Raw genomic sequence first — 140,640 nt, forward strand, 5'->3', positions numbered from 1 at the left:
TGGCTCCCAGGATCCTGCCTCTTTACAAGGTATCTCACTCTCATCCTCTTTCTCCTACTCCCTCTTAACATCCCACTTAAACGGATGACATACATATGGGATGCAGAAAATAAATAAAGAAATCTCAAGCAGAAACAACAGCAGTTCATCTCTGACAGGATAGTTTGGGAGCACAGAGAGTCGAGGTTGTCTTTTAAGAGCAATGTTCACTTGGATAAAAGTTCTGGTTTATCATCAAAGACTGTCATGTAGATGAAGAATTGAGCAGCCCTGACACAGCTAGAGTTTTATGGGCTCTTATGACGTATGCTCACAAAGGATATGGATCATTATACTGGCCTGGCTTTTCTATACTTGCTTCAATCACTGCAGTATCATATTTTAAAATCATATCAGTGTAAATCACAACCTCCCTTCGACTTAATCTGTGATTTTATCCTCACAGAAATGGCTGATTATTTCCATTGTGTGCAGCTCTGCTCAGTTTTCTTCTCAACATGCCTATAAGTATGTGTGTGTAAGTTAATTCCCTCCCCATGTGAATCACCATTGGCACATGCAGCGATATTCCATTGCTTTCAGCCATGTACCTGAACAACGGTTGAGAGGATAAACATCAGACTGTTTGTTTTGTTTGGAGTTTTCTGACATTTTCAAACGGCTTGAAACAGTGATAAAAACCCCGTAACAATAAGGCTTTTGACTTTTCTTCCCTTCTGCGTCTTGATTGCCTTTTAACAGCTGCCTGGTTTTGGAGCAACTACAGTCAAAAGAAAAAAAAAAGGCCTCCAGACAGAGCAATTATGGTTTTATTTACCATGCCCGTTCCTACAGCTCTCCCTTTCTCCATCTCCCTTTTTTCTCCCCTCACTTTGTGATCATTGATCAGATTAGAGTGAAGTAGAGCTTCCACATGTGATTCATCTCACATAAAAACTTCATTGACATATAAAAATAGCAGGCGCCAAACAATTAAGTGTAAAGGATACAGTGGCTTTAAAGAGATAAAAACTGTTAAAATGAATTAAGTGCTTTGAGGGGAAATCCAATACTTAAAAAAGTCTGCCCTTGAAGGCCTTGATTAGATCTCCCACCAAAATATAAGCTGTGTTCAATAGAACACCCAAGAGAGGTCACATTAAAGGTGACAGTGATAAGACTGAGCAGGAATGAAGTGTGTGAACAAAGATGAACTCCACTGTTTGCTTTCTTTTTTAACATTCAGGAACAGCCGACAGAATCCACCTTTGAAGTGGAGTGAAAAAGCTGTTGCTCAACAACAAACAAAGGGCACATTGTCTGAACCCGGCAGCTGACATGCAAAGCAGCAGAGCATTCACAGAATGCAAAACATGTTCATACGAACAATGGAGCCACTGATCTCTTCGTGTAAACTGTGCGTACGACTGATACATCTCATAAGTGAATCATCTTTCAGCGGTTTTGTTTTTCAGGTCTAATTGGCGGCGGCCACGTGCACAACACACAGACAGTATAATCAGTTTCACCTCAAGTCCTCCTGCAGGAACCTGTCTCATAAAGATAGACTACTGTGAAACTGCATAACTGCACTCTAGGTAAATACAAGAGCTCTTTCTCAATTCAGATCTGCAGATGCACATGTTATATTTATGGAGGTTTAGTGTTTTACTCAACAGTTATTTAGATAACGAATATGAGAGCCTCAAGGTCAGCTGCAGCCTGGTTTTATTGCTGTAGACATTTTCACTTTCAGCCCTTATCGTCATTATCCCATATGTCATAAAACACACTACATAAAATCAGTCTTTCCATGTTTAAACCTGTGTGACAGCAACTGAGCGCCACCAAGTGGTGGCCCGAAGGCTTTGTTAAAATCCCAAAAATGCATCTGCAGCATGTCAACACCACACACAAGCATAAATGTTATTGTTTATTACAATGTTATATACAAAATAAAGTTGTAATGAATGTATGAATCCAGAGAGTTTAAAGAGGAGCGGACAAAGACAACATTTTTAAGTTATGGTACAGGAGGAACATCCCTTTTAAAACATATAACACATACAAAAATGGTATGTTAAAAGGACAGTTCACATTTTTTTAATATAAGTTGGTATCCTACATGAACATTAGCTTATTCAACAGGTCCTGCAGTATCTCAGTAAGCTAGCAACATGCACAGAAATGAACCAGTTAGCAAAAACACTTTGCCATCTAAAGGGATATCGGCAATAAAATCCATCTAATGTGTACACAGTTGCATCAGTTAAATAAATGCCAATGCAAATGTGAACTACCCCTTTAACATGGAAACCAATAAAAGCTGAATGAAGGTTAAAGCTGAATGTTACATAAAAATATCACTTTGGATGTAAGAACAGAGTAAACGCAGAACATTCAAGCATTTGGCACCCTCCATCTTAAACCAAGCTGCCTGTATTTAAACCGACTTGGTCTTTAAAGGTCATAGCACCCACAGAATTACCTGAATAAAGACTTGTGTTATCGATAGCTTTTGTTAAAACAGTGTAACTTGCCAATATATTCAACATTGTTCTCTCAAATGAACTGATTACGTTTTATAAAAAGATGTAAGGGTTGTAGTTTTATAAACTACGAATAAACATGGGATTGAGAGCTCATGAACAATCACGTGTCAGCCTTTGGCCATTGTAATGAGTTCAGACACCGTTGACCAGGTTAGTTTTCTCCTCCCTCTGTTTATCCACTGCTTGGTCCATAGCCTCCAGAAACCTCTCCAGAGTCACTGCCGGTGTCTGCAGGCAAGCAAACAACGTTAAAAGACTATATGCCTCATTTCTTCCTACACTCTGTAGAACACAAACAAATACTTACCTTTACAAACAGCGCATGGGCAAGAAATGGTAGCTTCCGGAGTGCTCTTCCACTCAAACCTTTGCTTTTCCTGGAAATGAAAAGAAAAACAAAACATTAGCCTCTGGCTGTCTCAGTTCTCACTGCCACTTGATGTTATGACTGGTGCATGGAGACAGCGTGATTTGGGCTCCATTGCATTATGGGAGGCTGTACTCACAGGGCGATGTTCCTCAAGGTCAGACTGTGTTCGGACACCTCGCTCTTCGCAAAGCCCATCGTCTCTAGCTCAAACATGGTAAACAGCTGCTGCCGGGGGTAGATGATCTGGCACTGCACATATCAAACAACATGACGCACGGACATAAGGAGAATTCTACTTAAAAGGAATACTTCATCTGCAAAATGACCATTTGTGTATCAATTATTCACCACTTGTTAGGTTGACTTCATGAGGAACTACCTTTTTTTGCATGCCTTCACGCTGAATGAAGAATCTAAAAAGGGGCGACCATTCTTCATGAATTGAAGTAAATGGGACCCACGTTTAGTAGCAGCAAAACTATATCAAAACATCATTTAACAACTCTCACTCAACTCATGCAGTATAATCCAAGTTTTATTTACCCATTCGTATGCTCAGTACCTCCCAAACACATGAATTCTGGCTAAAACATGACTAGGACTAGGACTAGCACGCCCTGAGCATGCCCAGGCACGCTACTCAGCCTGCGCAAGACTTTCGTATTGACACCTCATAATGTTATAGTGGAAATGCATGTGTTTGGGAGGTACTGAACATATGACTGGATAAATGAGACTTGGGTTATACTGCATGAGTTGTGTAAGAGTTTGTGAACAGATGTTTTGATATAGTTTTGCTGTTGTGAAACTCTGCCCCATTTTACTCCAAGACATCAAGAATTTTCTCTGTTTTTGGATTTCTCCGTTCCCCAGGGAGGCATATGAGAAAAACAAAGTTTTCTTCACAAATTCAAGGTAACATGGAAAGTAAGTGATATACAAATTGTCATTTTGCAGGTGAAGTATTCCTTTAACCCTTTGAAACCTGACCAAATTGGATTGTTTTTTTTTTCAAAAACATGAGAGGAGGGCAATGGGCAATGAAAAGAAGAAATGACTCAAAAAATTAGCAAAGTAAATAAAATTAAAAACAAGAAAATGAGTAAAAAATAAAGACAGAAAGAAAGGAAGAGTTAAAAACAAAAAAACAAGAAAATGACTTGGAAAGAGTGCTTAAAAACAAGAATAATTCTTTAACAATATTTAAAATGTAATAGGAATAATTACAAATACAATTTTTCCCTAGCTTTTTTCATTTCCCCCTATTTTTAAAAATAATTTAAAAAAAGTAATATTTGTTTTGCAATTCGTGGGACATTTCTTACCAAGCTGCTCATCGCCTTTCTCCCCCATGTTTTTGAAAGAAATCACACCAATTTGCTCAGGGTTCAAAGGTTTAAATATTTAGAAAGTAGGATAAGAAAAGTCATGTCGCTCCAGGTTTCAAGCTCACCCTAGTATATTTAAAGAACTGCTTTTGCACTGCTGCTGCCTTGGCTTATGACTGTTTTGAAGCATGCTGATAAGTAAGTTTAAAATCATTACTTTTCACATATAATTTATATTTTCCACTGCAATGTTACACACATGTAAATAGCATCTTAATTGGTGAGTGACGTCAGTTTTGAGCCCAAAAAATGTATCTTATGAAAACAAAAGGATGAAAATCTGTAGTCAGATTTTGTTATGCTTCATACATATCAATTTGTTTAAAGATTTATTTGGAATCTACAGTTGTTTTCTTGATATTAGACCAGCACTCTACTTTATTTTTGCCCTGCTTTTCCCCCCCACCATTCTATCAGTGGAAAAATTAAAATGATCTCAGTCACATGGAATGGGTCTTTTATCCAAAGTGCTTTACCAAGCTGCTGACCTTTTACCATTCCGAGTTTTCAAGGTCGAGTGTCTTTCTCGAGAACACTCAGACATGTGGACAGGAGCAGCTGATTAGTGGACGACCTGCTCTACTTGCTGAGTCTTACACCTCATGGCCACCATAATACTGTCCTGTGTCAAGATACTGACCTTCAGTTTTTCAAAATCCCCAATACAAACTAGTAAAATTATCCTACCCACTAGAAATAAAGTGTTCTTCTGAGAAAAATAAAATTTAACATGAAAGTAAAAGACTTGAATAACTGCTAATAATGAAAATACAGTAATGTTGCTCAATTGTTCGGCCACCTTCATCAGCTCCTCCAGGCAGGAGAGGTAGATGTTGTAGATGCCCTTCTCGGATGGAGGTCCAATGTACTGCTTGATGTCAGCTCTGTCTACAAATGCCAAGTCTATCTTATCTGTCACGTTGGAGGTCGTCAGGATCACCACGTTGGAATGTCTGAAATATGAGCCCAAAAAGTCGAAACAAACTTGTGTAAATAGGACAAAGTAGTATTTTACAGTGAAAACAGTAATTAAGAAAAAGTGTAAGAATGCAAAACTAAGGCTTCTGATGGCATATACTATGAGAGAGAGGTTTTAAAAGAGTACAGAGACTATTGTGCTTCCTGACCGTTTGATCTGGTCTAGTTGAGTGAGTACGGAGTTGACCACTCTGATGGCATCCGAGGGCTCTGTCCCCGCTTGGCAGGCATTCCTGGCTGCTGTCAGACTCTCCACCTATCCACCATAAAACATGTTCACAAAAGAAGCAGCATTAGTCACAGCAAAGACCCTCCTGAGACCGATTCCACCAGTTCATTTCCGAGATTCTGATTTTACCTCATCAATCAGAACAAACACAAGAGCATCTTTGTCATCAATCAGTTGTTGGATCTTTTGAAACATCTTCGTGACCAGCTTACCGCTCTGTAACAAAGAGGCATGATGTAAATAATATCAGTTCCCTCTCAAACATCCTCCAGTTAAACAATGTGATGTAAAAAGGCGCCAGGTGTACCTCTGAGAACCACTTTGAGAACAAGCTGTGGCTGTTTATCTCAACAAATTGCCCATAAGAATACCTGCAGGGAGAGGAGTGTACTCTGAAATGAAAAGAGCAGGTGCAGTTGCTGCTTAGGCGGTTTCACTAAAATGAGGATCGTCTTACCGACTCGACAGTCTGATTGACAGCTTCTGGGCGAGAGCTTTGCACAGTGACGTTTTCCCTGTGCCCGGGGGTCCTGAATGTGGGCATACACAAAGTGATAAATCATTTATATTACACACATCAACTCTCACACAACCTCAAATGTTAGAAAAGACTGTCAGTCCTCATTAGTTATTTACCGTGAAGCAGCACGACACGGTTCCATGAAATCAGGTTGCTGTCAACATTTTTGTCTGAGAAGTAAATTGTTGTCGTGACGTAATCTAAGAGCTGTAAGGAAATGAGAACGATGTGAAGTTTGGCATTAAGAAGTGAAAAGGTTATGTAATCATTCTCTCTCATCTCTCAACTGCCATATTTTTTTACCTGGGTTTTGAGTCCACTCTCGTACACCAGACTCTCCCAAATCCCATGGAATTCAGCTGTTAAATAGAAATCAAGCCATTTTAAGGGAATATTAAGCAAAGATTGCACTGTATTGAGCTAAAGCTAATAGATACTCCAAATTAAAATATTGAAACATAAAACATGTATACAAAAGGACAAGAAATACCCAACACTAAATTTAAGCAAGTTCCTATAAAAAGACAAAATTTAATAAACTGCATCCACAAACAAGCTGGAGAGTCAGTGGCCCACAGTTTCGATGAAAACGGTATCATCCAGGCCATGGCCAAGGCCAAGGCCAAGGCCTTTTCTGAGGCAGACAATGCTTGACCCAGACTTTATCTATCAATTAATATGGAATACTTGTACCTTGTGAGCTTAAAAGAGAGTTATAAAACATTTGTATTTTTCTCCATAACAGAGAAAAAACACTTTGGTCAGGGTGGTTTCACAGTGATTAGGATGGATTCCAAAAAACTTTTTCACAGCAGAAAAAAGTAACAAAAAATTCACAAAACTTCTCAAACCACTCCTGCTGCATTATCTACTTTTACAGCAATCATTCATATTAGAACTAAACCAATAAATGGGCCAGTAATAGCTTATTCCAGATATACTGAAATCAGTGTATATGTAATTAACAGGAAATTGTGGCAAAGACGCGCCAAACTAGGTTTCAGATAAGCTGGGAACAGCTTCTATTAACTCAAAAATCAAAATCTATATATTTGCCTCAGAAATCAAGTACCTGTCGGGCTATAATTCATATTCTTAATATGTCCTAAACACTCATATTTTTTTTTTTACCACAGGTGTTTACTCAGGAGCTTGACTGTCATGTATGAAGACCAAGACAGTCCCAGTGCATTTAGCTACACTTTGGTTTAAATATATATCAGTTTTTAACATACTGAGCATACAGATGCACAACATGAATGCATGAATCTAAGCTGACCACAGCATCTGTTTTCCATGAAGAGGTACAAACTTTTACAGCTATCAAAGCATGCAGGGAACGTGAGTCAATGTACTACACTGTTCTTTTCCTTTTAAAGTTTGCGGTCTATGTTCTGAGAGGGACATTTTGGGTTGAGGATCACATTAAGACACTCTGAATAATAATAAAAACAACAATAATAATGCTTCCTGCATTAACTTTTTCCTATCTGTCTGACTTCAACTGGAAATAAATCGGGCTAAGATAACTCAAACTAGATTTTCTCAGCAGCATGTCCTACTCAACATGCTATCCTCCGTAATGTCACCTGCTGGTAGCAACCAGTGATTGGCTGCTGAGAGCTCCTCATCCTCCTCCAAATTGAGCATGCTGGGTCCATCCTCATTCAGAGTGAAGATGCAAACGGAGACGGAGCAGCTCTTCAAATCAAGGGGCTGTGGAAAAAAAAGTTTATGAAAAAAGAAAGAATAAACAACTGCAAAGCATTATTACTTTGTTATGAAAAAAATCCCAATGATATACATGATGGGGAACATTCACAAAGCAAACCAAAATGACAGACCTGTGTCATAAGTTCCTCAAGATCAACGATCGCCACAGACTCCACGTGTTTCTGCAGAAAGTCTTCATCAAACTCTGTCCATCTGTAGTTTCCAAAAACCATGCTGTGGCGACTCAGTAGAGTCAGAACATGTGTCCTCACCTCAGCCACTTTAGCTGTGCTGAAATGTCAATAAGAATGGAAAAAAGACAATGCAATTACATCATTTTAATATCATTAGGAAAATTATTTTCCCACCTGTGCTGGCTGATTTGGTGAAACCTTACCAGTGCCAACATACATACCGGTTTCTAGTCTCTTAGTCACTTAATGCATTTCCCTACATGTGTAGATGTTTGGAAAATGTCATCTTTATTCAGTTGTTAAATGGTCAGCTGACACAAATACCCCAAAACATAATCCCTTGAAGGCTGTGGTCAGTTAAATTGTATTCAAGCGTGTGTGTGTGTGTGTGTGTGTGTGTGTGTGTGTGTGTGTGTGTGTGCGTGCGTGTCTTTTCTGTACTGATGCTCTGTGGTTTTATCTGGACTCATCATGTTTTAAACCCTCAGCGAACATACCTGTGAGATTTAACATGGACCTCAACATGTATGTCTTGTTTCTGGTTTCCCACCTCCATTCTGTCACCGTCCATCCCTGTAAACCTGTGTGGACATCACAGCAACATTCAAGAGCTTTAAAAGCCGCATTCTGTTAACGTTAGCAACGTATGTGAAGTTGGCGATGTTTTAGCTAGCTAACATAGCCGGCTAACACTAACATCGCTCAATGAGTAAAGCTAAACAAGTTGCAACATCGACAAAAGTGAAACCATACCTTAAAACATTTACGCTATCAATCTGATAACGTGTATCGATCAAAATACTGGTAACGAAGGAGTTATCCAAACTATCCGCTGTGCTGTCAAAAAGCCGACTCGAATTCAGCGCGCTGATTTGCTACACCGGAAATACAACATTTGTTTGGGGTATCACTTCCGCCTGTCGCTAGCTTTCTTAGTAAAGATTTGTTACAAACGAGCAGTAGCATCATCACCGGAATAAACACAACGCTTCGGTTTTAACCACGAAGAAATGGGGAAAAAACACAAGAAACATAAACCGGAATGGAGAACAGTTGATGGTACTTGAATGCATCTTTTACTCTTAGATATCGCACCGCTTTTGTTTTAGCTAGCTTTATGTTAGCCAGCTAACTTAGCCTAGCCGGCTAGCTGAGCTTAGCTTAGCTGGCTAGCTCAACAGGAAAAGACAGCAGATTTCCAGTGTTTATTGTGGTAAAAATCGACCCTAATCAACCAAGAAAGTGCACACCCCTCTTCTTAACTCTTTGGTTGCTGGTGATATAATGTTCTGCTAAAATCATGAGCTAAACAGTTCGTTATCATTGAATGTATTACTTTTGTTTTGTATGTTTATGTTGTGTGTTTGGATGTTTGTTAATGTTTATATTGTCGCTCTATGTCCATTCTGTGTAAGTAAATTTGGAGCACACTAAAATCAAATTTCTCATGCACACAAACATAATTGCATATGTTTGATTTTTGTCTGTGCTACTAAGTCATAACCTAGTAAAAATAGAAGGTTACTTATACTATATCTGATTTTCCTTTTTTGTATTATCATTTAGAAATTAGAGGTTAGTCAGTTACACATTAGTAAGTTATCTTGGCTTGTAAGTAATGACACAATGTTTAACATTCAGTAGAAAGTTCTCTACAGACAGAGAACCTACAGCCTAATACAGCAGCTTTATTTTTTTATTTTTTTTATTAAACAGTGTTTTGGCATCTTAAGTAACAGACCAAACTTACAGTATTCCCTCCATACCAATGCTAGCATCATTCCACATACTCTCCCACTCCTTTATAACTTTTCACCTTGTCATGTTGCCTTCATGTTGTTTGTTTTCATTGTAGACTATGAGGACAAGGCTCTTGAGAAGCCCCTGAAGCTTGTGCTCAAAGTTGGAGGAAGTGAGGTGACGGAGCTCTCTGGGTCGGGCCATGACTCCAGCTACTACGATGACAGATCAGACTACGAGCGAGAACGCCACAAAGAGAAGAAGAAGAAGAAAAAGAAAAAGTCTGAGAAGGACAAAGACAAATACGTGGATGATGAAGAGAGGAGACGGCGGAAGGTTTGTTAACAAAATAACTTTCTAGATGACAGCACCTGCTTGTTATGCCTTTATAAGTTAAACATGAGCTTTCATCTCATACTACAGGAGGAGAAGAGGAAGAAGAGAGAGCGAGAGCAGAATGAATCAGAGGCAGCAGCTTCTACTGCTGCTGCCAATACTGGTGTGCCTGTTGAACCTTTCACATTGTCAAAAGCTATAAGTATTGGATTAGAGGTGAGTCAACTGACCTTAAGCCTGAATAAACGATCAGTGCATTCTTAACAATTTTGCTGAAAAGTCACTCACGTCATGACTGTAATTCATCAGCCGGAGGAGAAAAAAAAGAAGAAAGAGAAAGAGAAAGACAGAGAGCTGGAGCTAGAGCCTGAAGTGGACGAGTTCCACCCCAGTGTGAAGTTGGAAGTAGAACAGCAAGGAGACAGGCCGGTCCGAGCATGCAGAACACAACAAGGTAAGAATGCCTTCATATAAGGACAATATTAAACGTTTTAACAATTATTCACTTGTAATTGTGTTCATGAATATCTGTATTTTTTATGTTTGCTCAATGCAGAAAGTGAATCCACTCCTCGTCAGCAACTACTGGAGCACTTTTTGAGGCAGCTGCAGAGGTGAGAAACCCTGATTCAGTCTAATTATTGTGTCTGCCTGTAATGTTGGCCTCCTGTCCTTTGAATGCCACAGTGCTGTTCCTTAAGACTTTAAACTTGATCCCTGTCAATACTTAAAGATCCAGGAACATAAAGACTAAAGGTCAAGTAAGGGATGAGGATAAAGCTGATTCTGATCCTTCAAGATGAATCCTGATGTTTTTGGTGAACCCCTTTTCCACAAACAAATATATATTTCTACAGGACGCACCCCTTAAATTTCCATGACTTCCCTCTACCACCCTGTAAGACTCTAAAAATAGCAAAATTTGCGTTTGTTCCATTCACCTACATACACCTACATGCTAAATATTGCAGAGTGCACTAAACATTGCTTTCGGTCTTTAGTCTATTTGAGTATTTACTATTTTGAGTGGAGGGTGGTTCCTGCTGTGGTGGGAAAGTTGTGTGTGACTTTGCTGATGTAATACTAGCCATAAATTGATATCAGCACTTGGACAGCATCTCACCACATGTAAATTAGGTCACATTTTGATGAGGTCTGGTTCATCAGATTACAGCACAAGCAAGATCCATTCATATTGATCATATTGACCTGAGAGATAACGTGCACTGGCACAATCAGATGAGAACACTCAAAAAGACAAGTCTAAACAAATCTAAAGGTTGGTGCTGTAAATAACATGATGAATCACTTGTCTGTGCAGGAAAGACCCCCACGGGTTCTTCTCATTCCCAGTAACAGATGCCATTGCTCCTGGCTACTCAATGATCATCAAACATCCAATGGACTTCAGCACCATGAAAGACAAGATTAGAAACAATGACTACAACACGGTTACAGAATTCAAGGTAGGGATGCTTTTCAGCACAAAGAGAGAGTTGTGATGATGACTGTGTATTTCTTTGGGGATTATAATAAACATGTTTAAACTAAGCTCGGGTTCACACCCGTTGAAACACTTTTTGCCTTCAGGCGGACTTTAAACTGATGTGTGACAACGCCATGGTGTACAACCGACCAGAGACTGTCTATTACAAGGCTGCCAAGAAACTGCTTCATACAGGATTCAAGATGATGAGCAAGGTAATGAGGTCAAATGGACTACAAATAAACAAATGAATTATCCTAGATGTTTTTCGTGACACAATCTTTGTCCGCGTTAGCTGTCTTGCGGTTTTACTTCACCGAAGTAATCTGCTGAGACACTTGTATTAGTGTTTCACCTCAGCTTTTTATCATGTTCTTACAGGTAACATTTCACTACAGACATGTATTTTGACTCAACCTGAAATACTTCAATAGAATAGATCATATTGTCGGTGTAATATGTCAACATATAAACAACTTTGCCTTGTGTCAAGCCTCATAAGAGAAAGTCTCCCATACAATATATATTTCCATAAATTTTGCATTTAAATTTTGAATTTTTTTTGTACTTTCCAGCAGCTGAGCAGTATGAGCCCAATACACACACAAAACTCAGTTGGATGTAGTAACCCAAACAAAGTCAAGACAGGAAGTCATTCATGATTGACAGTTGTCAAAGGTCCAAAGCTCATCACCCAGTGGCATTGGAAATGAAAGTGTTGGATGATATGATTTGACTTCATATGTCATTCTGTTTAAGGGTAGATTTCGCCTTAAAACATCACTGTAATCATAAGCAACTTTTTACCATCCACTTCTATTCCATTTCCCCTCTTATCCATACATCCCCGGTTAAGCAGTCAAGTTAAGTGTTGCCCCTTTTCCTCTGCCCTGTGTGCAGGACCGGCTTTTGGCTCTGAAACGCAGCATGTCTTTCATGCAGGACATGGACTTCACCCAGCAGGCAGCGATTTTGGGAGATGAAGACCTTGCAGCTGATATACCTCCAGCAGAGATCATCCCTATACCAGTGGAATCAGCTAAGAAGTCCAAGAAACAACCAGTCAAAGACATGAAGGAAGTCATCAGGTATTTTATTTATTTGTAATATCCAGATGAAATATGGCTGTCTGCTTTTAGTTAAAGGTCCAGTGTGTAGGATTTAGGGGCAAATGATATATAATATTCATAGCTATGTTTTCATTAGTTTATAATCTGAAAATAAGAATTGTTGTTTTAATGTTACCTTAGAACGAGACTTTTATAGCCCAGAACAGACAAAACAAACACTGGCTCAAGTTTCAGCTCTGCAACCTCACAGCTAGATTCCACTAAATCATACACATGGGACCCTTAAGGAATGAAATGTAGTCAGAAAGAACAGTAGGGAAGTTCTAAGCATTTGATGTTCTTTGTTTCAGCACCCTGTCAATATAATGATCTGATAACATGTCACTTCTGTTGTCTCAGTTACCTGTTTGAACCAGAGGGAAACGCCTGCAGCTTGACTGACAGTACAGCAGAAGAGCACGTCCTCGCACTCGTCGAGCATTCTGCAGATGAAGCTCGGGATCGGATCAACAGATACATGCCCAACTCTAAGGTTTTCCTAGTAGCTTATTGTATACAAATTTTCATCTATACACACTCTTTCTACCAGATATGGCTACGGTATATTTTATGACAATAAATGACAAAGTGGCAGTAAGGCGTAATATATTTTGTCTGTTTTGTGTCTTTAGATGGGCTACCTGCGTAAGGAGCAAGACGGTTCTCTTCTATATAATGTTGTAAATCAGCTTGATCCTGATGCAGAAGGTCTGTAATCACTGTGTTAGTCTTTAAAACATCTTTGAAAAACGATCTGCACTACATTAATATAATAATTAATAATTATTACATTTTACAGAAGAGGAGACTCATAAAGTGGACCTGAGTTCTCTGTCAAATAAACTTCTGCCTGGATTAACAACCTTGGGTTTCAAAGATGACAGGAGACACAAAGGTATGGCTTAACATGCACTTTTGTTGATTTAATTCACATTAGTCATTTTAATCTAATTAATGACAGTTACAAAATGTGCCACAAAGTCTATGGCTTATGACAGATTATGCTTTTTTTCCTGCACTGTGTAGTGACGTTTCTGAGCAGTGCATATAACGTTCAGACCCTCCAGAAGAACTCCATCTTTCCAGATCTGCTACCCGATGAGGTGGACACGCTCTATTCAGCCTATGGAGACGACACAGGGGTACAATGTGCTCTCAGGTAGAGGGACTTTGTTTTAAATTGATCTAGTGAAAATAATCTGCCTCTATTTTCAGCTTGTAATACGTTCACTTTCATCCGAAGTATACAGGAGTTTGTTAAGGGCTGTGGAGGTGTCACTAAGTGCTGGGTCGACAGGCTTCTGGACAAGATGACAGCAGACGATCACACTAAAGCTGTTGGTCAAATCCGACAGGTATCTGATCTTTACTTAACATACAGCAATATACATTATTACACACATGACTTTCATCATTCTCTCAGTGTCTAGGGTTTTCTTGACCAATTCTACCACAGTCTGGCTTCTGATCTGTTATGTGTATGATACTTATTTTACATTTCAGAAAAGAAACATCACACTAAAACCAGATGAAACCAAATCCAACATCTGTGACATGCAGGTATGTTGTAGTTTGTGAAAAGGTGATGGTGCATTTAAAGAGTTGCCCGACTGTTTAATTGAAGGTTTGTGTTTTTGTTCAGATGGCAGATGGCACTGGCCTGGGAGAGAGTGGCTCAGTCCTGGACTTCATGTCAATGAAGAACTATCCTGATATGTCTCTGGATATATCCATGCTGAACTCATTAGGTGATTGTACTCATCAGTAGTCTGAGTGGCTGCATTTACATGTACACCAATAATCCAGCCATAACTTAATTAAGGTAGTAAGGAGAAGTCCATGGAAACGCTAAACTTGCATTAACCGTATTAGGCCCTTCGTCGCAGTAAGAGAGTAAGAAGTGTTGCAGTGTTAAGGGCATTACAGCCGTGTAATCATCTTAATCCTATTAAAATGCTCAGGCAGAGTTTTTACAACATTTTGAAACACACAGCGGTCAAACTACTTGATTTACACATCAGAGTATTGTTGAATATGATGATCTACTCTGTCTTTTCTGCTTGAAACTGTGGTTCTAAGTTCCTTAAATGTCCTACAATGATCTTCTTTCTTTCTCTAACAGGTAAAACAGTAAAAAAAGAGCCGGGCAACGAAGAGGGCCAGCAGCACTTTGACGACGCAGACAAACTCATGCAGGAATTCCAGGAGACTCAGGTCGACAGAGTCGGCTCCAGACCATCGTCCAACCTGTCCTCCCTCTCAAATGCATCAGAGAGGGACCAGCACCACTTAGGTATCTACAATAGGAGTGAGACTAAAGAACTAAATGCTTAGAAAGGAGCACTGCTAACGTGTTTTATATCAAATTTAGACAACGTATTATTGTGATTAGCTTACTAAAAGCCATAATACTGTTTTGCTCAACTTTTTGGTAGATATCAAACAATTGTTACACCTCCACCTTTCTTTAAAATGTTCATTGTTTTCCATTAAACATTAACACCAGTGCAACAACATGACTATATTTTCTTTTCTCCACAGGGAGCCCATCGCACCTGGGTGTCGGGGACCAGTCTGAAATGGTACATGATCCCTACGAGTTTCTGCAATCTCCAGAGCCAGAGAGCACAGCCAACAGCTGACCACACACAATGCCATTTTGTTATCCTGGTGTTAACAACACTGGGTACTCAGCCTCGGACTGTTCAAACACTTTGGAGATAGCAGGAGCCTCTTACCCGTTTTAAAGACTGAAGCTGATTGTACAGACTGTTATGTAATGTAATCCTATGTTTTTGTATGAGTGCAACACTTAAAAAATAAATGCTTGCACCTGGACTTCTAAATGTGTGTGGCTCAATGAGCAAATAAGAAACTGCATTACATACAGTGTTTGAGCAGATGTAAATGAAGGAACTGTCAACCATAAATATGCATTCAAATTCAGAGCATTTGCAATAAAAGAGATAAGTTCATACAGCTGTAGTAGAGATGCACTGCACACTCCTGCTGTAATTGAGCAACATTTGCTATTGTGGGATGTCTCAGTTTGGGAAGACACAATGGGGAAGTGAAACTAAAGCTATATGCGCGTAGAATACATTTACATTTAGCATAATGTTACAAGAGAAACCTGCTGAAAGTCACAGCCATGACAGACTTTGGCTTTATTTTTGAAAGCAGAAGTGTCATGCACATCTGTTCCCTTTTTCTCTCATGAGAAACAGATCCCCTACCTATTTTTATTCTCATGAGCCTAAAGGTGTGCAAAAGAGCTGCAAAGCCTGTGAGTTTGATAAACAGGCATCATGCTTCATGCGCCTTATCCAGTCTGTGAAAGGCCACAATAAAAAACGCTGGGTATCTTGAAGAGAGCTGCAGCGCGCATGCGCAGCTGAGCAGTTTCCATAGCGCCGCTCGGATCTGCAGTGCTGACTGAGTTGATACTTCAACTTCTGATTCACGTCCTCCGGTGACAAATACAAGGACGGAGGAGCTTTTCATCAATTATATCGAGTGTTTTTCAATCGTTTGGCTTTGTCCTGGCTTTTTGTTTGTATTCACCATGTGAATTTTACTTAAAGCACATGTTTGGCTGAAAAACTAATCATGGGATATCAAGCGGTGGAAATCTCCGTCTGTATTTCATCAGGAGCATATTGATTTGATCTCATGGTCGCTTTTTTAACGGCAAAAGTAAGTCACTCTTCGTGGTATACAACTTCACACACACCTATTATCTATATGTAATAGTTGGCATTACTTGTTGTTTATTTTAAGCCGTATAAATGTTGTTTGAATTGTTAATTTAACACAAAATGCGGGGTCAGCTAGCGTTAAAGCAGACGACCTTTAACTTACAGTTCGCCAACGGTAGGAGCTTTAACGTTAGTTAGGCAGACATTAAAACCAACGGTCAGGAACACCAACAGCCAGAAGTTTATTAAATTTCAGTCAGTGTCTGATGCAGTGAGGAATAAAAGCATTGTTATTTGTCATAAAGCCCACACATTGTTATTTCCTCTTCAGGTGTTTTTTTGCTATATTTAATGAACTTTTGCACAGTGTAGTGTCAGGCGGAAGGCCAGGGGCAAAACCTGTGCTTTTATAAGGCCTTTTACAGAGAAACGGATGAAGCACTTTTACTCTGGATCAGCTGTTTTCTGTAGGCTATGTCACAACATCTCCCTTGTTATTTATATGCAGTGGATAAGGCACCATCTATAGCCTCTGCCACAAATTACACAGCTGTACCAGTGTATTAAGTAATTTAAGAGTAATGCAGTTTAATACAATAAATTACCTTCATGAAGGCTGTAATGTTAAGCTTTTGTTGAGACAGGTAAGAAAGGTGTTGATTCAACTTTATGGTCATTTTGGAGGCTGTACTGGGTACTTGTGTTACTGTATTCCTGATATTTGTCCACCTGAGGCTGCTGTATTAGGTGTGCCAAGCTTCACCTAATGCACTCTGAGTCCCTAATGGCTGCTGTCATTATGCTCACCTTATTTTCCTAACTCATTTCCCCAGCAAATGCAGCCACACTCTGCCAGAGCTAGGCTTGCATGTATGTGTAATATGTGGATGGATGATTTTAGGTGCCTGGGGGAAGTTTTTCCTCAATTGACTGTGTCTATTTTCCTCTTTTGCTGTTTAGATGAACTGCTTCAGTCAAAGGCTGAGACGCACAGCTCCCATGCGTGGCAGCAGTAAAAATGAGCTGGTCCCCTCCAAGCCTCCCAGGATGAACGGATGGTCGTGGCCCCTTCAGGCTTTCCAAGTGGGTGGCTGGCTGGTGTACAGCTACCTCGCCATAGTCAGCTTTGGCATCTATATCCCTCTTCTGCCCCTGCCGTGGAGCCATGTGGTCTATGCCGTATCCTTAACACGTAGCTGACTGTTAAGTGTGAAGCAATGGCTCTTTCAGCTTTGAATATGGAGCAAACATTAGTCTCTGCTACGGTTTTGTTTGGGCTGCTGGACAAAACAAGGATGTCGTTGTGTTGGCTGTCTGTATGGGCTCCAGTCACACCAGACGTGACTCTGTCTCCGTGTCTGTGGTCTCTATTAAGCCCAAAAGACATAATCAGTGGTGTATTTGTCACATGTTGAATGCTGCGTGATGTCGACACTGGTTCATTTAACTGAAGCTTTGCTCAGCCATAAAAACACTTGATTTCTTCATAATTGATTTAATGTCTTACACAAAAGGCCCGCTTGTGTCCACCAGTTTGCAGTTTCTTATTCATTGCTTTTCTGAACTATATTATGACATATTGCAGTATTTTTCCCCATATTATTGCTATTTTCCTTGACTCTTGTTGTGTACAGCTGGCGGGCATAGCATTTGTTGTACACTTTTTCGCACATATTGCTGCTGTGTCTATAGACCCCGCAGATGTCAGCGTGAGGGCAAAACAGAAATATTCTAGTCCAATGCCGCTTTTTGACCGGACGAAGCAACCACACGTCATCCAGAACCTACACTGTTATCTGTGTGATGTCAAAGTGTACGTATCTAAAGCAGTAATGTTACTTTGCTTTTTTAGGGGGAGGCTCACCACACAACCAAAAATGCACATTTTCCCTCTTACCTGTAGTGCTATTTATCAATCTAGATTGTTTTGGTGTGAGTTGCTGAGTGTTGGAGATACTGGCCATAGAGATGTCTGCCTTCTCTTGAATATAATGGAGCTAGTGGTGCTCAAAGTGCAAATAAAAACATTTGGAAAAATCAATAGCAATGTCTCTTTCTAGGAATCATGACCAAGTTGCTCAAGATACTCCACAGAACTTGTTGTGAGCAGTTTCATGTAGGACCTATTTTCTTTCTACCAAACTACCCCCCACCAACTGTATAAAGAAAGAGTGCATCTACTCATTGGTGAGAGGCTTGTGCTTGTGACAGTGTGAGATGTAATCATAAATGGCGTCCTCCTCAGCTTAGCTGTAACATTACCTAGCTCAGTGGTGCTAGGTAGCAGTAAATACATACTGCCCTCTGTGCAGTGATACAGTTGGTGGGTGTAGCTCGGTAGAAAGAAAATAGTTCCTACACGAAACAGCTCACAACAAGGTCTGTGGATTTTTTCAGTAACCGTGTCATGATTTCTGGAAAGTGACATTGCTGTTGAGTTTTTCAAATGTATTTTTTTTGGTGGTTTTGGCACCAAAAGACGGGTAACATCTAGTTCCATTATACTTGAGAAAAGGCAGACATCTCTATAGCTGATATCTCCAACACTCAAATCAAAGGTAGGAGGCAAAATATGTATGTTGGATTTTTGAGTGTACTATGCCTTTAAGTAAACAACAATATCATTTGGCAGTCATGGAAAAAGTTGTGTCCAATGCTGTTTAACATTTTCAATCTTTCATGTAGTGGCCCCAAAGTAAAACACTGTAGTGCTTGCAACAAGTGTGTGGAAGACTTTGACCACCATTGCAAATGGCTGAACAACTGTGTGGGTGGCAGGAACTACTGGTAAGTTCTGGATGAACTAGTGAGCTTTCTGTATCTGACTTCATGGCTGATGTTCAAATGAAATGTGGAATGCTTTATAAAATAACATCAGGTTTTGTGTGTTGCCCTCAGGTGCTTCTTTGTGGCACTGGTCTCTGCTACACTGGGTGTCTTCCTGCTCTTCGCTGTCATCTTGTTCATTTTTATCCAGCATTACCTGGATCCAAACAGCCTACGGACCGCCCCACAGTTTCACAGTGAGTAATCATAATATAGAGCTGTCTTAGAAACAGCTTTGATCATTAAAAGCTGTATGTGTGATGTCCTTATTTTGCTCCTCCGTTCTATAGGTATGCTGGGGAATGGTACCTGGCTGGTCTTTTTACCTTTAGCACCCATAAAGACTAGCTCAGCTGGTCTCCTTATATTGGCCTTCATAACAGCCATGCTGAGCATCACCTGCCTGCTGCTGCTTGGCCATCTGCTTTGCTTTCACTTTTACCTCTGTGAGTCACAGTCTTCAAGACAGACATTGAATCAGGCTCTTTCCCCATCATCCAGTCATTAATCCTCACAGTTCTCCTCTTGGCTTTACAGTTTATAAAGGCATAAGCACATATGATTATGTAAAGCGGAGGCGTCAAAAAGAAGCCAGAAGTATTGAAACAGGAAATGAACAAGATGCAAAAGTTAATAACAAGACACCACAGGTAAGACCTGTCCTTTACCTCTCACTGTCACTCAAATGTCTGTCACAGGTGTAATTTTTTTTTTCTTTTTTAAAGAATCAAGAGAGCTCAATTGACTGTGAGTCAGCATTATCGCAGAGTTCAGGGTAAAACAAATTCCTTACAGTTCTTTTTACACCATTATTACAGCTGATATTACAGAGCATTAATGCGACTGTGGTTTTCCTGCAGTACCTGCAAGTTTGCTGATAAAGGCCCACTCACAAGCCGACTTTCGGGGTCCTTATGCACTGAGGTAAGCATGTCTACTCATAACTTTTTTTGAATTACCTTACATGCTTTATATGTATGTAATATTGCATTAAAATCTGTTTTGGTTTAGTTGGAAAGCTTTGGGAAATCGGCAGAAAAGGAGAATAGTTTCCATTATGGTACTGAAAATCCTACAGAGAAGACAGCACGTAAGTATTTGACTGCACTTGTCACAGTTGTTTACCTTTCTCTGTGTCTCTCTGTGTCTCTGTGACCTCATTTATAAAGATGGAGGAGAAAGATATAAGAACTGCAATACAATATAATAAAAACAAATCCAACACCACAGAGTACCGCCTGTACTTTCACATTACACACATACAGGGGTATGCTTTTCTGGTCACTCACTGTATATGACTTGAAAATAAAGTGTGCATACAAACCCATCATATACAGATTACGGGACTTTTGTTAGTCATGTTTATTAGTATGGATTACCAAGGAATATTAGTTCATGCAGTGTGTAAATAATACTTATCTCTTTTTGTTTTCTTTGTCTTAAAGGGGAAATGTCTGTGAGCGACACCAAAAGCTGGAAGCCTGACGCTGAAGAGGCTCAGGGCAGCATCATGAAAACTGTTCCCCACATTCCTGGAGTGCAGGACCCTCTGGGCAGCTCCATCATGACTTCAGATGATACTTAGCAGTAACTGATGTCTGCATTGTGGAGCATCAGGATGTTCTGCTTAGAGGAATTATTTATTATGAAGACACGCTTCATGAAAACAGAGCCACACAATCATGGAGCATTGTTGATGAGGACAGAGGACTGTTTGATGCACATCGTGGAACATTGTTTTCACCAGTGGACATTCTGTATGCAGTTTGATGTAGACTCATCATTGTGTGTGTTTTTTTTATCTACACTATGTGTTTTATGACAACAAATTAATTATTTAAAGCATTGTTTAATCTCACTGACTTGCATAGAGAGCCAAAGTCCAGCCCAGCTTGCAGGTTAGTCTCTGTTCCACCAGCCTTAGTCAGATTAATGGATTTTGGCATCTTCCTCAAAGGCTGAAACAGGATACTGGAGTTTACTGTTCATATTCTGAGCCAAATGGATATCAAGTACTGTACTGACAGTAATTTTAGCATCTTGTCATTTTATCTGATAGCCAGAGAGAGAGCCTTATATGGCAAAAAACATTGCCTAACTAAGTAGTGGAGCGGACACTAGCTTGAAAAGGGCACACACCTCAGCTCTCTGTTGCCTTTTTATTAACTGTGTTCAGTGACTGTTTTAAATAGATTTGATAGTAAATCATGTACATTTACATGTTTGCTGCATTATTTAGTTTTCTTCTTTATCATATTTAACCTCACAGTGGTACTATAGACAGCCAATGTCCTGCTACCTCCAGCTTCTACAAGTTTCTATCTATATTCTAAGCTGAATATTGAAGGTATCTACCAGTTGGATTTGCCAGCAGCCTATGAACATCCATTCATCAGCAACAGATTGGTCTATACCTGACAATAATGTTGGGTTAAACACAAAAGCATTGTCTCTGTAGATTGATATCCAGATAAAGCCCTGTGTTTTGATGTATTTCGCACTATTTCAGCCATACAAGATAGAAAAAGCACCACTGCACAGATCAATGCAAGAGGCTACATTCAGGGAAGTGATTGTCACCTAAAAATGTATTTTCAGTAAAAATAAAATGTATATCCTAACTACTAATCATATGGTCTTGTCTACAGAGGAATGTATTAAGATTATAAGGTGTTGCACATTCAGTAGTCCAACAGGAAGGTACAGTAATGAAATCGTTCTGTCATTGAAAAGTAGCTCTGAAGAGGACCATGCCTTGAACACGCACAATTTGACAACAGAACAACACATAGCCAGATTAGAGGGTAATATCACAAGTGATGTTGGGTAGCGGAATAGGTTCAACAGTTCAGGATTTGAAGAATACTCAACTAGGGAAATAAAGATGAGGTGGAGATGATGCACAAGAATTGTCCACCGTGTTGCTGGTATTGTTTCCAGACACCAAGCTTGTGAAAGGAGCCTCTCTACTCCTCAAGGTGAAGCTCAGCAATATTTTAAATCAACAGGACCTGGAGGCATTAATGCTCATAGCTACTGAGCTGGATGTGATGGCCCTCGATGGAGAATTGAGCTGCTGCTGAAACTGCCATTTCATCAATGAGGTTAGACATACAGTATGTGTTTTTTATTCTGTTCTATTACATCTCTACTCAAACTCTTCATTGACATTTTTTTCTTTTTTACAGACCAGACAGTTGCTGTCAGTGGCATTTGTGCGATTCACACCAGCTTTCTGTACTCCTCAGTGAGTAATCTGAGCAGTCCCTGTTGTCTGTGTATTCTTGTAGTGATTGTCCATCTGTAGGCTGTCACATATTTTCACCACTAGAGGGCTGTAGGTCAGTGTTCAAGTAGATAGGAGCAGAGCTGAAGTGGATCTTACACAATCCTGTTGTTTCAGAGTGGACTGTCTGTGATGTGACCTCCCTTGAATTGAAGAATATTGTTTAGTAATTTTGTTCTAATGGCTTGAATTTGATAATGTTCTACAAATGATGCCATTTTCAGTTATCAAATCCCACTTCATAATGTAAAGTGTGACATGACAACATGTATAGGTGGTGTACTGTGTTGAAGAGTGTTCTTGTTCAGCACTGAGCCATGGTCCAGAGCATAATGTCTCTTTCCATCTCATAATAATGTAATAATTCTTCTTTATATTGTTTGTTACATCTGAAAGGAAAAAATATCTGCAAGCATCACCCTCTGACAGTGAAATGTATTGGTTTATTGGTATATAAAAAAAAAGAGGAAGAAGAAGAAGAAAAAAAGGACAGTTTAGCCATTTTATAATTACACAACTAAACAAGTGTAAATATTAATGCTTTGTCCCTCTTAATGGTCAAAAGCAAGACAAACCCCCAAAAAAGAATAGTTTTTCATGTGGTGGCCTCTCTCCTTATCCAACCTGACTGATTCAACCTGACTGATTCCAATCAGGTTGCACAGGTTATATCCAGCTCCTCAAGGATGGCACATCCATACGTGCGGTCGCAAGAAGGTTTGCTGTGTCTCCTAGCACAGTCTCAAAAGCATGGAGGAGATGGGGCGTCGGTGGCTTAGTGGTAGAGCAGGCGCCCCATGTACAAGGCTGTTGCCGCAGCGGCCCGGGCCCAGCCTGTGGCCCTTTGCTGCATGTCTCTCCCTCTCTCTCCCCCCCCTTCACGCTTCACTGTCCTGTTAATTAAAGGCAAAAAATGCCCTAAACAAAAAAAAAAAAAAAAAAAAAAAAGAAAAAAAAAAAAAAAAAAAAAAAAAGAAAAGCATGGAGGAGATACCAGGAGACCAGTCGTTACATCAGGAGAGCTGGACAGGGCTATAGAAGGGCATCAACCCAGCAGCAGGACTGGTATCTGCTCGTATGTGCGAGAAGGAAGAGGAGGAGCACTGCCAGAGCCCCCCAAAAAAATGACCTCCAGCAGGCTACTGGTGTGCATGTGTCTGACAAAACTGTCAGAAACAGACTCCATGAGGGTGGCATGAGGGCCCGGCATCCTCTAGTGGGACCTGTGCTCATATCCCAAAACCGTGCGGCTCGATTGGCATTCGCCAGAGAACACCAGAATTAGCAGAGACCAGATTCACACTGAGCACATGTGACAGGTATGAAAGAGTCTGGAGACCCTGTGGTGAACATTATGCTGCCTGTAACATCATCCAGCATGACCGGTTTGGTGGAGGGTCAGTGATGATTTGGGGAGTCATGTCCTTGGAGGGTCGCACAGACCTCCATGTCATAGCCAACGTTAACCTGACTGCTGTTAGGTACCAGGAAGAAATCCTCAGAACAATTGTCAAACCTGATGCTAGTGCAGTGGGCCCTGGGTTCCTCCTGGTGCAGTGGGGCCTGGGTTCCTCCTGGTGCAGGACAATGCCCGGCGTCATGTGGCCAGAGTGTGTAGGCAGTTCCTGGATGATGAAGGCATTGATGCCATTGACCGGCCCTCTCGTCCTCCCGACCTAAATCCAACTGAGCACCTATGAGACATTATGTATCAGTGCATGAGACACCCCCAAGCACCGCCACAGACTGGTCACTGATGCCCTGATCCAGGTCTGGGAGGAGATCCCTCAGGACACTATCAGGATCAGGAGCATGCCCAGATATTGTTGGGTGTGTACAATGAACATCAGTTGAATAATTCATTCATCAGGATCTGATGTGTGAATTAAGTGTTCCCATATTTTTTTAAGCAGTGCATTATTTGCCATGAAAAGGGAAATTATTGGCAATCTCCAAATGGGGTAGAGGCTGCCATTAACCACAGGATGGCGCAATTGATGCAGCTTGTGACAGACTATTATGTCATCAAGTGATTTCACTCAGTCCAGGCTGTTTTCATCATGAGCTGGGCCCTTTCTTTTTGCTCACAGACATGCATGTTTTTGCCTCTTACCTCTGTCTTTGAATTATGAGAGCTTGGTAATACTTCATCATTTGAACTTTCAGTGGAGGCTAGAGGTTACATAATGTCCATCCATGTCCAGCTATTAGGCTACTGCTGGTTATGTAACACATGAGTGCACTGGACATCAGACGAGTAAGGTTCAGAGGGCAGTCTTGGGACGATGAGTATCAATTTTTGCCAACAGGTAATTTCTCATCATGATATCAAGTGTGGTCCCAATAACCTCAGCTCCCCTCTGGCCACCAGCAGACCCATCAGGACGTTAAGACATCCTGTGCTTGTCAGGGTGCACTCAGTTTCAAAAGGTTTATTGCTACTGTATGTGACCATTGGCCCCTCATTTCCCTCCTCTATGTCTCATGATCACAAACGCAGGGACTTCACATTGGTTGTTTATTAATGAAGCAGTAATGACCCTCCATATAAAACCATCCACGTCCCTTTGTTTACATCCTCCATCTCCGCCTCCCAGAGCACCGAAAAAAAGATGCTCCAAGCTCCTACTGCTTGTTTATGAGCGCTCCACTGAGCACTGTGGCACCATCACAGCCCACAACACCGAGGCAAGAAGAAAACAGCTCGTCGCACACGGCGGCAGCCAATCAGCGGGCTGGTTTCTCTTCAGCATCTCAGAGGGACTGAACCGTCAGGCAGAATTGAGCTCAGGCAGCGGGGAGGAAAGAGACTTCAAGACTCCGCGACGTGCAATTATGGTTTTGTGAACTTGACGACGAGGAGGAGGGGGATTACATCACCAGGTGATTAAAACTGAATTATTGCACCACTTCTTGCATTTTTTGTTTGTTTTGGCTCATGGCACGAGCTGCATGTTTTCATAACATGGCAAATGAAGATTTCGATGACTGTATGCCAGCCCACGCAAATTCAGCTGATCCTTAAAGGTGCATTTTGTATTGTTTACATGTCCCTGCATGCTTCCTCTGCACTGAATCTGCAGCATAACATGCCTGTAAAGCTGTAAAGATGTGTGGCAGCACGCTCTACACACACTTAGGTCAATTTTGAAAAGCTTATTTACCTTTGATGTCTTGTTCTGCATTGGCAGATATTCACCAGGGGCTGACAATAACAAACACATCACGTGGACTCTGTGTGAATCAAGTTTATGTAACATGTTTCGCTCAGACACAGTGGTTTGAGCAGCAGCTGCAGCCATGTTCAGTAACATCAACACCAGCGCTTTTTCCTCTGTTTATCTTGTAAACGCGGGCTCAGTGAGACCCAGAGTGAAGTCCAATAAGCACTGTTATTGGTCATAAAGGATGATTGACAATGCATTTGGCCTGTGGTTTCAGCTTTCATGCCAAGCTGCTGGGTTGCATGAAGGTAGTTACATAATTATGCATGGAAAAAAAGAAGATGTATGCCCTCTTTTATTAGCTTCCTGATTCTCTGTGAGTTGAGCTCTTCAGGGGCAATGAACATGAATATGAAGACATACAAAGACAGTGCACCTATGGAAGGTAATGGAGCCTATGTTTACCTCCTCTTGATGAATGGGTTTGTAGCTGCATTCTCCCTATAGGTTGAATTAGGTATGCATGAGAGGAAGATATAGTCACTGAGTTTGTCCCAGATTTCATTGCATTGGTCCGAGAGCCTTTGGGTTCTGTCATGAACAGTTAACCTCAGAGTGTGAATTACCCTATTTTTGTTTGTGATGACTCAAATTCAGGTCAGGTTTACAAAATAAAGGGAGTGCTTTGGGGCAAAATATAGTGTTGCAGTCCGACAGCATTTTGTTTACTACACTAACCCAAAGGGCGAACGTATTTTTTCACGCTGACCTTAACATTATAGAGAATAGTAGCCATTGTGTGTCCCACTGCTTTCAATGTGTGTGGTAGCCAGATAAGAAAGTCACAAAAACACTAGATGGCATTTCTATGACATTACAAAGACTTTAACATGACTTATCTTAATTAATTGAGGCATTACACAACACCGTCTGGCTTCTAAAAACCTTAACTGGACTTGGAGCTAATTTGCTGCTGGCTCAACAGGCCTCTCGCCATCTGAGCCATGTCAGGGACACTTATGCTGTCTCTGGCATCATGTATTCCTCACAAATGTGGGGTTGCATAAGGACCCCTGAGCTGTCTTTACACTGCCTTATACCTCTATTTGGCTTGCTGCTGCTGCCAACAATAACCACTGTAGCTTGTTTCAAACATCTTGTTTTTCTACTGCACAATGCTTGCCAAGATCTTTGACTCACAGAGCAGTTAACGGGTTGAGGGAGGCGAGGACTGACAGAGACAGCATGGTGGTGACCTCAGACGCGGGCTGTAGCATGCTGATGTCATGCCTGCTCTCCTTGTGTTTTTCTGGGGGGGTGGAGTGAGGGTGGAGGACTGTGGCCAAACTGGGAAATGGTTAAGGAGCTGTATTTATTGGTGTCAGATGGTGCAATCCTGAAACAATGTTGAGACCATGTTGAAGGATAGTGCTTCCATAACAAATTCCACGATAAGACCAAAACCAACAATGTGCTTATCCATTTCTTACTGTTTTACTTCCACATGCTGTGTGTGGCAATCAGTTCTAAACCCATTAAAGAAGACATAAATCTTTTTTTTTTAATGTCAAAAATAAAGTAAAAAAAGTGCCACATGTCCTAAAACAACTGTAGCTTAACGTTACTCAGACATGAGTAAGTAGGGCGTTTGTTGAGGACTATTTTCAGACGCAGAGTAATACACATGGTGCACTAGAGGCTAGTTATATTTTTTGCCTTTAATTGGATAGTTAACACTGTAGATGCAAAGGGGGCTAATGCTGGAATTGAACCAGGGACACTGAGACCAATATGAACCCCACTAGCTCACTAATAGGGATGCACAATTTGGGATTTTTTTGCTGATATCCAATTTAGTGATCATCAAGTCTCCTCTGTAGTGGAATTAACATCATATTATGCATGCATACTTTTATCCTGGTGACCCACCGGCAGATGGAGAAAGGATTTAGAATGTTTTTCGATGTATGTTATATTCATTAATTGTACAAAATAGGAAAAAACATGTTGGCCAAATCTGATAGTTCATTTTAAAACAGATATAGGCCGATACTGATGACGTGCTGATATTATCGTGCATCCCTACTAACTAATGTGGGATTATTTGTGAAGAGAAACCACTGTACTTATGGTTATTGTAATGAAGGGAAATGTCACATTTCATGAAGGCTGCAACTTACGATTATTTTCCCAATCAGTCAATTATTTGGTTTATAAAACATCAGAAAACACTTAAATATGCTTGACACTATTTCCCTCAGATCCAGCTCAGGTCATCAACTTTGTTGTTTTATCTCACCAAGAGTCCAAAACCCTCTACTGGCAATTTTTTTTTATTAATTCTCAAATTTTAGGAGCCATCATGTGTTTGAATGCTTGAATGTTAAGACTAAAACAAAAAAAATGCTGATCAAAATAGTTGCTTATTAATGTTCTGTAGATCAACTAATCCTTTAATTGAGTTAATTCATGCAGCTGTATGGCTCATAGATATGTTTTAAAGGAGCAGTGTGTAGGATGTAGTGGCATCTAGCAGTAAGGTTACCACCCCTAGCACCCCACCCTACGGTGAACCTACATTGGCCTTAAGGTAATGTAGAAACTTTAAAGGCCCTCTTTAGAGCCAGTGTTTTGCTTGTCCATTTCGGGCTACTATAGAAACATGGCAGTGCAACATGGTGGACTCCACGGAAGAAGGTCATGTCTATATGGAAGTCCCAAACCCCTTTCACACATGCACTGCAAACCTGATATTATGTAGGTATTACCTGGAGGAGGTGTATGTGAGAACGCAAATGTCAGAATCAGTTGGACCGCATATTGAACAGACTTAATCCTACAAGCTGCCTAGTACAAAGTCTGTGTAATGTCCAATTGAGCACATGTGTGAATAGAGCAGGTAATTGTCCAGAGGATTCACAGCAAGTGAGTGGGTGTGGTGAGGAAGTTTATATCAGCAGCTTGGGCGAAACTGGAATAAATTAAACATCTGAGGGTAAAGAAGAGGGGTCATTTACATAAAGACAGCAACAAATATGTCTAAGACGGTAACAAGTAAGTCTAACTGGAGAAATGACAAGATTTGGGAACTTCTGTCAGTTAAGAGATGAAGCTGAAATCGTCAGACAAATTCAAGCAACAGCAAGAGACTGCTGTTGATGACCGGATTACAAACTGGTGACTTTTTCTGCTCTACATGTGTGAAAGAGGAACTTAAGAAAATGTCCAGACTTCTGTTGTCAGATTCATGTAAACTCAAGCGAGATTTCATGTTCCATGTTTTTAGTAATCCTTTTAGCCTAAACCATTTCCTTTCCAAACCCTAACCAAGTGCTTTTTGTGCCCAAACCCAACCACACCTTTACCACAATGTTGTCATACCATCTTGCATATGTAGGGTTACCATCTAGCCGTGACTGTGAAAGAGGACCTGCTCCCTATGTATACACAAAGGGCTCATTCTAAACTAATGAAAACACAATTATTCTTAGTTTGAGGTGAAAACCTAGTTATGAAAATTATATTTCATTGCTGCCAATAGATCCCACTAAATCCTACACACTGCTGGTCCTGTAATGGTTTTAAGGCAATAATGGAGGTGTGGCACAGAGGAGTGTACATAGCAGACGTGTGCTATATGGAGGTAGTCTTGAGCACACTGGGGGTTTCAGTGTAGTAAGGACAGTGTCTGTTTTACCTTGTGATTGACTGACACCGTCACATTCCTGAGCAGCTGCCTGGAGAGGACACTGATCTAGATAGAAAGCAGATGGGTTCCCTGCATGCCCACTCACCACGATGGCATGACGGAGTTGTAGGCCTCTGTTGAACAGCCTCTCTCTCACACACACACATACACACTCACATCTGACAACAGTGCCATCATTTTGTGAGTTAAACACCATCTGCCAAACTAGAACCGAAAATGTTGTTTTTTTTGGTTATCTCAGCCTGCATGTTGTGTACCGGCTGATCTCCTCCCTTGGGAATGAATAGAATGTTCCAGCCATGGCTGTGTATTGTTGCTATGAATAGATGCAGTTTGAAATGGGTCAATTTATGGTTAAAGCACTCATCTGTGCAGTGTATTGCCAGAAGGCGAGTGTATGTAAGCATGCTGTCATCCAGTCACAGATTTGTCTCTGGAGATCTGCCCTTAACCAAATGGCTTCTCGTTTGTATGTGGCAAAGTGGGGCAGAAAAAAAGGCGCAGGACAAAACTGATCTACAACGATGGCTGTATTTGTCTGATTTTTATATATTAGAGTAGTGATTCGGCTGGTAAAGCCCAGCATCACTGTACCAAATCATCTTTACCACATACTGTCTACAGTCTATAATGACAGAATTAAAAAAAGCTCAGTCAGAGCACTGCGTTTCCTTTCATCTCTGTATGTGTTCTACTTCAGGCTGCTGAACTGTGTTAATGACCTCTCTCTCTCATGTATTGAACATGATGTGGTTTGAGGAGGCTCGTTGTGCTGAGGACTCAGACACTTGAAACTACTGACTATAAATTGGAGGAGTAGATTGAAAAGATTCCTTTGTTTCACACTGATTTTGCTGCTGTCATCGAAGCACAAAGGATAACACACTCCCAGTACCTTCTCTGTTTGAAGTGATGTGGATCCCCACTGAAAGTAAATAATAATGGAGACTCAGTGTGGGCATCACATGGAATCACAGCAGCTTTCAATCTGTAGGTTATCAAGTGTAATAAAATGTTTACTTTGCATTGCAGTATTGAATATAAATGAGTTAATCCTCCATATAAACATATCATTAAACCAGAACTGTCTGATTAAAAACCCCAATGTGTGGGGTGATCTAAAGTGAATGTGATGTAATTAAAGCTGAAACACATAGATGATTAATTGATTTTTCCATTTACAGAAAATGAATTGCCAACAGTTGTTATGTTTAATCATTTAAGTCTTTCATCATGACAAACACTCTCTGGTTCAAGCCTTTTAAATGTGACAATTTGCTGCTGTTATGTTTTATATCAGTGGTTCCAGCCATGGGGTCCAGATTTCTCTGTAGTCATTAGTTCAAGGTCCGCACAGTTTAATGTATTGAGTGACATCATACTTGCATTTGGCTATGTCAATGAGCTAGTTTGCTGTCTCTTTTAAGTAGCTGTCCATTTCCATTATTCATTACTCCACAGCGGGAAATGGCACTTCAAAATAAACGCTCTGATTGAGAAATTTGCTGTACTTCAAAATAAAATGTGTTGAACAAACTTGTGAGTCACTTGCGCTCTATTCAGAGTGGACCTGCCACCCACTTTTGGACCATGACCCCACTATTTGGCAACCACTGATTTATATTACCTTAAATTAAATATCTTTTGGATATCGGATTGTTGGTTGACATTTTATAGACTAAATTAGTGAGCAATTTTATTTAAAAAAAATTAACAGATTAACCAGTGTTTAAAGTAATTGTTATTTGCAGCCCTTGATATGATTGTATCAGTAACATGTAAAAAAGAACAAAACACATATTATGTGTGTGTATATTTTTGAATACAAGTAGGGCTATATGATGGCACTGATCTCCTTGTTTGAGCTATTCCAACGTGTGGGACGATTATAAGGGCTGCATTGTAGTGTTGTTACGACACTAAAATTGTTAACCTCAATACAATCCTTTGAAAAATGTCAGTATTAGATACCAATTTTAACACCACAGGGGAAAAATAACATTGAGTGTATAAAATTTACAATGTTTATTAAAAGATAAATATAACAAGACTGTGATGTGATAAAAAACAACTTTTCTTTTCTTTAGTAGCAGAAAACATTAGCATGACTGTTATATATATACATATATATATATATTATAATATATTATATTAACACTAACAGATATTGAGAAAGCGCAGCTGGTAATGAACAGTGTATCGATACTGCGAAAAATGAGTATTGAAACCGTTTAAAATATTCAGATTTGATATGTGTCATAAATCAATATTTTTGACAGCACTACTGTGTAGTATATCAAATACATTTTAAATAACTTTTGAGGCTATTTTTTTTCTTTTTCTTTAATAAGTATACAGCCTGGCTATTCAATCCGGCCTGCAAGGTAGTTTATACTGGCCCGGAGTACTGGTCACTTGTATATGAGTACACTGATATAGCTCATGCTGCGTACTCCAGTACCTTTGGTGGCGGTAAGCATTTCTCAAAGCTATGATTGCGATCCGCTATTAAAACAAAACAAGAAGAAGAAGCACCACCTGTTTCGGTCAGATCAATATTGTTAGGGACCATATTGGGCCAATCACATTTGCCCACATTTACTGTAAAGTTTACCTTGTAATACTGTATACAAGGGTATCAAATGGCTTTATCAGATTATCCATTAAAAACTGTATATATATATTTTACATGTGTACCTTATTGGTATGTATATTTGAGAAATAAAACATAGAGGCTCTAACCTCAATAACTCTATGTCGACTGTCTTGGCCTGAGTCCTGGATGACATATGACTACAAAAGCCCCCTGCCATCAATAGTGGTACTCTGCGATGTCACCATGTGTGTATGTGTGAAGAAATAGGCATGGGTCAGACAGAAGCCACCAGCATTGGGACAATGGGTTCCCAGTGTCTGCTCCTCTGAATGCCATTATTCATAGACATTAATAATCTCGTCTTTTTTCCCCCTAAGAATTGACATCCTGGTTATAATGGCTTTATGCTGTGTCAATCTTGGTCCTTTTGTACCCATTTAAGTGTCGACTGTACTTAGCAAGGTCACATTTGTCATTGTTGGCCACAGGGTCGTGGAAACAAAACCCTCCACTTCACATGGTGCCACTGGGGGTGAGTGAAAGCACTTTATTGGCAAGTTGAAGGACATGCTTGAAACTTTGCTAGCTGGAGCAGTTGAACGGTTCGGGCCACGGGACGCAGCATCTCTCTCCGGTTTGCATCTTGATTTTATCTTGTTGAAACCTTAGCAACTACTGGTTTTAGAGGCTTTGTTGGGGTGTATTTTGCCATGGCAACACACATCTGTTAAGGATGCTGAGCTAAGTATGGGAACAGCTGAAAGGTGAGCAGAGTGCCATCACTTGCTACAGATATAGTTCAGGGTTACATTGTCGTAATAGAAATAGAAGAGGGGCTTTTTGTTGTTCTGTGTGGCAGTAATGTGATCTTAATGAATAATGACTTATCTGAGCACTTTAAATGTGGTTCAGATGAGAAGATGAAATGCTGCTGCTCTGTATATAGAGATGCAAGTCAAGATGATGATGTGCTCAGAGAGGAATTCCTTAACTCAGGCTGAATGAAATCATCTCAAGCAACAGGGGGAGGTGAAGTCGTTGCTCAGCGTGCAAATCCAACCTTTAAAGATGTGTCACAACAAACTAACACGCAGACGTTATCTGGAAGTAATTTGGTGTTAACGATGATGACGAGGATCTGTCTTGTTCCTTTAGAAGCTGTGGTTATTATTCACTCCTCTCTGAAGAGTTTCCTTAAATGTAGCTCTGTCTTTGTGTGTCAGACTGGATTAGACATTATGTCATAAGTAATTTTGTTTTTATCTGACAATTAATGAAGATTGATGAGGACAAGAGTGGACTATCATAGGCTACTTTTTGTTGTGATGCTGCATTCATGGTTTTCATTTTATTCTTTTCTTTACTCACGTATGTGCAGACACATCCTCTCACAGTATTCACCCCCATTCTCATCTCCTCCACAGCACAAAGAGAAAACAAAAGTCAGCTAATCCGAGCACTGCACAGAAGGAACCAAATTCCCGCACAAGCATGGCAGACCAAAAGTAAGTTTTTTAGAAGTCACGGTACGAGCCTTCACCTCACATTTTGTGTGTTAGTTCAAATATCCATCTGCTCTCTTGGTTCTTGATTTGTGCGCCTTTTGAATTCCTCAGAGATCTATTTATATCCTTCGACTCTGTGCCAGAACACGCAAAGACATCTGCCCATTCACAGGCAGTGTGAGCACAGAAACACACCTCTGGAGATATGATCGTGCCCTGTAAAACAGAAGTACCTCACAAAAAAGGAACAGCCAAAGACAATTAAGCAAGCTGTGTCTTGACCTTAAGGCATGACGCCCTGTTAGGAGACTGTCGGTTGAACAGTCTTGCAGAGCAGGGTTAGATCAGATGTATTTCTGCCAAAAACCCTCTTCTTCCTCTTTGGTGTGCAGGCTGTGATAAAAAATCACCCTTTCTCTCGTATCTGTTGAACTCCGTTAGCTTTTCCTGTAAATCTTGATAAGAAATCTTTAAAGTTGTTTATGTACAGACAGTAGGAGCTCTTGAATTCTGAATGTTCAGTTGTGTGGTCCAAAGGAGTGGCTTCAGGAGTGGTGTTACATTTTCTATTATATTATGTCAACTGTAAACTGCCATGTACACCTCTTACATCACATAGATGATCAGATGATGTATTTTTCTCCCCTCTCAGAGACAACATAGATGACTTTAAAGTCCAGACAGCCAAGCATCCCAACATGACCTCGGTCCCTTTACGGCCGCACAGTGAACAGTCTAAAGACCGGTTGTCCAAGAGGCTTTCAACTGAGTCCAACGGGACCAGCGATGGAGGTATGGGCTCGTCCACACCGGTGGAGTTAACCGCTTTGGAGGAGTCGTTTCGCCGCTTCGCCATCCACGGCGACACTCGTGCTACAGGCAAGGAAATGCATGGCAAGAACTGGTCCAAGCTCTGCAAGGACTGCGGCGTAATCGACGGCAAGAACATCACCCTCACTGATGTGGACATTGTCTTCAGCAAAGTCAAGTAAGAAAGTCGACACTGTCAGTTTGAGCCCATTTGAGCTACTTTAAATGTCTCTTGCCTTTAATTAACCTGCCAACATCTGAGCCAGCTACGATCTTGTATCAGGCGTGCCACTACAGGATTGTGTTGTTTGGCTACACAGTGTTACTTTACTGTTGCAGAGATGACTACAGGCTTAGTCACACAAATCAGCATGCCCAAAAGGCCACTAAAGTGGTGCAAACATGGTAGCATTGTGGTTGCACGAACACAGACATGGAGAGGAAAACTGTCTCCAGACTGCGCTGTGGGAATGTTCCGATTGTATGTCATTAGTGCTCATAGAATTTAATCAGTGGCGTCATCTTTAGCATGCAGTCAAGGCCTTATTTATAACACCTCATTAAGGTGTCAAGTGTTTCATAAGCGGCTGCACCAATGAACCTTCAAGCAAACAATGTTTGTCAAACTGAAAGTAGCATTTGCATGAAACAGTCAACTCCTCAGCACATATGTTTGCTGTTACTGAATTCCGTGTTTTCAGGCAGTGTTTTTGAAGATGCCTTTGTTTCTTTTATTAAGTTGGCTTTTCTGTCCGTCAGAAGCAAGAGGCCAGGATGGCTCATCCTGTATCTCCTCAGGCCAGATTGAATCATCCTTTAGTTTTTGATTTAAGTCTAATAAGCTGTGACGTCAATAATATTTCACCAAAGAAGAAAATCTGTGTTGTGTTTATAGTTATCAAGTGTTCTGAGTGTATTTGGGCTTATAACATTGATAGATGAAGTGTTGGTATTGGTATAGTGCTGGCCACACACTATAAGACACTAACAGTTGTATCCCAATTGACACTTATAAAGCTGGTGTAGGAAAGGCTTTTACAGTGTGGGTTTGTACGGTTTTTGTGCATGATTATTTTTGATGCTCTTCATTCATGCACAAAGCAGCTAGGATTTTTTTTTAATTTTTTTTTTTATTCTGGTTGAATGTTGTGAATAAAGATTATTCTGCGAGACGGCACCAGAATAGAAGAGGATGGCTTCAAGCCACTCATCATCACGTCTTGCTTCAGGAGTGAGAATCTTACATTGATTTAGTGGATTTTCCATTCTTTGCTGGTGTGTAACCACAGTTCAATCTCAGTCACTTCATGTACACACGTATATACAAGAGTTTCCAAAATGATTTTTAGTGCGATTTTTCAGCTTGAAACTGTTTATTCCTGTCGTTATAACAGAAGAGTGTTCAGGAAAGAAGGAGATCCAGGAGTATTGAATGTGTTTCCACAAAACTAGGACTTACTGACTGCTATTACATACATGAAGCACAGTGGAAACTAAAATGGCTATATTCTTGAATTCCTGATTTATGCTGTGTCAATCTTGGAAGTATTCTACTCTGAAATTGATTTGTTAACGTACTTGTTAGTTCAAAAGAAGGCTGTGATTCAGTCCTCAACTATAGCCAATCAAAGGCCATGCATGTGGCTTCAGATGCTAGAGACTTACACTGACTGACTTATCTGACTATATTTGAAGCTTGTAGCATGCACAGTCCATAGCATTTCTACATCCCAGAAGGATGTAGGTCAAAAAACAACCCTGACATTCACTACCTCCTGCTCAAAGATATTTTAATACAATTTGGCTGCAAGACAGAACAATGCAGAATAGAATATGCAGACTAAGCATAAAAACAAGTACTTGTAATCTACACCTTTATCATTTTAATAATGATTATTCTCTGCTAAAAGATCATAAGCAACTTAACTATTTCAGCCATCACTTCTTGCATTTTTAAAGCAAAATAAGTCCCTTTGTTTTCCTGGACTTTGAGTCACCCACATCAACACCTTCACAGTTGGCATGGCAATGGGCGTTCGTGTTTACTGCTGTGAAGAATATTTTTCTTGGCAATACTAGATAGGGAGTTAGAGCTGACTGCAGGATTTAAGCTTGTTTACATGACGCTCCATTGGTAGCAATATTTTGAAATGTGCAAACAATATGGTGCAGCCACTTTTAGGGTTGAAGGAGGAAAAGCGTGTTCCCTGTCATTCATAATTTTCACAGTGAATCTGTGCAATGTTATACTTGCATCGGATCCTTGGATGCGAGTTTGCACGCTCTGTCTGTGAACCGTGTGGTGTATGTTCACTTCAGAGCCAGCCACGGGATAAAAAGAGGTACAGAGTGGGGGAGGGGCTCATTTTCATGTGGTTTCTGACTCCAGGCATGACCGAGGCGGGGAGGGCTGCCATGCCAGAGATGCAGATCTCCACTTTCCCTTTAATCAGTGTCAAAGCTCTTTGCTTGCACACGAAAAATTAAACCTCTTAATGAGCACTGGCTAATCACAGTACGACTGACTGCATTCGTAGTTATTGTGGGTGTGGAGGTCTGCTGCACCACATTGAGTCTCTGTTGTGCTGTCTGCCTGCTCGGAGCCAGAACACCACAGCATGAACTATGGATGAGGTAGAAATCTGGCATGGACTAATTAATTACTAGCATGGTCTTATGGTGGCTTCCTTCTCTAGGCTTTGGTTGTATTTCCTCATCACTGAACATGATCGTAGGCGGTGCAGGAGATCATGAAGCAGATTCAGCCAGCTACTGTGTCACATCCATATGGATCATGTACTGCAGATGGTTTAACTCTGTAAATAAACAGCAGGTGCAGCAACCGCAGTATCCAGAAATAAAATAAAGCTCTACTCGCCCTCCAACCTTTGTCCTTCTTAACCTTATCGCAGCCTCCTTAGATTGTGATTCGCAGTTTATTTACAGAGCTTAATCATTGATATACATTGGAGACTTTAATAGCTCAGTATGGGGAGATCTGCCGCAGAGTTTTCTTCCTCGGACAGAAACAGCAACTGCAACTGGAAGTCCAGTTTCCCCTCTGACAATAGACAGCATGGAACAGGCGCAGAGGAATGGCGCTCTCAAATGTTCAACACTGATGGATCGCCCAAACAAAACCGCTCACTGGATGAGTCAAATTAATAATAAACCCAAACATCCCAGTTTACCGTTGGTTGTTGCTATGACAGCAGGTTGCCCAGGAAGACTGCAGGGTTTATAGGCTGTTGTTTAGGTGATTTATCACCACGGCGATGGCTGTTTGTGTTTGTGTTACTATGCACTTTTTACATGGAAGTGAAGCTAATGGCAAAGGGCCAGTTAAACAAGCGGAGCACTCTCACATGGAGAATGATTGATGATGATGATCTGTGGTGCGGTATTGTCAGTGAATACAGCAGTTTGACCTTATTAATGGGAATACAGGGATTCAGCAGGTCCCCAGCTGGAATGAAAAACATCAGCGCTCCGGGTCCTGACTACTGCAGCTGAACTATACAGCTGGACACAATATGATACATGATATGACGAGACAGTCACATATACAGCCTACAGGTGTGTGTGTGTGTGTGTGTGAGAGTCTGTGGAGTTGCTCAGACGACGGTTAAGTACTAGGAGACGGGATCCAAACAGTGAACATTTTCTCAGTGTTTATCTCAGCGGGATACCATCTCCATGCCGTGTCTTACATCTGCCATGTTGAAGTGATCACACATGGCTCTGTGTACACTACTGTCTGCTCTCATTTTGAGCTTTCAAACTCTGCTGAGAGGCCGTAGAAAAAGCTGATAAAGCAAGGCTAAATACAGCATTTCTGTCCCTGGGGACACAGTTTAGATATATTTTTTCTGCGGGGCTTTATGTGCTATACTGTGACAAGTGTTATCCCATACTTAAGCTCCTTTTCCTCCTACATTTCAGGAAGAAATCCTGTCGCACCATCACATACGACGAGTTCAAGGTTGCACTTGGAGAGCTGGCAAGGAAGAAATATAAAGAAAAGAGTGGAGAGGATGCCGAGGCGGAGGTCTTCAAGCTGATTGAGGGGAAGACACCTGTCATCGCAGGAGTCACGGTAAGACTCAAAAGAGTGAATATTACTGACTTAATATCCGCAATCTCTGAATTAACTTAAATGTTTTTTAAATTTCCTCGCAGAGAGCCGTGGCATCCCCGACAGTGAGCCGTCTCACGGACACCACCAAGTTTACAGGGTCACACAAGGAGCGTTTTGACGACACCGGCCGCGGGAAGGGTAAGGCGGGACGAGTGGATGTGGTTGACACTTCCGGATACGTCTCGGGGTACAAACATCGAGGGACGTATGAAAAGAAAGTGAATAAACCCACCGTGGGCAAACCCATGTGAGGGCGAGGAAATAAACATTTGATGAACCACTAGGATAATTTTCTATTAAAAGAGTACTCAAAGAAAGCACAACAGAATAGGATTTCATATATTTTCCCACCCATCTATTTTGTGCGTGTGTGTTTGTGTGTGAGAGAGAGATGTTTTTTGAGTTCCTCTCTTTAAGAAGTGTGAGAACTGGAAAACTGTTTACATCTATTTTTACAAAGTCATCACCAGCTGGTACATTCCTGTCTGATTGCAAGTTACTGCCAAACACTGAAGAGAACAAACGAGAGAAACTGCTATGCTATGAATATAGGAGCTTTGTTGTTATGATAGGGCCTTATAATATTTATTAAGCACAATGAACATGCCAAGAAAAACAAAAGTGGGACAACAGTTTGATGAATTAACAACGTTGCACTTTTTAAATGGAAATTTTTTCTATTCCCATATTTAGCCGTAGAGATGCATTTTTAATTTGCTTTGCAGAGTTTCAGTGAAAACTGGCACGTTTTTGACAGATATTATCAATGTTTTCTTTCTTTTGAGAACTTCAATTGTTCCATCTTCAGTGTTGTTTGTCTGTCATCCCCACCTGTCGACTGTTGTTAAAGGAATACCTCCCTCCAAAATGATCATTTGTATGTAAATTACTCACCCCTTGTTACGTTGAATTTGGGGGGAAAAGACGGTCTAGTGTAAAGGATTTAGTGGCATCTAGCTGTTAGGTTTCAAAACTAAAACTTCTGTGTGCCAAGTGTGCAGAAGAACTACTGTGGCTGCCCCAAATTGCGAATGGCCCTATTAAGACTCATTCTGGGCTTCTGTAGAACAACATGACAGACTCCATGGAAGAGGTCCTGCTCCATATATAGATAAAAACAGGTCATTCTGAGGCAATGAAAAAACACATTTCTCATTTTAAGTTGATGATACACTCTTGAAAACATCTTTATGAACACTGTATAGCATTTCTGCCAATAGATGCCCCTAAATCCTGCACACTAGGTCCTAAAAACACCTTCAACGCCTGCACTGTTTGTGCACAAGTGTTTTAAATAGTCAGGTTTTAGGGAACATGCATGTTTTGGAAGTACTGAGCATATGACTTGATAAATGAGACTTGTGTGGGAGTTTGTAAACAGATGTTTTGATATTGTTTTGCTGTTGCTGAACTCCTCCACTATGACTTCAAGAAATTTGCCTTTTTTGGATTCTTCTTTTGCTGTGGATGCATGCCAGAAAAACAAAAGTTTCAGCATGGGGTGAGTAATATACAAATGATCATGTTGTTGGTGGAGCATTCATTTAAGTCTTTATGAAATCTACTGTTCATTTTTTTTTTTAAATTCATTTTATAAGCTCACAGTCATTTCAATAATTTGCCTTCAGCTCAAACCAAGAAAAAATAGTTTTTGTGAACTTGTTTTAGAATTTTTGCTATAATACAACGTAGTTAACTGTTAGACTGAACATTTTTGCCATATCTTCTTGCTTTTGTCAATGTATAAAACATAAAAAAACAAAGTCCTACCATGCAAACCTTTTAAATATGCCTGCTTATAACATTTCAACAAAAAAAATACAAAAGCCTGTCATTATTGAGACCACAAACCATTTTGCTAACATGCATTTTGAATTTTAAATTGGTTTATTTTCAACTGAAGAAAGAAGCTCTAACCACAGCAGATGAGCTCAGTTGTACAAGATTGTATTTTTAACATTGTACTTATATTTCCTCATCAGATTTCTATACAGTAGTTCTAATATATTTGTGGTAAGATTGTGTATATTCTAAAAAGTTATAGCCACATGGCTTAATTTATGACACTGGCTTCATATGTTGTTTTTTCCTGTATTGCTGTACTTTGTGCATGTTTATGTATATTGCATTTGATTCAGAAGCATATAGATGACAGTAGGAGTTTGTCATATCTTATCTGAACTGCTGTGAGGACAGACTACTGGACAGACTTAAATATTTTCTCGCTAAAAAAATAGTAAGTCATGAAATTGTGGGGTCATGATAAAATCTCGTCTTGCTTGAAATCAATATGTATCAACTTGTACGTACAAAGTCAGCTATACTCCAATGCTATTATATTTGTCTGTTGGTAAAGATTCAGAGTACCTTTTATGTGTGGTACTGTTATCCAAGGCACAAATTCAACTGAAGACAAAAGCAGGGTTTCACTGTTGTATCCTTACATACTGTGTGAGGTAAAAGGGAAATTTGCGAGCACGTGATATACTTTTGTAGAATATTTTTCCAACATAGTGACAGTGTTTGTGTCACACACTACCTGTAGCCTCAGCTGATGAAGAATCGTGCATCAAGTGCAAAACTAGCAGCTATCGGTGTGTTAGTTTTTGTCTGCTGCAGTAGATCTGTTTTCTGTGCTTAATGCCAAATACTGTGCACCTTTAATGTGGAGGAACAATGTTGTCTTATTTTATTACAGTGCATTTTCAAATAACTTTTAATGTACTATTGTGCCCCAGTGCATGCAGTGTGTTTTTGTTCTTGTTCTTTAGACCTCTTAATGTGTGTTCATGATTTGTAGTGCATTACTGAAAATAAAAAAAGCACACCCCAGAACCTCTGTTCGGCAGGTTACAGGGTGTCAGTCAAATATTTTATGTCCTTATGGCTTTTTTTGGGAACACTAAAACTCCCCAGCAGCAGCAGCAGCAGCAGCACCGACCAGTGACCTGTAACGTTCACATAAAAACAAAAAGCTACTTTCAGTTTATGCAGTAGCATCCACATCCTAACCTTTGCCAGGTCTTGCATTAGTTGTTGTGAGAGGAAAGTGCGTGTGTGTATGTGTAGCTCTCCAGCCCGAAGGCAGAGGTATAAATAAAGTCACAGTGCAGCTGGAATCTGGATGCATTCATTCCACTGCAGTGTACAAAGCAGATGGAGACACAAGTGACCTAAAAAAAAAAAAAAATAACGGGGGGAGAGCAGCGAACAGAGACACAATCTTGCCACTGATCCAGGAAATACATTATGACCTTCTCACTAACATTTTTTCCTCTTAAAATCATTTAACATAACAGCCCTGTCACACACATATACACAAACCTCCTTGAATGAATTGCCTTTCCCCGCCACTGTTTACATCCAGCAAACGCAGCCTATACAGATTTATTTTAAATAATAAACACATTTTTCAAAAGGGGTAGGAACTGAATATACACAAAAATTAAATGTACACTGCAGTGATGCAAAGTAAAAACGGTTCAAAACAGTCTGTAGCTGCTGGGCCTTGTGTGGCGACTGCAATGCTAATATGACACTCAGCACAGCCTTGCTTTGATATTTTCATCCCAGTGTGTATCTTCTCATTCAAATTCCTCTTTAAAATTCCCCACTTCCCTTCAGCTCAGCGAGCAAACACTCGTTGGTAGCCACCAGGGACCTGCAGCACATACACAGACACAAATCACAAACAACTGACAAAGTAGGGCTGATTTAGGTGTGACAACAGCCTTGTTGTGGGTGTGTGAATAGAGTGCTGCAGGAATGAGTCCTCAAACCCGGAAATGAGTTAGCACTATAGCACTCCCAGTTCCCTCATCTGAAAGTCAGTGGGTTTTTTTAATAGGTTTTGGTGAGATGGTGAAATAAGGTCTGTGGTTAACACAAGCTTAAAGACGAACTATGCCCAGTGGAAGTGGGCTGCAGAGGCTTCATAGGCAGATCAACTACCAGGCTGCTTAAAGAAATGGGAACTCGAGGCCAAGCCCAACATCAGGCCATCAAAGCCCTCTCTGGTGGGCCGAACGGTCAAGCCAGTGGCTATGGATTAAGAGGAAAGACACCACTTGGGCCCCAAAATATCAGTAACAACAGCAGGGCTTGAGGGAGCAAAAGCAGAGCAGGGCACACCTGGGACGCTAGGTGATGCCGATGAGCCCTCTGGAGGCGTTGTGGGCCTATCACTGAAACACCAGTGAAGGAGGTTATCCACCTGATGACCCCAATTAAACTTTTACCCTCCCTAAACATCAAAATGAGGGAGTAGGGGGAGGTAGAGTGTAAGGCCAAGTACGGCCAGGGAGAGTTCAGTCCACACAGACAACTCTCCTTCCCTCTGCTCCTTCTTACTTTTCTATCTACCTTTGCTCTTTACTACTTTTCTATCCATTTAACCTTTACCCTTTGGTTCCCACTCAGACACCCCCAGACAGCACTGTTACTCCCACTCATAGTCTCAAGTATGTGCATCAAGGTATTGTAACATTTAGTCCTAAACTGAACTGCAGGATTTTCAGAAAAAATGTTTGGACTCATGCAGAAGTAATCCCTCTCAATCATCACTTATGACCCACTAAAAGTGTGTGGTGGTGTATTTTTCTCTGCCTTCTGCCTGTATTATCTTATTTTCTACTTTTTTTTCTGTGCTCAGGATGTTGGTAGGTGTGTACCCTCACAGCGCCCAGGTGAGGTCGGGGCTTTATAAAAAGGTAGTGACCAGGTGCCAGCAGGCAGTCAAGAGATACAGTGCAGAAGAAACGCAAATAGAGGGAGGTGAAACGACAAAAGAGAATGAATCTGGGGTTGGCTTTTTCCTCCACTTTTGTCAGCAAGCATATTTACAAACAGTAACCAACAATCCTGCACAGTATAACTTTAAGAGATTTTCATGTTTCGTTCTATGACATAAAATTCCTCAGTAAATACCCTGCTCTTAAATGCTGAAGCCATTATGTGTCTTAAAAAAGGTGGTTGCTAAGAAGTGGCTAAATGAGACTACAGAACGTCACTGCACCAAACTGGGCTTTACAGCCTTGGTGAAGTCATGACTGTAGTGAAGTTCCTTTATAGCCTAACGTTAGCCTTTTACTTATGATGATTTATGAAAAAAATCATAAATGTGGTGGTAATTTGTGAAGATTAACTTCTTTAGTAAAACATGTAAGTATCATAAACGTTTGTTTGTCACAGAGATTATCTTCTGCAATAATCCAATGGAAAAATCCCATTCCCATTTTGTCAAGGGAACCAGGGCGATGTTAACTTCTGGGTTGGCCTACAAACAAACGTCATCCCTGCAGCACTCTATACAGCAACCGTCAGCACTATGCCAGATGCATCTTCTTACCTGTGGCTTTCTTGAAGCATATTTGACAAATCCTTGACTTTCTCAGCCTCCTTGACTTTCTCCCTCAACCCCTCGATCTCTTTTCTCAGCTCCTCCACTTCTGTCTGAGCTTCTAAGGATGTGCAAAAACAAAGTGTGAGAGTTTGTAAGGAAAACAGTGAAAGTGATAACTCCTATGTATCACCTACTGGCATTTACACCCACCTTTAATCTGAGTAATGGGTGAACTTTTCATCATAGACTTGAGATACTGACGTTCTAACTTGATGAGCTGTCTCTGTAGAGCAACATTTTCCTCCAAGACAGTCCTCAGCTGCTTGTTCAGTTTTCCCTGTGTCACAGGAGAGACCACAAATACAGTTTGCTTGTTTGTTAGCTGATTAATCAATAATCTACTGAAAGAAAATTAATTGCCAACTATTTTGATAATCGATTAATTTGTCAAGCAAAAATGTCAGACATTTGCTAATTCAAGCTTCTTGAATGTGAGAATTTGCTGCTTTTCTTTGTCATTTATGACAGTAAATGAAGAGTCTTTGGGTTTTTGGACGGTTGCTTGGACAAAAGAAACAAACTGAAGATGTCACTTTAGGTTCTGGGATGTGATGAGCATTTTTCACAATTTTTGACATTTTATAGACTAAATAATAAACTGATTTATTGTGAAAACAATTGGCAAATTAGTCGATAATGAAAACAATCATAAGTTACAGCCCTAGTGTTCATCAAGGTCTCCTAAAGCTTAACATTTTCTGGTGCTGAATCCACTCACAACTGCACTGCAAGCTTCCTCCAGCTGAGCAGAGAGGTTACGGACTTCAGTTTTGTGTGCTTCCTCTCGTACAGCCGTTTCAAAGTTCAGTGCATCAGCCTCCTGTCTTAAGGTCCTGACCTCAGCCTCCCGACTGGAAATATCGTTTTCCATCATAGACAGGATCTGGACCGCCTGAGCTAGAGCCAAAAATAGAAGTTATGAGAAGATGGTCATTATCTTCAGGCTCCTGTAATCAGATACCATATTCCCCAAACCAAGCTCCCAAACTCACACAGGAAGTTGTTGTTATGATGCAGTGATCTCTCCCCAGTCCAGTGTTTGTCCACGAGGTTGAGGAGCATCTCCAGGGGTTTCCTATAACTACCCTGAGAGGTGAGATAAGAAAAAGGAAACAACCTCAAATATGATTTTTACAAGAAGAAAGAATAACTTTATAACGATTCAGTATGTGTTCACTTCTCACCCTTTTTCTCTTTTCCCCTTGCAGCGGCAGGCTGGAGCCCCCTTCTGTCTTGTTGAAGCTAGAGTAGGTCAGCCTGGGAGGATGTAGGATGGGGTTGGAGGGGTCGGACAAATTCAAACCAGGACGACGTGGACTGGGAGGCCGGATATTAACTAATGAATAACTATGGCTATGACTTTGATCTGTAAAATTTTGAAAACACACATTCAACATGGCAACGAAGGGACATTTTGTATTTGTGGGTGTTTAACTTCTGACAAACCGTTTTATTAAGTACAGACATTTTATTCTTACCAGGATGGGGGGTATAATGTCCTCTGGCTGCATGTCTGGTTTGTTTGGGGAACTCCTTTTGCTTTTGTTTTCCAGGCACAGATCTGTGTTTCTCTACATAGGGGCCAAAGGACACCTTTGGTCTTTCAGTAACTTTAAATGAGGTAGAGCTTCTTTTATGAGATGGTTCTCTCATGTGTGGCACTTTGGACAAATGACATAATAAATCACTGATATTAATTGACCTTCGATGTTCATGTTTAAAAATGAAAATAAGAATGAATTAATAATTAATTGAAATATTAAAGAATTGGCTTCTGTCTCCCCCTAGTGGTAGTTTTTTTCAACAACTGAAAAGGGGACAAGAACTGGGGTGATTTTTGGCCTTTATCTAACTATTTAACTAAACTTATTTTTTGATTAATCTTTTACGGCTCATGATTTCTTTAAACCTCATAAAAGTGGAGCTGAAATATGGAAAATTACCAGTGAAACACAAAGTCTTACGTCCATCATATCAACTGTTGCAGTCTCTAACTTTCTAATAAACCACTAACATGCACTATCTATCTCTAATTCACTCTCTGTACAGAGAGCTGCAAAACTTACCATAATTTGTGGGAGGATACCTGAGGATGGACTTAGCTGTTTCCTAAAAAAACAGAGCACATGCTTTATGTATGAGAATGTAAATGCACTACTGATAATACTCTTTGACCAGCAGTGAAATAAAAAGCACCTGTTTTGGAGTAGAACTCCTCTGTTCTGAAAAATCTTTTGATTTGTCCTCTTTGGGCTCTGAGACAGGAGACAGTTTGAAAACAAAACATGAATGCAACTGTTTTGTTTTTATTTTAGAATTAGCTTTACGTTAATCTTACCTTCTGCCTCCTTGTGAACTGACTCCGACTTTGACTCACTTTGGCCTCCATGACTTGTGGCAACAAAATTCAACACAATGTCATCAGTGTCAGTCCGAAGAGAGAGCCTCCTGGTTAGGCGGTCCACTAAAGTCAGTCTCTGAGCGCTGCTTCTGGGAACAACAAGCAAAACGGTGAAGAATACAACTCAAGTAAATCATAAAAAGGAACTTATTTTGATAAAATAACTTTAAGTTGGTGTTTTTGTCGTATGGGACTTAAAAACATTTGTCCTTTAAAACACACTGATACTTACGTGGCTGCTTTATTCATGATCAAACACCCTCCATCTAATGGGCAAACTTCATACAAACATTCCCAAAGCTTCTTTGTGCTTCGTCACACTATTCTAGACCCAACAAGCCTCAACAAGCCTCAAAATCAGTTTGGTGTGTGTCCCACGCTCTCAAAATCATTAGTAGACCGAGTACTACTACACACCTACACTCAACCATCTGACTATCAATGTACCTTTTGTCAGCAACCTGATTCAAAGATGCGCTCTTCTGCTTAGGTAGAAGGTCAGAGGAGAACTGCATTATGGCAGCTTTGCGCTCGGTGTCTCTGACTGGACAGCCATCTAGAAAGCAATAGAGGACAAACAGTTATGCTGAAAACTCACATGAGATTAACACAGTCTGAGCGACATGGCTATATCTTACCTAACTTGCGTAGGTTAGGCATGGCATGCACCAGACAAAGGCGGTATTGTGGGTAACTTTTGGTCAGAGGGTTGAGCCTGAGATCCAGCTCTCTCAAAGCTGGCAACTCATACAGCACTTTTAGCTCTTCAAGGGAGGGTATGCAGTTATAGTACAGGATCAGCCTCTCCAGCTTTTGCAAATGTTGAACCCCCTGTTGAGGAAACAGATTTTAAAAGGGGTCAGACAACAGTGACTATCAGATTATAGCCTATGTTCAGAACAACGTATAACACAAAGGAAACAAAAGGGAATAGCTATAAGTGGATACCTGGATGTTAAGTGGTTATCCTTTTTCAGTCAGTCCCATAACTGTCACATTTTATTTTATACATACAAACACGTTTACAGCTTAAGACATGATCCAGAGTTTGAACCTACTTCAACGGAGACAAGCGCATTGCAGGAGAGATCCAGAGACTTCAGACGGACAAAGTTATTAAGTGCATTTCCCAGATGTTTAATCTTCTCCTCATACGTCCCCGGGAGGCTCAGTGAGCGGACATCACCTGTGTCAAAATAATAACATGTGAGAATGACATAATAACATAATATAATATATATAACATAATAACAATGAGACTGCACTGTATTATTTGCTCCAGGTGCTATGGTTTGCAGCAGGTGACAGTTATTTCTGGTAGCTATGTTAGCTGTTGTTAGCTTAGCCGCAGATGCTAAAGCTTGGGAAAGTAACTAGCTACAATTGTTTTACACAACAAAAGCTGGACGGCTTGACCCGTAATATTAGCTGGTATTTATAACTACATAACGTGTGTGTTAGCGTGTGATAATATTACCGAGACAGGGATGTTTTAATTGTAATCTCTCCCGTATCCATTGCTCTGTTATGGTTGTCAAACACTCCGCCGCCATACTTTTCGAACTTTTGCTGCCTTCAGGTACTGTAGGAAAAGTTAATACCGCCTTCCTCTTAAACTCTGTTTTAGATTACTTTCCGTAATAATAACGGTTATTTTTCCTAGAAAAATCCCGTCCAGCACACCGCTAGATATGATTCTCTACCCTCGCCTTTAATTCATATACCTTGATAAGGCGGTCGTACAGATGTAAATGGGTTGTAATTACAGCTTTCTGTTTTTTATTAGTAACTACTAATACTCACTACTAAATACTCATAAAGCCAGTCTCATTCAAAAACAAGCCAAACCGCTTTAGAGAATAATAATACATAAGAAGCAAAACTCAAGTGATTCACGGAGCAAACGTTGGCTAGTAAAGTGCCGGTAAAGTGGCTGTTGGTAAAGTGGCAAATTTACGAGTAACTTTGAAAGCATCTTTTGGAGCCTGCGCACTTTCCATATCCGGACGTGTCACGTGTCAAAACAAACGTGCAAGTGTCCCTGTCCAAACTTTTGTCCTCTGTGTTCATCAGGCTTTTTAAAATACCGTACGACATACAGATATGTGTTACGGTTGCAGTAGTTAACTTTGGACACGTTCATTAAAAGCAACGTGCCCTGTTGCCGTTAGTAACGGTCGCGTTGCCAACATCGTGGCTGTTTCCAGGAGTGTCACTCAGAATCAATGGCGTCCTGTTCAACAGAGTGGATAACATCTTGTTCCAACATCATTTTGTCTGCCACAGCATTGCACTCTTCTTACAGACTCTTTAAGGTAGGTATCAGTCAGTGTAGTGCCAGTGTAGGTGATGTTACAACTTGCTAACTTTAACTTTTTGGGCTGAAACCATAAGTCGATTAATCAATTAGTTTAGTCCATCTACTGAAAAAGAATCCATAACTTTGACCTGCTTCCAGCTTCCCAAATGTGAGGATGTTCTTACCTTTTCTTGACTTAAATAATAATGATTTTTATTTTTGTAAATTGAGCTAGTGTTTGGGAAAAACAAGCAGTTTCAACATGTGTAATAGTTATTTTTTATAATTATTTTCTGACATTTTATTGACCATTTAATCTATTTATTAAGAACTAAGTCACTTGATACTAACTTGCCATATATTTGTAGTACAAAATGAATGCATGTATTCAGGACAGTCCAGGGCTGAGATCTCCGTTACTTTTACTCAGGAAATGGATTATCAATAAATTTGTGTGTATGATTTCTGACTTTGTGATTGTGCCATTTCCTGCATTCACTTGTCTCTGCAGGATCACAGGGCTCCTTCAGTTGGCCTGTTCGTGCTCGGTCTCTCTGCAGCACTCTCCATCTTGAATCCCTCCAGCTCGTACCTCACCTCTCTCCAGAGAGAAGCACAGTGGGCTGGCGAGGTCCTGGCCCCAGCGCTGGTGTCTTTTGACTTCCTGTGGCTCAGTGAAGACCACAACACGGCACATATTCTCTTGTGTGGCTCCTGTCTGATGCTGGGACTGTGTGACTGGCTCTCAGCAGATGCTCTCCCGCTGATGACACGCTGCCTCGGTTTGTCTTCCCTGTCCTGCTGCCTGACGGTGTGTCTGTTCACTGGTAATGGTTTAGGGGCCTTTGGTGGTGTGGCCCTCAGCCTCCCATTGCTTGTGGCTCCGAGGGGGGAAGCAAACACTTTTGTTCCACTGATTGCTTCAGCTGATACTGAGGAACTCACTACGTGGCTTTTAAAGGGATCCATGTCTGTTGGCTGCTGGGCCTCCACACAGGCCCTCAGCAAGTTCCTGTTGGATGTGACTGACCGATGTAACATAGGCATTTAAATTAGTAGAGATCTGTATGATAAGTCAGACTCTGTTAATGGACTGTCTCGGGGTGGGGAGTTACAAAATGGACCTATGCAAAAAATTAAAGTGCCTAACTTAAAAGCATTTTAAGACATTTATAAGCTGAGTTGCATTAACTTTATTACCATTGTTAGGAACTGGCCTTGATGAGCTCATAGTGCAACAGAACAGACAACAACATACTAATAATAAAACCATATTATATATAAGAACATAATAAAATACACAAAGTATCATTTAACTTGTAATGTAATGCATGTAATCTAGGTGTCCACTAGTGCTGAAGAAATTGATCAATCTTCAGAAATAAATGGCAATAATTGTCAAAAGTAGAGCAATTATTAATCATTTAGCAAAATGCCACAAAATGTCTGACTCCAGCTTCTCAAATTTGAGGATTTGCTACTTTTCTCTTTGTTAACAACATTATAAATGAAATATCACTGGGTTTAAAGGCTCAACCCAAAATTAAAAATACATATTTTTCCTCTTACGTGTAGTGTTATTTATCAATTTAGATTTCTGTGATGTGAGTTGCAGAGTGTTGGCGATATCAGCGGTAGAGATGTCTGTCTTCTCTCCAGTGTAATAGAACTAGGTGACACTTGGCTTGTGGAGCTCAAAGCGCCACATAAATACATTTGAAAAACTCAACAGCAATGTCTCTTTCCAGAAATTAAGACCTGGTTACTCAAGATAATCCACAGACCTTGTTGTGAGCAGTTTCATGAAGGATCTATTTTCTGTCTGATGAACTATACTTGTGAACCGTATCATGGTGCAAAAGGAAGCGTGCATCTGCTGCTTGCTCACCTAGCACCACTGAGCTAGCTAACATTACAGCTCAGCCGAGGAGGACGCCATTAATGTTTACATCTCGTACTGTCACGGGCCCAACCCTCTCGTCCATAGGTAGATGCACTCTTCCTTCTGCACAGCGATTCGGTTGGCAGGTGTAGTTTGGTAGAAAGAAAATAGTTCCTACATGAAACTGCTCAAAATAAGGTCTGTGGATTATCTTGAGTAACTGGGACATGATTTCCAGAAAGAGACATTGCTGTTGAGTTGTTGTTGTTTGTTTTTTTGGCACTTTAAGCAACTCAAGCCGAATGCCATCTAGGTCCATTACATTCAAGAGAAGGCAGACATCTCTACGGCCGATATCTTTAACTCTCAGCAACTCACACCAAAACAATTTAGATTGATAAATAGCACAAAATATGTATTTTTGATTTTGGGGTGAACTGTCCCTTTAAGACTGTTAAGACAAGACAAGCAATTTAAAGACTTTACCCTGGGCTCTGGGAAATAACAGGCATTTTAAGCTATTTTCTGATGTCTTACAGATTAAAATAATAACTGATAGATCTAGAAAAAAATTGATAGATTAATCAGAAATAAAAATATATATATATATAATAGTTTAAGCACTTGCTTCTAAATTGGAGGCCGCATGCACTTAAGTGTAACATGATTTTTACATGTGTCATGACAGAATACAGGAATTTATTATTGACAGAATAGTTCGGGCTGAGATATATGGAAAAATTATGCTGCTTTTCATACTATATATACCACACTTTGTGTTTAAAAGTGATGAACCAATTTGCATGGTAATAGAAAGTCTATCCAAAGCTGGAATTAGAAAGTATTCAGAAATCTGATTTAGTAATGTCTTTGTACTTCCAATTAAGTTTCACATTTGGGCTTTTTGCTGTAATTTACAGTGTCTGCTGAGCATAGACCTTGGCTGAACTTAATATGAACCCAATTTGAATAAAAACACAGATACAACTGAACAAACTCATTTGCATGGTAGTACGTGACCACAGTTTTCAAACGATAGCCCATGGTGGCATTTTGCATCCCTGCGGTGCAGCAAGAACCATTTTCAGCCCTGCTGACATTTATTATGCTGCTCAATTTGAATGTGATGCAGCTGACATGTGGGCGTTTTAATTTCCTGTTGCACAGGCTGTATTTGCTCTCAGGCCACTGACACCCTCTGCACATCTCCGCTCACAGCTTTAGTGTTGTAGATTCCAAAAACATCCAGCTGCCTCAGAGACTGGGTCCTGTTTGTTCTGCAGCCTCAGCAGAACCCCTGTTTAAATATCTGCAGTGGTCTCAGCTCTTGGCCCTGCTCTTACCTCATATGCCTTTTTGATACTTATCAATGCACTTTTTTTTTTTTTTACTACTTCCTGGGTTTTTAGTGGCTGTCGTGGTAACAGCAATGACCTCATCTGTTTAACTCACAGTCACTTACATTAGGTCTGTATAATTTTGTTTGTCGACACTGTTGTCCTTGCAAGATATTAATATTCTTACAGAGATTTTTAGTGGACACTGCAGATTCTCTCTCAGGATTTCAGAGTTGTGAGCAGCAGCTGCCTCAGCGGTTTTACTGCAGTGTAGTAAAACAAAAGTGTGGCTGTGTTCCTGTCTGTGGGACAATGCCTTTGTCAGACCTCAGGGCACAGGTGACCAGGGACATTTTTAAAGGTTGTCAGTAATGTCGTGCACATTTGTGTTTGGAGTACCAAATTGTGCTGCCTGTGCTTTTTTGTAATGATTCATCACTCAGTTAATGTATTTTTTGGCATTGTGGAAGTGTTTTACAAATGTCACATGTATTTATGTTTATTCTTTTATTTAATTGCTTTTTTAAAAAAACCAAAATGTTAATATTTATTAAAGGAAGAAGTGGTCATAACTTGAATAAATTACTTAAACCTTTATCAGCAAATCTCCAGTTATATACCTTTACGTTGCATATCAAATATATCTTGGCTCATGTTCAGTTGTTGTCCATGCATCACTGCTGTGCATCTCAGCATTTGCAACATCCAACCCCAGTTTCTGGTCCATATGAGCACCTGGAACTTGGCACATCTCATCCACCTTTTTCTCCAGTCTGTGATATCAGCATCCACCTCCCTCCAGCTCAATCAGTCTCCATATCAACTCTGTCACTTCACCACTGCAGCGGATTCAGGAAACTACACTGAGCATGCTCGCTGCAGATGCAGCCTGTAGATGGAGCAAAGTGGAGAGGAGGAGAAAGGGGAGGAGAGAGAACGGCAGAGAGGGAGTCACACAGGAGCTGCACACAGCGCTGGGATGCTGCTGCAGCTTTGAGAACAAGGGCTGCATGGGAAGATTTGTCATTGGCAGCACAGATGGAGTGTGGAAGGGGAATACAAATGACCTGGATGTCAGATTGTCATCATCAAAGAGGAACAGATATGTGATAAGGTAAAAAAAGATTTCATGATGCATGATTGAATGGGGTGATGGTTAAAATATAAAACAAAAAATAGTGTCTGGAGAAGTCCTGATGTATGGACACCAGCTTTTACATTCATGCATCCTTTGATTATAGTCAGGACTTGTGTGTTACAGTTATGTCAGGGCAAGTAATATAATTTTGTCTGCTTTTCTGCTGCATGATAGAGATGTGATTCTTGGGTGAATCTCATTTACAGGGACTCTCGGACAGCGTAGAGATGTACGCCTTCTACTCCCTTTTAGTCTACATCTTCTACACTGTCTTCAAGAAGGAGGAGGAGGAAGCCTTGGAGGGGGCGTGTGGATCTTCCTCAGACGTATGTCTAGCCACATCATGTCCAGCCTCGGGGGTCCTCTGTCAGGAGAAGAACATTTTTTGTGTGAAACATGCATGCATCATTTATCACCTGACAGCACAAAGAGGCTCAGTAATTTGGCCAATAGAAATTGATGTTGCATTTGTTCTGCTTTTGTGTGCATTTCTTTGTATGCAGTGTGTAAATATTGTGACTGTGCATTAGAGTCTGACCCTAATGTATGTTGCTATGATCAGGAGCCAAGACCTGTTTCCATGGAAACAGGGAGCAGGAGGAGAGATGGCCACACCTCCAAAATGGGAAAAAAGGCTTGTGTTCAGCTTGGTGAATCCAGTGAGTGCTCAAGTAGTATTTATTTATAGTCCAATGTAAAGGCTGTCTTATGATATAGAGGAATGATACAACATTTATGATATGGATAGTTTCATACTTCAAACATTCCTTTACTCTTTAAAGTGCATGTGATTTGTTGTCACCTAGGCAGTAGCAGTGACAGTGATGAAATGTCCCCGAGTGAAGAAGGTGAGGAAGATGGCTCTGACATCCCAGCATGCACCCCTCTGGCTGCTTTCCTGTCTTTCAAGCAGGAGGCTGAGAAGAGGAGGGCCTCACAGGTCCAGCTGGAAACAACAGGAAAGGTAGCGAAACTGTGTCATCACCTTGACTGAGCTGCTCACCTGATGCAGGAACATAAAGTATCAGTTCCCTAAATAGAAGCCTCTGCAGTGTTAAAACTTTGTATGCGTGCATCTGTACTGCCCAGTTGACAGAGTCTCCCCTGGTGGCGGTGATGTCCCACTTGCTGAGTTTTCTGGAGCAGTACTCCCACTTCCAGCAGCTGCAGCAGCAAGCCGACCAGTACCGGGTCCAGCTGAAGAGGCACCGCGTCCAGCACCGCCGCCAGATGAAGGCCCTGCGAGCGTCCTACCGCCAGCGCCTCAGGGACAAGAACAGCATCATCAGCAGCCTGGAGGAGGCCATCAGCCAGCAACAGACCCCCAGTCCACTGAGCGAGGGTGAGGGAGAAAGGGAATGGGGGAGGAGAGAGGAAAGAAGGGATGGGGGGAGGGTGAAATTAAGGTGCAAGAGGGAATGGGTTTGCATTTCCATTTGGTGGGTGGGAGGATGATGAAAAATAAAAAGAGGTTGGGGTCAAGTGGGTGTTTCAATGACCACACACAGAGGCAGATTGGCTGGTGTGAAAAGAGAAGCAGGAAATGGCACAGAAGGCTAAAGATAGATTTAAATCGATAAGGTTGGATGAGATCATTTGATGGATTAGGAGGACAATGAATAAATAAATCTTAATAGGTTTAGATCCACTGAGTTATGTGATGTAGATGAGAATGTTTTGTGCTTTCATTTACAGTTGTGGAAATCTAGTAATCTTCCATTACCGTATAAAAATGTGAGCAGGATTTGAGAGGCAGTCATCCATTCTTTAGACAGTGTCTTACTGAGTTCGCTTCAGTGCCCTATGATGTGTTTTTTCCAATGTTAGCTCCCCCAGGATGAGATTTTTTTTAACCAGGGACACACTGAACATCTTTTAATAGAAGTATATAGTCATCAGCAGAGCAGCAGACTGATTAGATTAGCCAGACTTACACTTGCTGCTGCCATTGACCTCAAATCTTCAGATGTTGGTATCTGCTGTGTTTCAGATTTGACCAGATGGTTCTTGACTTGGTCCTCTGTGCAGACAGGTTGCCGCACCATCTGTCTTACATCACTTTTCTATGCATATGTACTGCATGTTAACATGTGCATGCATCTGTAGACAGATCAGGCTCCTGTCCTTAGGCTGACACATACAGCCTCAGAGAAATATGCCAATACCTATGATAATGTATGTGATGACCACGCTGGGTTATATGGATTCAGAGTGCAGAGCAGAGGACCTCATGCACACAGACTCTCATTAGTCGCAGGACAAAGATACATGATTCTGTAGTGAAGGTCTTTGGTACTTAGATAGTGACTCTCCGGCTTTCTGTTGTGAATAAATCATGGCCGAGAGTGCTGTTTTATTCCCTGCAAATGCACTTACAAGGTCTTGCACATGCAAGGCGCCACGTGTACTTGTGTTAGACTAAAAATAGCCCAGGGTCCATGTCCCAGTGTTACAAGGCTGTTTGGTTTGTTTACTGTGATGCAACGTGCAGACCTAAGTGGACGAGTGATGCTCTGCCCGTATTTCCACCACTCTGTTCTGTGTTTCATTCGAATGAATTGCTGGTGCTCCATTCATCAAGTATGTAACGGGAAATCTCACTTTTTAAAAATCTTTTTTTTTTTTTCTAAATTGAGAGGAAACCCATTTTCTTCATTATTTCAAGCTGCTGTTTCAATATTTACAAAGCTTCTCAGTGCTTCTGCGGGCCGTAACAGCTTAAAGACTCACGTTTCTTGCAAGCACGTTGCATCTAACAGCCCTGCTGAACAGCTGTAACCTCTGCTCCATGCTTTTTTTCCCTTCCTGGCAACACCACCTCTCCCTGCACCATTGTGACACAGCAGACCTGACATGGTGTGTTGATAGAATTAGCATAAGGCCCTGCAAAGAAAATTAGAGGTGACAGATCCTGATTAATCATTGAGGAGGAAGAAAGTGATTAAAATGCTGTTGGGCATGCTGCTCAGGTCCCTGATGAACAATAGAGGAGTTTTAGCAGGTTGTTGCTTCCTCTAAATCTTCCTCTGTGCTCCAGGCTGCACGTGAAGATGCAGTAATCCTATACAGGTCTGTAAGGTTGCCTGGGAGACTTGAGAGTGGAAACACGGCAAGGATAATGTTAACTTAACTGCAATGCACTACATTGTGTGTGAAAGAGCTTTAAGTGCATACTAAATGTCCATTAATATTAAATACATGCAAGCATTGAAGCGTACTGTGGAAATTAGTCATAACTGAAAACCTATAGAAAACAGGTCAGAGGAAGTTCAGAGTATATTGGCTGGTGCTGTTTGTGGGTGGCTTAACACGAATATGGTTAGGTTATCTTTGCTGTTAGATACGCCTTTAGTATTCAGGCTGATGATGATGATGATGATGCTGATGATGATGGAGAGGCTGATTATATTTTTGCATATTTATGTCTTCCAGGTGAGTCCAGCAGTGATGCAGGGGCACAAGCCGGGATTCACAAGCTGGTTGAGTCTCTGTACGGTCTGCAGGGCGAGAGGAGTAAGCTGAGGGGAGAGCTCCGTCTGCTACACTCACAGCTGGAGCAGAAGGAAAAGGACAGACACTCGCGTATACAGGCCTTTCAACAGCAGGTAGGCAGCTGCATGCAAGTTAAATCCGTAGGTGGGACCAAGGCATTGTTTGCAAGCCAGAAGTAAAGATCTCAAGTCCCAAGTCAAGTCCTAATGCACTCTTCACCTAATGTAATGCCATTTTAACAACAGTGTAATAATGTTTTAAATTTCCAAAAATCATGATTGCTTTCTAAAATGTGTATTTATTTGCTAAAATAAGTTTGTTGGAAATTGTTGTGTCTCTGTCTTGAATTTTTCACCTGCACATTTTGCATACTGCAATTTGTTTTTGTTGACTGCCTCATAGTTTTTGTATGCAAACTTGATTTGATGCTCTCAGATTGTTTCAAACAAAGTGGATCTGGGGAATTAAGTGTAACCTTGCCAGGAATAATTAATGTCAATGTTAGCTGACTCAGGAAATGAATTAATTTTGGCACACTTTTTTAATAGTGTAATTTTTAATCTTTTGGCTTTGAGGAAGGCATTAAGTATTTTCAAGTCAGAAGGCTCAAGTACAAGTGAGGTCATGAGTCATTGGTGTTGAAGTCCAGTTTGAGATGCAAGTCTTTTTTGAGTTTGTCAAGTCAAGTTAAGTCTGAATTCATCAAATTTGTCCAAGTCATGTGACTCGAGTCTACACCTCTGGTTAAATCCCAAGTGCTTTAACCATTTCTACCTGAAATCCATAAATAATTGATAAAAATAGTGTTCAAATGTATATTTCATTACAAAATCTCTTGCATTTTTTCTATACCCATAAGAAGAATTGTGAAGACAGTATTACATGCCTATCTTCATAAAAATGAAGCATGAATAAATCAATTTCACATTGTGCTACTAATAACGGAATAATATAGGCAGTCAAACATATATATTAAAAAAATCTTTCCTCTATTTAACTTGTGATTTCTTGCACAGATCGATGAGCTGAAGAGTTGCATAGAGGAGCGCGAGGAGGAGCTGTCAAGATTGAGAACAGCCACTGTAAGCGGTGTACTATTGATTTAATCATGTGTCAAGTCTTTGTCACTTTCCACGTCATCACCAAAGCTGCCACAGCTGCCCACGCACACAACAGTCAGCATGCCTTGATTAACACTTTAATTACAAATCCACCATGAAGAAACACTTGTCTACAAGGATTTATGTGAGGAAATCACATTGCAAAGAATTCTTGTTTTGATGCATCTCTCATTGTTATGCTGAACCTCATGTTTCCCTTCCTCAGGGGGCCACAGACTCAGAGAAGCGGGTTCTGTGTCTGTCAGCAGAGAACGAGAGTCTGAAGCAGAACCTGAGCGTTACACAAGGCCTCCTGCAGCAGCTGTCAGCCATCCCCTCCCAGTCCAGCACCATGCTCATCAAGGTGAGACGCACAAACACATCTGAAAGCTCTCTGACCTTGCTACCAAGGCAGACATCGTTGACTTCAAACAAAAATACTTCTTAACTGACTTTGTTTTATGTTCTCTGCTAGGAGAATGAAAACCTCCGCAGCAGAGTGCAGCAGCTGGAGATGTCCCTACAACATCGTGCTGAGCAGCTGTCTCAGCTGGAGCGACAGAGCGAACAAAGCGAGTGGAGGAGAGGAGAGGAGCTGAGGAAACGAGAGGACCGGGTGAGGGAGCTGCAGCTGGAGCTGGACAAAGAGAGAGGCAAGGAGCCAGTGGTGAAGGTAAATCTTCTAACAAACAAAATTGCAACAAATATAGATTTTACATATATATATTTTGTGTTATTAGAGTAGATGCCCCTAATCCGATGTTTTATTTCTGTCAGTATGTCACCCAGACGGTGGAGGTGGAATCACCGGCCACATTAAAGCAGCTGACCAAAGCCAGGCAGAGGAATGAACTGCTGTCTGACAAGCTATCCAATCAGAATGAGCGGTGCAAACAACTGGAGGAACACATCAGGAAGTCCGATGAACACAGCTGTAATCTGCAGCACAAGGTCAGAAACAGTAGCCACAGACTTCACCCTTAATTAGTCTGGCGTTAATCTTTCATATCCACTTTTAAGTATAAAGTCACAGATTAAACCGATGTTAACATCCAGTATCTGTGTTTTTTAGAAGTAAATACACTAGTTTTTGAACATGTCCCAGGCAACAACAAGTTGAACACATATTATAAAGTGGGCTCTCACAATAGTGCTCCATAATAATGCATCAGTACACATATTGTTGCTGTTGGCTGCTGGCCAGTAGGAGTTAAGGAAACTGGCAACAAATCCCAGATGGTCCTCCAGATGACACCAACTCTGATTTAGAAAGTTGAAGAGACAGAATTGAAAAGTCCAGAGGGTTAAATAAAGCACATGCTGTTTAGAGAACAGATGATCAAAGAGGAGAAAAATCAAAGGCAGAAAAAGGAAGCTTCCACTTTGCTGCGAGAAATTCACACCCAGGATCAATTTCATTGACAGATGAACTCATTACAGAGCTGAGCCTGCACAGATTGGACCAGTCCACCTGACAGATTGACAAATTGCTGCGCTGAACCTTTTACAGATTGCAGCGTATGAGCGAGAAATCAGTACACTGAGAGAGGAGCTGCTGAAAGAGATCGGCCACTTGGAGGAGAGGAAGGAGGAGGCTGTGAAGGCTGCAGCTACCTGCTCGGCTGAGCACTTTCAGAGCCTGCAGGACCAATTCTTCTGTGAGTCACAACAAATAAACCCGCAAAGACAGAGATCATGTTTCCCAAAATGCTAAACTACTCCTTTAATATACATTTATTGAGACAAAATTTAAAGATGGGTTTCTGTTTATGTCAGGCTTGCAGAAGCGTCTGACAGCACTCCCCCCAACTTTACGCTCCATGAAGACAGACTACGCCAGTCTGAGGAGCCAAGTTCGTAACTTCTCAGACTTTTATGGTGCAGCTATCAGTGATGCAAAAAAACAGGTACGTACGTGACATGATAACATGACTCAGTCCCCTGTATTTCAGGGGTGATAAACCTTACCAAACTGAGAAGCCTAGTAAAATAATTTTTGCTGTCTCTTGTCAGATTTCAGCAGCTATCACCGAGATGTCTGAAGCCAACAAAGATCTCCTGGAGAAATATAGGAAGGAGGTCGCACTGCGCAGGAAGTACCACGAGCAGCTGGTGGAGCTTAAAGGTATGCAGAGATGGCGAAATAAAATCCACTGCAGAAAATAAAATTTGTGTCATTAACTGGGCCCTCTGTTTTAGGCAACATCCGTGTGCTGTGTCGTGTGAAGCCTGTGCTGAAAGAGGACCAGCGCGAGGAAGGCCAGTCTGTGGTGGTGACAACGGACCCCAACAACGAGTCCTCGCTCAACGTGCTGAACAAAGGAAAGGGTCGCATCTTTGAACTGGACAAGGTCTTCCACCCTCAGGCCACACAGGAAGAGGTGTGAAAATGAACAGCATATGCAGGAAATGCACATAAATGTTCAACAACTCTAACATTTTGTTTGGTTTCTTCAGGTCTTTCAGGAAATTGAGCCTCTTGTGACGTCCTGCATTGATGGCTACCATGTCTGCATATTTGCATATGGACAGACTGGCTCTGGAAAAACGTACACCATGGAGGTACACTGATTATACAGCACTGTTGTCGCTAAAGTATGGACGCCCATTTCTGCCAGTGTGATGAAAAAAAAAACAGATCCTGTAAGTCAGTATAATGAGAAGCTTTCTCAAAAATAATGACTTGGTATCTTTATTTTGAGGTATTAAGTCAGAATTCTTGAATGACTTTGAATGAATTTTAATGACTGAAGGCCCAGACACACCAAACCAACATCAAAGAGCTAGTAACGACAAAAGCCAACTGTTGCACGACCTCATGTTTCCTTTGTCTCAGCCAAAAAGTTGTGCTTGAACACACTCCAAAACTACAGCTAACAGCCAACTAGCATGTACGCCTGCATGAGAGGAAATAATTCTCCATACCAGCAGGTGGTGATAGTCTGCATTTGTCATTCAAGAAGGAAAACTGGAAGACTGACAGGAGGGCTTCAAGATGTTAGTTAGCCAGTTAGCACATTAAAAACATAACACAATGTTGGAAGAACAAAGGATTTGTACGGTGTGCAAGGGAACAGTAGCACCATTACAAACGCCTCTACTAAAGAGCTCAATGGCTAAGAAAAAAAAAAAAAAAAATTTAACAAGGTATTTTTAGTGGTAGTAGTGTAGAGAATATTAATAAGCAAACGCAGAAGCAGCAAGGATAGAAAGCCAACCCCACCCACCTGTCAACCCAGGAACCAACAGAGAAAGCGAGACCACTCAAAGGAAATCTAATAGACAAGAAAGAAGAATAAATGAATGAATGAGTAAATAAATAAAGAACAAAAATAATTAAAAAAATTATATGTATATTAAAAAAAATAAAACAGGAAAAAATGACAACAAGTTAATTAGCTTGTGACATAAGTAGGGGAATATAGCATGTTTCATTAAATTTTTCAACTTCCATATTTGCCACGTTTAAAATGGTTGCCAGATGGCAAAGAAGTGTGCAGTTGATCCTTAAATAAAACAACAGATTTTCTCCAGTTGTAAATTGCATATAACATCCTTGATCCAATGTCCATATGCTGGAGATGAAGAGTCACATCCATTTACACAGGATGAGCCTTCTGGCCACAAGTGAGCAGAAAGAGACAATGTCCACTTGGGCTGTACTTAAGTTAACATCTAGAGGAGTTACTCCAGATGTGGGGCAACCAGCTGTCCAAACATTGTTGAAAAATTCTTGAATATTAAATCTCAGAAATGAAATAGTTTCGGACGTGACTAAGAAAAAAATCATACTTAATATAACACGTAACACAGATTTTTTTTCCATCACACTGGTGCAAATGTGCTTCCATACCAAAGAGCGATGATCCACAATGTAGGCTGCAGGCTAAGCATCATTTGCTTTTCAGGGCAGTGTGGAAAACCCAGGCATCAACCAACGAGCCCTGAAACATCTCTTCAGTGAGATCGAGGAAAGGAAGGACATGTGGTCTTACACAGTCACCGTCAGCTCTGTGGAGATCTACAACGAGGTGCTAAGGTACAGTATGCTCCACTTTTCTTTGGATTACCGTTTAGCCTGCTAAATATTACACCTACTTACAGCTACTTATTCTTTTGTTGTTTTGTTTCTCAGAGACCTGCTGAGTAAGGATGGAGAGAAACTGGACATTAAGATTAACCCGGACGGAACAGGACAGCTGCATGTGCCGGGCCTCAGGGTCATCGAAGTTAAGAGCTTTCAGCACATCAAGAAGGTGACACAGTGTGTTTTAAATAACCCATACTGATAGTGAATTACCATCCGTATATGAGAATAAATCATTAAATCTATGTTTGTTTTCCTTTTATTCAAGATTTTAGCTACAGCCCGAAGGAACAGGATCACCTTTGGCACTCAGATGAACCAGCACAGCTCCCGCTCCCATGCTCTGCTCTGCATCACTGTTCAGGGCACTGACCTCGCCACCGGATCCAAAACCACCGGTCAGTCTCACATGCATTTCACCTTCTAGAGGCAGTCTCCCTGTTAATATTTGATATAAATCTAAATCAGATTTGGCATTACTCTTTGACTCCCTCTCTGTTTTATTAAAGCTGAGTGCATCTGCATAACGCTGAATCAAAAACAATTTCCCAAGGGATGTCACTGTGAATATCTGCAGCTTTTAAGCAGAAGAAAGGCTGAGAATGGGAGCAAAGAGAAAAAGCACAAAAGAGAAGCTTCTGATCAGGATTCACTCAGACACATGTGGGTCCAGGGATGACCATCTTCTTTGTCTCATTGTTTCCTTTGAATTAAATTGTTTTTTCCTCAGGCAAGTTGAACCTGGTGGACCTGGCCGGCTCGGAGAGGGTATGGAAATCTGGTGCAGAGGGAGAGAGGCTGAAAGAGGCCCAGAATATCAACCGCTCCCTGCTGTCACTGGGGGATGTAATTCAGGCACTGAGAGCTCGGCAGACTCATATCCCTTTCAGGAACTCCCGCCTTACATACTTATTACAAGACTCCCTGGGCAAAGGCAGCAAGACTGTCATGGTGGTGCAGGTGAGATTACTGCCTCAAATCTATACATTTTCAGCCACAGAGATATGACAAACTCGCAGTTAATTACATTTTAAGTCTTGGCTGATGCTTGTTGTTTCGTTTTAACTGTTTCTACTGAAGGTGTCTGCGCTGGAGAGTAACGTGGGAGAGACATTGTGCTCACTGAAGTTTGCCCAGAGGGTGTGCAAGGTAGAGCTGGGTCCTGCAGCCAGGAAGATTGAATCTGGAGGTGGACAGTGCGACTGAATCAGCCACCTCCTGTTCCCAGTGACTACCAGGAAGCCATGAATGCACCAGTCAGATTATAAACCCACCCTACCAACCAATCATAACGCTACAATATCAGTAAGAATCAACAGCAATCCTGCTCAAGGGCTAAATCTGTGGAGGTCTGTGTGGCACCTGAATACCAGCCTTTGACTGGAGGTTAGGTATTGAGGCCTCCTCTTTGCCATTTTCTGCTTCTGACAAGTAACAACCCTTTATTATGAGCTATTCTGCATGCAGGAGTATTTATTCTTTCACTCTGAGTGCCAAAACAACCTGTGACTCCACCACAGTCCACCACCATCTGATGCTTCCTCAAATTACAATATCTCCTTTTATCAAATACCAAAATCCGGGATTTATTGTATCAGCTTTTCTTGCTGATCTTTGCAGTATTTAAAACAGCATCATGTTCAAAGCAGTTTCAGAGCCACATTATCAACACCTCCATTTTTGCAGTATTAATCATGTTGCTATAAATGTATGTAGTTTGTGAGCTTCATCTCCAACGTTGTATATTTTTGAAGATTGTAGTGTGTAGGAGGATGTTTTGTAGTCGAAGTATGGGCTATTAACCATTTCAATGGCACTTAACGTCACATAGTGTAGTTTTTGTGGATTTCAGAAGAGCAGTGATTGAATGCTTTGTTTCTCTTTAGTCTTGATTATTTGCCTTTTGAGGACAGAGGAAAGCTGAAGGGAGCAGGTGGCCTTGTATCAAGAGTGGTAATAAAATGAACTGTGCAATATCCTCCTCGCTGAGGAGACAGTGTGGGCCTAGGTAGACAGAACATGCACTTTATTGTGAACGAATAGGAGCATTTCAGTTCAGAACAGGTATTTAGGTGCTTGCAATAGATATCACCAGTGAATGTCATACCAAAAACAGCTTATTGTTATCTGTTTGTCATTGTTCCTCTATTTATCACCCATTGGATCAACATGATTCAATAGTAGCAAGACATTAATGTTGCAGTAACTATCATGAATTTTCAGATCATTTTCTGAATAAATATGATGTATTTAAAAAGCGTCTTTTTATCTTTGGATGCTCAGTGACTAAACAATTAAAAAATAATTACGCCATATAAATGCAATACTATCCCTTGAACATCTCTGGATTTATGAGGTCGTTTTGGGCAATTTGGCAAACTTCTTTATGGAAATATATTTCCATTTTAAATTACTTTATTTTGAATTAAGTATTTTATGATTTTTTTAGTATAAGCTTGACACAGTAATTTTCCACAAAATGTGCCATATTGCAATATATATTAATATCAAGGTACAGAGTCACATACACTGATCAGCCACGACATTAAAACCACTGACAGGTGGAGTGAATAACATTGATCATCTTATTACAATTCAATGTTCTGCTGGGAAACTTTGGGTCCTGGCATTCATGTGGAATGCCACTTGGCACGCACCAAACACCGTTACAGACCAAGTACTCGTCATTATGGCAACGGCAGTCCCCGATGGCCATGGCCCACCAGCAGGACAATGCATCATGCCACACCACAAAATATGCTCAGGAGTGGCCCGAGGAATGTCATAAAGAGCTCAAGGTGTCAGCCTGGCCTCAAAATTCTCCAGATCCTAATCTTATCGAGCATCTGTGGGACGTGCTGGCACCCAACCTTATCCACTGCCAGACGCTCCAGGACACACCCCAGAGGTCCTGTGTTCATGTCTCAACAGGTGAGAGCCAAATCTGATCCAAGGAGGCCCCACTGTGGATTGAGGGTACCTCTTGGGTACCAAGCTGTCCCACAGCTTCTCAATCAGATTGGGATCTGGGGAAATTCGAGGCCAGGTTGGCTGCTTGAGCACTAAATATCCATGAGAGGGTTTTTACCCCTTCTTACTTTTCATATAGAGAAAATATTCATGAAAATAATGATCAGGCATTTGAAAAATTTACATTATTTTACTAGAAATATAAACAATTACAACAAAATATCAATGGTTACAGAATGTTCTGTTGCATATTCATATGCCATACAAACAATACAAAGCAGGACTCACAGTGGGAATATGAGGACCTGACAGAAAACATTACTCCCTGCAGCGATAAAAGAAGCTGTCTCTCTGAGCACAACACAGATGTGACAATACAGTCCCAGTAAACTGAGGTCATCCCTCTGTAGTCTCCTGTTTTTTAATCAGTCACATCTCAGATTCAGTCTGAGTCTCCCTCCTCCACTCCCACTGCTCCCACCGCTCCTGCCAACTCCTCCTCGCTGCCTCGAAGACGATCTCCTGGACACATAAACACTCAAGGTTAAGGTCTTATTCAGGTTGAGTGCACCATAGACACCCTGTAACCAAGCATCCCTGTTGTCAACCAACAGAGAGCACACTCTGCTGCTAATAATCAGAATTTATAAACCTAAACATTTAAAATGTAGCTGTAATGCTCTCTTAGTTTGCACAGAAAGCTAAAACCAAATTGAAAATAGTTGACGTGACAGTTTTTAACGGCATGTAAACAAAAACATATTAACTAGGTTATTGTGAGTACACCTTAGCACCCAACATGGCTACCTGTACTCTCAATGTCACACATGAAATTGAGGGGAAAACCTTCACATTTGACTACTCTGTGTTCTCCACGAGAGCTCACGCCTATTTTTAGAATGTGGATCACACATCAGTGGAGGAATCGCACCATTGATGTTATCAGATGGCTTCAAGCCTCTCTGGAGTCTGGAAACCACAAAGCAATTAGCCTGATAATTCACGCCTAGCTCAGACGTGCTTGTCACTGTTGTGTCAGGAAAATTCTGTGATAAATCGCAAGAATGTGAAATGGGAAATACTAACGGATGAGCTCAGCGATGGCCCTCTGTGTTCTCCTCTCCAACTTCTCCAGTTTCTTTGCCACATCACGTTTCAGATCCCTTCATTCAGAATCACAACAGAAAAAGACAATGTCAGTAACATCTTTAATTGTACCAAGATTTTGTGTGCCATACAGGTTGGAAAATTATTTCTACAAGGTCTTACCAGTCTGGTTTTCTTGGGGCGAGGTTGGCCAAATCCTGAGGAAAGAAAACAGCTGAATGTGGCACCTGCAACAACTACTCTGCTTCTTCAAGAAAAGGAAATCACAGACAGAAAGGAGCACTCACCACTTCTTCAATGATGGGTTCTGGATTAGCAGCTTCTAACTGGTCTTTTACTTTATCCTCCACTGCAAACAAAAAATATTTATCATCAGTCATACATAGTGCTGGGAGTAATTCCACTACTTTTTTCGGTAACTAGACATGTAACACTTGCTTTATCAAATAAATAATGCAATTGCAATTATTGAAATTTAAATGTCTTGATCAGAGCAGACAAATGCAGCATATTCCCCAGATTTTTCCCCGGTTATGATCAAACCTCTCCTGTAGTGTAGCACAGCTCGGGTGAACAGTGTTCAGTCCCTTCGTTTTGTGTCTAGTGTGTTTGAGAGTCAGACACTTAAAAGAACCACAAAAGTTACTTTCCCTTGTAACTAATTACTTTTATATGCTGTAATCAGTAAAGTAACTCAATTAAGTAACTTGTACAACACTGGTCATAAATGATATGTGATATAGCAGCAGGAATCTGTGATACTCAAGGGGTGCTGTGCTGTAGCTAATCTATGTAGCTATGATCTTCATAGACGCAATGTAAATACTGTGTCATATTAACAACACTCAAAAGCAAAGTAATGTCACAACCATCTGAGTTATTGTTTTTCAGAGCTTGTTTATGATGGAACAGTTCTTACCTGATGCAGGTTTGGCTTTGGGCACCTGCCTCTCCTTCAGCTCTTCATCCTCTGGAGTATAATTCCTCAGCTTCAGCTCTCTGAGGACAGAAATCACGATTCATTATCAGTCAGCAATGTTCTCTCACTCTTTTTGAGGGTGGGTGACTGGGTGGGACATTCTGGCACAGGACTAAACCTTTTTGAATCCTACTTAACAGACAGGAACTATGTTGTGTCATAGATAATTATACATCTGAGCTGATAAAAATTCCTCAAGGGTCCATATTGGGGCCCCTTCTGTTTAACATCTACATGCTTGCATTGGCTCAGATTATGGAAAACAACAAAATATCTTGCCATAATTATGCAAACAACACACAAATTGACATTTCTGGGGGACTATGGTCAAATACAAGCTCTGACTGAGTGCACTGAACAAATCAAATCAACAACTGGATGTGCCACAATTTTCTTCAATTAAACCAAGATAAAACTGGGGTCACTGTTTTTGGAGCCAATGAGGAACAAATAAAAGTCAGTGCTCAGCTTCAGCCAGCAATTTTAAAACCTAAGACCAAGTCAGAGATCTGAGTGTAGTCATGGATTCAGACCTGAATTTAAATAGCCACATTAAAACATTTACAAAGTCCGCCTACTATCACCTTAAGACTGCATCAAGGATAAAAGGACTTGTGTCTCAGCTGGATTTGGCAAAACTTCAGAACGCTGCTGCTTGAGTTCTAAGAAAGACCAAGGAAGTAAATCACTTCACTCCAGTTCTGAGATCTTTACTATGGCCTCCTGTCTGTCAGAGAATCAATTTCAGGATACTACTGATGGTTTATAAAGTACTGTATGGTTTAGTGCCCAATACATTTCTGACCTTCTGCTACAGTACGAACCATCCAGACCTCTCAGGCCTTCTGGGACAGGTCTGCTTTGTGTCACCGGAGTCAAGACTAAACATGGAGAGCAGCGTTTAGTTTTTTGCACCACATATCTGGAACAAACTCCCAGAAAATTGCAGGTCTGCTGTAACTCAAGGCTGAAGGCTTTTCTGTTTGCCGCTGCCTTTTATTCAGTAAAATATTTATTTATTTCTTATGCTGCACTGAAACATTTATTTTTGTATTTTATACTTGTCTTAGTATTTTTTTAACCTGAATTTATTTTCTATTCTCCATCTCTTTAAGTTTTCATTTGCATTTAAATGCCCTCTTAAACAGTGTTTCTTCTGCACTACTCTTCGATGATTTTGATGTATTACGTACAGCACTCTGAATTGCCTTGTTGCTGAAATGTGCTTCATAAATAAACTTGCCTTGCCTTTTTCCCCACACTCTTGTGACCGTCCAGGAGGTGGCAGTGTAGCCAAATTTATTCCACCAGAGATTACAGAGCACAAAAGACCATCTGCAAACCCTACACAGCTGCACATCTAATGTCTAGGGGAGGTCGGGTATAATGTCCCTCTTTATTCCTATGAACACGTCTGATTACCATGTTCCACCTGCTCCTGGGCACAGACTTGCGGAGAGCAGCAAACAGCTGAGGAATGCTTTCCGTGATGTTGAATTACGCAGTCTTTCATCACATCTCTACACAGAGGAATTCTTGGCAAGTTTAGCTGACGTCTCTGCAGATTACACAGAAAGTCCAGAGGCAGAGGTAAACTATTGTCTGACCACAAGCGTTATCAGCTGCCATGAGCTTAACATGGATTTGTGATGAGGCTTGAGAGGGTACACCCTTGATACATTCATCACACCCCTGTTGCCAACAGACAGACCGAAGCCTTGTATGGGTATGGGCGGGAATGCTAGTCATGTTCTGCCTTTGGCTGACTGAGGGCCAGTCTTAGTTCACACATCTTTCTCTATGCCTCCTGAGTCTCTCCTGAAGAGGAATATTTCTTTCTATCCATCTAATCCTTGAATTGAATTCTCCTGCCACTCATATTGCAATTGCAGTGAACCACATAATAAAATGTGAGGATTTTTTTTAACACTTACTTATATTTATTTGAAGTGAAACAAAAACCCCTGAGAAATAAATATGGCAGGAACTAAAACACTAACTCTGATAAAACGAAAGAAACAAACAGAAGGAAACTACATCAGTGGCTGTTGAAAAGGCCTAAAAAATGAATTAAAAGATGAAAAAGTCCAGATGCCCTGACAGCAAACCACAAGTCACTTTTTTTTAGCTAGGATCTTGGAGTATCCAGAAGGCGTCTGTCCAGCACTAACTACAGGCTATCATTTATCAGCCTTCACAGATCATTTTGTGATTAAATAAAAATAGAAATTTAAAAAAGGTCAATAAAGTGAAAAAAGTTCTTCTACCAGAAAGCATGAATGAACTCAGCACAATCTAGCAATTAATTACTATTGAATAATTGCGATTGGGCTGCATTATGCACTGTAGTGTGGGGAAGTGGACGTTTTGGTGTAAGGTAACAGGGAGTCACCAAAATCAACAAGTTTCAGCCTCTGAGAGCCATGACTAGCATCAAGCATAGACTGATGGAAAAATTGATGGAAAAGGCTACTGTGACATCACCCATTGGTTTGTGGCCTCCTGTTCTGAAGTCTTGAGTTTGGCATTTTGGCCATTGCTCTCTCTGACATTTGGAGTTAGAGTTGACCATATTTGAACGACTGAGTAGAGCTGGGAAGGAATGAGCCTTTATAAAATTTAAACTAGTGAGTTACATAAAAATGTACCTCTTATACAGTTGTCATGAAGGGGGAAATTAGCTTTTGAGACCTAAACCGTTTCATGTACCCAGCTGTAAACATGTTTGTTTCTTCGGCAGTTTAGCATAGGTGTCTATGGGGATTAACGCACTTTCTGAGCCAGCCTCAAGTGGCCATTCAAGGAACTGCAGTTTTTGGCACTTTGTGTTGGCTTCATTTTTCAGCCCTGGAGGTCGCTCCTTGCTATCCAGATAAATATGAATTGTAATCTTGCTATTATTCCATCTTTCGTGAAAAAAGAAATTGAAAATTTGTCCTAAAGACTGTGTTGTACGAAAGAGCAAATAAGAAAATAAGCAAATAAAAAAATGCAGGAAAAAAAGGAACTCTGGGGAGGAAATTGTGTTGCAAAATCCATGACAATGTAGAAATAGTGGCATGAAAGGGAAAGCCAAGGGGTCACCATAACATTAAGATACATCATATGAGATCTGTGAATACATTTATTTATTACATATATTTTTAGATTTCCCTTACCTAATGACAACTATCAATATCTAAACTGAATTTCACACTGTACGGCTGGTAAATGTCAATATATTTTGCTATAAATTAAAGTACAGATGGGAAGACAGAGACTGAAAAATGTTTCATCACTAGCAAGACCAAAAAACCCCAACTTAATGTACTGTACAGAGTGTACATGTACACCTTTATGCCTTCAAAGTCAGAGTCTGACATCACTCCTTTTTCCTTAACTGTCTCTTAGTTTGATGCATCCAACCCTTTAAAGTATGTTTACACATTTCCACTTCAAGCACACTGTGGCATCAAAGAGAGCCAGTGATAAATTCAGAGCACTGACCCAAGTGTGGCTCTCTCAAAATGTTTAGAGTGAACTGTGGCTGAGGACGGGGTGCAGCAGAGTGTTCACATTGTGTTTACACAGATATCAAGCTACCTGCCATTCACTGGAGCAAAAATAGCTCCATACATCAATCAGCCACAGAGATTGTTACAGTTAACAAATAGTTGTATCAAATTTTTAAAGGCTTTTGAACTTCCTTAAATCGTATTTGCCATTTTAAAGAATTTAAAATCTAATTACCTATCTGCCTTAAAAGAAAAGAAGCAGCCCTGACAACACCTAACAAGATGTAACAGGAAAAGCTGCATTGTACATTTGGTGCCTTTTGTGAAATAGTTTAGAGGAATGTATCATAACCCACATGGAGCTTTAAAACTGTCTGCCTAAGTTCCACTTTTTTTTCAGAGATCATTCATTTGAGTAGCAATAACTTAAGGACAAACATGTTGATTGTCGTGTTCTGTCATGCCTGGGTTTTGCAATTCGATCTCCCATGAAATTTTAATACCAATTACAAGATACATTACACTCACACCCTGCTATGAATGCGTGTCTTGACTTAGCAAAGCACAGATTAAAAAAACTCAGAGTACTTTTCTATCCACTGACAAATGTCTAAATTAAGCATTTAAACTCTGCAGCTATTTTCATTCTCATGAGAGAGATCTGTCCTGCTGGAATGGAGGAAATACAGCGGCACTCCCTCACTACAGTCATTAAATATAAACAATGGAAAAAAGGTCCTGTAGGACAGGAAAGATGGCTGCTCCTTCCTACCAACTAACACACAAAGTTGAGTAAGCTGCAGGATATTTGAGCAGCTAATAGCACGAGGCTGTGATCCAGCCCAGTGTAAACACTGCATCTCATGACCTGCACTGAGACATGCACTGTGTTACAAGGAGATGGTGTTCAGATAAAGGGCAGATAAATGCTCTGATGTTGTACTTCCATATCAGTATTAGTTCCGTTTGCGCAGTTCAAATAACCTCAGCTGAGGGGGCAAGCAAAAGTGAGGAAGAGTTGAAGAAATCATGACATGCTTTTATGAAAAATATGATTGAGTAACAAAAACAAACAAACAGCAGCCATTATTGTGTGTGGTGTGTGATGTACCACCAACCTGTGCCTTTCTTCAGTAGTCTCCTCTAATGAAGCTTTTTTGCTCTCTGGCTCCCCATCTTCCTGCTCTCGCCCCTGTTAAAACATCATTGTACGATCAATAACACGATTAAACTAACCACACATAAACAATGGGGAAACAGATAATGACATAGGCTTGCAGAAATGCAAATAAATAAATGCATAAAGACCCCAAGTGAAAAGTGTAACAAAGGACATCAAACCCCTCCCATCTTGCATTTTCCTGAAGAGGCTTCCTGTCCACCTGCGAGAACAATTCGGGGGACTGACTCATTCTTGAAGTGCAGTACAAAAGGAAAACAACCCCCAGCTTCAGGAATGTCAACAGCCGTTTATCAAACATTGCTAGTCGAGCCAGTATGCCTCTGTTCAACGCCAGCTTAGTGAAACACATTCTGGTCTAACTGCCAAAACGGTGGCTTGCACATTAAACAGGGTTTCCTGTTTCATTTCCAGAACAGAAAGATTGTCATAGCAGAGCAGAATAACTGTGTAATGTTTAAATGTTTGAACACAGACAGCAGAGACCCTAGTAATGAGAAACAACTGAAACTCTGGTGCAACAACGTGCTCTCAGTCCAGTGTAGTAAATGTGTTGATTTAAAAGTTTGATAGTACAGTTATTGCAAGCAAAATTAGCTCAGCATATGTCATCTGATAAGATAAAATTCTGAAACACCTCTTAAACATACCTTCTGTGCGGTGTGTGGTAGTTCCCGCACAGATGTGCTGTTATTTTGCGGTGTTGCTATTTTTGGCTGCTACTTTTAAAACAGTTTTTACACTGTTTTTCCATCTGAACTTTTCATGCAAAAGCATGATCTCTGAGGTTCCTACTTCACTGCACTCTGGGTTGTGTGGCAAAAATCTGGTAATACAATACTTTTCACGATACAGAGGTACAATTCAATATATTGCTATACTGTAAGCAAGGTCATATATAGCAAGATATATTCTAATTTTAGGAGCTAGCAGTGTGCGCTTTGAGACTGTGCCTATATGTGTTACGCCTGTGTGCTTTTTGTTTATGCTATATGTTATTACACTGGAGCGGAAGAGTCAACTGACTGAAGATAGATCACAACACAAAATGAACCACTCCAAAAAATCTTTGCATGTAAACTATTAATTCAAAATTGCTAATGTTTTTTAAAACCAATACTGTATCACAAAACATAATATTATGATACTCAGGTGTATCATTTTTTCTTACACCCCTACTGCACACACTGTCCAGTTTACAACTGTGTGGCACAGGAAGGCCTTCCCCCTGTGTTCATTGATGGTTTAATCAAGATGTATTTTTACTTCAAGCCTCACCCCATTAATAAATCAGTGTTTTGATAAAAGTAAATGGCTGTAACAAATGTTGACTGCAATGATGATGAACATTTTCCCTCTTTGGAAGAGCTGGACACAAGTAGATAAAAATCAGATCTGGTTCACTCACACTGTGGCACTGGTGACATGACTATAATCAGGCTGGAGTGCATCACTGAGTGAAATTATTTATTCTTCCTGCATAGCTAGTGTTGTTTTCAGCTTCAGAAATATTGTAGATGGATAAGAACTTGACAAACAACTCACAACAGTTGTGCCTGTGTAGAAAACAGTTGAAAACAGCCTTTATTTTATTGCAATATGTTTGTAAAAGAAGCTGTGGTGCTTCTTTTAGTGTCCTAGACACTGCCTGTTGACTTTCTGATTATTTAACATAATTCTCCAATTTCCTCATCTGAGAAATGTCTCTGTGTTCCAATGTATTCAAAGACCTTTCGACCAGTGACATCCCTATTTATAAATATAGCTGCTGCTTCAGTTCTGGTTTTACCAGTCTGTGGAGATGTATTGTATTTGATATGTGGATATAAAAAGCCATCAAGTGCCTTGATGAGAGTTGTGTCTGAAGATGTGACTTCTGTTTGGTAGGTACTTTTCAAAAGCCCTATAGCAAAGGTGTCAACAAAGGCTCCTACCAGGTTTTAGGAGCAAGTTAAACAATGCGTTGTCTACTTCATGTAAAACGTAAACTACAATAAATGTGATGCTTGTTTGGAGGTAAATTATGTTGTTACTGTCTCTGAAGTCCAAACAAGTCAGCTTCGCAAATTAGCTGCACTGGCACACCAGATAAACTACACCTAAAAACACGCTGTAAAAATTAAAAATTAAATATAATATAAACCTGAATTAAATGTCTACACCAGCATCCTCTCACAGCACAACAACAAGCCCACGAATCAAACTCATTCATCGAGCACATGAATGTGCTAACGATAGCTACAAGCTAACTCGGCTAACGGTACCTCACTGAAAAAATAAGGCGTTTTCTACGGATTAAGTTGCATTTAACAGACGTAGGACACCACAAGACAAGTCACTTACATGGATCTTTTTATCTCTTAGTGCTTTTAACCTCTCTTTTCTCTTCAAGGCCTCCTCCTGTAGAGAGCCAACATTTCGCTCCATGTTTGTTTCTACACGCCGCTCGATGCTCTCTGAAATCCATTAACCGTCCTGGCTGAGGATGTGAAGACGATCGTCGAGCACATCGATCGCAGTGGCCATGTGATGTTGTGTTTTGTGGACCCATTTCTTCAACATCATTAGTTAGGGTGATTAAATTTGAAGCATACATATTTAAATATCAAAGTCCTACTTATAATAAGAGATTGTCCACATTTTAAACAGCTTATATCGGGATGTTGAATGTATTGGCACATGGAGTAGGCTACTTAAAATTATTTAACTTCCAGTAGCTTATAGGCCAGATTTGAATAGTATTTAAACATACTTAGCCTATTATTGACTATTATCAGACCTATACATTAAGCATAATACATATAACACTGGTACACTGTCCCGCCTGTTGATGGTCAGGTCCTGGTTAGGAATGTAGGCCATTGCCATGGTAATACAGCTGCCTCGAGCTTCACTGTGTCCATCCTCCTAATGGCCAAGTGTGTGACAACACAAACCTGCTTGTGTTAAGGGTGCTAACAAGGTTTAAGGTCATGAAACTAATAAATCAATAAATTATCTGTTTCTAACACGTGTTAGTGGTCCATCGAGAGTAATATAACTCCTGTTATAGAAATAGGCCCACAGAGGCTATAGTCTAGCAGACAGGAAAAAGTTGTCTATAATGTAAACTTTCCACTCAGTGCAACAGACACACCATTTGTCTAGTCTGCCTACTCTGTCTGTCTAAAGAAAAGTACATTTAGTTAGTTTTAGCAACTGACACTTGGTGTTTTGCATATTCAAAATATTCTAAACATATGAAAGACATATAGGATATACTCATAAAATATGATGCTTTGTTAGGCTTCAAAATCACCCAACTGCATGCAGCAGCTGGGCCAATAAACCTGACTCCTCTTACAAGAAGTGTCTGTTTTATGATAGAATTTATTTACATTTTTAAGCAACTGCCTCTTAACACGTTTTGCACATTTAAAACATGCAAAACACACTAAAAAATATAGGATATACTGGTAAAATACGATGCTTGTAATAGTCTCAGAGAGAAATCACCAGACTGTATGCAATAGTTGGGCCAACAAACTTGACTCCTCTTACAAGAAGTGTCTGTTTTATGACAGAATTGATTTAAAACATATACAACTGTCTCTACTCAGTATACAGTGTGTCTTATCATATCGTAATATCCACTCAGTACAATAGATACACCACCTGTTCTACAAGGAAAGGTGCATTTTTCCAGTGCTAGCACAATTTTTAGGCAACTGACACTTAACAAGGCGTTTTACATACATACATACTAAACATATTAAAAATATATGGGCATACTTGTAAAATATGATGCTTTGTTATGTGTACAGTGAAATTACTTTACTGTTTGCAACAGCTGGGCCCATAAACCTGACTCCTTTAACAGAAAGTGCCTGTTTTACGATAGAACTTATTTAAAACAAATACAACTGTTTATACTCAGTATGCAGTATGTAGTAAAACAGACACACCAATTGTCAAGAGAATTGGTCTATAGTGTTACTATATTTTTTAGGCAACTGACACTTAAGGTGTTTTACATACTTAAAACATGCTAAACATAGGCTATATATTTTTTTTAATTATAGGATATACTCGTAAAATATGATGCTTAGTGAAAAAAGTTTCAGTTTTATGATAAATTTATTCAAAACCAAAAGTACTGTTTACACACAGTATGTGTCTTATCATATCTTTTATCATTATTATTATTTTTCTGTTATCAGACCATGAAGGTTGACAGTATAGTGCAAGGCCGAACACCACCAGGACCACTTAGAATAACAATATTTCTTTTAAATGTCTAGTCCGTCTTTTTAGAGAAAAGTCCAGTGTTAGTTTTAACAAGTTAGCTTATACAAGGTGTTTAAAACATGCTAAACATATAAAATATATTGCTTTGTTAGGCTTAGAGAGAAATCACCCAACTGTGTGCAATAGTTGGGCCAGTAAACCTGAAAAAAAAACATCTTTAAGGGAGGGAGGAAAACTTAAAGCTTTGACAATTGTGTGCATTTAATTCCAGACTTTTACTGGAGTAATAGTTTGAATATATCACTATATTTTACTTGTTGATCGCCTGTATCAATGTGGGTCCCTCAGTGATTACACGACTGCTGACTGTCTTCAACAGAAATATGATAACATTAAGTGTAATAACCTTTAATTACAGTCCACTAATGCACCAGGAACTATTAGTAATAGTCCTGTTGTTAGAGTCTGAAGTTCAGTTGTGTGTTTGTGTGCCTTCATGTTATCAGTACTGAATGTGACTTGCTGTGCAGAGTCACAGCTTCATCCTCAGTCTACAGGATTTGCACAACATGTATAATACTACAATGTATACTTGCACATACAGTATGTGGTCATATAAGCTGCCATATCCTGCCCAAATGCTGCAACATTTTCTTTTGTCGTTCCTTTGCTTTTCTTTTTTTGATGATTAGCCAATAGAAAAATGTTTGTCCATGCAAGTAGCTACACTTGAACTTTCCTTTGTCAGTTATTAGTCGTGGAGGAGGCTGCTGCTGTGTTTATGTGTGTGTGTCTTTAAGAATATCAGCCTACCTGTGAGCATATGATCCACAGTCAACTCTTTACTGTATGTGTTGCCTTGTTAATAGTCAGACTCTAGTTGGCAATGTGCTCATCACACATACACACACCAGTCAGTCCACCTCTGCCGACTGAATCCACATGGGCAGTCATTTCTCGGTGTTGATCGGATGGCATCTGTCGCTTCCGTGGGAACTCTCTCCAATAGGAATCATACAGCAACAAGCTCGCTCTAGCCGCGGACATGGGTGTTCCTCCTGACATGCATTTCCACGCATTTTTGTTCCTGCTTTTATAATATCGACAGCGACAGCACCGCGGCCACACTCACACCGTCATGTTTTGCCTTTTCGTGCCACTCTGATAAACTTTACGTGTCGACGCGGAGAGCACTTCTGCGTGGATTATTGCGCCTGGTGGATTTGCAGGAATGGTTCACAGGAGCGTGCCGCGTATTCCTGCCTTTGGGAAACAACTTGAAACAGCCCTGGCTTTGACCATGCTCACCAGTTTCATGATTTATTGAGAAATAAAGGGAGATATGAGCAACCATAAGGGCGGCGGGATGGCATCGAAGGAAAGGCTGTACGAGCTGTGGATGTTATATTACACAAAGGTGAGTGCAAGTGCGGAAGACCTGACGGTGACACCTGTTGCAGCAGGTCCTCAGCCTTGAAGTTTATAACCCGATAAACACACGATCAGAGTGTGTGTGATCGATGCTGCAGCCTTCATGTGTGTGTTTCTGTCGTTTGCTGTGCGCGGTTACATGAGGAAGTCGTTTATTTTTGCCTGTTTGTAGAGCAGCTGTTTATTTGGACCGAGCGGCGCAGGCTGCCCTGTGTGTGCACACAACAAGTAGTATGTCATGTCTTATATCACTGTGACACTGAGCCGTTTGAGTTATTGGAAGCAGTAAATAATAATAATGGTATTTAAGGCAGGTTAACACACTTGATGAAGTGTGTTTGATCTTGTACCTGCGATGCAGGTGTCACCGAGGCTACTTCCTGTTCCTGTTTCTCCATGTCTCTCTTCCTCTATCAAACATTTAAACCATAAATGGGGATAAATATTGTTGATAGACTGTTTTATTGTCAAGGGAGATGTTACCTTAATATTGTTATGATGTGGGACATATGTTTTTGACTTGGTGCCAGCAGCATAATGCCTTAATGCTGTGCCATCTGGAGAAAATCAAATATCACTATGGTTTTGACCAAATACATTGATATTGATATTGCAGGGTTGTCTATTTTTGCTTCCATTAAACACTTACACAATGAGATTTTTGATTAATAATCATCAGTAATGTGGATGTAAAGAATAAGTGGGTAAATGCACATAAGAGACCAGCTACAACAGTCTGGTATGTTCAGAAAATTACATCACTTTACTAAAATGCAGCTTTTAAAACCAGGAAAGAACAAAATCTAAGGCTATCTGGTCTCATATCACAGTATTAATATAATATTGATATATTGCCCAGCCCTGTAATACCCATTACTCTATAGCTCAAAATTAAATAAGAAACAACATTAGTGTGAGAGCTAATTTGGCAGTATCCTTAACTGAGTGGTATTCTGGTCTCAAATGTTGCCCCCTGTGGGTGTGACTGCAGCTCATTCCTTTGGCTGTTCATTAAGGCGCAACATCTCTGTAATAACGACGAAAACAGATTAATAGAGAAACGATATTGCGCGTGCTTTCATGTCATGTCTCCTCTTGAAGTCGAAAGAAAAACATTTTGGCTGTGAATAAATTACATATTACTATTTAATGTGTTTGCAATCTGCCTCTGTGCCTGAGGACAGAGAAAACAAGATGAGACTTCTTTCCAAGGTTGCATGCACTGTATGTTCACTGTGGGGCATGAAGGCTGCTCTCTCATTATCACTGTGGATCTAAAGGGCAGGTTTCTTGACAGGGATAAAGTCTAGTCATAGAAGAGGACATTTTGCTTTACATATAACCAGTGCGTGCTGTTTTAATTTAGGGAGTAGGCTTAATTCCAGTCTAGGAAACCAGCAAAATGCTTTAAACAGGGTTGGAGTAGATGCTGGAGTAGCTGCAAAAAATGGTCATACACCTCCTGCAGCATTTACTATCAAAGTGGTCATTGTGGTCACTAGTTTGGGCATATCCCAAGAGGAAGTGTGTTTCTAATCCGCCCTGGTACGTCTCCTCTGAGCTGCTGCTTCACGTGCAACAGCAGATCCACTGAACTTTTCTGGTTATGCCAGTCTTTAACAAACATAAACTATGGGCCCTGCCCCAAAAAATCCATTGCTAGAGGGAGTCATAGGTGTGTGTGTGTGTGTGTGTGTGTGTGTGTGTGTGTGTGTGTGTGTGTGTGCACTTGAATCTGACTGTGACAGCTGTCTAGCATCTCTATGTACAAGACCACTTCCTTATTAAGGTGCCTTTTGGCTCACAGTTCCTTCTCATCAGTTGCCCTCAAGTCTAAAGGAGCAAAGTTTATTATAGTCTCTCTATTTCTTCCTCTTACCACCAAAGAATGACACATAGATTTCCAACCGCTCTCGTAGATTGCGCATGTTTCAATGACCTGCCCTTATCGACAAGCTGCGATGAATGACTTAATTGAGCCCAGTATGAACGCCACCACCTTATGTGACTCAGAGGAACACAATAGGCTGCAGAAAAACAGCAGAACCACTTCAGTGAACAATCACCCGCCTCTCCTATAGAAGACAACATGATGTTTTTGTTGTCTGCCTGTTAGTCAAGTTGGCACAGACAGTACAGGTTTATTAACTGGACACATCCTTGTCTCTGACTCACAGCAGGCTCTGTTTTATGATTGGTCACACATCAAGGAAACTATTGCAATGTCTATTGCAAATGAGTCGAACTGGTCAAGAGATCTGAGCTCTGTTAAAATAGGCTTTTTGTTATTGTTGCAAACAAGCCTTTACTTACAGTTGCAATATAGAGATGCTCTGTTTGAGTCACAACAAACACACCCAGGCAGCTGTCTTTACACCCTGAAACAGATCTGATTTTAAGTCTCTAAATATTTCAGCCTTGCGTGTCTCTGTTGATGAAAGGTTGTCCTCACCCGTATTCATATTTTTGTTTCAGACGTTTTTCAAGGTTTATTTCTGTACTCCAAGGCGTCTGTGTGCAAGAGAAATCCTGACAGCATCAGTGCATGTTTGCTCAAGTTTTCACTGAACTTGTGTTAGATTATGGGAGTTTAAAGTCTACCATAAAGCTGAGATGAATTCTAATTTTTGATTACAGCATGTTTCAGTACATGCAGTATCTCAGCTATCATTCTGTATTTGCAATAAGAAAGCAAAACGTGCTCAGGCTTGTCGGTGATAAAGGAGCTCTGCTTCCTCCAATTGTGCAAGAAATTACACACCCCTTGCAAGATTTTTCGATCAGCTGAGGCTCAGGCCTGAAAAGCCATTGTGATATAGAAGTACTAAAGTGAGTAAAATGAGGCATTTTCTGTACAAATAACCAAACGAACAGGCAACTAACAGATGATTATTTGCTTTGTTTGAGACCACAGTGTATGGATACATTATATCACCACAGACAATCATTTGTGTCATCACACAGATCTATAAACAATGTAAATACACAATGTTTCATCATTAAATGCTTCTTGGTTATCAGATATTTGTGGTTTTAAATGCGGTGACAGCATGTTAGGCAAAACGATGCTCGGTGCAAATCAAGGCTCTCATACAAAGAGCAGAACGTGCTCTTCTCTTTCATCTGCGAGAGTTAAAAACCACCTTACTGGCACCATTTCAGAGCTCCATATCTCATATCTGAGAATGCTTCTCAGATCATGCCTGACAGGTACGGACATACAGGGAAGAGTGTGATCTAATCGCAGAGGGCTAACTTAACTTGTCAGACCGTGTCTGAAGACAACCAGGAGGTATTGTTTTTGGAGGTGCGCCGGTATTTTCCCTAAGTCATAACACAGTTATACTGTTAGACTGTACTCTAACAACAGTTTAATCAGTTTTGTTTTATTAAACGCTGCTAGTAGGGCTGCCACGAATGCTTATTTCTTTCACCTGGTTACTCTGAGGACGGATTTAACCATAATTAATACATAATTTAGTTTAAAACTGTGACCAATTTAATGATAAATGTTGGTTGTAGGTCACCAGAGTGCAAAGTTATGTTTTTATCTTGTCTGCTTTGTCCCAAGACTGCTTAAATACCCAACTGTATTCAATTTACAGTTATACAAAACTGAAAGAACCAGTGAAACTCTCATATTTGAGATGCAGGAACCAGCAAATATTTGAACTAGATAAATGAGAAACAATAGATTGTTAAACGAGCAGTGCGTAGGATTTAGTGGCATCTAGCAGTTGGGACTGCAGATTGCCATCAACTGAACATCTCCTGTTTACCAAGCGCCAACTCTCAGTTAGGATTCCCCGAGAGTTCATTGCTCAGGAGGTTTTTACCATGAGCCAAATCATCCAGAGAGGTCTGTTCCTCTCTAAAACAAACTGACCAGGTGATTAAAACGGGTAAAAACACTGAATAAAGCAGTTACACATGCAAATCAGTGTTTTTCTGTTGCTATTCAGCTCGTTGAGGAGGGGCTGCCAACTACAGTGGCCAACAAGAAAGCATGAAAATGCAAAAACAGAAATGGCCCTCTCTAGAGCCATAGAGTGTTTGGTGTGTCCGTTTTGGGCTACTGTAGAAACATGGTGGTGCAACATGGCGGACTCTGTGGACAAGGACCCACACCCTATGTAGATATAAACGGCTCATTCTAAGGTAACAAAAACACAATACTTAATTTCAGGTGATAATACACTAAAGAAAAGACACTTATTATATTTAATTTGTGCCAATATATATTTCCCTGAAATCTACACACTAGACCTTTAAAATAGTAATTGATTAATAGTCTGTTCATTATTCAATTGACTCATTGGTTCAGTTGCTGATAGTTTGATTAACTGCAGTTCAGTAAAGTCTAATTTTTTGAATAAGCCAGTAGAGGGTGTCGTTTTTGCAAAGGCATCATGCGTCAACATATAACACTCAGGAAATGAGACTATAAGTGGTTTTTACAGAAAACAAAGTAAATATTTTAACGATTAAATAATGGTTAAGCCAAACAATCCTTCGTTAAAGCTTCTCACTCGTGAGAGATGGCTGTTTTCCTTTGTTTTATGTGAAAGTAATTTGATAATTTGACATCAGCTTGGGCTGTTTGGGAGTTTTTACTCAATTTTTAAGTAAACAATTAAGTTAGATATATGTATGTATGTATACTGAGCTCATGTGGTCAACACAGTGTCCACTGCCTTGAGATAAGGTAAATTACAGAGCCTCTATATGTTGTAATTCTGGATGAAAGAGAGGACAGAGGAAGCATCTATCCCAACAGTGTGGATACACTATGATGTCAGGCTGGCAGAGAAAATAGTGTGTGATTATCTTGTGATCATTAGCTTAAGAGACTGTTAGAGGGACTAATTAAAGCTTGTGGCGGTAGCGATGGACCACAGTGACAACCCGATTGCCACCCATCCGCACAGCTGTGAAACAACCTCCTCTGCTTGCTCTTGAAGACAAAACAAGTCACATTTCCTGGCTTTTGTCGCCACGGCGTCAGTCACCCCACTACATATTTGTCTCAGTCACTGATCATGCTATGATTCACGTCAATATGAGAGATGCAACAACAACAGCCACCCCTGCAGCTGGCCATGACCGTCCTATGAGCCCTGTGATTGAATTCCCTCGTGTGCCTCGATCTCCCCTGTTTACCAACAGAAGGGCCAACCAGGAAAATCAAAGTGCTCTTTGCTTTCACTTGCAGGAGGCTGGAGCGAAGCAGAATGCCAAGCAGCAGAGAGCGGCACAGCTGCTTGGCCATGTGCAGAGAAAACGGAGATAAATGACACGGTTTATAGGGGTTGGTACCTCACGGTTGGTTTGTGACATCTGTTCTATCTGCGTCTTTATCGAACTAATCTTTGAGCTAAATGCTCCGGGCAATGTTGAGGGAAAAAAGTTGAAAGCAAAGGATGTGTATTTCTTATTTCTTCTCATCTGAGGTGTTGATCAGTAATCATTTTGTAAGGGATGATTTTTAGGTCACGGATGTGGATATAAAGCAGACCTCTACCAGGTGTCTGAGGCGGTTTCGCTCCAGATAAACTTAATGTGTTTCCTCTGGTTTTACTTTATTAGCAAACGAGGTTCCACTTCCTATGTGTGATCTCAATTTTTTATTATATGCTAAAAATCTAGCTGTTGCAGTTACACCCTGCAGCTCGAGGGGACTAAACAACACGCCAAAGCATCTGTACTCAACAGGGGATAGAAAAAAAATGACACTTACTTTCCCATAAAACTAGAAAGCACAGCTTACTTGCTACATTTACTCATCCTCAGTGTAAAAATGAAGGCTGTCGTCAGAGTTGTAAACTCATAAATTCCAGATCGCGTCACTCAATCAGCCCCTATTATTGTGTGTCCTTGCACATTGTGAGTTCCAGTAGACAGATTTAGAATTGATGACGAATCCTGTGCAGGGTATCATCAACACTAATAAGTAGGTGTCCTGAGTAATGTAAGTGATGATTCAGCCATTTAGGTGCAAAATCTTTTATTGGAAAGTAAAACAAAGCAGAAGGGGTGTCACAAATATGTCTCAGTGTCCTTGCCTCTCCTACTCAAGTCTCCAATACCTGATTGTCCAGATGTTGGAGGTATGAAACAATAGGTTGTTCAGTTAGGTTTCCTGTTTTCACTGAGTACATGCAGAGATTTTAGACAGTATGATTGACGTCATTTCATTATTATTTTTTTCAATAGCTTGCCAGTCAGATTTTGTACATAAAGCAAGCGGCAATCTCCAGGACTGAAAAATGAAGCCAACACGGAAATGCCAAAAACTGCAGTTATTTGAATGGCCACTTGAGGCTGAAACCACTCAATACCCATAGAATCCCATGTTAAATTACCAAACTTTACAGCAGAATTAAACATGTTTAAAGCTTGGTACAAAAATGGTTTGCCCTTCATGACAACTGTACTGGGGTAAATTTTTATATGACTCACCCGTTTAGCTTTTATTATGGCTTTAAGTTACACATAATTAAGGGTGAGCCGCTTTGAGTGTCAGGCTGTCTGCAGATAGTGCCCTGGGCTTCTTAGTCAGATCCATCCTTTGCCCCTGCACAGTGCCAAAATGGCTCCAAAAACAAGATGGCAAATGGCTGAAATGCTGAACTCATGGCTTCAAAACCATAGACTAAAAATAATGGATGTAGCTACCATGACATCAGCCAGTGGTTTGTGGATGCTTGTTTGCAAGCCTCGAGTTCGGCATTTCAGCTGTTGCCATCTTGTTTTTTTGGAGCCAGAAGTAATACGAGTTCTATAGTGATTGACTGGCTTCTGGAGCCAGCCTCCAGTGGCTGTTCAAAGAACTGCTATTTTGGCACTCCTGTTTTGGCTTCATTTTTCAGCTGCCGCTTGTTCAAAACAGGAGTCCACAAACCAATGGGTGATGTCACGATAGCTACATCCATTACTTTTGCAGTCTATGATGTAAAGGTTACAGTGGCACGATAACTATGAACTAAGCTAAATAATATAAAATAAAAGACGCTAAATACAGTATTCTCTATATTATGACTCATTCATTGCTTCAGCTTGTCACGTTTTAATAGTTTGTAAGAAAGTATCAATACATTTGAGTTTGAGTTTTGTGATACCATATGAATTTTTAATTGTTTATGTTTTGGTTTTTTTCTTAATTTGTTTACCCAAAGTATCCTATAAGCACTTTTATGCCGATTTAGGTAAATGTTAATTCCTTGGCTCAGATTGGACAATAAATAGTAAAGCTAAAACTTTTTTAATGCATATGGCAGTGTGTTCTTTGCACTATAGTTTTCCTAAAATTAGATCTAAAAAATTGCAATGTATTACCTTGCATACAGTGTACAGTATATCGCAATATATTGAATCGTAACCCCTGTTTTGTGATACATATCGTATCATTAAGTTCTTGCTAATAGACAGCCCGACGTTTTAGTCTATTGGCACACTCACTCGCAGTCAGTGACACGTTTCAAGTGAGAAGCTGAATTTCAGTGTTTCTCCTGCAGCACCTTTTTATTGTGTTAAAAAGGCACAAACACAGTTTCAGTGCCTCATTGTTACTGTGGGAAGTTTTTTTTAAAGGCCTCTGTCATATCTGCTCACAGCTATAGCAGTAGAAGCAAAAGAGGAAGGGGTTTGACGAGGAGGCAGAGTATGAGGGAAATAAGCTTCGGTTAAAGTGACATGTCATTTCCTGGTTGCTCGCTTGACGTGTGGAAGACCAGAGAGGAGCAAGTCAGACGCTGGTGCTGGTTGTGGAGCGGTGTGTGCAGCTTCTGAGCTGCTGTCTGGAGACTACACTGAGGGCTCATCTTGAGACTGGGTTCGCAAGAACCTGGCACCCTGCTCAGCCACATACAATGAGAGATGGACTGGCAAATAAGTCAATGCCAGTTGGTAATGTACATTTCACATTAATGCGTGTTCAGAAGAAATGTGGTTGTTTTCAGAGTTAAATGCATTCGATTTCCATTTCTCTAGAGGAAGTGTGACAGTTAGCTACGCATTAAACATTGAGCTACAGTTGCAGTATGTATGTTGGAGCTCTGTGCTTGAAGTTTTTGTCACGGTGCAGCTTGTGAAGTAAACTACATGATCTGCAGCACACTGCACACTGCTAATTTTTGACTGTTGGTAAGGGGAAGTACCTGATTTATCGTTATACCATGTGCTGTTTGCTGTACTTAATGTTATTTGTGTACAATGAGTCAGTCTGAAACACTCATGCCTTCCCATGTCTTCTGCAGAAGCAGCCTCAAACATCAGCATGAATAGCTTTGTGCACGCTCAGCTAATCAAAATGTTCAGGATGTTCAATCACACAGTGCATTTCTAGACAAGCGACATTTCCAGATGTACTGCGTATTTGTTATTTGATTTTGAAACACATGTTTCCCCCGAATAGGGTCTTAATTGACAGGCCTTTTTAATGACTGTGTGGATTTTGTAAAATGTTTGAAAAAGATCAAAATAATTCAGTTTAAGCTGTTTCTGTGGTGAACCTGTGACATTTGTATTATTTGGTCTATATGAGACTGAAGTGAAGAGAGTGGCAGGATATGTTTCACTGCAGAGGCTGATTAAAGCTGTGATAACGGTTGTTTGTATGTAAACATCCTTGCACAGTTGAAACAATCTTAAATGCTACTATAAGGACGCAGGAATGTCTAGTTTAATGCATACATGCACGCAATGAGAAGTTGTTTTTCCATGTTGGCTGCTCTACACTGAGTTCCCCTAATGTTTTGAAGTTATGACAATAAGGGACATAAAAGAAAGGAACATTTAGTTTCTTTTCACCTCCGTGTTTTGAAAAGGGAAAGAATTGGCTCATGTGTTCCTCTCTGTGAGTTACATCTCTTTGCAACATCCTGTTACAAAAACAGGTCATAAGGTTTTAGTCAGTGCAATGTTTTCAGCCACAATGTGTCACAGTTAAACGCTCGACCGTTTTAGAGTAGCAGCACAGCAAGTGAGCACAAGCAAAGAATATATTTCATTGATGTTTCTTGTGTAACTGTACACATTTTTCACATACACTATTATTTACTAATGCTGCATGCTGCATATGCCTGGAGGCATGGAGGCCACTTTCTTGCCTCATGTGTTCTTTCCTCCCTTCTGTAGAAAGATGTGGGCTATCTGCAGCAGTGGCTGGAGGCGTTCGTGGCGTCCTTTGAGAGGCTCATCGATGTGCAGTCACTGGAGCCTCGGAGGTGAGTAGCAACAGTTATTTCCACACTACATATCCAGAAGCTCCCACCGGTTTCTATCCCCCAAAGCAGGATGAACTCTGACCTCCGATGTTTATATTAAGTGTAAACGCAGCCCCTGTTACGATGCCCTCTGCCTCTCTGCCTCTCTGCCTCTCTGCTACTGCCTCCCATCCCTCCTCTTCCCACATCTCTTCATATCCTCCTCTCTCATCTCCCAGGCTGGAGGAATGCAGCTCCGAGGTGCCCTTGCTCCCCAGGGAGGTCCTGGTGTTCCTCAGCACCCAGCTATGGCAGAGTGCAGTGCACCTCTCCGACGCCGCCGAGCCCAACGGCACCACCCCTCACCCCCTGCTCCTCATCAAGTTCTTCATCATTGTCTGCAGGTGAGGCCCCAGCCTGCTGTGTATATGCTTCATCTTCATGATCGTAAACATGCTACACATGCTGCTTTGATAATAAGCAATCTCCAGTCGCAGGTCGTTTATCATTTCTTCCCTAAGATGTTGTATTACTTGTAGTGATAGAAATTAGGCTGTTTGACATATTTGTAGGGATAAAGTAATATCAGGCAGTTAATAGATATTAAATACTGTTTTTTCAGTAAATAAAAATGTACCTGAGTTGATGTTATGTACAAAATGATATGATTTTGTCTTATGATTTCTTGTTTTCCCTTATTATATATCAAGTCTGTACCAATAACATAAGAGGCAATAAAGGGAACCTGCTTAGTTACAGCTTTTCAGCTTTTCCAGATATTGCAACGCAGATTGTGCAAAGCGGCTGCAACTTAGCTTCAGGAAGTTGTCCCTTACATTCTGTGCATTCATTTTTTTCCTTTACCTAAGATGGCCATATTGGGTAAGCATTAGGCGTATTTTCTCAACACTCAGTTGCACAACTTTCTCTTTACTTCTAGGAATATGGAGAACATCGACCCAGACAAGACCCCTGGTTTTGTTTTTGAAACCATCAAGCTTTTGAATTTCTGTTTGGACCAGGTAAGACCACTATAAACTGTAGCTCAAACAGGAGACAGATTTCAGTGATTTATGATGGCGCTTGGCTCCACTGCATGCTCGGTACATCATGCATGCAAAGATTATTTAGTGCCCTTGTAACCTGTGCATAAATATACAGTAGAGAGACAGTGATTATACAGAATGTATTCTCTTTACGGAATGTAACATCCTCACGCAGAAGTAGAACTATTTTAGTCTTCAAAAAGAGACGTGGGCGTGTAGTTGACCTTCTATTCAATGAAAAGGAATGTGTTGTATTTGTCACGTGTTAAAAGACAGACAGGTGTATCTGTGCTGAAGGTGAGTTACAAATGAATGTGTGTCCAAACTTTTTTTGTTTTACAGCTTAAGAAGGGACAAGGGGAGCAGTCGTCTCTCCAGATGGTTGTGCAGTATGGACTGCTGCTTTGTGAAAGTCTGTTTGACCCTTATCAGACGTGGAGGAGACGCCTAGCAGGGTGAGAGTGTGCTGCTTTACTCTGTGTGAATGTGTGGGAGGTGGAATTTAGTCACACAAAGATCCAAAAACATATGCATTAAATATCTTGCCCAACCTTTTGTGATGTGTAACACCCTGTCTTGTTGCCTCTAAGCCTTAAAGTCAAGCCTCATTAGTGCCAGCAGTCTTAGCAGCAGTCCCTTACTGACTGACTTGGCTTGATGTGAGTCAGTGCGGTGACTCGAGGCTTTGTTTGTTGCAGGGAGGAGGTGAGCTTGCTGGAGAGGAACAAGTATAAGTTCTCCCCGCTGGCCTTGCCAGAGGAGCTGCCTGCTCTCTTCCATGGTGAGACACTCCCTTTCGTCTGCTCTACCACTCTGATCTCTTTCAGACCTCACATACCACAAGAATCAAACTGTTCCCACCACTGCGTAAACACAGCTTAGATCTGTCATCTTTGACATGAGAAATTGTGACCTTTCGTTTTCTCCAAATCTCCTAGTAAATCATTCCTTCCTTATAATGGAAAATAACTGGTCAGTCCAGAGAGTCAGAGTGTTCGGTTTTGGCTAAAAACTTTAATTATTCAGCATCTAATTATCAGGTTTCAATCACCAGAGTCCGAGCACTTCTAATTATAGAAGCCCATTTGATCAGCAAGCACTGATCTATAAGCCTTGTGGGAAATCTCGGCCTGGATAAGTTTCCATATGTCCAAATTTTAGGAGGATTGTACCGTAATAGCTGCTTTAATTAGAAATGTTAAGAGCTAATTGTGTAATACCTAGCCAATTAGCACAGCTTTGGCTTTTCTTTTTCACGTAACCCTGATGACAGAGGTGGCATTGCGGGGGAAGTTTTTGTTGCCATTGTACCTTATGTACCCTCTTATTATTACAAACAAAAATGAATACTTAATTTCATGATATTTTGACAGCACTGTGAAAATGTTTTCTGTATTGTGGTTTAAATGAGGACTGATCTGTAGGGGTGGAGGAAAAATGGATTCTTAGATGCACTGCAATTCGCTCTTAAAAGACAATGTCTCGATGCAGAGCAGTCAATAATTGGACATTTAAAACCCAATTCTCAACATTATAATTGCCTGTATGATAATTTTTAAGACTGGGTTGTACGTTATGTGCGTCGTGTGCAATCTGTTTACATTCTAAGCTTAGCTGCTTCTTGAGTTTTGGTGAGGACGGCTGAGCGTGAGCAACCTCAGTGAGACAAAATAAACCATATATAGAAATCATAAATTTAGGTGCATGAAGATGTATTGATTATTGTTTTGCAATCGAATTGTAGTCCTCTAGATTGTGAGGTGTGTAGAGATTTCTATTTGTATGGTCTTTCATAACCTTGTGTCTTGGCTTGAATGCATGTTCGCAGAAGGTCTCCGGGAAAGCGAGCAGGTCCCGGAGCTCCTCACACTCAGAATTGTTCATCTCCAGGGTGCCGTCATCAGTGGAGGAAAGGTCTGTCCTCTTCATCAGTGATTATTGTGAAAACACTACAAGTGCAATTTAACACTGATCACAGAGGAGTCACCTTGTCCATATATATTTTTTTTCCAGAAGAATGGCCTTCTCTCCATCACTCCTCAGTCTGTTGAGGACCTGTTCTCTGTTCTGCGAGCATGGTGCTGCCAGACCTCCCCTGAACCCAAAAGCACGGCACTCCCACGGCTGACCCTGCAGTGCCTGACCGCTATGATCCACCTCCTGCACGCCAGCAGCCCTGCGGAGCGGCAGGTGGAGATCAGGACGATACTGGAGGACTACTTCCAGCTCCTCAACTGGAACCGTCCGCTTAGCAGTGAGGAGCAAGAGAGGCAGAGCTGGGAGGAAAGCCTTATCGCCCTCCAGAGCCAAATGCTAAGTAAGAGCATGTCCACTAGGTCTCAAGTTTATCTGAGCGTAAAGCAGTTCTGTTTTTATCTCTCTCAATCAGTATGACGGCCAACTAATCGATTTTCCCTGGATCTGATAAACTGTGAACATCCTCGCTGTTGTCAATTTTAGCTGCTGTTCCTGAGATCCTGCAGTGCTCTGACAGACCAGTCCTGCAGGCTGTGTTCCTTAACAACAACTGCTTTGAACACATCCTCAGGCTCGTTCAGAACAGCAAGGTCAGACCCCCGTCCATCTAAAATGTGTCTGTCTGCTCTGTCAGCTCTCTGTATCTGTCCTTCTGTCAGTTGGCCTGTCCATCAGTCTGTCCCCTTTCTTTATTTATGTCATGTCTGTTTCCTTTTTATTTGCCTGGATGTCATATCTGCTGTCTAACCTTTTCTGCTTGCTCCATTTGAAATGTCACAAAAATGTATATTCTTCCAGCTCATGTTTCCCCACCACAGCACGTGTCCCTCTGCAGCTGTAGGGAGACCAGGATCAACCTGTCTCCATTACCTCTAACAGATGACTTTTTTTTTTGTTTGGTCTAATTGTCTGTGTTTTGTGTTGTGCGTGTGCCTGTGTGTGTACATCCTGCAGCTCTTTCAGAGCAACATGCGTAGCCCGGAGCGTGAGGTTGTGTGTGACCTCACTACATGTTTACTCACAGAGGTCGAAGTGGACCAGGTACTTTCCCTCCACTTGGTGTTGATATTGGTCTGTCAGCAGGAAACTCAGCCTTCTCTCCACTCGTTAACTGCTCTGAGCTATTTAAACAGGAAGCTTTGGGCAGGAAGTCTGGCTTACACTCATTTGTAAATAACGCAGGTAGTGCGGCTATGTGATAATTGCTGTCTGGAGTTCCCTTTTTAATCTGTCATATCTGTCCATCTGGATTACCCACTCACAGTTTATGGTTATTTTTGGCCACTTAAATCCAACTTGAAACACGCTATTTAAGGACAAGCTGGCGTTAGCTTTGACTAGTTAATGCACGTTAGTTAGTGCACGTTGAATAGTTAAAGAGGACCTATTATGCTCAGTTTCAGTCTCATACTTGTATTCAAGGTTTCTACCAGAACATGTTTATATGCTATAATGGTCAAAACAGATTTCATTTTCCTCATGCTTTCTGTGCTGGAACACCTGTATTATGTCTGAGATGCTCCGTTTTAGTGCCAATCTTTAAGCCACCCAACCAAAAAAAGCTCAGTTTGCGGTTCATCCATATCTCAGCGCTTTTGCAACATCATAGAGAGCTGCAGGGATGACGTTAATTTGAAGGGCAACATCTAAATAAACATCGCCCTGGTTCCCTCGTCAGAAAACCAATGGGAATTTTTCATTAGACCTTGGATTATTACAGAAAATTAACTTTGTGGTGAACAAAACTTTATAGTAAACATGTTTTGTAAGATAATCCCACAGATAAAGTGAATTGGTGCATGTGTGCCGACTGTGAATGCAGCTTGTTGCAGTTGCTCCTGATAGTGTTTTTTTTTTATCACAAAATCACATCCCCTCTGGGATCAATAAAGTATTTTTGATTTTGAACATGTAAATGCAATTGCCAGAGGTTAAAAGCTAATGTGAGGCTATAAATGGACTACATTTCTGGTGCATGACTTCGATGTCACCGTAACAACTAAGCTGTAAAGCCGTGTTTGGCGTGATGACGTTCTGTAATCTCATTTAGCCACGACCTTTTCGAAGACACATAGGGCGTATGCTGATGTATGCTATGTCATAGAGCAAACTGTGAAATTCTCTCAAGCTGTTGTTAACCACAGACCTCACTGACTTTGAGATGAGGGAACTGGGAGTGCTAAAATGCTAACTCAATTCCAGGTTTCAGGACTCATTTCTGCACCACTCTGTTGCAGCTGGGAAATGACTGTAACAGAGAATAGCAGCACGTCTTACTTTGAAAAATCACTCATTAAAGCTTAGAAAGAAAACTGGACATGTTCCAGTAGGAATATGATCTGAAATCATTCGCAGCAAAGATTACATGTTTCCCTGATGTTAGCATGTAGCTACATGTATATTAGCAGGGTAGTTGAAGCTGGGGAATGACTGTAACGTAGAATAGCAGCACTTCTTACCCTTAAAAATCACCAATGTAAGTTTTTAAACAAAACTGGACATGTTCCAGCAGGAATATGATGTGAAGTTGAGGAGAACTGATCGACAACAACAAAGTTTACATGTTTCCGTGATGTTAGCATGTAGCTACATGTACGTTAGCGGTGTAGTTGACGCTGGGGAATGACTGTAACGAAGAATAGCAGCATTTCTTACCCTTAAAAATCACTAATATAAGTTTTTAAACTAAACTGGACATGTTCCAGCAGGAATATGATCTGAAGTTGAGGATAAATGATCGACATCAGCAACAGAGAATACATGTTTTCCTGATGTTAGCACATAGCTACACATACGTTAGCAGTGTAGTTGAAGCTGGGGAATGACTGTAACGAAGAATAGCAGCACGTCTTACTTTGAAAAATCACTCATTAAAGCTTAGAAACAAAACTGGACATGTTCCAGCAGGAATATGATCTGAAGTTGAGGAGAAATGATCGACATTAGCAACAAAGTTTACATGTTTCCCTGATGTTAGCATGTAGCTACATGTACATTAACAGTGTAGTTGAAGCTGGGGAATGACTGTAATGAAGAATAGCAGCACTTCTTACCCTTAAAAATCACCAATTTAAGTTTTTAAACAAAACTGGACATGTTCCAGCAGGAATATGATCTGAAGTTGAGGAGAAATGGTCGACATTAGCAACAAAGTTTACATGTTCACCTCCTGGGCACTGCCAAGGTGCCCTTGAGCAAGGCACCGAACCCAACCGCTCGGAGCGCCTGTCATGGGCAGCCCCACTCTGACATCTCTCCACTTAGTGCATGTATAGGTCCTGTTTGTGCATGTGTGTGCTTGGACCTGTGTGTAATTGACAACAGAGTGAAATAATTGAATTTCCCCTTGGGGATTAATAAAGTAAAAAAAAAAAAAAAAAAGTTTCCCTGATGTTAGCACATAGCTACACGCACGTTAGCAGTTTAGCCTAGTTGCAATCGGGGAACGACTGTAACGAAGAATAGCGTCACTTTCTGCTGTGAAAAATCATGATTTAAAGCTTACAAGCATACAACAAGACATGCTGCAGCAGGAATCAGAATTGAAATCAGGGAAAATTAACAACACTGGCAACCAAATTTACATATTCCCCTGATGTTAGCATGTAGCTTCATGTAGCAGTGAAACACTGTAAACACTTGCAATAGCACGCCTGGAGCAGATGACCATAAGAAATCCTGCACACTATAAAGGTAGCCAGAGTAAAAAGAAATGAAAAAAGAGAATACAAAACAGTACCAAGCCTGAGGTTTTTGCTCATAGGGATTACTTCTTTACGTTTACCTCATATAATTGAAACTTTAGCCACATTTAATATGAATATCCAACATTGTAACACTATAAGACACAAAATACGGAAAAGCATAATAGGCAATAGGTCCTCTTTAATATTCAGATGATCAGAGAGAGGATTAATCTTTGCTTTTGTGTGGGAGTGTTGTTTTATATCACATTCATAATTGGAGGCTGAATTCCCTGTTGACAACACTAGGCAAGCAGAGCATGCTGTTTTTCATGGTGCATGAAATAGTCGTTTCTTAAATGCATGTCTTTCCTTCTTCTCTTCATATTTTGGCTGTCGTGTGACCGGTTGTGCTTGTGGCTCGTGTTCTGAGGTTTTGATGTTGCCTAATTTCCACCAATAATTGGGCATTGCCAGAGTCTCTTTTTTTTTTTTTTTTTGCTGGTTGGCTTTGGTTTTTGCATGCTGGGATCTATCAGTAATTAACAAAGAGGCGATTGTTTAGTGACTGGTACAGAAGTGCACTTACTTTGACCCAGTCTGCTCCAATAATTGCAGTGTGGAAAAAAAGAAATGGGCTGTACTTCCCCTTGCGCTTTACAGATAATCATTTATTTGGTGAAAGATTTCCTCAGGATTTGTTTTCTTTTTTGGTCATGTGTGGTGGGAATGTTCACTTCGTGGTGTCAACACATGATGATGTACATTGTAGGTCTGCAATGCCACAATCAGCATTATTTTAACACAATCATTATTTTGATGTAGGTTTTGGAGAAAGGACCAGACAGTATTACAGTTCATGCCTTAGGAGTCCTCACAGCTATAATGAGCAACTCACCCTCTGCTAAGGTAAGACCCTTTGTGACCCTCACAGTTCTGCACATGTATAAAGCACATAACACTATGATGCCTGTAATTCCAGCAAAACTTGCCTGATGAGGAAAGCTTTCTTCCGTTAAGGAAAGATCAAGAAATCTCATTGTATTCCCTTCCAATGTATGGAAGTGTGCCAGCGAGTTATCCCCTGTGGAGCAGCTTTCTCAAGCCTATTTCTGTCTCCTTCCCTCTCAGGAGGTTTTCAAGGAGAGGATTGGCTACTCCCAGCTGTTTGATGTGCTGAAGAGTCAAGGTCAACCCCCCAAAAGGCTTCTGCAGGAGCTGATGAACATGGTGAGACACACATTTCCTTGTTATCCCCACTGAGTGCAGACAGTAAAAGTCAATTAGCTCTTATTGATGACCTTGTTGCTATTTAAATTCTGTCGCTGGTTAATCTGAAGTTATTGTCCACGTCTATATCTTTCGTGTCTCTCTCTGTCTCCAGGCAGTGGAGGGTGAGCATGCCCACGCTCATCACCTTGGCATTAGTAACGACCAGCCTCTGCTGCTGCTCCTGCAGTGGCTGCCTGACCTGTCGGGCCAGAGAGACCTTCAGCTGCTGGTGGCCCAGTGGCTGGCCACCGTCTGTGGTGGCTCCCTATCCTGTCGCACCGTGGCTGTGGAGGCAGGCATGGTGGGGGCTCTGCTGCAGGTGCTCTCACAGCCCCAGAGTCTGGACAGGCAGTGTGCAGACGCTCTGCTGGGCCTCTTGCAGGACCTTGGCTCCCTGTGTCTGAGACCAGAGGAGCTGAAGAGCCTGCTCAGACTGCTCAGGGTGGATCAGGACAGTGGTGCAGTGGTAGGGAAGATGCACCCATACTGCGCTCGTATCATCCAAGTGCTCTCAGCCATGGCGGCCAGAGAGGGCCAGGACAGTGCCTTGCAGTACTTTGATCTCACGCCCCCCATGGCTGGTATTATGGTGCCCACAGTCCAACGCTGGCCAGGCAGCGGGTTCGCCTTTCATGCTTGGCTTTGCCTTAACATGGAGTTCCCCTCGTGTCACTCTGAGTTCTCCAACAACCGTAAGCCTCCTGCCAACTCTGGCACCGGGGGTCAGCATGACATGGGAAAAGGACCCCGCAGGAAGCAGCTCTACAGGTAGAGAGAAACATTGGCGAGAAGTAGAATAGCAGCCTTTTTATGTATGGTTTCATTGTTTTTGACAGAATGTGTTTTCTTTTGTAGTTTCTTCACAGCAAGTGGAACTGGGCTGGAGGCCTTCTTCACCATGGAGGGTGTGCTGGTGGTGGCTGTTTGCACTAAGAAAGACTACATGGCTGTTGCGCTACCAGAGTACCCACTAGCTGACTCATGCTGGGTGAGTGTGAACCCACATAGTGCAGCCAGCATTTTGGCCAACATTTGTTCTCATTTAGCCTGTCCCAAATAAAAATAGATTCGATCAAGGAGAAAATCACACATCATTTTTCAAAGTGGCATTGTCTGGGCCTGTAACCTTGGAGCATAATTAGTGTAAGAAATTAAAGAGTGTACGTCCTGAGGAGGTCTATCAATATGGTTAAATTAAAGCTGTCAGCTGGGACTCTGAGGCTTTGTTGTTCCAGTTTCTTAATTCAAAAAAGTGTATTTTCAGTGTTGTCACCAGTAGAAATGTGTGTGCTCTTTCATGTTGCACTCATTGCAGCATTCAGTGGCGATAGTCCACATCCCAGGCCGACGTCCTTTTGGTCAGAACCTGGTCACTGTCTACATCGATGGAGAGCAGCGTAAAACTGCGCAGCTTCGCTTTCCATCTTTTAGTGAGGTAACTGAAACTAGTATCAAATGTAACTTAGCTGTGGACATATTGTTACTGAGAAGTTCCTCTTTATTAATCTAACATCCTCTTTTCCTCCCCCACCTGGACCTGAAGCCTTTTACCTCCTGCTGCATCGGATCTGCAGGCCACCGGACCACTACCACCACCACCTCCCCCAACTTGCCAACGTCGTCATGCTCAAGCCCATCGCCTGAGTTTGCCTTCCCCGCCCACGGCCCCTCCCTCATCCGTTCCCAGTCCTTCCCAGCCACCTTTGCAGGAGGCCGCTGGGGGTCTTCGGGAGACTCCCTAGTGCACACCATCCCAGCAGGGCTGCAGGATACAGAGTGGGGAACACCCACGTCTCTAGATGGGCTCCTGGGAACCGCCTTTATCTGCCACGAGGCTCTGCAGCAGACACAGACGAGAGCTCTGCACGCTGCAGGTACAGGAGGTTACGCTCTGCTGTTATGCAAATTCTGTTGCACACATTCACCATTTTACTTTTTTTCAGCATTTAAGTTTTACAGAGTTTACCAGACAATCAAATGTACCGGAAACCAGCAGCAAAGAAAATCACAGAATACTTCTAAGAGTGTTTTTTTTCCTCTCATTTACCCCAAGTAATGTTTGCATATTTTATGACCTACATTGGTTTCTGCTCTCCGCCACAGGCCCCAATCACGTGTCCTTATTCAAAGCAGAGGGAGAGTTATCTGATCTCAACAGTAAGCTTCTGCTCTACTACACTCCACAGGTGACGCAACGAAACTCAGGAAAACTTGCATATTTTACACTATATATAAACATTATATCTCACGCTGCTTTTATTATGTAAATTATAAATAACACCAGCAAAATATTCTTGTTTGCATGTGTGCGTGTGTTTTCTTCAGGCCTTTAAGAGCCAGATATGTCTGGATCTGTCACCCAATCACCAGTATGATGGCAGGCTCACAGGACACAGGGTTGTGAACTGGGACATTAAGGTTAGATATGAACATTTTGAGCTTTAAGTGTGATGCTTCCCTTTGTATTATTCACATAATTAACTGCGGTGACCAAAGTGAGAAGTGAAATATCAGTCATGACGTGTCCGCTCATGACCTTATCTTGACTTTTTTTTTTTTTTTGGCTGTTGTGCTGCTTCCTTTTTGGGCAGGCCCCCTTTGTTTATTCGAGTTTTGATCTAAATAGGACTAATGTTGAAGGCTATAAAAACATTGCGTGCATGAATGTTTTGTTTTTCCTGCAGGATGTTGTTAACGTGGTGGGGGGTATAGGGGTTTTGCTGCCCCTGCTCGAGCAGGTGTGTGAGGCTGAGCAGGTTTACAACAGCGGTCAGGAGATCTCAGACCTCCTAGGACCAGAACTCACCTCCCCCAGAGGCCCCGCTGCCATGCTGCTGCCGCTGAACAAGTCTGCAGGTCAGAGTTTTTTGGATTTTGGTAAATCAACCTTTAAAGTGATACTTTGCCAATATTCAACCAGCTTTGTTTTCGAACAATGTGGGTCTTATGTGTAAATGAACTATGGTAAACCTACTTCCATCTCACCAGCGCCCAGATCTCCCCACTCATCTCTCAGATCAAATTTTCGCATGCTCTCAGGCTGTTGCTCAAACTACAGCGTGTGTTTGTATGCCTGCCACCATAGACACAAAGAGTAGAAGCGGACCAAGACAGAGCCACCTCTCTCTGTCTCTTAAACTCAAACCAAACTCAGATTAAAAGGTAAAACAAGGTGGTGCTGATCAAATATAACCCAAGATTTGGTTACTGCATTGTCTACTTCTCAACATTAATGTTTTTAGAAACATATTTTATCTTCATCTTTAACTGTATTTCGAGATTGATTGTTGCCAGCTGGCCGCCATTGTTGTTTCCTGTGTTAAAACAGCCAAGCTCGCATGACATCAGCCACCACCAGGAGTGTTTAGTGGTCCGGTCCGGCGCAGAGTTTTCCACCTCTTGAGCAAAAGCGAATGCCACAGCCCTTTTTCTCTGTTTTCTCTGGTCATATAGCCCCACTTTCAAAAGTATTTGCGTCTCTCTACTGCACAGACAGCCCAGTTTTATGAAAAGACCATCTTCCCAGGAGTGATATACTTATTTCAGCCTCATGAATAGATTTTATTCTGCATATTTAGGGCTAACAGTGTTTTGTTCCCGGTTCCTTTTGTCAAACTGAAATGATACGCTGAGTGCGCTGAATGCTAAATGTGATTTTCAGTGAAGATGTTTTGAATGGCAGTGAGTCAGTCTGCGCACGGTGCATGATGCTGAGACAAACAGGATGTGCTCGACTGTCAGATAAGAGGCACATACAATAATAAACAACAGACAAACAGCAAAGATTGTGAAATCAATGCTAATAGGTTAAATGTCAGAATCAGCATGAGTCATTAAAGTTGCTTGAAGAGTTCATCGGCCTATTGCGCCTTAGTCTGCATGAATTCTAAAATTACCAAAAAGAGATGAGTGGAACAAACAGTCCAACAAAAGTGAGACAAGGTCCCTCACAGTGACTCATCCTGAGACATGATAATGTCAATAAAGTGCTTGGTAATGCATAAATACGACTGTGGGTAACACAGGAAGCCTTAAAAGTTGTTTTGCCCTATTTTTTTTCTCTCAGAGGGCAGACTAGAGAGAAACAGCATCGCTGCCTTCCTGCTGATGGTGAAAAACCTGATTCGTCATCACCCTGTCAATCAGGAGAGCCTGCTGCACTGTCATGGGCCGAGCATCATCGGAGCCATGCTCAGCAAAGTAAGTGCCATGCACATTGCTTTGCGCCAGCAAGTGGGAGCTAATTGCGAGAAGAAGTGATTAGCATCTGAAAGTGAATGTTTGACCTTTTCCATTGTAGTGCTACTGTGTAATTGCTGTGTAATGAATGGGTATGGTGTTGCTGAAACAGCAGTGCTCCTTTGAGAATGACAGTATCGCATGCTTGTGGGGGGGGGGGTTTATGCAGAGTTTGCCAGATTGCGTGGTCTCTCTGACTGAGAACAAAAGATATCAGCTATAAAATCTGTTGCTTGAAATGTTGCATTGAGGTCTAGGATAAATGATATGTAGATTAAAACAGAATCCAAAAATGACACATCATTTAACAGACATGGGAGCGACAGCGAGTTGTGATGCAATGTTCCCACTACTGTTCTCAGTTCTTGGTGTAATATTCTGCTGATTAATGTCAGTTTCTAAACTGCTTAGTGGGTCTCAAGCAAGCATAACTACCCGTCTTGTTAGGTATTGCTGATGGTGTACATTGTGAATAAAAGTATGTGATGGTGGGAATTAAGGACAAGCTGTATATATTGTAAGCACACAGTGATTGCAACATTTTCTGTATTTGATGCTGAGCCACATCAAAGACAAACTGTCATTGCTTTGTGATAGATGACTGTTTTTCTGACTTGTTAGGCCATCTCAAGGTGCAGGTAGGCCCATGGATGGATAGATGAATGAATGGGCCTACAGGGCACAGGCCCAGGATGTTTAGCAAATAAACACAGACTGACCAAGAAGAGACTCAAAATGACCACAAAAAAACATAAAATAACTATAAAAAGAGACAAAAAAGACACAAAACGACTACAAAAAGATGCAAAACAGCTGAAGAGAGGCACAAAAAAAGCCACGACTACAAAAAGGGGACAAACAACCACAAAGAGACACTTGATGAGTACAAAGAGACTCAAAATGACCACAAAGAAACATAAAACAACTATTAAGATACAAAAAAAGACCAAAAAGATATAAAACAATTACAAAGAAATACAAAGCTGCTGAAAAGAGGCACAAAGAAAGTTCTGACTACGAAAAGAGAATAAAACAACCGCAAAGATACATGAGTACAAAGAGATGCAAAACAACTACAAAAAGGCGCTTATATGTGTATATATATATTTTTTTATTTAACCAGGTTAGTCCCATTGAGATGGGGGATATTTTGAAAAAGGGAGACCTGAAAATATCTGTATATCTTCTATGAAGGACAGGTGGTGGGGCTTCATACATGTCTGTGGCCAAGGGCCCATTATGTCATAATCCAGCCATGAGTAGGCCTAATTTAGCTGGGAAAGAAATAAAATAAAATAAAATAAAATAATAACCTAAAATAAAGTTAAATAAAACAGAATAAAATTAAATTAAATCAAGTTAAATGAAATAAGATAAAATATGATATAAACAAAATAAAATAAAATAAAATAAAATAAAATAAAATTCAATTCAATTCAATTCAATTAAATAAGTATTAAGTGGAACATGAAGATCATTAAAAATACATGTAGTAGCTGTGATTAATTTTACCAGATTTGATAAATGCAAATAAAATAGTAAGTTATAATAGTTAAAAATTAAAATAGGCAAAATGGAAGAAGGCATATAGCAGAGAGGCAACAGGTACAGGCTCACTATGGGAACGCTATTGGTATCAAGAATAACAGAGAAGTCATTGATAAAGGCTAGCAGGGGGCTGCAGGTCTTGTAAGAGGATTTTAAAGATCCTGTCAGTGAGAATCATAACTTGCCAACTGAATGTATTGTAAAACTTCCTGTATCCACCCATCATGTGGGGAGATGGATGTTTCCATTTGAGAAGAATGGAGTGTCTCATAACATGTGTTTGAGTTCATTCATACATTGTCACACATGTGAGTAGATATGAATCTCTGATGGCAGCAGCCAATCAGGTGTTACATTACGTTGGTGCAGCAGAGGCTCACAGGATATGTTGAAATATGTGACGTTAAGGTGGAGCATCCGCTAAGGAAACTATGTCCTAATAATCACATGGGGTTGCCATGTCTGACAGTGGCAAAGACAGAAACACACATACAGCATAAACTGAATTTAAACATATTCAGCTGAGGGCAGCAATTCTTCAGAAAAATTGGCGCTACACTAACCATTGTACACAGATAAATCCAAATAATTGAAAACATACTTAAACACACTTTCACACCCCTCCACTGCAGGTCCCTGGCAGCATGATGGACATGAACGTTTTAATGGCCTGTCAGCTGTTGCTGGAGCAGGTTTTCAACGAGGGGAACAGCTCACTTCTGCAGCAGCTCTACCAGCACCTGCTCTTTGATTTCCGCATCTGGACTAAAAGCCATTTTGCTGTTTGTCTGGGTAAGGCACAAGCAGCCCCTCGTAGTGTTGAGTAATACACCTGTGAACCTTTTTATGTCTGCCGAAGCTGTTTGTGTCCCTTTTTATATGTATATGTGAGAGGAGGCTAAAAGCAGAGAGAGCAGAGACAGAATATATTAATGTTTGGAGTTCAGGCTATGGCAAGGATTAAAAGTGAATCTGTGTCTGCAGCTGCACTTTAGTAACCTGTTTTGTAAATGAATGCACTTCTTCGGGACAACCTTGCATATTGTTTCGACATTTCTAAATGTCAGACTGGAGGGAGATGACAGTAATTCTTTTCTTCCTTCTTTCTTCCAAAGCCCACGTGCAGTACCTGGCGTCTGTGATAAACAAAGGCAAGCAGCGCATGAAGAGGAAGTACGGTGTCCAATATATCCTGGACACCATTCGCACGTACTACAGGTGAACCTTTGACATCCTCTGTATGGTTTCAAGTTAAGACACAGATGTTAATTTAGACACATATATTAAGAGAATTCAAAGTTGAGTGGTTTATAAGTCAGTCTAAATATACTTATTCCTATCTACTTTAAAGAGAAACTTTAATATTTTTGAATCTGGACCTTGTTTTCCCATGTTTGTGTCTAATGGGTGACTAATGGAGACCACAGTTTTTGAAATTGGTCCAGTAGTGAGAGGGACTGCTGCAGCTACAGCAGTGAAACAGGCTGCAGTGTGATCTCTACAGGCAATTGTGCACTGTCATTTTATTATTCATTTTATTCCCATTTTATTTAATGCAAAAAGTCTTGCGTGATTTCAGAATGAGACTTCTCCTTGAGCAAGACTCAGTTACACACGATAACAAATACACTGAATTGTCGAAAGGTGAGGAAAGACGTTTCTCTTCTCTGTAAGATCTTTTCTGTAATGTTCTCAGGCCCTTATAATCACAGTCTGAACCTGTCAGTGGCAAAACAAGCACTTTTAATAGACATAAACTGACAGTGCACAATTGACCCTTTGATAAGTCCTGTCCCCTGATGCAGACTGACCAATCGTTGTGTAGCATCAGGCCGGCTCAGACCAGGGTCGGACAACAACACAGCTGTGCTCCATTGACTCTAATGCAGTCATTTCAGATTTCCTTCATTTTCAGGCTGGTTTTGTGGATTTGGAGCTAAATGTTGTGCCTGGGGCACGTCGTGTATTAATGATACTCGTTACCTGGAGAGGTTGGAAAAAGATATACGTTTCTTCCCTGTTCCAAAACCAAAATCAAACCCTGAAAAGTGTAGGGTTAGCTAGCTAGCTACTGAAGATATAGCCTACTGAATGTATACACATGCTGCTTTTGCTTTTTAATGATTATAACAGTGAAACAAAGACCGACCCTGCTGTACAGGAACCAGTGAAGGGAAGCAGGGAAACTTTGCTGATATTCAACCAGCTGTGTGTCATCGCATTGTGTGCATATGAACGTTGTTTGACTTCCCCTGGAGATCCCTGCCCGTCCGGTGGTTCTGGGTGCTGGCAGCAGCACGGGGGCGAAGCTAAACACCGTTCATCTGCACACACTGTGATGCCACACAGCTGGTTCAAAATCGGTGAAGTTTCCCTTTATATTCATTGTCTTCTGTGGCGATCAGCAGTGATGTGGTGGTTCACTTTTGCACTGTGATCTGTAGCCTATAGTTCGGCTTTAGCTTTTTAACCTGTTGTTGCTGCTGAGTCAGTTTGACATCCTGGATATATCCTTCAAACGCAGACTGGTCAGTTTGACATCCTGGATATATCCTTCAAACGCAGACTGTCGACCCCTCTGTCTGCTTCTCTCTGGAATCACTGTTTCATTTTTCCAAAAATATGATAATATTTCTTCAGGGAGTGCAGTTAGTTACAGTGTGGGCTCCATGCTTACTCCACCAGTTTGTCGGACCATCACAAAGGGGCGGGGCTTAGCGAAAGGTCAGTTGTCCGTAGGGATTACATTGCAGCCTGTTTTGCTGTTGTGGCTGCAGTGCTCTCTCTGTCTCAATACTGAACCAATTTAAAAAATGTTGTCTCCATTATTCACTTAGACAGAAAAACTTGGGTCCAGGCTGAAAAATACCAAAGTTTCCCTTTAAAAGACACAATTTTATCTGTTCAGAAAATCATTTATTTCTTTGCGACTATCTTTGGTCACAGTGTGGAGAAAGATGGCAGCGCTCTGTCCGATGAAAAGCAGACGATTCAAACCTCTCTGTTCTCCCTGCTGAAAGACTTTGTCAAGTCTCCTACACCAGAGGAGCTTCACAGTGTCCTCGCCTACATTCTGACTGTAGGAGAGGAGAAGCAGGTAGGGCTCATGTGTTTTATCTGTGTTTCTTTTGGAAGTTTAATTTTGTTATCAATTGACCTTTTCAACGTGATATTTCACTTCCAATCCCCAAATTAACCCTCCCTGATCATCCACACTTTATTTATTCTTATGTTTTGGCATCTGTCAAACTCCTCTTGTGACCACTTAAAACTTTTCCCTCCCTAATCCATATTTCTTATCCTCCTCCTTCACCTCTTTCCTGCGTCCTCATGGCTCTCTCCTCTCGCTATCAGGCGGTGAGGGCCTTGGATGTGCTCTATGAACTCTTGAGGAGCAGCCCTCCTCGTGAGCAGGTGCAGGCCGCGCTGCTGGAGTGGGGTGTGGAGCAGCTTTACTGCTTGCTGCTCACTCCAAGTTTCGGAGACGACGCCAGAGAGAGAGTCTTCAGGGTGAGAACAACTGACTTGATGTGCTCTTAAAATACTTCAGCTTATCACTTGGCAGATTTTTTGCCTTTTACTGCAAACTCCCCTGTGATATATTGTCAAAACAATTTAAAAAAAAAAACCTCTTACACAATTTTCTTTCTGTGTTGCAGGTTTTATACAAAATCCTCAAAAGCGAGCGAGTGTCTGAGCGCAACAAGCAACGCATTAAGCTGAAGGATTTTGGATATCTTGGCCTGGTTTGTTTCCTTGATGAAATACCAGCAACCATGACAACCGTGCGATGTCTGTACGAGCAGGTCCTTGCTACAGGTAATGCTGAAACAGCTCTGAGCTCTGGGGACTAGTGAGCTAGAAATAGATGACTAAAGAAGTCTTTATAAATGTTAAAGCTCAGTGTTGATGCTCAGTGGTATTATTGACAGTTGTGTTTCCCTGGTAACAACAGCAAATAACCCAAAAGCTGTCATCAGGGTCTGATTCTAATTATCATATTTGTTTAATTTGTTAACTCTTAATTCACATAAATTCGTAATTAAATTTCATAATTAATTTCCTTAAAGGAAAGATGTCATTTGGCATTTATTATAGATAAAAATTCAGACAGTGGTTTAATTTATTACATCTAATCCAGTGGTTCCCAACTGCTGGGTCGTGGTCCAAAAGTGGATCGTGGGTCCATTGTGAATGGACCACAAGTGACACACAAATGTTTCAAGTTAATAAAAACCCCTTTAGTGAATTTCCAGCACAAGCTTTTATTTTGAAGTTTCTTTTTCCTGCTGTAGAGAGAGTGATACTTAACAGAGCCAGCAAACTAGCTAGGCGACAAGGCGATTGCAAGTATGATGCTGATTATACTAAACCTTGTGAACCTTGGACTTGGGACTATTGTCGCCTCACAGCAAGAGGGTTCCTAGGTCAAAACCCAGGTTGTGGGGTTCGAACCCGGAGTCTCCAGGTACTCCAGCTTCCTCCCAAAGCCCAGAGACTTGCAGGTTAGGTTAATTGGTGACTCTAAATTGCCTGTAGGTGTGAATATGTGTCAGCCCTGCCATAGTTTGGTGACCTGTCCAGGGTGTATCCCGCCTCTCGCCCAATGTCAGCTGGAATAGGCTCCAGCCCCCCGCGACATCCAACAGGATACGGAAAATAAATGAAATACAATGAAATTCAAAGGACCTTGACCTAATGACTGGACCAGTTGGGAACCACTGATTGAATCAATCGCATCAGCTAGCGTAAAGTACAGTGTTTTAGCCAGGTATGCATAGAATTCAATTTGTATAAAGAAAAATGTTTCCTGTAATGTGTGAATAATGGACTAATATTTACTACAGGAAACTTTTAAGACATTTTTGGTAAGAACTGTTCAAAAAAGTGTTAAATTTTAAGTTGTGTTTGGCGCACATGTTGGAAACACCTGATGTTACCTCTCAAACTGATGAGAAACAGCACATAAAAATCACAAATACAGTAATCTGTTATGTCGATTAACCAGATGAGAAGTGAGTTTATGAAGGATCTCTGTATTTAGAGCAGAAAGATGATTCAAAAATAGGTTCCCAAAGCTTTTAAAATGAACTAAAATTGACTGCTGCCCCACAGATGCAACTCCGAACTTCAGAGACCTCCTGGCTGTGGTTTGTTTGTCCCATCGAGCTGAGCTCACTGTCCGCTTGGACGTCTGCCGCAAGGTCAGTCTGCTCCCATGATTTACACCCCGCTAAAACTACCATAGTCAGCTTCTGAGTGTGAGGTGTCATCCTGAGCACATTTATCATCTCTGTAATAAAAACAAGCTCTTCCTCTGGTCCTCTCTGATTTTACCCCAGCTCTTTCATCTGATCTACTCCAACGACGATTATGTGAGGCAGCTCGCCAGGCAGCCCGGCTGGCAGGATGTTTTGACCAAGCTTTATGTGAAAGAGTCCTACGAGTCACACGCTGCCAGTATCGCAGGCTCCAGCAGCCAAAGCTCCTTTGAGCCAAACTACCGGCCGCCGCTGCGCAGGGATCAGTCACTGGTCATAGAGGACGCTCAAACAGACATCTTCCTGAGCTACCGCACCTCGCAGGACATTGAGGACGAGGAGGAGGACGACGACGGTGGCCAACCGGACATCTCTGAGGGATTCTCTGATTTATCCCAGTCGCCTCCAAGTGGAGGTGGGGGTCCACTTAAAAACTTCACCGGCTCCCTCCATTTTAAGTCGTTTGATTCCGTGGACCAGGGGAGCCACTCGTCATCTGCATCCAATGCGATTGACATCACCTCATCTCGCCCCAATGAGGAGGAGAGAGACTACCAGCCCCTCTCCCCCTTTGGGACCCCCTTTGATTTGGAGATAGGGGGCATGGGAGACAATGGCACACACACTCCGGCAGGCAGTCTGACAAACACACCCTCTCCTCTAGAGCTCTTCAAGCCCTTTCCACCTGCCAGACCCAGGAAGAGCTCCAGTCTGTCCAACGTGCTGGATGACACCAGCTATGGGACAGACCCTCCAACTGGAGACACAATCTCAAACACGTCCAACCCACAGGTATGGCCGCTTCCTCCCCCTCAGATATTACTCATATAGTTTAATGTCTTATATCTTTTCTGTAAGGATTTGTGTGTTGTTTGTATTACAGCAGACCCCTGAGGAGGAGCTGTGCAACCTGCTAACCAACATCATATTCTCCGTGCTGTGGAGCCGCAGTGGGGTGGAGGTGCCAGAGGATGTGGTGTGGAGGGAGAGAGGACAGGTCTTTTCTGTTCTCACCAAACTGGGCTCCTCCTGCCAACTGGTCCGTGCTCCCGATGAGATCAAACGCAGGTCAGGGACGGTGATTGAAAATGTACTTCCTCTCCGAGAACAATCTCGATGAATCGTCTATGGAAACCCATTTCCACCAATGAGATCATAGAAAAAAGATTTGCCAAGACATTTTAGTGTGAAACTTTCTCAAAATACTGAGTTAGTATCTGAACAATACTGACTTAGTCATTTTTCTGAAAGTCATTATTTTGAGATACAAAGTCATTATTTCGAGACGTATGAGTCAATATTTTTAGACACTAACCCATGTCAAGATAAAGAAGTCTTTGTTTTGAGAAAGTCTCTCATTATTATGAAATACTAAATCATTATTTTTGCAATATTTTGAGAAAGTTTATCATTTTAATGTTACAAAGGATCATTTTTTTGTGGACATGGACTTCCATATTTGGCAGTGTAGCTGTCTCATAGTGGAAAAATAAATTGAACCACACCTTCAGCTGAGTCACCTGTCATACTGGGGCAATGTATTCATAGCATGTTTGCTGTTCTGTGTGCCAGTTTGCTGGAGATGATGCTGGAGTCGTCTCTCTCAGACCTGAGGGACGCCCAGGGAGTGTCCCTGCCTTTCTGTCCCAGTCTGGTTCGGCTCCTCAGGCTGCTGCAGGACTTCCTGTTTGCTGAGGGTACAGACAACCACACGCTGTGGAGTGAAAAGGTATATCACATATCCCACTTAAACCATACCGACCACTGACACTTTCTGAATGGGCTTTTGGTAGCTTTAGGACTATTGAACGGCTCTCTCCATCTTGGTAAAGGTTGATCGGCTGTAAATAGGGGGATTATGAAGGGATAATGAAGGAAATCAGCTCTTAATCAGCTCTTAATCCGTGACAAAGTCTGATTTTATAAGGAAATTATTAGTAAACTAAACCGAACCAAAACCAACTGATGTTATTTCAGGAGTTAGGGCTTAAAACCTACTGTGTTATAGTGCAAATAAAACTTGAGTGTCACATTTCAGTTGTATTTACTTTGTCATCCAGCAAGTAGCTGATATAAAGCAGGCTATTATGCAACTCAACTCTAGTATATGAGATGAATTTTATAAGAGAGAATTATATGCTTGAGTTCATAGTTCAAACTTATGGAAGCGTAACACACTCACTTGAGAGAAAACATATTTGCCCAGTTTTTCTGAATCAACAAATATTCTCTAATTAAACTCATGAGGAAGTACGGACATTTTGGGGAGTACACTTTGCTGAGAAGAATGGTGCCAATTTCATGTCTTGCCTGGCGTCCTCAGTGCCTGCTTCCTGCCAACAAATAGTCGATCACATAAAACCCCATAAAACAGCACTTCAGTTTTTGTATGATTAAATAAATGATATAACGTGTTAATCAGTGAGCTTTAGAGGTGCTGGTGTGACTGTTTGTTATCTTCAGATTGCACAGGCTAGCTGTTTTCCCGTGTTTCTAGCCTTTATGCTAAGTTAAGCTAACTGGGTGCTGGGTGTAGCCTGTGAACCACAAACCTTCCCTATGTTGGGTATCTTTTGTGAACTTTAGGCTTGAGAACAACTTAAATTAGAAAGACAGAGGCAGCTGTGTGACTTCATCTTCTCTGCGGTACTGACAGCAGGACTTTACATACCAGTGCGAGGCAGGCTGCATGCTTGCTTTCTATAAATACTCAACAGTAGTGGAATTTAGATTACTGATGAATTACAAATGCTCGGTCCAGACAGAGCAACAGTCCACTTCAGTCTCTCCTCCTGCCAAAAAGCAACGCAGCAGATTTCTGCCATGACTGGGCTGGTGGCACACACTGAGTGCAGCAACAGTCAAGGGTGTTGTCTCCCAAGAAATGCTGCCATTTGACTTTAGGATTGTCTAAAGAAGCTGTCAGACATAATTTATGCTGGAGCTATGAAATACAATGATTAATAAACACAATTAATCTTTGAGTGTCTGACACATTGTCAGGATTTGATGATGTCATTTTGTTACAGTGGTTGAGTAAAGGAATTATGTTGATAATAAAGACATTAGAGACAAAGATGAAACACAAAGCATGGGCAGCTGGGTGTGGTTGTTGTCAGTTACTATACATAATGTCACAGTAAATGCTCCTGTCCTGTCTTACTGGAGCATGAAGAGTCATGGTTGGGTGTAGGTTGCATCTGAATCACCTTTTAACTACAGGTTAAACTGTATTTAATACACTGAATAGGTTTAGGTTGTCTCAAGGTGTGGAAACAGGTCTAGCCTTTTTGTTGAGTCCTTTGTTGACGTTATTGTTGTTGTATTATAGATCTTTGAGGGGGTGGTGAACCTGCTGGACAAGTTGCAGGCCTGGCACAGCACCCCTGGCAGCCCCGGGAACACCGAGCTGAAGGAAATGGCCCAGATCGGCCTGCGTATCATCACTGGATATATGCAACAGCAGCACTCACAGGTCAGCTGCGGCCACAACTCGCTCTGTTCATCACCCAGCCAGCGCACAAATCATAAATGTGAAATGTTTCTCAGTGTCTTTCACAATCCAAACACCTGCGCGATTGAACTTTGCAGAGCATAAATTTATAGGGGTGTACAGTATTTATTCAGTTTGATAAGAAAACTCAGATAAAGCAAGTGTAGAAATACCAGGCCTTCTATGGGTTTCTTTTCAAAGACATTGCAGTCATTCCTCTCATCAGGGAGTGTTCTGTATGAAAGGGCAGCGTCTCTCAGAGTTATGACTGTGGCTGCTCTTTCTGTGGGATAGAGCAAGTGGTCATAAATGAACTGACCATGAGGCTTTCCATCACATACTGCTGAGTGTTGTAATCTCCCAAAGAAGTACAACTCCCCCTTAAGCCATTTGATTTCACAATATCGGGTTTGAAATTAGTGACCTTAATTGCACCCTGACGTCACAGCTTGGAAATAAAACAAGCCTGGAGCCACTTCAGTTGAGTGAAATTAAAACAAAGAAGCACTAATATAACTTCATTAAGTCCAGTGGTGGAGTGTAATTAAGGACATTTACTCAAGCACTGTACTTAAGTGCAATCATGAGGTGCTTGTATTTCAAATGTATGATACCATACACTTCTGCTCCACTACATTTACTTTCAGATCGAGACTTTTCACACTAAGCATTTTATCAGCTTATGAAATATGATACTATGTTATAGATTAAACTATCCAAGATAGGGATGTCATCAAGCCTTCCCTCAGAGTGGATAACTTACTTATTATATATATTATTCAAAGCCATGACTCAGGACAGAAGGAGAGACATTTGGTCGGATACTGAACTGGTGACACTAATCTTGAAACTGCGGTGATTGTATAGATCTTCAGTGTTGCCTTGTTGAAGATGTGTGTAAATCATCCATGTTCTGCCAAAATATACACATAATACCTGTTTTTTTTTAAGACTTTTGAGGCCTTTTTTGCCTTTAATTGATAGGACAGTTGTTAGCATATAAGGGGGAAAGAGAGGGGGGACAACCTGCAGCAAAGGGCCGTAGGTTGGAATCAAGCTTGCTGCCTCTATGGCAAGGACAAAGCCTTTGTACATGAGGTGCTTGCGCTATCAGGTGAGCTACTAGGCCCCCCTCATAATACGATAATACAAAGTCTCGACAGACAGAGATGCAAATTGCTGTTGGGAGAACTTATCCCAGAGGGCTTTCTGCCAAAGTGGGGTTTTCTTGGTTAAGGTGAGGGGGAAAAATCATGGTTGGATTAAAATGAATAGACTTCTGCTAGAAGGAGCTTTCTGGCAGGCTGTCTCTGCAAACTTCTTCCTGTGCATATAAACTGCAACTTGTCTGGTTGTCTGAGTCATACAATCACAAGGCAGATAATTCTGTTTACTTTTCTTTTTAATACTTGTCACATTTTGCATCTTTGTAATTAATACACTCCATTTTGTAAAGATTATAATTTTTTAAAACAGAGGGAGCATTCTTGTTTGGAGTGTTTTCCCTCTCTGTCTTTGTTTTGTATCAATGCAGCAATTTTAATGTCATTTATATATTACATTAATTTAAAAGGCTGTATTTCATGGCATTTAAGGTTAAATAAAAATATTATGGAAAAGAAAAACTATCCAACATTAAAAAATAGCTCTTTCTCAACAAGATACATCAGTAAAATACTGCTTGTTGAATTATACTTCAGTATTAAATAATATAACACTCGCAGGGGCCATTTTCCTGTATGAGTGCCTTTATTAAATTTCTTTAACCTTATTATACTGCCGTGCTTTCATTTAAGTATAGTTTTGAATACAGACCTTTAAATGTATTGTAGTATTTCTGGTGTATAGTGGTTTTGATACTTACCGAAGCCACCGATGAACTCCTCCTTGACAAACATGTCCTTTCACGAGGGGTGTAGATCTTAGTGAAGACTGGGCTCTCAGTTAGAAGTGTAACAAGTGATTTTCCTGTTACCCCTCCTCAGGTGTGTGTGATGGCCTACGTGAAGCTCCACAGTCTCCTCCAGACAGTGCTGTGTCTGAGCTGGGAGGAGGTGTGCTTCTTGCTGGGGCAACTTGGCGCCCCCCTGTGGCCAGGAGGCGTAATGGACAGCACCAACTGTGGACCTTCAGAGACTTTCTCTCAGCTGGTGCCCATCGTGCGTACGCTGCTCGACCAGCACGCTGACCCCGTCACCCTCCAAAACCTGCTGCCCAACCTGCCCGTCACCAACGGCAGCACCACCTTCGCCCAGGACTTGAAGGCTTACTGTCACACAGTGGAGTGGCAGGGCTTTTACCAGCACCAGGTCAGAGTTCTGGCTGTGTATTTAAAAATAGATGTCATTTATCTTTAGGGAGTCTAGAGAGCCTCCTCCCCCATCTTGCATATGACTAAGCAGATACAAGCAAGCATCCTCTCTCAGATACTGCTGCCTCTGTTCTTCGTCACATCAGTGTACATTCAGGATTTTTGCAATCAAATGACTGGTTACCTCTCAGTGGCTGGCTAATCCATATTCTTAAAACTGCTATCACAAATTTAGAAAGTAGAAAGAAACCAACCCTGAACTCCCTAAAGTGCTGTCTATCTGACCCTCGATGTATTTTAAGCAGAGATCAGTTTATGCTCAGGCCCGAAAGCTGATGCCAGACACGCTCGCCACTAGCTGAGAGCAGGATTTATCATCGCTCTGTGTGACAGTGCACATTCATAAATCTGTTTTGTTTAGATTACTTATGTATACAGATCCTGCAATATGTTATCCAGTGTGGCATAACTTTGGCTGCCATGACAGTTTTTGAAACTTGGCCCAGGCTGATTTCTCAAGCATGCATGTCTACGTGTGTATGTGTTTGCAGTTTAGCCTGCGTGTTTGTTTTAAGAATAATGTATAGGGTGGTTCTATGTGTTTCTGTATTCTTTCTGTTATCGTATTAAAAACTAGAAAGGTTAAATTATGGTTTATGGGAAACTTGGAAGTGCAGGCTTATCATCAAAGTTATATTCTTAAGGTCATTTTTAGTGATTTTTTAATGTAGATATTTGTTTTGTTGGTTGCATGAAGTTTTATTTTTACTTTATTGTGTTGTGTGTGTGTGTATTAATGCCCTCCCTCTTAAATTCCACCATTAGGTTCAGCCCACCATGGAGCAGTATGAACTGGACAGGTTTGGGAGGAGCCATGACATCATGTCCAATTTCTGGAATTCCTGCTTTGATGACCTGATGAGTACAGCCTACAGACGGGACAAAGAGAGATCAGACAGCAAGTCCAAGTTTCAGGTCATAAAACTTTCAAGCTTCATGGAAAAAAAAACACACCATTTTAATAACAGCTGGCTAAAGTACAGAGTTAACACTTCAGATTACTGATCTGACATTTGCATCTGTTTGTGTGATAACAGGAAGTGATCGTGGACCCTTACCTGAAGCGAGTCAGAAGTGAGAACAACAGGTACCTCTGCTGGCAGAAGCAGAGCTCCAGCCAGCAGAGGGTGGTGTGGAAGCACTGGAAAGCTCTCCGCAGGCTTTTGACCAGTGAGAGAGGAGCATGGGCCAACAAGTATGACAACAGCTGTCTTTTATTTTTAAATTTTGTTCAAGATATACTCTGCAGGATTTTCTTAAAAAAAATGTACGGACTGGTACAGAAGTAATCCCCCTAAATTATCACTTAAGTGTGTGGTGGTGTATTTTTCTGCAGAGACTCTGCCCTCTGCCTGTATTTGCTTATTTTTTTCTTATTTCTATATTCGGGACGTTTATGGGCGTGCACAGTGCTCAGGTGAGGTTTGGGGCATTATGAAAAGGTAGTAACCAGCTGCTACACCACAGCACAGAAAAAAAAGCAAATATAGTGAGGCGAAACGGCAAGAGAGAGTGAATCTGGGGTTGGCTGTTACTTTCGGTTTTGCAAACTGTAACTGGCAATCCTGCATAGTATACTATTAACATCTCTTTCTGATAAAAAATAAGCTGCAATTAAAAGAGATAAGACAGATTTTTATCTGAAACTATTCTTTCCTCTTTGCTGCACAGAATGTAATAAATTATATATATCCTATATATTTCCTTTGCTTTATTTTGCCAGAGTTCCACCAGAGGTGAAACTGAAATTGTCCAATGCAGAGACCTACTCAAAGATGCGTCTCAAACTGGTGCCCAACTTCAACTATGATCCTCATAGTGAGGCCAGTGCCCTGAGGGACAACATGGGTATGTCACTCGGTGTAAACTTGTTATCTTTGCTCTTCTGTCATGAAGGCAGTGTTCAGTTAAGTTGCACTAAAGATTTTGTTTTTTGGCTGTTGTGATCTTCAGGAGCTGACAGCCCTCGTAGCTCTGAGCCACTTCCTTTGGCTGTTGCGAAGGAAGCAAAAGTGAGTGACATGGAGGATGACCAGTTGGGAGACGAGGACCTTGTCTTTTTGGATAACAAGTGAGTCACCAATTTGTGTCTGCGGCTTACAGCATGTCAAATTTTTCCATGCGCCATAAAAACACAAAAAATAACTTCACATGGAGCAAGCACACTCAGTTTTCAGACATAAAATACCATACCATGAAAATATGCAAAAAGTCCTTCACTATTATGTCTCACGTGCAGCGCAGAAAATGTAAAAGTTGAACTTTTTCCCATGCTGTCAGGGTGGAGGGAGAAGACGAGAGCCAGAAAGAAAAACTGGTTCTGTCTGAAGACTGTGAGCTCATCACCATCGTGGCGGTAGTTCCGGGTCGTCTGGAGGTTACCACGCACCATCTGTACTTCTATGATGGCAGCAGTGAGAAAGAAGAGACAGAGGAGGGTAAGGAAATATGCAACTGTGAGCATCACACCTCACTTTTTTTTAATTGTTCTTCAGAGGGTCCTTACAGAAGTGAATGATGTCTGTCTTTAGGAATTGGGTTTGATTTCAAGAGACCACTGTCTCAGCTCAGAGAAGTACATCTGAGGCGCTACAACTTGCGACGATCCGCACTGGAGCTGTTCTTCATTGATCAGGCTCATTATTTCATCAACTTCAAGAAGAAGGTGACGCTCAGATCAGATTTATTTCCTTCTGCTCTATCATTAAAATCAAATAGATGTTTTTAGATTCTCTATGTCTGCCCTCTCAGGTACGAAACAAAGTGTACTCTAGGATCCTGGGCCTGAGGCCTCCCAACCTGTTTTACTTTGGCTCTCGCTCCCCGCAAGAACTACTGAAGGCATCTGGGCTTACACAGGTGCTTATTTAATTCACTTCTCTCTCTATAAAGTGTTATTATGATCTGAACTGTGCTTATTGTAGTGACCTGATCTGGTGTTAATGTGTTGAACAGAAATGGGTGTGCAGAGAAATCTCCAACTTCGAGTATTTGATGCAACTGAACACCATCGCCGGACGCACTTACAACGACCTGTCGCAGTATCCTGTGGTAAGTACAAATCATGTCCGCTCACAGTGTTTAAAACCCGATGACCCTTTTTATTAAAACAGATGATGGATTTACAGTGTGAGGAGGTATAGTGTTGCATTTGTGTTTTTATGCGTCCGCACCAGTGATGGCTGTAGCTGAAGGTATATATGTTTTCAAGTTGTCCGTCCGTCCCATTCTCATGAACCCAATATCTCAGAAACACTTTAAAGGAATTTCTTTAAAATCTGGCACAAATGTCCGCTTGGACTTAGTGATGACTTGGTTAGATTTTGGTGGCCAAAGGTCACTGTGACATAACATCTGTTAACAACTGCTAATTATATAGATCATCTCTGCTGCTGGTGGAAAGATGTGTGTGAAACATCCATGTATTCACAGACGTGGATGTAAACTGTGACTGCAACCTGACTGGTTCACAGAGGCATATAACTGTGGGGCTGTAATCCAAGTTTTTGTATTTTGTTTAGTTCCCCTGGATCTTGTGTGACTATACCTCTCCCATTCTGGATCTGGAGGACCCGTCGGTTTTCAGAGACTTGTCCAAACCCATAGGTGTGGTCAACCCCCGCCATGCACAGAATGTCAGAGAAAAGTAAGTGGTTATATTGATGTGATTTTGTTTCTTGTGTTAAAAGTGTTGCAGGTCAGTTGCCAACTTAAGATAATAAGCTAAAATATTTAAAACAGTCTGAAGCTTTAATCAATGAGCATTTTTTCTGTCTGTCACTAGGTATGAGAGCTTTGAGGACCCGACAGGAACCATTGACAAATTCCACTATGGCACACACTACTCTAATGCAGCAGGAGTCATGCACTACATGATCCGCATGGAGCCGTTCACCACTCTGCATATCCAGCTGCAGAGCGGCAGGTGGGGACGCTGAGTAATGCATTATATTTTATATTCAAAAATATCCTGCTGGTCTGCGGTCTTATGTTGGCACATGCTGTCGTCTTTTAGGTTTGATTGCGCAGACAGACAGTTCCACTCAGTGGCAGCAGCCTGGCAGGCTCGCATGGAGAGTCCCGCTGACGTCAAAGAGCTCATCCCGGAGTTCTTTTACTTCCCGGAGTTCCTGCAGAACATGAACGGTGAGGAGCCTAACTCATCTGCTTCATTTTGTGGTGAGATGCAAACATTTGAACAAACCCTAATGAATCACTGCTGTGTTACTTTTATAGGCTTCGACCTGGGACATTTGCAGATATCTCAGGAACCAGTGACAGATGTCCTGCTGCCTCGCTGGGCCACATCAAGAGAAGACTTCATCAGGCAACACAGGAAAGCCCTGGTGAGTCGACACACTGTACAGACTTAAAACTTGTCGATCATGCATTTGTTATCTAACATACTCCATTAAGACCACTATTCAAGATGACAGCAACTTGTATCTTAAACATCCAGGAATGTGAGCACGTGTCCAGTCACCTCCATGAGTGGATTGACCTGATCTTTGGTTACAAGCAGAGAGGTGAAGAGGCAGTGAACGCCCTCAATGTCTTCTACTACTGCACTTATGAGGGTAAGGCAAAAGTGTGATGGACTTGTCAGTAGTGTTCTCCTTTTGCTCCTGATGTCTCTTTCAGTCTTTACACATGAACAGTATTTTCCTGTGTTCTTGTATGAGACTCACTCTTGCTTCTTGTTTGGGTCGTCTGCAGGTGCAGTAGATCTGGACGCCATTGCCAACGAGACTGAGCGTAAGGCCCTGGAAGGCATCATCAGCAACTTTGGACAGACTCCCTGTCAGCTCCTCAAGGTACAACTCCCACACTTGTTCACGGCTATTTTTAAAGCTTTGATTATCAACAAAATGCTCTTAGGTTCTGCTGAAAAAGTGGTCGGCTTATATCATATTCCTATCTCCGACCAGGAACCTCATCCTCCTCGCATGTCAGCTGAGAACGCAGTGAGGCGGCAGGCCCGCCTGGACACTCTGCCCCCGAATATCTTTGAGCAGCTCGACAAACTCCGTCCATTTGTGGAGGTGGGTTTTGTCGTGATCTCTTTACCTCTCTAAATAAATAACTCCGAATGCTTTGGTGTGTATATACAGCATGTATTAATGTGTGTTTGTGTGTGCCACAGGTGGTAAGCGATGGCCTTCCTCTGGTGCAGGCAGTTGTACCAAAGAGCCAGAATCGCTCCTTCATCATCCAGGGCTCAGATATACTGGTAAGGATCAGTGAGGCACACGGGTAAAACTTAACACATAGTCACAACAACAACAACAACAACAACCTTTTTTAAATGTTACATTAATATACATTTCACTTATTGAATAGTTAAGGTTTAGCATTTTTATATCATGTCACTTTTTCTCTGCAGGTGACTGTAAGTTCAAACGGGTTGATAGGGACACACAGCTGGTTGCCATACGACAAAAACATCGCCAACTACTTCACCTTCACTAAGGACCCCAACATGACCAATCCCAAGTGAGTGCCCTCAGAAAACTTTCCCTTATGACCTGACATCTGAAAAAGAAAAAAAAAATTGTTTACCAAAATCTCCTCATATTGTTGTTAGCTGACTCTAACAATGCATTAATTAGCTTCTCAGCACTTAATTAAAAAAAATACTGGACATGAAAACTCACTTCACATCATTTCAAAAGACGTCTGCAGCTCTCATGACAGTCATATGGAAGCTTAACATCTGTCTCACAATCCCTCTTTGTCTGTGAAGCTTCAAAGCCTGTTTAATTAATTAAAATTCACTTTAATGGATCTTATTTTAGACTGGCCTTGAACGTGGATCACATAAACTCAAAATAAATCATGATAAGAGCCATTTCAACACTGTTTCACGCAGGTTGTAATTTGCAGATGTCATGACAGTTTAATGTGCCGAATATAAATCTCCTCCGCATTTAGGCCACAGCTCCGTCTCATGTCTTGTTTTTAACTTTGATCTCTCCAAACCCTGCTTTGTGGTGCAGAACGCAACGGTTCTTGAGCGGGCCTTTCTCTCCTGGGGTGGAGATCAGTGCTCAGGTGCTGGTGGTGTCCAACGACGGCCGGCTGCTGTTCAGCGGAGGACACTGGGACTGCAGCCTCCGTGTCACCCAGCTCGGGAAGGGCAAGCTGGTGGGCAGGATCTGCCGGCACATTGGTGAGCTCTCATTGTCACAATGTCTAACTTTGATATATACTTTGTTTCCATGTTACAAATTTATATTTTTATGTGTTCCACAAAGACGTCGTTACTTGCTTGGCTCTGGATCTCTGTGGCATCTACCTCATCTCTGGTTCAAGGGACACATCCTGTATAGTGTGGCAGGTTCTACAGCAGGTAAACATCTTCATTCAGGCTCGCTCACATGGGGCAGTGTGCACACATGCATGATTACAAGCTGAGCTTAAAGTCGTGGCTTCACATATGGACTCTCATTTTTTTTTTTATACCTCAGGGTGGCTTCTCCAGCGGTCTTTCTCCTCGGCCTGTGCAGATTCTCTGCGGACATGATCAGGAGGTCACCTGTGTGGCCATCAGCACTGAACTGGACATGGCAGTGTCGGGGTCAAAGGTCAGCGATGTCACATTCTGTGAACATTTATAAGCTTTATACAAATATGCAGAATATACACAGTTCGTAACAAAGGAATAATATACAGAGTATTTTCATTTTGTAAATAGCTTTGTCTATCTGACCACCAGTCCCAAACCCAAAGTTATTTGGTTTACAATAATGAAAAGCAAAGAAAAGATGTTAATCATGAATACTCATCTTGCCCACCAGGAGGCCAGGGGCCAAATAATAAACCAATAATAATATTTATCAGATAAATAAATCAGACAAATCCAGTTGCAGCAGCCCTGTGCAGGTCAAGTGTACACAGGGGCATTTCTAGGATTTGAGGACACTCAGGATTTAGCTTGGATCTCTGTTGGGGCATCCACGAGATCCTCCCCTGGCACTTAAAAAAAAGAAAGAAAACAAGCTTTAACTTGATGCTTTTTATGCACTCTGACGCCTTGTATTCAAAGTACAAAAAATATCACCAATGTGAATCAATTTATTTTGAGTGTAAATTAGAGAAAGGTCAGTGGGCCACCCGGCACCCTATCATGGGCCACATTTGGCCCCATGGTTGTAAATTGAGTATCACTGGTATAAATTCTCACATTTTAAAAGCTGTAACACTTTTTTTTTTTTTCCCCACAAGTATTGAATGAACATTTTTCCTCTCATATTGTTTGAGTTCTGTGGGTTTTTACAGGTGTTAAAAAATGCTGTGCAACATAAATAACCACGCATGCTTGAAAACAATACTTGGATCTTCTCCAAGCAAACTGTGTTGTGGCTCATTAGAAGTACAAATGTAATCTGTACCAGCTACAGGAAACAACTCCATAACACGCTTTATAGGTATGAAGAGACAGATGTTTCCATCATATAGCCAGCTGCTCTTCAAACCTTGAAAGCATAATTTTATCAAATTGAGCAAGGGTAAACCACCGTTTTAGCTGATTCTCATTTTGAGCTTTTTCCCCATGTGCTCCTAACTAGTTGAATTAGAGAAGATACACGGAACATAAAAGTCCATTATGCCTAGCTGCAGTTTTAGGGGCTTTACGTTGATCTGTTAAGACTCTCTGTTGCCAAACGTTGCAGCATGACAGGTTGCCAAGACTCCAATAAACTGGCTACTTGTGAGTCCATGTGGCTTTGGTTTGCATTGTGAAACTTCAAAAATAATGCACTAAAAGTAGACCCTCCCTTTCTGTTCACTGTGTTTCAGGACGGGACTGTGATAGTGCATACTGTCCGACGAGGCCAGTTCCTGCGAACACTGCGGCCTCCTGGTGATAGCTGTGTACCTGCCCAAATCTCTGAGCTCCAAGTGGGCATGGAGGGCCACATTGTGGTACAGACCTCACTGGAGGAACGAGCTAACAGAAAGGTGCTTTAATACCTACAGTGCACATACATACACACACAAACAAGTTTTCAACCTGCTTCAGCGCCATTACCAAAATTCTGCTTGTTCCTCCAGGGCAAGTACTCCATTCATGTTTACTCAGTAAACGGCTGTCTGCTGTCCTCCTTCACCATGGAGGAGCAGGTGACTGCTCTCCACCTGGTGTCTGAACACATCATACTGGGGACCATGCAGGGGAGCCTCCACATACGAGATTTATGCAGGTAAAAGCATTGAGAACATAGTTTGAACTTCCTTACAATGCCGCCAATTGACAGCTTGTACAGTAACGTTCATTCTCTGTTTGACAGCCTGGATGCTTCGGTGTCGCCCCTGGCCTTGAAGGTCCCTGTGAGGAGTCTGTCTGTCACCAAAGAGTGCAGCCACATCCTGGTGGGACTGGAGGACGGGAAGTTAATTGTGGTGGGGGCAGGGAAGCCAGAGGAGGTGAGAAGCAATGAGATGCGGGAGTGGGGTGGCGGTGTATGTTTGTATGTGTGAGTGCGTGAGGAGAGGGGGGTAATCATATGCTAAGTGCTTGTTAGAAACCAGGTTTTTCAGATGATAATTTAGCGTCTTTGGTCTAACATCTCCATCTTAGCCCTTAAGTGAAGATTAACATGTTTTCCACTCCTGTTCTCAGGTCCGCTCAGGACAATTCACCCGTCGCCTTTGGGGCTCCCGTCGCATCTCTCAGGTGTCGTCAGGTGAAACCGAGTATATTCCAACTGAGAGTACTGGCAAATGAGATGAGCAATGGTGGAGGAACTCTGAGAACTGTAGGCTGCAGATACTACCTGCACCACCGAGATGCTCGCCAGACTCAACAAATCCTTTGTTCCCTTTACAAGCTGGGAAACTATCCTCCTCAGCCACTGATCTCTCTGAGAGAGCAACTATACACTGTGCACTTTTTTTATTCTTAACTGATATTTTATTGCGTATTTCATTTTCAGCTGTGTACTGTTTTTAATCAGCATCATTCCAAAGAGTGGCCTTGTTTTTGTGGATGAAGAAGAGCTTGGTGTGTGAGGTTGTGAAGCGCTGTTGAACTATAAATACAGTGAGTCATATTTCAGGGATGTGACTCGTGCTGATGCACATACGGCCTCAGACACAGAGAGAAGAAACGCTGTGAACACTCCAGGCTTCATGTTCTTGGCTTCTTCCTTATCAGAGGAACAGCTGTGATCCCTGCGCTGTTGAATGTCCCAAAGCTGTTGTTTTGGCGTTGGCACCTTCTTAAAACTCCTGGAAACTTGAAAACTGCTGTAAATGTTGCTCGAGATTTCCACGTTGCAATACTGGTAAATTCCACATGGGGGTTGACTTTGTAAAGAAAGATACAGGGGGTAACTGGTCGTGAACCGGTGCTGTGTTGTGATCCTTAGCGGTCAACATCAGGATTTGCTGATCCTTGCACCAGAAGTGCACTGCAATACCACAGTATATAATCCTGCATTCCTTTAGGCTCTAAACAAAGTAAAACTGTTACAATTAAAGCAATAACTGCTTTAATGGTCAAGTATGTGAAGTATATTCACTTTTTTATCATGACTGTGGAGCTTGGATGCAATGAAACTCGAGAGGAGAGCCTCCTGTTGCCTTACACACAATAGAGTAAAGACCTTTACAAATGTGTCTGTACTGGTTTTATTATTACTCTGTTCATCACACACTGTATCCCTGTTTTATTCTATCTGAAAAGTGCCTTTTTAGCTTGTCTCTCGAGCCATGTATAAACACTGAATTCCAATCATCTATGTAAGATCACTATATGTCCGACTATACCCCTGCTGATCTGATTTAAACACACCTTACTGCTCAACTATGACTCAGATGTGGATAAGATGTCTGTGAACTCAGTAAACTGTTGGCTGGATGCACATACTTGCCTGTACTGTTATTGTGCTGTTTTACGAAGCGCTGAAAACATCTCAAGACATGATGACTCTGAAACACGTGAGCGTAAAAGCCTGTGAGTGAGTTTCAGAGGAATTCACTTCCTGCCAGCTTCTTTTACTGTGGTCGGAACAAAGTAGTTGTTATGCAGTGTCATGACGGGACAGAGACAAAGGGAACTATTTGGAGCGAAAGCAATACCCATAACACTGAGCACACACACAAATTACCTAGTCTCTGTAAGCTTTGCTAAGAATAACCCTAAAGGGACAGTTTACCCTAAAATATAAAACACATATTTTTCCTCTTATCTGTAGTGCTATTTATCAGTCTAGATTGTTTTGGTGTGAGTTGCTGAGTGTTGGAGATATCAGCCGTAGAGATGTCTGCCTTCCCTCAAATATAACAGAACTAGATGACACTCAGCTTGTGGTGCTCAAAGCGCCAAAAAATACCTTTGAAAAACTCAACAGCAATGTCTCTTTCCAGAAATTATGACCTGCTTACTCAGGATGATCCACAGACCTTGTTGTGAGCAGTTTCATGTAGGAACTATTTTCTTTGTACTGAACTGCACCCGCCAACTGAATCACTGCACAGAGGGAAGCGTGCTGCATACTGCTAGCTCACCTAGCATCGCTTAGCTATCAAACATTACAGCTCAACCAAGGAAGACGGTATTAATGTTGGCAGCTTACAAGCCTGACAAGAGCAGAAGCCTTGCGTCCATGAGTAGACGCCAGCTGCTACATAGCTACCATGATGTTACCTGTTGGTTTGCAGACTCACATTTTGAGGCCTGACTCCTGCATTTTGACCATTGCCATCTTGTTGGGTTTTTTGGAGCAAGAAGTGACCATGTTTGGACGACAGAGTGGAGCTGACTCAGACTGTAGCAACGCCTCACAGACAGCCTGTCACTCAAAGTGGCGCACCACTTAATATGCATTACTTAAAGCCTTAATGAAATGTAAGCAGGTGAGTTATATAAACTACAGTTGTCATGAACTGGTTGTTTGTTTTTTTTGTACCAGGCTGTAAACATGTTTATTTCTGCTGTTAAGTTGGGCATTTTAACATGGGGGTCTATGGGGACTGACTGGCTTCTGGAGCCAGCCTCAAGTGGCCATTAGAGGAACTGCAGGTTTTGGCACTTGGGCATTGGATTTATTTTTCAGCCCTGAAGATTGCCGCTTGGTGGATGCACGCTTCTTTCTGCACGGTGATACAGTTGGTGGGTGTAGTTTGGTTGAAAGAAAATAGTGCCTACATGAAACTGCTCACAACAAGGTCTGTGGATTATCTTCAGTAACCGTGTCATGATTTCTTGAAAGAGACATTGCTGTTGAGTTTTTCAAATGCATAATTTTGACGCTTTGAGCACCACAAGCTGAGTACCATCTAGTTCCATTATATTCATGAGAAGGCAGACATCTCTGTGGCCGTTATCTCCAACACTCTGCAACTCACACCAAAACAATCTTGATGTATAAATAACACTACAGGTAAGAGGCAACATATGTATTCTTATTTTGGGGGTGTACTGTCCCTTTAAGTGTAAGCAAGTATAGTAGAGACTATATTGGTAATGTCAACTTATGAATTTATACACAAAATCTATACATTCAAGCTTTCTGAAATTATGTTTCATTCAAGTGACATACAGCAACTGTAAAATCACTCTCTGTCTGTGGATATAAAGGATTGTTTGCATAAGCAGCTGTTCAGTTATACATTTGATAGTCAAGTTTGCTATTGTGCACACTGATATCATTTCATGTAACGCTGCTCTGTTGTGCTCTAAATGTTATGATCATGATATTTCAGCTAATTATTCAGCTCAGAATGAAGTTTTTTTTCAGAACTGGGCTTTACAGTCACAATCCTCTATAAATAAGTAGGTCGAGGTCATTATGTGTCTGATATTATTTGTTGTTCAGAAGTCTTGATTGAAATCCACAGTCATCCTTCAAAAAGCCTTGAGCGAAGGCCAGCACTGTCTTGTATTTGGATTATTATTTAGCTTTTGTATTGCTCTTGGAAAATGTTGAAAATACACTTTACTTTTTAAAAATCAATCAGCCTGTGCTCCTCGTAACTTCACAGTGGGAATCCTGATTGTCTGTATGTCTGTGTGTTTTCTCATATTCACAGTCTCTATGCTTCCTTTTGAAATTGTCCTAATATGGCCAGTAATTGTGACTGCACACTTATATTCAGGAATCCTTTTTTTTCTGTGAACCATTGCCCATATCCTGAGGATGATCACCCATTACTGAAAAATGAGCTCTGATTCTTGTGTGTGAACCGCAGCAGGAAGGAAACTGATCCGCTGCCACGACGTAGATCATCCAGCTCCTCTACTGTAATCCCAGCCTTGCATGCGTCTGTGATGTTAACCCTATTAGAGTTGAAAAGGTCACAGTGAGCACATTTACTTGAAGAGGAGACTTTGATCTCCTGGTGGGCCGAACATCCTGTCGGCCTCCCCATAAACACCTCTGGGGGTACAATTCAGAGGAATGGGGAGGGGCGAGTCGGGTGATAAAACCAACCTGTAGACCCCTGGTCAAATACAAACCACAGAATAGAGAATAAGGGAAGTGGAGTAGGAGGGTGAGGAGGGATGCAGTCACTCTGATGTGGCTCCACTGACAATGATGGGAGGGGTTGACACCTTGCTCCCGGTTATTGGCAGTATCTCCCTCTGACCTCTCCAGACCCGAGGGCAGGCGCAAGGAATGGATGTCGTGAAATGCTGCAATTTTGGTGTTGTTCAAGTTGTTCCTGCCAAGAACCGCAACAGCCCTCAAACAGGCCTCCGTCAACGACCTCAGCCCTCCCCCTCCTCCTTCTCTCCTTCTCTCCTTCTCTCCCCCTCTGGTCCACAAGATCATGTTTTTTTTATAGCTGCCTTATCGTTCCCACCCATGTATGACCACAGAGGAACTCGGCCCTCAGATAAAGGGTCTGCGGCCCTACAGCAAGATGATGTAGACAAGTAAAGAATAAAGAAGTGAGGGGAACCGTTTATTTGTCTGGTTGCTGATAAATGTGTGTTTATTTACCATTTATTTGATCTTTTCTCTCATGAACTGCAAAAAAACCTCCACATTACCAAATAGTTTTCTCCTGGAAGCCATTTTTTCTCAGAAGAAGTGAAAAAAGGGCCAGTGTGATAAAATCACTGCAACATTTCTGCCAATATAAATCTACTTGCCTTAAGATTTTAGTCAGGAAAAAAAACTTGAAAGAAGTTGGTTTGTACTGGAGAAAAAACAATAATAGACAAAAACTACTTGGCAAGACTGGAGCAAACATCTAATAAATGATCAAATAAACACATTAAGTTGCATAAAATTAAAACAGAGAGTTTGTTTTTCACTTGTTTTATGAAAATAAGACTTTAATGACCCCAATAACACTGAATAAAAAAAAACACTTGTCAAGTGTCAGTGTGGATGACACTCAAGGCATGCATACAGACATAATTAAAATCCAAGCAAGTCAGAGTTTCTGTGTGTCTGTCTGTTTGTATGAGAGAAACTGAAATGCGGTCTCAAGTTTTATCAGAGCAGGAACATCCTCTCTGCCTGTCTCCTCTCGTCCCTCAGCAGGCTTTGAAGTGCAAGTAGTATTGTGTCTGAGAGATCTCTCCATTTGTTTTCCTCTGAAGTCCCCGGGGCCCCCTGCGATGCATTCACTAGAATTTACAAGGTGTGTAATTTACCCTGCGTTGGTTTTCTAATCTTTTGAGTTGCCGAGATCAAACATGCACTTCTTCTTCAGAGCATCTTGTTTGATTTGCATGCTCTCTTTTGTTTCTGATAACAACTGATCACAGCTCTGTGTAAGTAGCCCTGTGGCGTTGTAAACTGGTGTCATGTCACAGAGATCCATCTGATGAGATGTTGTCCTCAGATCCACATGTGTTTTTTTCACTGTCACAAAAGTTTTAGGAATATAGTTAAGAGTGTAAGCCTAATATGAAAAGCTGTTTTTACACATTTTATTACTGTGAATCAGGAACATATTATAGCATTATGCCAAGTCTTTATTAAACATCTGAACCCCCCCAACAGGACACCTTTGAGGTCTCAGCAGCCAGTGACTGAAGATGTACTCAGATCTTGTACTCGAGTAAAGGTAGCAATGTCAGTCACCATATAGAAATACTTTGTTACACATTAAAGCTATGCATTGAAAATATTACATGAAGTACAAAAGTATTAGCAGCACAATATATTAAAATAACAAAAGTAAAAATATGCAATACGCAGAATGATTAATTTCAGAATAATATAGTATATTTCATTATTATTATTATTATTATTATATCATTAACTACTTTGTTGGTTGATTTTCTTTTGTATTAATAATCTGAATGCACAAAGTAACTATATAAATGTCGTGGAGTGTTAATGTACGAGATTTGCCTCTGAACTGTTGTAGAATATCATAAAATGGAAATACTCAAGTAAAGTACAAGTACCTCAAAATTGTGCATGAGTACAATACTCTATTAAATGTAGCCGACTTTCTTTTCACCAGTGCTAGCAACCTTAATCTGTATTAGTATCATCCAAAGTGTTAAATAAGCAGATAAACAACACATAATGATACCTATAATTCTATGAATTAATAGAGAAAAAAAAAAATCTTGTTGTGAAAAATAGAAATAGCATTTCATAAATTAGAATCTGGCTATCCCATGGTTCTTTAATAGATGAAGTACTCAGATGCATGAGTGAAAATGCCACAAGAAAAAAAATAAATACTCCATCATAAGTAAAAGTCCAGCATTGAAACATGTTATTTAAGTTAAGGTTTGTTAAGTATCATGAGCAAAATGTACTGCAGTAAAATGGTGAATATTAGTGTTAAACTATCAGATATTACTTATATGTTAATGTGTAAGTAGTATTTTAACTATTTCTATGCAATACCTGTTTGATCCATAGTAACTAAACAAACTAATTGGGTGCATTAATTGGCATCAAATGGAAATGCTGTAAAACTCCAATTAAAAGTCTAGTCTGTTTTACTAACCCAGTGTGGCTACACATTTTGACAAATAAATGCCTGTCTCAATTAGACGCCTGGTCTGGTTGCCAAGCAGTTCTTTTTTTGTAGAAGTTGTCCAGATGTGTAAAAGCGGGTTGTTGGCTACCTCAAATTATGTGTCCATTCCTCGATTACCCTGTAAGTTATTCATATTCCTTGAGTCCATAGGGGTCCTCAGATCAAAAGACTCAAAAGGGTTTTTCATGAAAATGAATCCAAGTTGTGAGTGTTGTTTAAACAGGATAAAGTGGTGTTGTGACAGTATGCCAGGTGCCGTAATCCTCGGGTGCCATAATGCTCTCTCTCTGATGTCTGTTGGAGCAAGATCAAATGAGTGATTCATAACTAATATTTTATCTGAAACCTAATTTTTATACGAGTAATATTCATACTGGTTTAAGTAAACAATTTGATTGTGTTGCCCGATCTTTGCTGGGCAACAGTTTTGTGTGAAAGGAACTAAAGGCCTGTCTCATATAGACGCCTGTCCCTAAAATAGGCCCCTTGAGTTCTGTGATTTAAGCGAATAATGGCCCGGGCTATTAATTGAAGTTGTACGGTACTTAAGTAAAGTGCAAGCACCTGAAGTTGTCCATGTGTTAAGGTAAATGCACTTACAGCAGCCTGATTATATGGCACCACTAATGTTTTGTCCTTACTTATTCATGTATTTTTTGAATTCCATAATATCCCACTTATTCATTCATTCAATATTGAGCCCTTTTTGGCCTCCATAGGTCAGCCTACTGCTCTGTAATATTTTTTTTTTAACTATTTGGTAATATATATAAGAGGGTTTTACAGTCATATATCCACACACATACAGTAACAATGACAGACTTGATGGCAGTTCTTCCATTACATTTCTGTTTCCAGCAGCGCGTCGCAGGGATGCAGCCAATCAGAGAGCCGCAGTGAAAGCCGAGGAGATGGGAGGAGAAAAGGCCCAGGAGAGCTTGCAGGAGCTTTTTTCCTGCCTCATCTGTTGCAAAGCTGCGAGGGAGGCGGCGGTTCACGCATCCTGCCAGCTGAAACAGAAGAAACTTTGTGTTAAGTTGCACAGTATCAGCAGGGAAATGCATTAAGAGAAGCCAATGGGAGAATCTACGGATTACACAGCCTGCGCTTTGAAGCCGCGCGTAAAGTAGAAGAAATCTGGTTAGTGGACTATGAGCGAACTTGCGGAACCAGCACGTTTCGCGAGAAGTTAGTTTTTTTTAAAGTGTTACAGTTAGATTTAGATAACTGGACGTTTGCATGACACGTTTTCTGCGACTGTTGAGGGCTGCAGACTGAGAAATAGACGCATCTGTCCGCACGGAAGTCGAGGAGGAATTTGGAGACTGACTGCAGACATGAGACCGTTTGTCATCTGCGCGCTTCTGCTGTTAAAAGTAAGCAACAGTTCATTACTGTTTAACTAACACACACTATCTCCACCACTCTAAATCCTCTATAATCTGCTGATTTCTTATTTCTCACTCTCATCTCCAAAACATTATAATAGCAGCTATTGTGAGCTTCAGCCACAGAGTTGAGTCTTACAGCATTGTTCCCAAAGGAAATCTGTGTTACACCACAGAGCCATGTTTCATTAAGGCTGTGTCACACGGCCCCTGTTGGGTGAATATGTCTGTAGTCAATCTGAAGATGGAAAATCACAGTGAAAGACTGAGAGGAGACATCAGATTTGATTTCTCAAACACAGTAGAGTCAAACTGCTTCTTATTTTCCTATAATGCTGCTTGTCTTGGGCTGTGGCCTACCTACTGTACATCTACACTATCACCAAACATCTCTCAAATATGTGCACACTCTGAGTGAATGAACTTTGAACATCAGACAAAACACAGGAGCACACAATTAACCGATATTATTCACCCACACTGTGATAAATGTTGTATTTTATGAACAAATTATAGTTCCAGTATGTTTGATAGCATGTCATTAAGCTGGGATCAGTGTCAGAAGAAGGCTCCTACCTCCACTGTTACAGACAATAATTTGACACTCATCTACCTCACAAAGCCCATGGGGCTTGTAGTCCTGTCTGGACACGCTCCTTGGAGTCAAAGCACTTTGGTTAGATCAAAGTATTTAGATAAAACATCAGTTCTTAGAAAGATGTTTATCTCTGTCCTATCATCAGGGTGTCAGAAGGATTCCTTTTTTTTTTAAATTTAAGATGCTGTTTCTCAAACAAACCGTGACTTTGAGGTTGTTTCTTTAGCCTACTGAAAAGTGTTTGTGCTGGGAAATGCCTCTGTCATTACTCAGTGGATGATTTAATGCAGAAGTCCATTGTATTTAACAGTATGCGAGCACACTGGTAACTGTTGCCTGGACATGTTGCCATATTTGTTGCTTATTCCTGGAGAAAATGTGGCCTAGTGTTCAGTATAGCTGGGGTCTGGATATCCGGAGCAAAGCAATTATCACAATTTTCTCCCAGTTTGTGGTGTGTGTGTGTGTGTGTAAGTGGGGGTCTAGCTTAGTTTGTTACCACAGTTATTTGAATTTCCATAGAGTAGTTAAGCAGATTTCTGTGGGGGGCAGACTACTGGATAATTTAGAAATCTGAACCACCTCTCCGCTCTTTGTTGTGAGCTGAGAATCAGCAGATTAAAGGTTAACAGATCACTGTGTGCTGTCTTGTTTGAGTCAGGATCATAGTTTTGGGTGAAACTCATGTCCTTTAATTTGTCCCTGATGCTCCCTATGTACTAATGACAGTAATCAGCGCAGAAGGGATGTGCAACTCTGACAACTTTCTCTCAGCTCAGGCCGTGTGTGCTTGAAAGACCTCTGTCTGCTGCCGTCACAGGCTCATGGGGTCGTCGTCTTCACAGGAAGAGAGCATCCTTTTGTGTGTTTATTTTCACGAAGATTAGATTAACTGTGGAAACTCCAGCCTACGCACCTTCAAAAGTGGCCTCACTTCAAAAGGGCATAGAGAAGGCTGAAATGTAGTGTGTGTATGTGTATGTGTGTGTGTGTGTGTGTGTGCGTGTGTGTGAGATCCGCGATGACTGAGTGACTCCGGCAGCCGTGGAGTTGAGAGCCCCATTGAAAGCAGTTTGCTCCTCGGTGGTCCGTCTGTTCTCACTGGGGAATCCCTTCAGATTGCAGCTTCTTACCTAAATGGAAAAAGCAACTGCAGCCCCCCTTTCTCTTCAGACTTTCTGCCCCCAAAGCTGCAGATAAGACCGAATGGTATTTGGTGCATGCAAATTAATCTTTGCCTGTAAGATGGATATGACACCTAAGTCGGATATTGTTGATTTATGCACCACTAAAGTAAAACTATTTTTATTTTTAAGTTTTATTTTGACCTTACATGTTACAAAACTTAAAGAAAAGCATAACGGGAAAGGAGCATGAATACTTTTTGTCGTGAGGTGGATTTATTGGTAATTTTGTCCAGTGAAGGGTGCAGGTTTTATTTTAACATTTAGTGGCATAAGTATGAAACAGAGGGTCCTCCGTCTGAAAATTCTGAGCATTAAACACTTAATTTCCTGCATGCTGGTGATTTTTAATGCAGCAGGATGTCTGCAGGTTCTTAAAAAGTCTTAAACTGTCTTCAATCTACAAAGAATAGGCATTAAGAGTCATTACATAGTCTTAAATTTGAATTTGCAAGGTACATTTGATCTAATTTGATTTATCCATCTTTTAATTTAGTCAAAATGAGTCAAGCTCTTCAGTGTGAATTGTCAAATTTCTGATACTGCAAATCTTTAAACGTACCATAGAAACCAGTACTGTCTTTAAACTTTAAAATTGCAATTATCTGTTCGGAAAATGTAGATCAACCTAAATCTCTCTAATAACCATATTCCTACATAACCCTACCTCTGCACTGGCACACATATATACTACTAGCCTTTATACTTGTACTGTACTGCTTGAATACGGAAAATAGTCCAAAAATCAGTCCTAAATTTGGTTCAAAATCATCTTGAAAATGTCATAAAAAGCCTTAAATTTAAGTGTCTGAAACCTGTAGACACCCTGTTTACCAATCTGTGCATTTTCTGCATCCATTTATAAAATAAATGTCTGTGATTTTGTCAAAATAAAAATCATTTGCTACTTTTTATGTCTTGCCTTGGGTGCACATGCACATGTTCTAAATATTAAGGGTGGCGTGTCCCCTGCGTCCCTCCTGAAATCTACACCTATTTGTCTAATTTTCTGTAATGATAATGTAGTTTGAAATCATACAGTGTAAACCTTATCATTTGATTGTAGTATTACGTCTAATACATATAAATTGCACACTAGAATGTTCTCTCATACCAATAAAAATGTAGCGATACCCATATGTAGTAATATTTACATTTATTAACACTCTATATACAGTAGTGTCTTAGTCATACCTCTACTGACTAGATCATTGTTCCCGCTTGTCTCTAGTGGGGCATGGACTAAATATTTCATTGTGTGCAGGGCACCAGTGGGTGCAGTGCCAAGCCTTTGGCAGTTCCTGCCCTCCAGGCAGGCTTACAGAGCTCCACCAGCCCTGACTCACACCAGGCTCCGTGAAATGACAGAAATCCAAGCTGAAGATCAAAATAAATCAAAGCCACTGTCAGCAAATATTTATCAAAGCGTAGATTGAGGGCTAAGAGGTTAGCTAGTGTTAGCAGAGGAGCTCCATCTGTCACAAGAAGAGGACCCACCAGAGCTGCCAGGAAGCCTCTGTGCTACAAGTTATTACGGTCCAGGCTCAGTCACAGTCTGCCAGCTCCAAACATCCTGCTGGTTCCTGCCTGCTGGACTCCACCACCCCGACACCCTAATACCCCTGATCTGGGTTCTGTGGCTGGTGCTCAGATATCATCAGGCTCCTCTGTAAGCGGCGCAGTAAAACTGGGTGTTGTTTTTGGAACGAGGCGAACCCAGTTTCAAAGCTGGTTCTCCTGTAGTATCAGCATGGAACATTTCAGTGTTTTGTGACTAGGGGCATGGCACAGTGTGTGTGTGTGTGTGTGTGTGTGTGTGTGTGTGTGTGTGTGTGTGTGTGTGTGTCTTTATGTTTCTGGTGGACTTTTTGTTGGAGGCTCTGCAGGTCCGCACACGTTGCTTGTGTTTGTTGGCAGACTTCAGAGACAAAGAGAGACATCAGTGAGTTGTTTAGCTGTTACTTTTCCCCTTTGCAGGAGGTTAGCTGTTAGACATCTGTTTGCTCTTGTCAGCCCTGAGGCAGAGTGGGCCAATCTCCCTTAAATGTGTGCATGTTTAAGATGCCGTTGCTCAGAGCCTGGAGAAGGGGAGTTAGTGAAATACTGACCTTCGTAGACACACCTGCGACATCAAAGGCCTCCTCTCACCCAAACAGACACTTGCATGCTGGGCAGCCTTGGTTAACTGACACCCTTGCCTGGGGCTGAAACTGTCTCCTTTATATTACTGCCCTACCCCCGCTTTCTGATGTGAAGAAATACATACACATACACTGTATTCACACACACAGTTACACATTGTCATTCACGCTGATTTTGGAGTAAGTGGGAGGGCGGAAGCTCTTTTTACTTCTTCCTTCCTCCTTTCTGAGTGTTTTCCTTCACCCTTCCTTCATGTCTTATTCTTTCCAGTGGTCTAAAGCCATCTGATTAAAGCCAGCCACTCCTGTCAGGCACCAGCCCTGCTGCACAGGCCGTTAGGAATGTCTGATCTGTCCCTCATGTCATAACTCAAGCCGGGCTCGCCATTACCCACTTGCAGATAAGGACTCAGAGCACTTTAACGGTGAAAACTGAGGCAGATAGAAAGATAAAAAAAAGGCCATTTTCAGTTCACCCAGTTCCCCGCTTCTTCAGTTGCACAGGGGCCGGATGTGTGTGTGATTTTCTTCCCACATGCGGTATAAGACAGAGAACTCCTTGGACAAAGAAAAAAAACTTTCTTTTTATTTTTTTTAATTTGGCAACCACCTCAGTTAAACATGATGAATCCTGTGACTGTTGTGTCAAAATAAAGACAGTTGATTATGAAAAGCCCGAGAGCTAAGATAGTGTTTGTTTTTTTAAACAGTGGTGCTATTTGTTTCTAAGTGTTATGTATTTACTGCAGGTTACTCTTGGAGATGCCTGTGCCAGCGGCCAGTTCACTGAATCAGGGCAGTGTTGCAGTCTGTGTCCCGCTGGCTTTGAAGTGGAGGTACAGTGTGGGGAAGAGGATACCAAGTGCACACCATGCCCACAGGGTAAGCAATTATAATCTAATGTTACTGCGCCGATGCGGAATATGTTTTACCTGCCTTATCATTATCTCTGTCAGCCCCTCAAGAGAATTTAACTGCACTGCGTCACTGATATTTGTGAGAGAAACACACAGTTTATCCAGACTGGTACTGATTTTGTTATCTGTTTCCCAGGAAAGTTTTCCTCGTCTGAGGACCTCGGCCCTTGCCTTCCCTGTGCCAAGTGCCCACGTAGTGTTCCCATGGTGGCCACTTGCACTGCCACTCAAGAAACACAATGCGAATGTGACAATGGCTTCTTCTTTTTGAGCGACCACCACCTGTGTGCGCCTTGCTCCAAATGCAACCGTGGCGAGGGTGTCATCCGGGACTGTGGCCTTCAGGGAAACACGCAGTGCCAGATCTGTGGCCCGGGAACATTTTCTGAGGAGATCACTAGCACCAAACCCTGCCAGACCTGCACCCAGTGCTCGGACAGCGAGGTGGAGATCCGACACTGCATGCCCAACTCGGACACACTCTGCATGGGTGAGTAGTAAGGAAGACTTAGACTGACAAGATACATTGGATTTTAAATACAAATCTGCTGATATTCTCTGTTTGTGTTATTGTTAACAAATCCAAATAAAAGACCCAAAACAGCAATAAATTAATTTCACAAAACTAACAAGTATTCACCGTGTGTGTGAGCCAAAGAGTTAATGTCTTTGTGCCATAGACCTACATTATTGTCCAACCACTTAGTTAAAGGAATACTTCACTGAATGAATATCTGGATATTAATTACTTACCCGGGGTCAGTATCTGTTTACAAACTCATACACACAACTTGTGCAGTATAATCCTGTCATTTATCCGGTCTTTTGTTTTCTTGCTCTGATATTTCCAAACACATGTATTTGAACTAAAACCTTCGTATCTGAATCTGAACTGAAAGGGGAACTTATCCTTGCTATCTTCAAAGCCAGACGCTTTTGACAAGATCAGTAATTTTACTGTGCTGAACACGGGAGCTGCTGATCTACTGCTGCCTCCATCAGTTTGTTTGTATTGTGTGACTTATGTGTTTTGAAGGGTTAGTTTGGATCCTGCAAAATCACATAAAAATACACCTTTTACTTTCAAAATTAGTGCGTGTATGTAGGTTTTTTAAATTCGGGAAAACCTGTTATAAATAGGCAATAGACTGCAGATCGGAGCTGGACCCAATAAATTGGGCGGCAGTAGCTCAGTCCATAGGGACTTGGGTTGGGAACCGGAGGGTCGCCTGTTCGATTCCCCGTCCGGACCAAAATATGGAGCGTGGACTGGTGGCTGGAGAGGTGCCAGTTCACCTCCTGGGCACTCCCGAGGTGCCCTTGAGCAAGGCACCGAACCCCCCAACCGCTCGGGGCGCCTGATCAAAGGGCAGCCCCCTCACTCTGAGATCTCTCCACTTTGTGCATGTATAGGTCCTGTTTGTGCATGTGTGTGTCTTTCGGACCTGTGTGTAATCGACAAGCAATGTGAAAACATTGAATTTCCCCTCAGGGGGATTAATAAAGTAAATAAACTTAAAAACTTAACTTAAACTTAAATACGCATGACTACTGCTGAGTCATTTGTCCTGGGAATGATTGTAACCTTTCCCATTAAATACAAACGCCAGATGTTAGTGGGTGTTGGTGTTTTTTTTTTGTCCAGTGAGAAAGGGGCTTTACAAAAACAAACTACAGATTGAGGCGGCAGTAGACCAGAAGCTCTCGTGTTCACCAAAGTAAAATGACTGTTTTTGAGTCTGGCTTTAAAGAGAGCGTAAATATGTTTTTCTTTGAGTTCAGTTTTAAATAGCAAGGTCTTAGAGAAAGTGCATGTGTTTGGGAAGTACTGAGCATATGATTGGATGAATGAGACTTGGATTATACTGCAGGAGTTGTGTAAGAGTTTGTAAACAGATGTTTTGTGATAGTTTTGCTGTTGTTAAACGTGGACCCCTTTGACTTCAATTGATCAAGAATGTCCTGAGTTTTTGGAGTCTTCATTCACTGGAGGCATGTGAGAAAAATAAAGTTTTCTTTTAAAAATTCAGTGCAACTCGGGGTGAGTGATTCATATACAAATGATCATTCATGGGGTAAAGTATTCCTTTAATGTTAAATTAATTATACACAGCTGAAAAAAGTACCCAATGAACACAGTTTACTGCTTTTTAAATGTCATTTGTTAAAAACAGCCCTTTCTGTTTTAGTAAATTAAATTACCTTTGGAAAAAAGCTGCTATAAATTTGTGGCCAGTTTTTAAAAATGTCTTCAGTAGGAACGACTGGGCTTGGGGAAGAGTGCCACAGACATAGTAAGAAAATTAGAAAGTACAGAAAGACAGACTTTTTGGTCTTTTAATGGGATTTGCCAGTCGTGGTAGTGCCAGCTTTATCCTTTAAAGATCTGAAACGCAAGAGAAAAAGATAAAAGAATGAGCTAAAGGGAGGGGGACAGGGAGTCGGAGGGGCCTGTGAGAATACAAGGACATGTGGTCAACACCTGCATCCACACCTCATGTGAACACTCTGTAACACTCTGAGCTGAGAAACATGAGTAGTGAAAAAAGAGCCCACTTAAGTGCTGTAATCCAATTGGTATGAGCTTGACAGGTCTTTAGGTTAACTGCCCCCAAAAACCTCAAGGCCAAGGGAGGCTGCTGACCCTGGCAACTAGTCCTCTCGCTCCCAAATGGCTACACTCGCTCTCCAGGAGTAAGGTCATCTGTACACACTCTGGGTCCATATGTCATGACCCTTTGACCCCCGAGGGGTCAGCACAGTACCATGGAGTGTTTGATCCTAAAATAGGCAGACCGCAGGAGGGAGAACGAGGCTGGAAGCAGGGGCAATGAAAGGATTCAAAACTCCAGGGGACCGGGACGACTGGGGCTATTATTACATCAGGCGTACAGGCTTCTGTGGAATTATTTCAGGCCCTAATTTATGCAGCCCAAATGTGTCTCTGATGTGCATATGTGCAGATGCACGATACAGCCCCTGACACGTCCCTCTCTTTCTCAATCTCAATAGACAAGAAGCTGCACATTCTGTCCCGTCCTGCTCAGGGTGGGTCCGATGCTTCTCGCTGGCCAGTTGTCGATGAGGGGATGGAAGGGCAGACCAGTCCTGCCCCTGGAACACACAAGTTTACCCCGCAAGATGAGAGCGGCAGCAACAACATTCTGGCCTACGTGTCTGTCCTGGCTGCCGTGGTGCTTGGTCTGCTTCTTTATGTGGCTTATAAATGGTGAGTCCTCACTAGGGATGGGTCCTAGTCCTTAAATGGATGTGATAAAGATGAAGAGATTGACTCTGAGATGAAAAATAGCTCTCAGTGGTTAGCTTAACTCACACTGTTTTCTTCTGCTCTTCTTAGCTGGAGATCGTGTAAACAGAAGAAGGCTCTTTCTAAGGCCCGTGCAGCTGAGTTGGGAGCATCTCCAGAGGGAGAAAAGCTTCAAAGTGACAGCGGTGTTTTTCTGGACTCTCAGAGCCTGCAGGACAACCAGCCCAGCAAAGGTGTGGTAGACACAGGCCTTGTTAATAAAACTTGAAATGGTGTGGGACTTTCCAATATAAAAGGACTTTATTAGAAACAGGAAATTTCATTTTCTGACAGAACATATTTTCCAGAGCTGCGGACTCCATTCACATGACTCGGACTCAAGTCAAAAATTTGACGACTTTAGATGTGACAAAAGCAAAAAAGACTTGCAACTTCACTTGAACTTCAACACCAATAACTTGTGACTTCCCTTGGACTTGAGCCCTCTGACTTGAAAATACCTCCCTCAAGCCAAAAGATTGAAAAGTGTTATTTACAAAGTGTGGCACAAATCATTTTATTTCCCTTCATTTCCTGAATCAACTAATGTTACTCATTCCCAGCACGTCGACACTTAATTCCCCAGATGATCAATTTGACGGCATCCAGTCAAGTTGTAGGAGACAGCAACGAAAAACTGCAGTATGCAAAACGTGCATACTGCAGTTACAGACGGAGATGCAAATACACATTTTAAAAAGCATTTGTGATCTTGGTAAATGTAATATATAATCACTCTCTTGTTAAAATGGCATTACAATGTGTGAAGAGTGCAATATGACTTGGGACTTGTCAGTCATGACTTGGCATTTGATTCGGCACTTGAGTGAGAAGACCTGAGGCTTACTTGTGACTTGCAAAACAATGATTTGGTCCCATCTCTGCTATTTTTCTCCACCCTGTGCAGTATTTTCCCACTAGCACTAGTTAGCACACTAGCTATTTAGCATTGTTTTTGTAAGTCGGTCCTCAATTTGTTTCTTTTATTTTATGTAAATTCACAAAGACGCCTATGTACATGCTTTCCTGACACCAGATTTTGGCTATCCAGTGATGGACAGTCGATGGCACCAATGCACCAAAAAACGTAGCAATGTGCCAACAAAAAGATCTGAAGAAGACTGCTAGCTAGTGAACATGGATGTAAACAATGCAGGTTTCAAAATACTTAAAAAAAATTGGCTCTTTAAACTCGTTATAAGGAAGTAAATGCATTCGACACATTTGTTAAGGAGTGGGTTTTTGAAAGAAACACTGAATTTAAACGTGGGTTTATTTACACGAAAACTCCACAGGGCACCTTTAAGTTCCAGATGTTTCCCACAGGAATAATGACATGGAAGCTTTCTAATTTCACACCTATGAAATGTTGAACTTCAAAAAGAAATGTAGCATGACACCCATGTTTTTAACCTTTTAATTTGGCGCAATATAAATAGTATACATACTACAATTATTAATGAAAATAAATTTTTAATGTTGTTGATTTCTACAGGGACGAAGAGGGACAGCAAGCAGGACAACCGCCTTTACGTCAACCTACCCCCCAACAGACAGGAAGAGGTGGAGCGCCTCCTACAGGAGGGAGGGGGCCGGGGGTGGAGGCAGCTGGGCGCAGCGCTGGGCTACGAGCCTGAACAGCTGGACCTGTTTGGGCGTGGAGAGGCCCCTGCTCACACGCTCCTCTCTAACTGGGCCCAGAAAGAAGGCGCCACTCTGGGACTGCTGTGTTCTGCACTGGCCCGCATTGAGAGGCCCGACGTGGTAACGGCTCTTAACTGCCCCGCACAGGGTGTTTCTTTGGTCTGACGGCTCCGTGAATGAACATGTGACACTGACAGACTCGTGTGAAGAACTCTGAAATGACAAGGATGGCACTCTGATATCAGCACCTGTCATTGATCATGATACTGATTGCTTTGCTGGACACTTACAATCCAGTTTTTACTAAGAGAACAAAAATATTCTTGTATTATTTACTTGAGGGAACAACATTTTTTAATTCTGGTTAAGCCTCAACGCCTTACTCAGCGGACACTGCAGAAACCTGGTCACATTGGATTAGAACAACAATGACCTCTACATACACAACAATAAGTACATTTACAAAGTTGTTTACATGCACACTAATCCTGGTAACTGTGAGTGTTTGGTTAGTGGCAGGAAACAGAATAATGTGTTTACTCTCATCGCACAAGTGTGATTATTCGAAAAACCACTGTTTACATGATATTTGGATAGCAATCAGACTTGTCCCCCACCCCCGCTAAAAAATATCAGCCTTCCGCTCACCATTGTAAACAAATACAGCTTAGATCATCGTTTCTAGTAAAGCTAGCCTGGTTTTATGAATCACAACTTCAGCAACCTCTTTGGTTTTGCAGATGATTTTTTGCCAGAAGGAGATGGTTTCTTCCAACAACTCTGCTTTCCAACATGATGTGACTTCCCTACTTGGGATCATTTCTGTGCACATGTGCATGCCTAAGAAGAGAAGAAAAATCCAAGAAACCCAGTCAAGGGTTTACGTGGCCAAGTGATCAAACCCTCCCGATGATGCTTGCAGTTGCTAAGAAGACTTTATCTGATGTGTACATGGGACCTACTCACTAGATTGTTTTTTTAGTTTGTTGCCTTGTTTTTTTGTTTCTTTCCTGCTGCAGTCACTACGTAGCCTTGGTATTTATTCACACTGAGGATATATTATGCACCAGTTATGTTTCATATCTTATCAGAAGACAAGAAAATGAAGCATTCTTAAAAACACCTTTCTTAGCTCTTCCTAATAATCATCTATGATTGTAAATATCTTAAATATGAATTTGATAAGTCATGGCTTAAAGTGAGATCATTTATGAACTGTGAAGGCTGAAGAAGGGAATAGAAATTAACCTATTCTCTTTACATTCATAAGACACAGCTCCATTTTTGTCACCTTGATTTCTCATAGTAGACAGAAAAAAAAAGTTCACGTCAACGCTCGTGTCCAATCTTTCCAGCTTGCTTTTGTATTTATTTCACCACCGTTTCAAGTATAAAACTAAATAAAATCTATGAGAACCATGGACATCTGCAGTGTGCTAGTTACACTATGTGATGGCCTTAGATGGTTTGATATTTTTTCTATCGCCAGCCATGTATGGTTTTATGTATATATTTCCTAGTGGTATGCCTTAATGTGTTTTGTAAGATTTTTTATTCATTTAATAAATAACTTTGATAAGTCAGTGCTCTTTTGTTGTAACAGAGGGACTGAATATGATACTGAAGTAATGCTGCAGATCAGGGATTCACCATGGCGATACTTCTGCAGTTACTTATGGTGTGACTGTGGAGTAGTTCAATTCATTTTGAAATATATATGTGTGGGTGTGCGTGTTGGCAAGCAGGCAGAGATGGTGATACAGCTAAAAGGGATGGCTAAATAATAATGGTTTAAATAGCTACGACTGTTGTAATAACAGTTAAAACTGTAACCGTAAAATAATGGCTAAGGGACTCTATGTCACTTATCAGAGGAGTGGGTGGGTTGGGGTGTGACGTTATTTATTTATTTATTTTTTCTCATCTCGCCCCTCCTGAAGCTACAAATATATTTTCTTGAGCCTCCCTGAGTGACTGGAGGAAAATGCTTGACCTCCCTCCACCATAAATTTTTTAAAGTATTAACACCAAATGCAGGTATTGGAGTCAAGGCGAAGTGCGAACAGCAGGGGAGTACTGCACACAGAGTGCCAATGACCCATACACACACACAGCTGGCAGTAGCAATGTGCATATAATGGTAGCTTCCCCACATAAACTTCACACTACAGTGGTAATATCAGTACCCTGGCACAGTGGGCATTATAAGATTTACAAAAGAAAAAAAAGTTGCTGTTTTAAAGTTAAAAATTGAAAAAAAAAAGTCATGTTTTTTTCACTGTTGATATTCATGCAGGGGTGCCGAATTTAATTTCTCTACAGGACCTGGTAGTGCAAACTGTTTATTTTTGGCGAAATTTTAAATGAAACACAGAATAAAGTAGTATTTATGAGCGAAGCTGCCGTAAATTTAAAAATTCATTGATGATTTCTGTTTTATAGTTTCTGGCTGTTTAGTGTAATTTCGGAAATTTTTAAACAAAACCTGCCTTTCAAATACATGACTAGAATTTAGGGTTCAGATGGTACCTAAAAAAAAATACAAAATATCACCATCTAAAGTTACAAGTCCCTCCCTTAAGCCAAAATAAAAAAACATGAGTCCTTTTGCAGTGCTTACAAAATATTTGACTTGCCGCCCCAAGTTTCCCCAAACCCCTCTCCCATCAGAAATAACAAACACTCCCTAAAAAGTTGAAATAATCAGCTAGAGTTGACACAGTTATCATGAACTAATACATAGTGAACTACCTAAAATGTATGGATAAATGCGATGGATTAACAATTCAAATATCTAAAAGTACAGCTGAAATAGTTAGCTTAAATTAATGGATAAATAGTGAAAATAAATAATGTTAGTGAAAAGTAATAGATAAATAGCTGAAATAGCTAAAAGCAATGAATGGCTAAATGGTTGAAGTAGCAGCTAAAATTAAATTAATACATTTAAAATAGCAAAAATAAATGGTGTTGACAATTAGGGGGCACTTGAGTTCATCTGATAGGGTTGAGAGTGTACAAGTGGGTTGATACTTAGAGATTTATTATCAGATATCTTTGTGTTGTACCTCCCATAGACTCTAAACAATTAGCAGTTTAGGATCAAATCAGGCATTTCTTATGTAATTTGGACGTCATATGGCTTCATATTTATAGCAACACCAACATTTTTTTCTTTTTTAACGTTCACAGAAATATGAAAATTACTGGACCCCAACCACATTACTACAGACATGTCTGTCATTTACAGTAAATCATAAAACCCACTTGATGAATAACACAGGAAGGAAGTTTGGACATATTTGGAATATACTACCCCTTATCAAGGGATTTAGTGTATAAGAACATTTCCTATCCAAAACCCTGAGGGAAATCAGTTAAGAGGTATTTAATAATTTGAGGGTGAAATGAAAATAATGGCTCCGTCCAAAATATTCTGCAGGAAAGTTTCCTCTTTCTCTCCGAGGCACAATCTGATTCCTGCTCCCCCTCTGCTCCGCTCTGAACTCAAATCTGTTAATGATCTCTTTGCATTCGGGCTCTAAGTGGGAGC

At 41.1% G+C, this 140,640-nt stretch overlaps 10 protein-coding genes across 17 annotated transcripts in view; 7 read left to right on the plus strand and 3 right to left on the minus strand.

Moving 5' to 3' along the window:
- Positions 1–1,684: 1,684 nt before the first annotated feature.
- On the minus strand, positions 1,685–8,813 carry trip13 (thyroid hormone receptor interactor 13). Its single transcript, XM_050046900.1, has 14 exons — positions 8,677–8,813; positions 8,421–8,504; positions 7,861–8,020; positions 7,606–7,732; positions 6,320–6,375; positions 6,133–6,223; positions 5,954–6,026; positions 5,804–5,867; positions 5,626–5,712; positions 5,417–5,523; positions 5,089–5,242; positions 3,038–3,150; positions 2,839–2,908; positions 1,685–2,759 (listed from the first exon to the last, which is right to left on the minus strand). The coding sequence occupies exons 2-14, from the start codon at positions 8,492–8,494 to the stop codon at positions 2,664–2,666; spliced, it is 1,272 nt and encodes a 423-aa protein (XP_049902857.1). The 5' UTR covers positions 8,495–8,504; positions 8,677–8,813; the 3' UTR covers positions 1,685–2,663.
- Positions 8,814–8,818: 5 nt separating this feature from the next.
- Positions 8,819–15,569, plus strand: brd9 (bromodomain containing 9). 2 transcript variants are annotated; one of them, XM_050046898.1, is made up of 17 exons: positions 8,819–8,982; positions 9,779–9,999; positions 10,087–10,215; positions 10,309–10,453; positions 10,556–10,613; positions 11,321–11,465; positions 11,590–11,700; positions 12,386–12,573; positions 12,955–13,087; positions 13,227–13,302; positions 13,394–13,489; positions 13,621–13,753; positions 13,838–13,949; positions 14,098–14,154; positions 14,237–14,342; positions 14,717–14,887; positions 15,136–15,569. In XM_050046898.1, exons 1-17 carry the CDS (start codon positions 8,934–8,936, stop codon positions 15,234–15,236), a joined length of 2,031 nt encoding a protein of 676 aa, XP_049902855.1. In that variant the 5' UTR covers positions 8,819–8,933; the 3' UTR covers positions 15,237–15,569. The 2 variants fall into 2 exon arrangements, with proteins under 2 accessions (XP_049902855.1, XP_049902856.1); XM_050046899.1 differs by having other exon boundaries at positions 12,428–12,573.
- Positions 15,570–16,020: 451 nt separating this feature from the next.
- Positions 16,021–21,729, plus strand: zdhhc11 (zinc finger DHHC-type containing 11). The gene is made up of 11 exons (XM_050046713.1): positions 16,021–16,290; positions 17,253–17,471; positions 17,927–18,105; positions 18,978–19,079; positions 19,191–19,315; positions 19,409–19,564; positions 19,656–19,768; positions 19,844–19,893; positions 19,979–20,042; positions 20,130–20,208; positions 20,564–21,729. Exons 1-11 carry the CDS (start codon positions 16,267–16,269, stop codon positions 20,701–20,703), a joined length of 1,251 nt encoding a protein of 416 aa, XP_049902670.1. The 5' UTR covers positions 16,021–16,266; the 3' UTR covers positions 20,704–21,729.
- A 3,389-nt stretch (positions 21,730–25,118) lies between these two features.
- On the plus strand, positions 25,119–41,197 carry LOC126392070 (tubulin polymerization-promoting protein). Its single transcript, XM_050047198.1, has 5 exons — positions 25,119–25,287; positions 33,298–33,378; positions 34,031–34,366; positions 38,131–38,284; positions 38,368–41,197. The coding sequence occupies exons 2-5, from the start codon at positions 33,365–33,367 to the stop codon at positions 38,575–38,577; spliced, it is 714 nt and encodes a 237-aa protein (XP_049903155.1). The 5' UTR covers positions 25,119–25,287; positions 33,298–33,364; the 3' UTR covers positions 38,578–41,197.
- Positions 41,142–47,705, minus strand: cep72 (centrosomal protein 72). 4 transcript variants are annotated; one of them, XM_050047195.1, is made up of 14 exons: positions 47,606–47,681; positions 47,187–47,314; positions 46,767–46,959; positions 46,576–46,684; positions 46,066–46,217; positions 45,924–45,982; positions 45,794–45,836; positions 45,206–45,388; positions 44,912–45,093; positions 44,720–44,813; positions 44,446–44,624; positions 43,878–44,004; positions 43,674–43,785; positions 41,142–41,274 (listed from the first exon to the last, which is right to left on the minus strand). In XM_050047195.1, exons 1-14 carry the CDS (start codon positions 47,679–47,681, stop codon positions 41,229–41,231), a joined length of 1,683 nt encoding a protein of 560 aa, XP_049903152.1. In that variant the 3' UTR covers positions 41,142–41,228. The 4 variants fall into 4 exon arrangements, with proteins under 4 accessions (XP_049903152.1, XP_049903154.1, XP_049903151.1 ...); XM_050047197.1 differs by lacking the exon at positions 41,142–41,274 and adding an exon at positions 41,665–41,987 and having other exon boundaries at positions 47,606–47,705; XM_050047194.1 differs by lacking the exon at positions 41,142–41,274 and adding an exon at positions 41,665–41,987 and having other exon boundaries at positions 46,066–46,214.
- Positions 47,706–48,147: 442 nt separating this feature from the next.
- On the plus strand, positions 48,148–50,042 carry LOC126391883 (uncharacterized). The gene is made up of 2 exons (XM_050046860.1): positions 48,148–48,443; positions 48,939–50,042. The coding sequence occupies exons 1-2, from the start codon at positions 48,354–48,356 to the stop codon at positions 49,476–49,478; spliced, it is 630 nt and encodes a 209-aa protein (XP_049902817.1). The 5' UTR covers positions 48,148–48,353; the 3' UTR covers positions 49,479–50,042.
- A 161-nt stretch (positions 50,043–50,203) lies between these two features.
- si:ch211-257p13.3 (kinesin-like protein KIFC3) lies at positions 50,204–64,476 on the plus strand. The gene is made up of 20 exons (XM_050045757.1): positions 50,204–52,760; positions 52,991–53,110; positions 53,347–53,443; positions 53,591–53,748; positions 53,874–54,126; positions 56,217–56,389; positions 57,293–57,358; positions 57,603–57,740; positions 57,852–58,049; positions 58,154–58,327; positions 58,887–59,034; positions 59,153–59,283; positions 59,390–59,501; positions 59,576–59,757; positions 59,834–59,938; positions 61,285–61,415; positions 61,512–61,632; positions 61,732–61,861; positions 62,194–62,423; positions 62,544–64,476. The coding sequence occupies exons 2-20, from the start codon at positions 53,012–53,014 to the stop codon at positions 62,667–62,669; spliced, it is 2,772 nt and encodes a 923-aa protein (XP_049901714.1). The 5' UTR covers positions 50,204–52,760; positions 52,991–53,011; the 3' UTR covers positions 62,670–64,476.
- A 127-nt stretch (positions 64,477–64,603) lies between these two features.
- ccdc12 (coiled-coil domain containing 12) lies at positions 64,604–73,689 on the minus strand. Its single transcript, XM_050045758.1, has 7 exons — positions 73,537–73,689; positions 71,132–71,205; positions 66,460–66,539; positions 65,828–65,889; positions 65,703–65,737; positions 65,520–65,596; positions 64,604–64,955 (listed from the first exon to the last, which is right to left on the minus strand). Exons 1-7 carry the CDS (start codon positions 73,618–73,620, stop codon positions 64,876–64,878), a joined length of 492 nt encoding a protein of 163 aa, XP_049901715.1. The 5' UTR covers positions 73,621–73,689; the 3' UTR covers positions 64,604–64,875.
- Positions 73,690–76,236: 2,547 nt separating this feature from the next.
- On the plus strand, positions 76,237–120,812 carry nbeal2 (neurobeachin-like 2). 4 transcript variants are annotated; one of them, XM_050045753.1, is made up of 55 exons: positions 76,237–76,837; positions 85,987–86,075; positions 86,294–86,458; positions 86,995–87,076; positions 87,443–87,555; positions 87,799–87,881; positions 88,929–89,014; positions 89,114–89,417; positions 89,561–89,667; positions 90,032–90,118; positions 93,586–93,669; positions 93,892–93,990; positions 94,145–94,800; positions 94,888–95,020; positions 95,348–95,467; positions 95,576–95,906; positions 96,136–96,218; positions 96,358–96,450; positions 96,717–96,888; positions 98,099–98,232; positions 100,452–100,611; positions 100,935–101,037; positions 102,766–102,916; positions 103,174–103,329; positions 103,479–103,638; positions 104,935–105,023; positions 105,162–105,872; positions 105,964–106,148; positions 106,653–106,809; positions 108,412–108,555; positions 110,559–110,882; positions 111,710–111,859; positions 111,982–112,139; positions 112,668–112,792; positions 112,898–113,015; positions 113,225–113,382; positions 113,476–113,609; positions 113,696–113,803; positions 113,900–113,995; positions 114,466–114,590; positions 114,729–114,869; positions 114,960–115,090; positions 115,181–115,290; positions 115,404–115,521; positions 115,661–115,758; positions 115,873–115,986; positions 116,088–116,174; positions 116,328–116,437; positions 116,941–117,113; positions 117,199–117,293; positions 117,412–117,528; positions 118,745–118,906; positions 119,000–119,148; positions 119,236–119,371; positions 119,568–120,812. In XM_050045753.1, exons 1-55 carry the CDS (start codon positions 76,763–76,765, stop codon positions 119,670–119,672), a joined length of 8,454 nt encoding a protein of 2,817 aa, XP_049901710.1. In that variant the 5' UTR covers positions 76,237–76,762; the 3' UTR covers positions 119,673–120,812. The 4 variants fall into 4 exon arrangements, with proteins under 4 accessions (XP_049901710.1, XP_049901711.1, XP_049901713.1 ...); XM_050045754.1 differs by having other exon boundaries at positions 105,967–106,148; XM_050045755.1 differs by lacking the exon at positions 76,237–76,837 and adding an exon at positions 84,547–84,756.
- Positions 120,813–126,856: 6,044 nt separating this feature from the next.
- Positions 126,857–140,640, plus strand: part of nradd (neurotrophin receptor associated death domain) — a 15,299-nt gene continuing 1,515 nt past the window's right edge. The window contains exons 1-6 of the mRNA XM_050045742.1: positions 126,857–127,284; positions 131,969–132,101; positions 132,273–132,626; positions 135,149–135,365; positions 135,495–135,637; positions 136,939–140,640. The exon at positions 136,939–140,640 is cut by the window's right edge and continues 1,515 nt beyond it. Coding sequence (XP_049901699.1) covers positions 127,246–127,284; positions 131,969–132,101; positions 132,273–132,626; positions 135,149–135,365; positions 135,495–135,637; positions 136,939–137,252 — 1,200 coding nt within the window. The 5' untranslated portion in view covers positions 126,857–127,245 and the 3' untranslated portion in view covers positions 137,253–140,640. The remainder of the gene's footprint in view (positions 127,285–131,968; positions 132,102–132,272; positions 132,627–135,148; positions 135,366–135,494; positions 135,638–136,938) is intronic.

This window comes from Epinephelus moara, chromosome 6 (genome assembly GCF_006386435.1).
Source record: "Epinephelus moara isolate mb chromosome 6, YSFRI_EMoa_1.0, whole genome shotgun sequence".
Taxonomy (NCBI): domain Eukaryota; kingdom Metazoa; phylum Chordata; class Actinopteri; order Perciformes; family Serranidae; genus Epinephelus; species Epinephelus moara.

Excerpts from the sequence above, each read along its gene's own strand:
- LOC126391883 (XM_050046860.1), top strand. The coding sequence starts at position 48,354 with ATGGCGTCCTGTTCAACAGAGTGGATAACATCTTGTTCCAACATCATT. Across the intron at positions 48,444-48,938 it reads CTTCTTACAGACTCTTTAAG|GATCACAGGGCTCCTTCAGT; the intron begins GTAGGTATCAGT and ends TTGTCTCTGCAG.
- si:ch211-257p13.3 (XM_050045757.1), top strand. The coding sequence starts at position 53,012 with ATGTACGCCTTCTACTCCCTTTTAGTCTACATCTTCTACACTGTCTTC. Across the intron at positions 56,390-57,292 it reads TACAGGCCTTTCAACAGCAG|ATCGATGAGCTGAAGAGTTG; the intron begins GTAGGCAGCTGC and ends TTTCTTGCACAG. Across the intron at positions 61,862-62,193 it reads CACCGGATCCAAAACCACCG|GCAAGTTGAACCTGGTGGAC; the intron begins GTCAGTCTCACA and ends TTTTTTCCTCAG.
- trip13 (XM_050046900.1), bottom strand. The coding sequence starts at position 8,494 with ATGGACGGTGACAGAATGGAGGTGGGAAACCAGAAACAAGACATACAT. Across the intron at positions 8,021-8,420 it reads GTCCATGTTAAATCTCACAG|CACAGCTAAAGTGGCTGAGG; the intron begins GTATGTTCGCTG and ends TTGACATTTCAG. Across the intron at positions 2,760-2,838 it reads CCCATGCGCTGTTTGTAAAG|ACACCGGCAGTGACTCTGGA; the intron begins GTAAGTATTTGT and ends GCTTGCCTGCAG.
- brd9 (XM_050046898.1), top strand. The coding sequence starts at position 8,934 with ATGGGGAAAAAACACAAGAAACATAAACCGGAATGGAGAACAGTTGAT. Across the intron at positions 10,216-10,308 it reads CTATAAGTATTGGATTAGAG|CCGGAGGAGAAAAAAAAGAA; the intron begins GTGAGTCAACTG and ends GTAATTCATCAG. Across the intron at positions 13,303-13,393 it reads GCTTGATCCTGATGCAGAAG|AAGAGGAGACTCATAAAGTG; the intron begins GTCTGTAATCAC and ends TACATTTTACAG.
- cep72 (XM_050047197.1), bottom strand. The coding sequence starts at position 47,681 with ATGGCGGCGGAGTGTTTGACAACCATAACAGAGCAATGGATACGGGAG. Across the intron at positions 46,218-46,575 it reads AATCAGGTTGCTGACAAAAG|AAGCAGCGCTCAGAGACTGA; the intron begins GTACATTGATAG and ends TGTTGTTCCCAG. Across the intron at positions 41,988-43,673 it reads ATGCTTCAAGAAAGCCACAG|GTCCCTGGTGGCTACCAACG; the intron begins GTAAGAAGATGC and ends TATGTGCTGCAG.
- LOC126392070 (XM_050047198.1), top strand. Across the intron at positions 34,367-38,130 it reads ATTGTCTTCAGCAAAGTCAA|GAAGAAATCCTGTCGCACCA; the intron begins GTAAGAAAGTCG and ends CCTACATTTCAG. Across the intron at positions 38,285-38,367 it reads CTGTCATCGCAGGAGTCACG|AGAGCCGTGGCATCCCCGAC; the intron begins GTAAGACTCAAA and ends ATTTCCTCGCAG.
- ccdc12 (XM_050045758.1), bottom strand. The coding sequence starts at position 73,620 with ATGGAGCGAAATGTTGGCTCTCTACAGGAGGAGGCCTTGAAGAGAAAA. Across the intron at positions 71,206-73,536 it reads TAAGAGATAAAAAGATCCAT|GGGCGAGAGCAGGAAGATGG; the intron begins GTAAGTGACTTG and ends ATGTTTTAACAG. Across the intron at positions 66,540-71,131 it reads ACTACTGAAGAAAGGCACAG|AGAGCTGAAGCTGAGGAATT; the intron begins GTTGGTGGTACA and ends TTCTGTCCTCAG.
- zdhhc11 (XM_050046713.1), top strand. The coding sequence starts at position 16,267 with ATGGTCGCTTTTTTAACGGCAAAA. Across the intron at positions 19,565-19,655 it reads TTGCTTTCACTTTTACCTCT|TTTATAAAGGCATAAGCACA; the intron begins GTGAGTCACAGT and ends TTGGCTTTACAG. Across the intron at positions 20,209-20,563 it reads TCCTACAGAGAAGACAGCAC|GGGAAATGTCTGTGAGCGAC; the intron begins GTAAGTATTTGA and ends TTTGTCTTAAAG.
- nbeal2 (XM_050045753.1), top strand. The coding sequence starts at position 76,763 with ATGAGCAACCATAAGGGCGGCGGGATGGCATCGAAGGAAAGGCTGTAC. Across the intron at positions 105,873-105,963 it reads CAAACACGTCCAACCCACAG|CAGACCCCTGAGGAGGAGCT; the intron begins GTATGGCCGCTT and ends TTTGTATTACAG. Across the intron at positions 118,907-118,999 it reads AGGAACGAGCTAACAGAAAG|GGCAAGTACTCCATTCATGT; the intron begins GTGCTTTAATAC and ends TTGTTCCTCCAG.